Source organism: Vespa crabro, chromosome 2 (genome assembly GCF_910589235.1).
Source record: "Vespa crabro chromosome 2, iyVesCrab1.2, whole genome shotgun sequence".
In the NCBI taxonomy this organism is placed as follows: Eukaryota; Metazoa; Arthropoda; class Insecta; order Hymenoptera; family Vespidae; genus Vespa; species Vespa crabro.
The window spans coordinates 13,894,135-14,038,313 of record NC_060956.1 but is presented as its reverse complement, the minus strand read 5'-3'; the positions used below and the strand labels follow the sequence as shown (position 1 = coordinate 14,038,313).

The window sequence follows — 144,179 nt, the reverse complement described above, 5'->3', positions numbered from 1 at the left end:
CAACGATTCATCGATTTAACAGTTCAACAATAATTTCAACATATTTTACAACAAAATTCGACCTATTAGGAGGGAGATGAATGTTTTGGAGCAATTGCAGAATTTCTTATGTAATAAGTGGAAAATTTTAAATTCTTCTGGTGTCCATCATGAGAATAAATGATCTATATCGGTACGGGTAATTGATTATATTCGTAAATATTTCATCCCAAATGAGCAAGAGTGAATAAGGTTTTGATTAAGATTTCAGTCATAAAATATGTGTAGTTTTTCCTTTTATTATGAATTTTTTATTATTGTATATCAGGCCAGGATCTTCTTGTTTTATCGTGTCGAGTCGTTTGATTAACAATGCGATTAATTAGTACTTTTTTCTCTCTTTTAACGTATTCGTTCGTGTTATTAATAGTGAAATCAGGCATTCATTTATGCGATTTCGTGAATAGAAAAAACACATGATGTATTTTTTTAAATAAATAAATATCCTATATATCTAATTTATATTATTTTATATATATTAATTATATATATATGTATTAATTAATATCATTTTGTATAATAGCATATTTTTGTGGAAATTTAGAAATAGTTGTATATTATTAGTATGTACATATACTGGTATGTACTAATATTTTCTAATAGTTTTACTAATAGTTTTAATTATATATGCAATAATCATCAGCTTTGACAGTTGGTTATAGCAAAACAGTATGTATACCTAATATATTAGAATAATACAAGTTTGAGTTAGGATGTCAGAGGTGCCCCGAGGTATATTCCATAGTGAAGATGTTTGCACCTTGCTGGTGTGCATGCTTTGTTTTTTGTAAACATAGGGATATAGATAAGTTCGTAGCATACCTTTCCTGAGGGATTGTTATTTTAAGTAAATAGATACGGATCGGATAAAACGCAGGATGTGATTCATATTGAGGAATGAGAAGTCCCGTCTTCGGGGATTGTCAAGTTTCAAAGAATCTTTCAGTATGTCTGTTCTTTTAATTTTTTGCAGCTCTTTTTCATTACCTGATATATATATATATATATATATATATATATATATATCAGTATCAAACAGCTCGAAAAATTTTCTGCTTAATAAGAACATTAGATATATTCCATATCTTTTAAACTTCGCTAAAAGGTTTTAAAATTGTTCGGTACTTAGTTATATAAGCATATAAACACTTGAACTTTATGATTCATAGAATATATTTATAATATATATTTTTTATCATTTATTTTTTTCATTTTCTAAGAACTACAAGTTAATCTTTAAGAGCTTAAGTTAATTTTAGTTTGTAATCGATCAGAATGAATATTATTTGCTAGAGCATTTAACTAAATTTGTCTGTGTAAGTGTATACGGTTGATGAATTCTTTGAGTCCATCAATTATCCGTAGGCTAGGATAGCTTAACGGGATAAATCAAATATTTTATATGAATTTTTTACTTTTATTTTATTTTAAATAAATGAAAAAATAAATAAATAAAAATCATTAAAGAGAAAATCGAGGCTCATAAAAGTCGGATTTTGTATTGCTTTCATAAAGTCAAGTAATTGTATTTTTCTTATTATATTAAAGTCGAGTACTTGCATTTTTTTTCTTAAAATAAAATAGAATCTTGCCTTAGATCTTTAATTAGAAAATTATAACGACGTTCGTTAAATTTAAAAAAATAAAATGCAAGAGAGGAGTTTGCAATTATATTTTTTTTTTATTCGTTTGAAATATTGAAGAAATTTATAATTAATTTACACAGAGTTGATTTCTAAAAAAATATTATCTAAATTAACAAGATTCGATTCTATTCTTCGTTGGTTGTTATTTTCATATGCATATGGATGTGCATATATGTGTATACGTAAAATAATCGTTATTTTAATATATGTTTTATTTACAGAAATTAATAACGTAAATTTCTTATATCTACAGATTGCTGATTCATTAGATGAAATTTGATTAAATTATTTCTGTTGCGTTTCATATAATAAGGCGATATTTTCTTAATATTATACATTTTTATTATCAAATAATGTTTAATGAGATACACAATTTTTCTATAACGTATATAAACTATGCTTATAGTATTGACTTCTGTACGTTATTTATACCTGAGTTAATATTTATATCTAAATAAATAATATAATATATATATATATATATTATTTACATACCGTTTGTATATAATAACATAATATAATATTTTAGTATTGTATTGATTAATATTAATATTAAATATATGTAAAGTATATTGGATTGGTAAATAAATTATGTTGGAATTTTGTATCTAAATAAATAATGATAAGGAATATATTATATATAATATTATTATTTATATTTTAAGTAACAAATTTATATTTTAAAACATAGATTGCTACAGATTATGCTCGAATGGTTGATCAAATTGCAGTCGATGCATATTTGATAATATCGATAAGACTTTTTTATCGACATTTTATTCTCTAATAATAGTATGCTTCGTTGATAAGTTATCTAATAATTCATTTAGAATATAATAATCAATAAAAACTATAAAAATATACATGTTCATGATTTTGCAATATTAATCTTTATTATATATATATATATATATATATATATATATATATATATATATATACAAACTATAATTATTAATTACTATGAAGAAGTTAGATACATATGATAAAGCCAACAGGTACTCGATCGGTATTACAGTATATGTAGAAAAATAATCAATATTTTTTGATAAATTAATTTTCTTTCATTTTTTTTTTGTATGCATTTACTATAATTACACTTCAATTTTCACTTGCATTTGCATAAAAAATTATTTAATTTTTTGTATTAAAAGGAAGTAATTTCTATCTTTTCAAATAGATTTTGTTATTTTTCTTTAACAAATTCATTATATTAGCAATGTATTGTATAAAATAATCAGATATTTTTAGAAGAAAAGAAAAAGGAAGTTGGACTTACTACAATTAGTATCGTTTGTAGAGAATCTCGAGTAGATAGTAAGAAAAGGTTGTGGTAGAGCGACTATTACTGAATGGAAATTGGAAATCCAGAATCTTTATCTTCTGTTCAACATAACGCATCGCTAAGTAGAAGATTTAAAAGGATTCGAGATGTTTTTAGCTTGGCGAATTGATTTCGTAGCGTTATACATCGAACAGAGAAAGAAACTATCACGGTTACGTTTGTTTCTTTTCCTCGGTACTCAAAAATATCATTATTCAGTATCTCTTTTGTTATGTGTATTCCTTGCATCATTATACTGCACTAATCTTATACCATGTATTTTGCGATTACCGTGCACTTACCCTGCGCTTACTTTGTGTTTACTCTGTGCTTACTTTGTGCTTAATAAACGCTTAATCTGCGCTTACGTTTCGTTATTTTGCGCTTATTCTGCGCTTATTATATAGCATCTATTCAGCGCTTACATTATACTATTATTCTGGACCAATCTTATATCATGTATACTTATTCTAAGAATATGAAGCCTCTTTTACAGATCTTCCCAGTATATGTTATACTACTTATTATATATATATATATATATATATATATATATATATATATATATATATAGCTTAAGATATGTATATCGTAAGATATATCTATGTATATCGTAAAACATGATTTTTTTTAATTAAATATAATTGCAATTTTAAGTAAATATAAAATGACATATATAGATATAGATAAATAGAGTTAAGGTAATCACGATTTCAATCGAAATTTCATATTTCATTTTGCATAAATAAAATAAAATATATATGATTATATCATTACACTTATATTGTGTCTATGGATCTAAGAAAAGACAGAATAATAATAATAATTATATATATACATATAGATTATAAATAAAGATTCAACATTAAACAGTAAACATTAAAAATTACGCATTAAACATTAAATATTAAACATTATGCATCAAACACGGATCAAAAATCATAAATCACAAGTCACAAATTACGGATTCCGGATCACGGATCATAAACCATAGATCATAGATCATGATGGTTGGACGGATGGATGGGTGCATGGATGCATGAATGTAAATAAGTTTCGTAAATCTATAATTATATTTCTACAAGTGTATATATATCTACTATCTGTTCTCGAAATTTTTGAGTAGTGTCTACGGGTATTTCATAAACAATTGATTATAAATATCCCCATAAATAAAAAATATAATGGGAATAAACCAAAGAACGTGCTTGCTAGCGACATAGATAGTTCGGATTCATAAATACCCTTGTTAGATTAGAAATGATTTTTTCAACAAATTTATTTTTGTCTTACATCATCGAATTTATATCAACGTCATCCACAAAACCGCATAGGGAAACTTAAGTGGTAGCGTTTAAAAACAATGAAGGTAGTATTGATTTTTTAATTGAAACAGGAAAAAGGAAAAGATAATATTTATACAATTTTTATTTTTATAATTTGATCGTGCACTAATTTTTTATTTAAAGCATTTTTTGATCATACCATAGGAAATGTCTGAAAAATTGTAGCGATTGTTACGCGCGCAACGCCATGGTATAAATATTTTCTTGATGTTTTCATACCAATATTTATAGCCAATCATAATATTAACATATATAAATCCCCAAAAATACATCACAATTGTTCTCTTTCTTTCGAATCATCATTACACACACTTTCATTGTGGTGCATACATTTATCGAAGGAGAAAAGTGAGTCCTTCTTTTTTCTTTCTATTATTTTTTTTTCAAAAACGTTCCTATGTTCGAACGATTGTCAGCTACAATCTCGAAGAAGCTTGAAGAGGAAGAGGAAAGATGAGGAAGAAGAGAAGTCTGGGCCGAGGAGAAGTGCAGCAAAAACTGAGGCAGACTCGTGGGTAGCGAAACGTGATCAAAAAGTAGGGCAACCCGCGGTTGTGCCGGTGGTGGCAGTCGATCCATGGAAGGGATGGGGGAGGGAAAAGGGGAACAAGAGAGTCGTGTCGTGGATGAGAGGGTAGCTGAGAGAGCAAATGAGAGAAAGAAAGAAAAAGTGAGAAAGATAGAGAAAGAAAGGAAGAGAGAAAGATAGGGAAAGAAAGGGAGTGAGAAAGATAGAGAAAGAAAGGAAGAGAGAAAGATAGGGAAAGAAAGGGAGTGAGAAAGATAGATAGATAAATAAATAGAGAGACAGAGAGAGAGAGAGAAAGTGAGTGAGTGAGTGAGTGAGTAAGAGGGAGAGAGAGATAGTGAGAGCTCATCGATCCTGCTACCTGAGGGGGTGTAAGGTCGTTACACTCTCGTTTCTCTAGCTATGTACGAGGTGATTTGATGTCGCGTAGTTGTCCTTTGTATTATTTTTATTGATGGGTACGTCCTCGCCTCTCTTTTCGACATAACCATAAAGTCTCGGGGTAAAGGGAAAGACACCTGCGACCCTCACAAATGCAACGCTCTAATTTCGCGACCTAGCGCATCAACCTATCTACGTTCATCTTTTCTCTCTTTCTCTCTTTCTCTATTTCTTTCTTTCTTTCTTCCTCTCTCTTTCTCTATTTCTTTCTTTCTTTCTTCCTCTCTCTTTCTCTTTCTCTATTTCTTTCTTTCTTTCTTCCTCTCTCTCTCTCTCTCTCTCTCTCTCTCTCTCTCTCTTCCTTTTTCTCTCTCGCTCTTTTTTTTACCTTTTCTAACTTCTCGTTCTACGATATATGTACAACTCTTGATATCGATACGAAGACACCGATGAAAGAAGGAAGGGTCGCGGCCTCGTTTTTAGCGATCTTACACCGAACGAACGCGTACGAACGTGTACCAACGATCGTCTTGAATCTTATCGAACTTCAACGATGTTTCGAGTGATCGCGACGATATGCTCGAGAGGTATATATATGTATCTTGTGTGAGACTGGGATAGAAAAGTTTTCTTCACATGATTAAAATAGTCTTCTTCTTTTCTTTTCTCTCTTCCTCTCTCTCATTTTCTTATATAAATTTGATAAATTTGATAGAAGAAATACTTATTCACGTATAAAAAAAAAAGGAATATTCTTTCTCTACTCGTAATAATCTATGAGTGCGTATTATTAGTATGATAGCGGATGATTTCAATAGTGCAACGTCTATAATTATCTATTGAAATCTTTCTAATTTTTTTTCTTTTTTTCTTTTTTGCAACACAATTCCCAGCAATTCGCAATTTTGTACAGGCTATTGTTAAATGATTGGCCGATAGAGAGATATAGATTTCTGCAAGATCATCGAGCCTTTTGTTTTAGATATTACGCTTTGCGAATTCTATTGTTTCTTTCAGCATTATATTGTCGTTATCAAAACAATCATAGTCTCTCAGATCATTGAAATCTGTTTAAGATAATTACCAAACGATTGTTATTTTTCTTATCACGTGACAATTGTGTTAAGATGATTACTGTAATATTTGACTTATTGTCAGATTGCATTGCTTGGATAATGATTACGCGTGTCCTGAATTTCAATGTTTACGGACGAAGGGTCGAAAGTTCGCAACGAATATCTTTGCATCGATTCGATGGAAATCGATATTTCGTCTCTTTGAAAAACTCAATATTTGTTTATACCTTTGTTCTCGATTCGCCGAAGTAACTATGGATAAAATAAACGCTTTCGATTGTATATTATATTAACATTAATTAATTGACAAAAATGCTATTTCTGTGATAATTTATCGACTAAGTTTATATCTATTAATGAATATCGTTTTTCGCATACCGCACGCACATCGCGGACAATAACGAGCAAGAAGAATTTCTTTGGCAATCTTATTTACCGATATCAATGAATCTCGATCGGAAAAATATCGAATACCTAATATCGAAAAATTGTATCGGCACTTTTAAATTAATTAGGGATATTTTTGATAAAATATCGAAATTAATGAAATCGCATAATCAATTCTCGTTTCTCGAAAATGCAATTTCAAATGCTCTTTATATTAACGTTCAAACATAATCAATCGAAAAGAATAGAGAAATAGGGAGGTTATTCATCTCGGAAGAGAATTCATTGAAAATACTGTCGTTTGTATATCTATACGCTAAACGACACCGTTTAATTTAGTTTTCAATCAATGCTTTCCTTGTCGTCCGTTTGCTCTTTATTTTCGATAAAGGGAAATTGTGAAAAAGGAAAATTTATTTCACAAAAGGTTTCGATTGTTTTCTTTTTATTGGGTGCACTTTAATTTGATCGTGCCAAATCAAGCATACAGGAAAAATTATGACGTACTACATATATGCATGTATTAACCTAAAAATAAAGTCGAAAATTTCTAAATAATATTAAAAATCGATTACATTTTTTTTCGAAATTATTTAAGCCTAAATATTTAATTTTTAAACTGTGAAAATCAAGCTAGGCCTTATAGTTTTAAATAAGCCAAAAAAGTTTTTAAAAAAGAATAATTCATTTTTAAATTCATCTGAGATCTTTGAATCCACTTTTTTATTGTCAGGATCGATCAATCTCGACGATTAACATTCACGCAACTTTTCATTTCTATTTTACTTCTATTTCAATATATTTAATTAAATCTTCAAATTTCTAATCGTATTTTTAGAAATTTACACGAGTACGTCTATATATATTCAGCTATAATTAAAGATAGAAAGGAAATAAAGAAAATATCAAATTATCATATCATCTCGCGTGACAACAATTTAGACAATTTCAGGAGGAATTAAAATTCCGTTAAAGAGAACTCTAAAAGCGTCGAGTTGGCCCTAATACCTTTTATAGTCGCTCGTGTACCATGTCCGGTGCACGAAAGGCTAGAGAATTCGCGAGGTACCCCGTCCCTTGGCACACGTTGAAATCCTCTTGTTCTCTTTCAACGCGTCCTATCCGTGAGACCGATGAGTGTTAGTGGTGCGGTCGCGTACCAGCTCCCGAAGAGAGTCATGAAGAGAGAAAGAAAGACAGATATAGAGTGAAAGAGAAAGAGAGAGAGAGAGAGGGAGAAAAAGAGAAGGAGAGAGAAAGAGAGAAAGAGCTAGACTCCCGGACGCTTCGACTCCGAGTAGGCCTGCCTGGCTGCCTGCCACCCTACCTGCTGCCAGGTCGATAAGTCGTCCACCCCTTCAAAAGGAGAAAGGGAAATAGAGAGAGAGAGAGAGAGAGAGAGAGAGAGAGAGAGAGAGAGAAAGAGAGAGAGGGAGAGAGAGAGAGAGAGAGACAGAGTGCAGGTCGAGTACAATGTATCCATGAGTACAGTACGATTACGGAAAGCACGACATCGGCAATGCGGTAACCGTTTACTAGTCTCACTAGAAAGGGATGTTATCGACTAAGGCAAGACCTGCTTCGGTCTTAACCACAGAATTAGATCGAGGGCTCACGAGAAAATCAGGATCGAAGACTTAAAAAAGGTTGTAAATTTCGAGAGAAACACAAAGAGATTGTCTTTTTGGTCTTGTATGTTCTCGTTTTTACGTCTTTACGATATTTCAATTGTAATTTGTATTTAGTCATTTTATTGAGGATGATTTTTGTTAACATGGTAGTTTTTTTTTTTCTTTATTATTTATTTATATTTTTTTTTATCATGCAATCATCTATATCGATAAATCAATCGATATGATGATATTTAAATGAAATCAATGGAAGTGAGTTAATTCATCATCAAGATTGAACTGTCTCATTTCTTTTTTACAAATCCAGAGCTTCTTTTTTCTCATAATACGTAATATTTTATTTTGAATAAAAATAATTTCTTTTTTTTTCTTTTCTTTTTATATATTTACGTTTGCTTACACGCTGATCGAAAATTTTTTTTAGTTAACACGTAAACCGTTTTATAATGTTTGAAACTTTAATGAAAGCAGAACGATCGATCGAATCTTAAAATGTCCTATCGAAATTCACCAAAGTCGTGGCGTTAACCGCGAACTTAAGTGGAACGCCGACCTGGATTGAGTGTTCAAATTGACCGATACTTCTCGTTCGCTTGGTTACTCTACCTCGAAATCGTTTATCGCGTGCGAGTCACGTTGACTGCGACAAGTTCGTTACACGGAATAAGCTCACGGCCCCATTCTCGAAGATGCCAGGATGATTAGGTTGTTCAACCTCACTAGGCTCGGCGCTTTTCTAATAATCGTTTGGTTGTGTTCGATTAACCCGGGCGATCGATTCGAAGGGATTATTCTTGTAGCTACTTCGGTCGGTCAGTCGGTTATTTCTAATGTTTCAACGAACCCATTTTTCATTCTTCGAATGATCATCATACCTAGATCATCATACCTAATTTTAATTTCTTTCGTCTCATAACTCTTTTCGATTGAAATATTAAAATAGCTATTGGAAAGATTTGTTGGGTCAATGTATCCCGAGAATTATTTTGCGATAAGAGAACGAAACTAGAATCGATCCATCATCCTAATCGACACTTTTTTCTCTTTTCTTTTCTTTTCTTTTCTTTTTTTTCTGTTTTGGAACGAATACAAACACAACCTCAAAATGTGTTCTGTTGTAATTGATTGCATGTTACATTTATGAATAGATAGGGGAGAGAGAGAGAGAGAGAGAGAGAGAGAGAGAGAGAGAGAGAGAGAGAGAGAGAGAGAGAGAGAGAGAGAGAGAGAGAAAGCGAAATAGAAAGATAGTGGTCGGAGTATAATAAGACTCATTTGGAAGTTAAACGCGAAGGCAAGGATGAAAAGAAAAGTTCTCGTCTGGTTTCATGATTTCCAATTAGGAGGACCGTGGAAAACTGTTATAACGATGAACTACTAGTAACATTCTTCGACATGATCCTAATTAATAAAGGATCCTATGGACCTTTTGTACGGAAAAACTCGTACGGAAAAATTCATCGAAGCGAATGCGAAGTTTGCCTGCCAACTTGAACTCGTTGAATCCCTACGAATTTACAAGTGGAAATGAGATAGGTATATATATATATATATATATATATATATATATATATATATATTTATATAAAGGACAGTGGTGGTGGTCTTGGTGGTGTCATGAAATCATAAATGATAAGAACGATAGAGTATGAGGGTAAGTTTGAAAGCGGGAAAATTAGATCGGTACGTTGAAATTTGCCTCGCTTTTTTTTCTCTTCGAAAGTTCGATCGCTCGAATTACGAATTTATTCGGTTGAATTTTTCTTCGATGTTCTATAGAAAGAAAGAGATAAAGAGATAAAGAGATAAAGAGAGATAGAAAGAGAGAGAGAGAAAGAGAGAGAGAGAGAGAGAGAGAGAGAGAGAGATAAAAATGGCTCCATAGATTTAGTAATGAAATTTGGATAAAGAATAGACCAAGTTTCGAGTTTCTCCCTTTTCTATTTCTTTCTCTCTTTCTTCTGGTTTGTTTGTTTATTTGTTTTTTTCTTCCTTTAGCTTAGAAAAAGTTATTTTGATGGAGAAATGTCGAGGATGTTTGTTATGCTACGTTCTCTCTCTCTCTCTCTCTTTCTCGGATGTCCCTTTGATGTTGAAAATTTCAGTTGGAATATACGATGCAGTTATATGAGAACGTAATAACGATAATGGCTTTCCAGATCGTTGAAAAGATTTAACCTCGGTGTGCAATTTCTACTCTATGTTGAAGTGCAACCAGAAGAAAGGTAGGAGGAAACAGCATGAAGAAATTGTTGTTCTGGATAGGAAGAGCATAACAAAACGGAAGGGTTTGACAAAAAGAAAAGGAAAGAGAAAAAGAGAAAAAAGACAGAGAGAAAGAGAGAGAGAAAGGGAAAAAAGATAAAGAAAACTGATCTGTTGAACACATGCATTTTACAAAACTTCGTTACAAGAAGCGTGCGAGACACATTTGAAAACTATTTACCACATAGTAATCATGATAATAATCATGCCATCCTTTCGTATCAACTTAATCCTCGATATCCTTGTTAAATTCTCTTTTTATCGTAAGATACAAATGCAATAATTCCTACTGAACGAGGAAACATCACATGAATCATAATTTTCAAATTCGTAAAAAAAAATTTTCCCACGATAATTAAAAGAAAACATGTATAACTTAAACGTATAAACATTTTATTTCTGATTTTTCTCATTAATCGACTTTCATACCTGTAACTTTTCGTAAAGTTAATTACCCCGTTTTTATGTAAATAAGAGTTTAATGTAAATATTTTGTTTGCTTTTAGGAAAACTTGAACATATTTAAAATGCGATACTTCATGTTATTTGTTTTTCTTCTTAGAAAAAAGAAAAAAAAAAAAGAAGCTCGTTTATTTTTCGATGGTTTCTTCTTTGAATAATTCATAAAGTTTTTGTATAAGCGTATATTCAACCTATGGACTACCCTTTTGCTTATCGCTTTAAAAACAGGATCATATGTATATTTTTGGAGGCCTTCGGTACAAAGTTACAATTAAAACAAATCTATTTCAGTTAATCTAATTCGTACGCTTTTCTTTTGTGGTTTACTTTTTTTCTTGATTATGATTTTAGCAAATGTATTAAGTATACTAAGCTATTTATTTTTTATACTGCTGTTTGCGAGGATTAAAATTTTAAAATGCTGTCCAGAAAGAGATCTTAGCTTGCTCTCCTAATGCGCCTTATGATAAATACGATTCTTAGTTTAGTAATTATTAAGAAGTTAATAAATAAAAAGAGAAATACAAATTTCGAAAGACTATTTTAACTTAAGAGGAAGAGAAAGAGAAAAAGAGAGAGAGAGAGAGAGAGATGACAAGATTATTAGTAAGTTTTTTTTAAATTAGCAATCTAAGGGAATGTTTAGAAGTTTCATTAAGAGAAACATTTATATGATGTGTGTATGTGTGTGTGTGTGTGTGTGTGTGTGTGTGTATGTGTGTGAATGTAATTTTTTTCGAGTAAAAATTATTAAGAAAAGCTAAAAAGTGTCGTTAAATTCCTTTGCCTTTCATACTACTACTCCGTGTTTCTTCATTAATTTAACGTTCTTTTGAAATAAAGTGAGAGAAGAAATGGTATATATGTATATATACTTTATAGAATGTAGTTTAAAAAGAGTAGAAAACGCTTCGTTTCTTTTTTCTTCTTCGATATTCTAGAGCAATGGAAGAGCACTTTGCTCTCTTCGTTTCTTGGTAACACATACTCGAAACATTATGCTATCGATTGTGATGAAACCTTTCTTTTACCGAACACACACTATTTGTACGACATTCTATCTGAATAACCCGTTGACTGGCCATTTTGTCGATGTTCTCCTTGGAAATTTTTCTTTTTAGTTTATTCGCACTACGTGGATACCATTTTTCCTACCTTCTCTAACGTTGTTTATAAACTTAACCACGAAGAAGTAAGTTATAAAAAAGCAAACAGTAAAACGGAGAAGATGAAACGGAAAAGGAAAATTGACCAGAGATACTTCAGAATGTGAATGAAATTTTCAATTCCAAAGAATAAACATAGGAACGATGAAAATCGTTTTTTCAAGAATGCTTTAAACGTACCTATATTCTTCGAAAAGTATGATTCCTTCTGATCGATATTACGGTATTAAAAGCTTAAGAACTATATATCTTTTTTTACTCATTCGTATTCGAAGGTTCTTTTAAAACGAGAATGAACGTTAAAAACGAGTGGCTACATTTAACTGAAAAATGTGATGTTTGAGATGGTAGGAACATTCGTTTGACCCTCCTTCATAGCTCTCCAGGGTCAAGTGTAAAAAGATCCAAGAGAAAGATTCTTGAACGAGGAGTTCCTTAAATCGATTTAATAAGAGAGATATTGGGACTTTTAGTGACATAAGTAAGTCTATTTGATGAAAGAGAGAGAGAGAGAGAGAGAGAGAGAGAGAAAGAGAAATTTTTTTTGAGAGAGGGAGAAATTTGATATTTGAAATATTAATATGAATATTTTAAAATAAATAAAATAGATACCTATTTCTTCCAAGAATAAAAAAAATGACAAAAAGTATTGAAAAAAAGGAATAAAAATATTCAAAAAAACTTTTTAAATAGATATTAACAAAAATAAGCATTAAATATATATCATTCTAATATATGTGACGAATTTAAAATAAAAATGTGACATTAACGAAAATGGAGATTAAAATTTATATAAAATATTGCTATCTTTGTGGATAAATTTTCGAAAAATGTGAGATAACATATATAAATCGATTTATTTTTATTTGCAATTAAAAGATGTAAATAAATATAATAAAATTGCTAAATTAAATAAAATAAACGAACAGATCGTTCTGTATTTAAATCAGCCTTTTCTCATAGATGATTGATGTTTTAACGATAAATCAGAATATATTCGTCTAGAAATTCCTTCTTTCAAAACCGATTAATTTAATCAAACCGAGATTAAATTTCATCTGAACCGAATAAAATATTACATAAACGCCTTATCATTTTCCGACATACATATGTATGTATGTATGAAATATTCTTGCATATCTCTCAGAAAGATTGAGATTGTATAAATACACATGTATATTAAACACATTTCTCAATCATCAAAATTGATAAAAAAAATAACTTGTAACTGATTTCACATCGAAGTGATCGAAAACGAACGTTTGTTAATCGACAAAGCTATAAAATGATAAAATGTATCATATTATTAACAAGTATAACGTACAATTTACATATACATACATATGTAACGAATTTTATTTGCAACAGAAAAAAAAGAAAATTCATTTATCCTGTGTACGTACATATGTATGTTATGCCTTAGGAATGTTCGTGTTGAATTACGAGAAACCTAAACATGATGAACATGTTCGTTTCCAATAGAAATAAAAAAAAGAAGAAAGGGAAAGGTAGTCGCATACTTTGACCAGTAAACACGAAGATATTCCTATTATACTGACGACCAATATGTTCGGTTCCCAACGATTTTCTCCCTCACTGGAAAATGAAAGATAGTCCACAAAAGCTCCCGATATTACGTCCAAAAACGGTTTACCTCCTCGAATACGTTCGTTTCTTTGATACAAGATTCGCCATTGACAAATGGAACATCGAAAGTATGCATTCTTTTTTCTTGTCTCTATGCTTTTCGTCTAAGTAAAAATCGTACATATATATGTTGCTTCTGAAACATTTACGTCATTCGTTTTCTTTAAATGGAGCTCGATAAGAGATATTCCGTATCGAACAAAAGTATTCCTTAGATTTTATTTTTACTTTACATTTTATATTATTAAAGGAAAAAAAAAAACAATTTTTCTTTTCTTATCATTCTCTCTACGGTCATTTATCTTATCGTTTATCGTGAAAATAAAATTTTATCTATAACGTAATATATAACATTTAGAAGTAAGATATAAAATTTTTCCTAGACGATTCAAAAATCAATTACCCTTTTTAAACTTGTAGTTAAACTCTATAGATTTATAGAAAAATATTGGCATAAAACATTTTTCATTAATGAACAACTATTTTGTCTATATTATAAGATTATTCTTAGCATGTTGAAATTCAACAAATTTTTTTGATGAGTTGATTAACAAACATGTTGTAATATCCTTTTTAATGTTAGAGTGATGAGAGTTAGGAAAAAAAGAAAAAATAAAAGAAAAAGAATTTAATGCTTGCGATAGAAAAATTATTTCCTGCGCTTTAACATTTTCGTTTCGAATTTCAAATTGCATAAGAAACTTCGAAACAGAAATTCTTAGAATAGTATATTTAGCGCTTTGCAAGAGAGAGAAAGAGAGAGAAAGAGAGAGAGAGAGAGAGAGAGAGAGAGAGAGAGAGAGAGAGAGAGAGAGAGAGAGAGACAGAGACAATATAAAATAACTTGGAAAGTCTACAAAACAAACATCGTTGAACAATAATTATTACTTTCATGATTTTAAGAATGCAAATTTCTTTAAAATAATTCCACATTGTCATTCATTAGCTATATACATATACATGCGTTTACTCAATAACAATCAATCTTATGCTCATTTTATATTTTTGTGATGTTTCGGATACTTAAACATACCCATCGTATAAAATTTATATATTTAATATATTATAACAAATATTTAAGTGTTATTATTCATAACGGTTTTATAGACATAATATTTGTCTATTATCTTTTATTTTTATCAAGTTTTTATTTATACGATTCATGATATCATCATGTGATTAAAAATCAGGAAGGTTCATCTAATTTTGTATAATATAATAGGGAGAGTAAATTATCATATTCTGTCACAGAGAAATAGCAATCAATAGAATTACGTGAAAACTAACCGAGATAGCGTTTATTAATCTTTTATATATTTTTCTTATTAATTGATTCTTATATAAAATTCTTTTACTTTTTATATAAATAGTATATTGAAAAATATAAAAATAAATTTCTTATTCTTCGATTCCTAATTTTCATTAAACTATTTCCTTCTCGAAATAACTTATTCATATAAAATTTTATTTCCTATATACATACATACATATATATATATATGTTATATTTCTCTAATTCTCTAATCATTATATATATATATATATATTATTTTTCTCTAATTAATTTACTCATAAAAATTATATAAAAACTTCTTGTGTGTGTGTGTATGTGTTTGTGAAATATACATAAAAATGAAAAAAAAATTAATAGATTCTATCATTAAATTCTAAGCTATATTTTTTTTTGTCTCGAGAGAAAAATTATTTGTTCTATCATTGTTTCTCTATTATTGTTTACATTTCAGTAACAATTTTCATTGTATCAAAAGACTCATCTCGAAGTAGACTTTTGACATAATTCAATTCATCTTCGACGTCTTAAGAAGGGTCCTAAATATTCATTTCACAGTTGACTGTACTTCATGATTAATATCGATCCTTTTATTTATCATGGATAAAACGCGTATATATTGTACGCGTAGTATATTGTGTTCGGATTAATTACTGTTATTTTATATGACAACGATTTCGAGTACATGATTGTTTAAATGGCGTCCGGCTAAAAACTATTAACTATTTTTACTTTCTCATGCCAACGATCTATATTTGGAAACGCCTATGGATTGTATAAGTTCTCTCTCTCTGTCTCTCCCTCTTCTTTCTCCTTCTCTCTTTTGCTTTCACGTTTTACCTTCATGAGAGACTAACACGCGAATACAGTCATTGACCCTCTTGTATTTCTAAGTATGATATTATAATACTTACCTGCATCAACGTTTTCATTCAAAGCGTATTACTTGTGAAATGTATGTGAAATAAAAAGTTAGAGAAAGAATACAACTATTGTAACAAACAAACATACCTCGTGCATTTTCTTAATAATAAGCTTGAATAAATTAATTCCATAGCATGTTCATATAAATTAAGTTAAATTAGTTCAATCGCATGCTCATTTAAATTCGAGAAAGCTGGCTATTAACTTTTTTTTTACAATTTTATTCCACTTAGCTTTTCATTTTGTGATAAAATTTTGTTATATAAACCAATTTTATGAAAAATCCGAATAACTAAGTGGAATATGACGAGGAAGGGGAATTGCTTTTCGTTAAAGACGAAAATTATTTTAGAGAGTTAAATACCTAAAGCTCCCAATCTTATGTACCCATCTTTAAGATTAATATTCTCAGGCGAAAATTCTTATGAAAAATAAATCACTTTACTGTCGACTTCGATAATCGACTGACATAAATAAAAATAAATTAATTGTTCCTTTAATTGTATATTCATTTAAATTCCAAAAGGTAGCGTTGACTTTCTATAAATTTATTTCACGTAGTTTATATTTTCAATACAGTATTGTTATATAAGTTAATTCTATGAAAAATTCTAATAACTAATAGTAAAAGTATGGGAGGTAACGGGAATCATCTTTATCTTAAAATAAGAATTATTTTAGAGAACTAGAGGGTCTTAATGTTCTCAATCTAATATATAGCCAATTCTGGGGTTAAAATCCCAAGGGAAAAATTCTTATAAAAAAAACTTTACTGCTAAACTCTCGATAATCGATTGGAATGAATGAAAATAAATTAATTGTTCGTTTAATCGCGCGTTCATTTAAATTCGAAAATATCCTATTAACTTTTTATGATTATATTCCATTTAGCTTTTTATTTCGGTTTAAGCTACTCGAAAATGGAAGAATATTTATACGAGTCGTTTCTTGCTTAAAAGAAATTTTCCTCATTTAAGTTTGAAAGAAACAAGTATGATTAAGATTTTAGCTGCTATTACTTTCATTCAAGAACTAATCTTCTTTTTTCTTTTCTCGCGTCGTTATATAAAACGTAATTACACTCGTGCGACTTTATAATGGTTTGCTGCATCATTTCGTAAATATTTGCTGCATTATTTCGTAACGTTTTCGAATTTCTTTCTAATGAAAGTTTGTTCGAAAAAAAAGAATTATTTATTTTTTTTATTTCTTTTTATTTAGTTTTTTTTTTATATAGTTACGATTATACGATTATGAAGTGCCAAGAAGAAAAAATAGAATATTTGTAACATGTGTTTTTGTTTGAATTTAATCAGGGCGTCAGGACAGCGGTAGCATATACGGATGGTATGTAATTGGCGATGACACGGCAAGAAAATGATTTTTTCATTTTAGGGAGGGAATTTTTGATATAAAGGATGTCTTGAGCTCAGGACGTACATATATACGTATGACTTTGACCTAGATGGTTTGAACGTTTTGACCCACAATGATCCATGTCAATCAACTATGCAGTCATAAACAATGCAGGAGAATACATCATTGATCTGTACTTTCATTTCTTTTGTGGAAAAAAATAAATTTTATAAACCGATGAAGAAAGAAACTTTACGAAATTATTTATCAATCTATTGCGTAGTTAAATATATGCATAAAAAGAAATTTAAAATTAATTTTTATTTCTTGATCTATGATAGATCGATTAACAAATATTCAATAACAATAGAATTTTTATTAACATTCTTGCTCAGTCTAATTGTGATTACTCTTTAATAAAAACGATAGAATAAAAGTGAATTAAAGTTAACTAAAAGATCATTGTTATATGACGTTAAAGGGGTATTCACTTAACTTTTTATAATCTAATTTTTTTCTTTCATGTTTAGAAATCTAAATTAGGTGGTGTGAAACCTTTAATATAATTATACCATACTAAATACTTAGCACATAATAACGTTCATATATGATGTATAATAATTAGTTTTTTTTAAATAAGAATGTATACGTATATATAAATGCGTAATTTCAAAATTACGTAGAGTGTTTTAATAAGAGTCATGGGAACATGATATTTATAAAAGTCAATAAATTAGCTTACCCCAAGAAAAATCGAATAAAATTTTGGCGACTGCATTTCGTGATAAGTACAATTAACTCGATATGTTTTCGATTATTTATCAAATCATTTCATGTTCTTTTATACAATATATTATGTAATAGTTATTGATGTAATGTGTTTCTCTATACTATCGTATAAGCTTTTGATCGCGTGTCGTGGAGCGTCGGGCAACCTGGCGCCCCTATGTACCAATTATGGTGTTCGTACATTGATATGGAAAAGCTAGGAAATTAATCGATAAACAGTTTTCAGATGCTGACGTATTTCCATATTACATTGATGTATTAAAAGTCAACGTTTGTTTTAAAAGGCAACATTTCGACATCCATACATTAATTCTGGAGATTCTGGAGATCGAATTTTGAAGATCGAAGAGATTATGACGAAGAAATGTATACGTCCTATATACATATAAGATTAGATATAATATTTCAGTATGAAGTTTTCTATTTTATTTCAAATTGTTAAATAACAAGCCCAGAGACTTGCTTTACGATCTAAGAAAAATGAGCCTTAAAATATCTCGAAAGATAGTAATTGATTTTTTTAAATCACTTAAAAATTTTTCGGTTATCTGCAAAATTTTGGCCTACTTCGTGTTACGATTTTTAATTTTCATTTATTTTTGTTGAAAACTATAATAATAACGATCGACATTATTTGTAAAGAAAATACGATACACAGAAAAATAAACCGAATTTAAAAACATGTTGCGAAGAAGTTTATACGTGCGTAAGTTTCGTGTAACTCGGTATGTAAATTTTCATAAACGATTCGAAATATAAATATAAATTAGTAGTTAAGTACGCAGAGTATCGGAGTAGATCGATATTCGATATAATTCGATAGACAGTAAATAAACGTTGGATATAACGCGAGTGAACGTAACTAAAAGTTCTTTACGTTTTCACGCACGAACGCGAAACGATCAAGCGCAACGAGCGCCAATAAGACGTGATCGTTTTACCGAAGAATATTTTCGAGAAAAATTCTAGATGGGATAGAGGATGGAGGGGGTGGGCGAGTTAGAGCAGAACGAAAAGAAAAGAAATAATCGTTGTTTTGTACGAGTTTCCAAACAAGCGACGTATATATAAATCGACGTACATTTTGGAAACCATATGCATATGTATGTACAATATATGCACATGATATACATATTTTGTATATATATATATATATATATATATATATATATAGTTTGTATATATATATGTATATATATAGTTTGTATATATATATATATATATATATATATATATATATATATATAGTTTGTATATATATATGTATATATATAGTTTGTATATATATATATATATATATATATATATATATATATAGTTTGTATATATATATATATGTATATATATATATATGTATATATATATATATGTATATATATAGTTTGTATATATATATATTTACTAAAATACCCTGATATTCGATTTTCTCCATCTCATCGTTTATATTTTCTATATACATATATGGCGATAATAAAAAGTACAGAAATCTGTATAAAAGTACTGTGTAGAATTCCCTATTAACTCTGTAAGAAATGCGGATCTAATTATTTAAAACGACAGGCCGTTGACCCTTTTTTACTTAAAATAATTTTATATCACATATTTCCTCCCTATTCGTAGAAGGGATTTAACAAATCGATAATCGGTATTTAACAAAACGATACGTAACGAATACACAGAATGGGAAAACGTCGATAGGATAGAGTGATAAAGCATTCGCGTAGGCGTTCAAGTATCAAATACTATTTATGAACTGTAATAACTAATTTAAATATGGTAATTCTATGACTATGTCTAAGATTTTATTGAGCTTCGAAATGTTTCCAGGAACAAACACCTGAACTTTATATCCATTATTAAATAATTTTATTAATTTTCTTTGAATCGTAACACTTCGAATGTTTCAATATTTTATTATAATAATTACTCCTCATATCGTTGTTTTAATTCTTTTTATTTTATCATTTTACGTGAGTCAAGAGATAGTTTTTTTTTTCATGATTATCGACTTGAAAAAGAAGAAAAAAGAAAATGAAAATTTTACTCTTGACGGAGCATCACGGAGAAAATATGGTCTTTTAACTTCTACTATCGCTTACCTTCTCGATTCATTTTCCAAACGATCGCCTTTCGTTACACGATAATTCGATCGTTAAGCAATCAAATTGCCTTTTTTTATATATATTTTTTTTTATTTTTGTTCTCCTTTTCGTATTCTTTCTGTTTTACTTTTTTTTTCTTTTTTTTTTCTTTTTAATAAGGACGAATTATACGATAAAAATTCTTTCATTCGTTCAAGCAGAATGTTCCTGGTTCGTTTGAGCGGAACGCCATTTATACGGTCTTTGATATTTTCTTGATTGACTTGACGTTCCTTGATTGTCGTTGACAAAAAAGTTTCAAATGTACATAGGACTGCGTATAAGAAGAATTCTTGTAAACTGTATTTAATATAATTTTTTCCAAGAACGGATGTGTTCTTACATATGTGAATCGGTTGAAAGAGTCAAGAAGAAAAGATTAAAAAGGACAAAGAAAAAAAAAGAAAGTTCTTTTGTTTCCTATTTTTTTTTTCTATCGTTCGGTTTTTTCACGGCTACTACCTACGTATCATTATCAATGCAACAAAAATAGTTCTTGTTTATTCCATTAAATAATACACGGCACGTGGGAGGGAATAAGAAAAAATATATTTAAGAGTGTCAAGATTCTTTTCGATATTTCTTAAGGATCTTTTTGGGGATATTTTTCGGTTTCTTGTTTTTCTTTTTTTTTTCTTGTTCTCTCAGGGAAATATCAAAGTTAGACATCAACTCGATCTTTCGTAGCGGGTAGGCGTTCGTTCGTAGTCTCATAAAAAAATCAATTCCATCTTGCGAAACTCGTTGTTTTTCCTGTTGTCGAATATCGGAAATATTGTAGCAGTTACGAGTACACCGTTTTATAAGTTGTTTTAATGTACGATATCATATTAAAGAATTAAGAATAGGTGTACGATTTTTCGTTCTATATTACCTATTAAATAAATAATAAATCACGCATTAGTTTTTACATCACGTTTATTAAATAAATAATAAATCATTGTTATTATATTATTACGAAAGAAATGTATAAAAGTCATAACTTTCTTATGTATGAGTAATTCTCATAAGTAAGAGTAATTCTCTAGTAAGTCAGTTACATAAACTTATCCTTGAATTTTTTTGTCTTCAACGATTATATTATGAGCAGGAAAATGGAATATATTAGGTATCTTTGGATCTCCTTTTTCGCAATGATATTGAAACGCTGGGATATTGTTATTATGCACATTTATATTTTGCCGAAGACGCAATGCTACATCGGTCTAGGTTATTTCAAGCGTGGATGGAATACCAAACCGAAGAAAATTTCGTTTCGCGGAAGGACAACAGAAAGGAAAAAAAGAAGAAAAATATTTTCTACGGTGATCCATCAGATTTTGCAAAAAGCTACGAAGCATTTCGAGCATATCCGCAAACTCTACTACTTTCTGAATCTTGTTTTATCTCCGTCAATAAGTATAAATAAATAATTGTTGAACGGAGAGAGTCGAATTGGATGCGAAGATATGATCTCCAAAATTGATTGGAATTATCTTTCCAAAAATGTGTAAATTATTAGATTTTTATACATTTTTCTTTTCAAACGATTCTCCCAGACTTCCTCATAAATCTAATTCGAATCGAATAATAGAGCAATAATTTCGATCCCAAAGAAGTTTATTTCTCTCGTTCCTATAAATACTTGTATCTATTTTTAGCTGTGAACGTTTCTACAATGTTTTCTCTTCGCGCCAATAATAAAGCGTACGTGACATCGACAGAGAGAAAAAGAGAAAGAGAGAGAGAGAGAGAGAGAGAGAGAGAGAGAGAGAGAGAGAGAGAGAGAGAGAGAGAGAGAGAGAGAATCGATATTGAAATATAATTTTAACGATGGTGATTGCAAAATAGCGGATCTCTCGTGGACATTTAAAAAATGTGGAATTGTTTGGTCGGGCTATATGAACTGGTTGGCATTTTGCAATATGTCGAAGTTTACGTTTTGCCGAATTTTCCACGCGTAACGCGTTTTAATCTAGGACACGTGCAAATTTTACGTATTGAAAAGATCGTTCTTTTTAATTCTGAATTTCTTTTTTTTTTTTTTTAATTGTTCGGATGTTATTTGTTATTTGTTATTTATTTTAATTGTTGTGTTTTAATGTTAGATCGCATCTAGTTGCATCATATAATATAAAGATATATAAAGATATAAAGATATATAAACGTCAAATGATATTTTTTTTTCTTCTATTACGATAATAAAAAAAAAAGAAAATGAAAAAAATATGAAGAAAAAAACGAAGGATTAAGTATTAAACGATGTCCAATGTAATTTCACTTATTGTTAGACACCATTGTTATTACGTTACATCGATCGTTACAACGATTTCACTGATACACCCACATAGGATTATTTTTAAATAGTATGAAATCGTGATATAAATCTGAAATTGTTGTGTATAAAGCACACGATAGAATTGTCGAGTTCATATCGATCGGCACCAATCTTACGCAAGATATATTATATCTCCCTTTTGTAGTTCTCTTTCAAAGAGAAAAAATCAAGTTGATGTATGAGTCTGAAGCTTAACGAAAAAAAGAAAAAAAAAAGAAAAAAGAAAAAAGAAAAGAAAAGAGAAAGAAAAAAAATGACAAGAGATTGTCTTGATTATTTGCGTTCATTTATTCGTTAACGAAAGAAATGTCAACCGGCATAAAGTACAAGCAGTATTTCGAGAGAGGAAGAGTTCATCGGAGTTTGAAGGATTCACGGTCCAATAAGAGTAAGCGAATTGGCCGATCAAAAACACGCACTTTCTTCATTTTTCTTCCTTTTCCTAGTAACGTCTTCCTATAATATCTCATTACAATCTTTTTTCCCGAGATTTAACGAGTATAACCAAAACGAAATTTGTGCCTAACAATTTATCAAGTATTTTAATAATATATATTCTGAAGCGTCTAAGAATAAAAAAAAAAGAAAGAAAAAAAGAAGAAAGAGAAAGGAAACAAATACAATAGAAAAAGAAAAGAAGGAAAAAAAAGCCAATTTTATCTCTTTCAAAATTTTCCAAGTTTCTTCTCAAGAGCAATTCAACGGGGTGATCATGTGAAAAAAATTCAAATTCAGTTTATGAAGTTAATTTAATAAGAACAAGAGAGAAGATAATAAAGAAGAAAAAGAGAGCACTTTTGTTAGAGCTCGATAGGTCGTCAGTAGTTTGAGAGTAAAAAAAAGGAAAAAAAGAAGAAGAAGAAGATATAATTATGTATCAATCAAAGTTACGATGAGAAAGATAGAGTGGAACATCTGTCATAGCATAATTTCGAATTTTGACCTTGATCCACGAAAAAATCTATGTGCTTTTGTATAGGCGAAGACGATATTTTTTCACTTTTTGCCTTCTCGTTCGTACGCATGAGTGAGTGCTTGTCTCTTCTTTATCTCTTTCTCTCTCTCTCTCTCTTTCTCTCTCTCTTTCTCTCTCTCTCTCTCTCTCTCTCTCTCTCTTTCTTTTTCTCTTTTTCCAACGATCAGATTTTTACACAAAAGAGAGGTCTTCGATCGTATACTCTTCCCTACGTATCTATATCTACGTTCGCCTATTCGCTCGCGCACTCGTTTTCCTCGACTTACCACATGTTGCGCCTTGGTTAGTGCGTGGGGCGCAAGTCAGAGCCACCAGGGGAGCCCGGGCCATCAGGATAGACTGAATCTCAACCCCTCGGCTCGATCAGTTACGCGAATGCCTGCGAACCTATCGCGAGCGTCCGAGAATTTTATTTGCGTACGAACTCACTACGTTGAAACGATTTTTCTCTATCTTTCTCTCTCTTAGTCTCTCTTACTTCCTCTTACGTTCTCTTACTCTCTCATTCTCTCTCTCTCTCTCTCTCTCTCTCTCTCTCTCTCTCTCTATTTATTTGTCTCTTTTTCTCACATTTTTTTTTACTATAACAACAAAATATAATAAGAGATTTGTTAAATATTTTCATTTTTATTGTATAAGAGAAAGAGACAACAACAAAAAATAGGAAGAAAGAACAAACAAAAAAGAAAAGAAGAAAGAAACCAGATAAAACTGTCCTTATCATTTTCTCTTTGTCTGTGACAAGTCGTGGGATTTTTTTGTTTTCTTCTTTTTTGTTTAGTCTGTCATATTCCTAGATCGGCGGTTGTTCTTTTTTTTTCGGTGTGACAAGTGTGATCTCGCGAGTGATCGAAGGACGATGCGCCGGAGCCAGTGAGCAGAAAGATCGACTTTCTCGATAAGGTCCGTATTCTCGAAGAAATCAGTGACCGTTATTGATCATTCAATTTTACCAAGAGATCTTCGATTGAGAATTTATCGTTCGAATTATTTCTCTTCCGTTTTCTTTTTCTTTTCTTTTCTTCTTCTTCTTCTTCTCTCTCTCTCTCTCTCTCTCTCTCTCTCTCTCCTTTCTTTTCATTTCTTTATTTTTTTAAGTGATCGTTAAACGAGTGTGTGTATATATCGATTGATCAAAAACGCACAAATGTAAACGAGCAGGCCGCTCGTTCGATAGAGAGATAACTTTATACGAAATGATGTCAATGATGATCATGACGATGCATATGTATATATATATATATATATATACACATACATACACACATATATACATAGATTATTCGGCACTCGTTCGCTAGCTCGTTCGCTCGCTCGTTTATATTATATCGACGCATGGATCTCGTTTTCGATGAGAATTATATACGTCGATAATCGTTCGGTTTTTTCTTTTCATTTTCTCTCTCTCTCTTTCTCACTTTCTCTTTTGTCAATAGATAAATATAACATCGTATACATAACTCCTTCTGTTTGTAAAAATAGTGATCAAGTAAAGTAATCGAGTAGATTGTATAATATTTGACCAATTATATTCGAATTACATTCATGTAAATTGTTTGAGAAAGCAAAGTCATAAAAGAAGTTTCTTGTTCGAGAACGTCAGTTAGTCGAATTAGTTTGTGAAAACTTGTTAGACATAAAAGAAATACGATGCTTGGTACAAATAATTAAATCTCGATTAAAATTTTTGCAGAGTTTTTAAATAAAAAAAACTTTCGAACAATCGATAGAAGAAGATACATATACTTTTAATCATCTTTATTTTGTTGTTTATTTTTTTCTTTCTTTCCCAAAGGATTCATTAATTTTATAAACTCAAGTTTGTAATACGCGGCGAAACAAGGTATGGCGTTGCACGTTTAATTGCACAATGAAATATTCTTTGGATGCAGGTGGCTACCGCAAATCAATGCGGTGGTTCCATAGCTTCGGGTTTATTCCATACCTACATACGTACATATTTCGTGTTACAATGATAACATCTGTAACAATTTACTACGAATAGTTTGTATCACGTAAAAGAATAATTTTTTTATATTTCTACATTGATGAATACAGGTGTTCAGTAAACGAGAGTAGAATGAGACGAAAATACGTGCAGTTTCGTTATCAATTTTGATCGTTCTAACGAGTGGAAAAGTTCGTTTATATGTCGGACATGTATTTTTTGCCGATGTTGTTATACTTCGTGCAAATTTAACGTGTATACATATATACATATATACATATATACATATATACATATATACATATATACATATATACATATATACATATATACATACATACATATATATACATATATATTTATACATTTTCGTCATACGCTTACGTTTATTTGTTTTTTTTTTTAATTTAAACAAATGACCGTAGTAATTAGACTACGGGAATTGTTAAACGCATCGAACGAAAAACGCATCAACGCATGAATTATTATCATTATTATCGTTACACTTTACACGTCCATTTATTATTACTATTCTATGTAAATGTGACAGGTTTTTTTTCTAATTTTACGAGGTATGATGCATTCAGATATTTTATTATGAGAATGTTCATTATTTATTGGTGCTATTAAATGCAATCCGACAATTCATTAATTTTATTTTTTTTTTGACATTAACTATTTCACCGACGAACTTTCGGATTAAATGAACTGCTTTCGAAACTATTTCATAATTTTTTAAACGATCTAAGTGTAAACGAGAAAAAGATAACAGCGTTATTTCATATATAATTTCATATATATATATATATATATATATATATATATATATATATAATTTCATATATAATTTGATTACGGTGTTAGATAATAAGATAAGAACGAAACGAGAAAGATGGGAAGATAAACATTTTTTACAATTTCTTTCTTTCTATGTCTCTCTCTCTCTCTCTCTCTCTCTCTCTCTCTTTCTCTAGCATCTTCTAGTTTATTTTGTCATGTGACGAGAAACAAAATATCAAAGGAAAAATAGATAGCAGCACGATTAGATAGATAGCAGAAAGATATAGAAAAGAAAAAAATAGAACGCGTTAATTATACTTTCTATAGAATAGAAAGAGAAAACTCTCGTTTTCGAGTATGTAAATCCTATTACTTGTCAACGCTATGCAAGCTTGAATGTTACATATTTTTCCATACGTCTTTTCGTGATGCTTTTTGTGCGTGTTGACAGTAGAGGAGAAAAGGATGTTTCATACATATGTCTCTATATATGTATCTATGCATGCACGCATGCATTTATGTACGTATCTACGTATGTATGTATGTCGACCGAAGGAATAAACGGAAGCTCTTATTCGATGCTTTTTACAGAGACTGCCATTACGATGAATTTTGAAGTCGTTTAGTTTTTTTTAATAATATACATGAGAGACCGAAGAACGATATTTTTGTCCGTCGCCAGACTGCGAATATCGTCTATTTATAAAATCGGCGAGTAGTTGTCATTAACGATAAACCTTGTTCCAGATCCACCTTACGTGGACTTGGGTCAGTATCTTCTTTAATTTTATTTTCATTTGCTATTTTTCTTTTTCTTTTCTTTTTTTTTTTCTTTATCGTTATATTGTATTTGTCTATTTGAATCACAAGTAAAATACAATGTAACCTTACTAACTCGGGAATTGATTAAACTTTAAATAGCTTTTAGCTAGTGCTAGCTTTTATCAAACTTTCAATTCTGGTGTCCGATGATCATTTCTATTCTCTATTTAAGTTTTATTATTAAACGCGAGAAATTTTTGAATAAATGGTATTTTTTCTCTTTTTAATCGATTATAATTTATTTTTACTTTCGATAATGTACAATAATATCGTAAACTTCGAACTCTAACGGAATGAACAAATTTATTAACTATCTATTATATTTATCAACATTCTATATAATCGTATCTATCTATCTGAGTATATTTTTTTATCGTTGCTACAGTCGCAGAGAAAGCATTTTATTTTTAATTCATTCAAATTTAGAATATACTTTTTGTTAAATTAAAAAAAATACGTAATAAAATAAGAAACGAAGAAGAAAAAGATACAATTTAAAATTCAATTAAAAAAAAATCTTCGAATATATTTCTGACTGGTTAATATTTATCAATAAATCGTATTAAATTGGAATATTAAATGTATCTGTCTGTATCCAATAAACAACAAGATCTTTTTGTATTATAGCTAAATCACGTGTTTCAATACAATATGTATTTTCTATTGGTTGAATACGAAGAAGTGATTGAACTAAATGAAAAAATGATGAAATTCAACTTGACTCGATTAAGGAAAGTATGCGTCTCTACGAAACAAAAAGAAGAAGAAGAAAAAAAAAGAAAAAAAATCTAAAATATCGATAAATTTAATACCTATTGTTAGAAACGATTGCGTAAGGACTTCTCAAATAAAAGGTAACTTTGCAAGACTTATAAGAATAATTATTTATAAGGATTCAAAGATTCATAATTATGCGAGCTTGAATGGATAATTGTTTATGGCGTTAAACGTAACGATAATGATTCATGGAGAGATGAGAAAAAGCTATATAGAATGATTTCTCCTCGTCCACGCGCAATGAAATAGCAACGAGTTGGAACGATTCCAGAAAAGCAACGGAATCGATGAACAATGCGCGTAACAATAGCACTTTGTTCGATAATGGAGAGCTTTCAATATTCGCTGACTTACAGGATTCCCCGACGAATCTTCCGTTTCCGTAAATAGAAAGGCTTTGCGTAGAATCGTGAAATTAAATGGTCGAATATCTAAAAGATCGACCTGATTTATCATGAGTTAGAATTTTAATATTAAAAATCGTTGATAATTTTTATCGACGTAAGTCGTGACGTATTTACGCGAGTATGTACGTATATATTATATTATATTATATTATATATATATATATATATATATATACACACGAATAAAAAAAAATGTAAAATATTTATTCGTTTTTATTAATTTTTATTTAAAGAATTTAACAAATTAAAAAGAAAAAAGAAAAAGAATTTCTATTAAAAATATCAAATTTATTTTATTTAATTTATATAAGATATAGTTATGTAAGTATGTGTTGTACGTATATCGGCACAGATCTTTTTTCTCATTCAAATAAAACGGATAATTGTGAAAAATTATATAGGCACAAAGAGAGAAAAAAAGAAAAGAGAGAAATAGAGAAAGAAAGAGAGAATTGTAAAAATGGAAGAGCATTCGGCATGCAATTGCGTAATTGGGATCCCGAGGTCGTTCTTTTCTTTTATTGCTCGTTCCCTATATTATGAAATCTAACGACCGCCGTTCTAATTGAATTAATACAAGTACCACCAGAGCTTACCATGCTCGAGTTACATTATATATTCTCTCAAGTTATTCCGTCATTAAGTCTATCTACAAAATAGTCTATGATCGTTTCTAACAATATTACAGTTTATATAAAAAGTATAATTTATATGTAAGTTTTTTTCTTTTATTTTTTTTCTTTCTTCTTTTTCTTTTTTTTTTTACATCGGATAAATCCTATAAGATAGACACGTAATTTAAATCGTGAATTAAAAGAAAATCATAATGTTCGCATCGAATCAAATTTCATCGTTTGTTTCATTTCTTTTTGTTTTTAACAATAATTTATTTGAAATTATTCATTAATATTCTACATCGAATAACATACGAGACGTTCCTGCCGATCGAATTTTCTTCTAATTAATCCAATATAATAATATATATTATAGATCGTTAAAGTGGAACTATCATTAGATTTAATAAGAAATTATTATAGAATAGTAGTAAAAAAACAAATTGTTCCGTTTTCCTTTCTTTTTTTTTCTTTATCCTCGATTAACTCTTAAAAAAGTCTCGTTTATAAAACGTTTTCAATAAATAAATAATCATAGCTCTGCTTTACTGCGTACGTATGTTAAACGACAGATGCGACACAGTTCGTAAAAAGGACTGACGATATCGATAAGTGATTACTTTCTTTTTTTTGCTTTGACCGAGATACGCTTTCATGTGTGGATGTATGCGTGTATATTTATATGTATATGTATGTTATCATTCATATACATTATATCATATACATTAACACTTCAACTTTATATCACCAAGTTGTAATACAGGTTAGGCCGAAAGTGCCCAGATGACTTCTTTTCATGATTTTTCTTTTGGGCTAATCTTTTTGATTGAAAAATTACAAAATTTAACTACAGGCCTGAAAAATCTAGAAAACGATATTTAAAACTATCTAGGAACTATTGGCTCATTTAAAAATTTTTTTGTCAGTTCTGTATTGATTACTATTATAAATATTATACTATTATATATAAACAATGTAATATAATATATTTCTTGTATTAATAATTTAATATAATATTGTTTTAATATATTTATGTATATACAGTATATGTATATTATATTATATAGTAATAAATGTATATTATGTATTATTAATTTTGGCATTACTTATTAATCAAACTCAAAACTTCTACTTCTTGTTATGCATGTATGTATTACATACACTGTTGTCAAAATGGAAACAAGAATAATAAATGCATTTTTTTTTTTATGAACTTACAGATCCGTGCCGCAGATCACGCGGCGGGGCGGCCCCAATGCCGGTTAGGAAGGGCCTCCTCGCCCCACAAAATACTTTTCTCGATACAATCGCAACACGCTTCGATGGAACCCGTAAGTGCTATGAAATTTATTTAATCACTATTGCATGTTACTTTATCATCTTTATTCTGCCAAAGCAAAAATATATTTTCGCGTATGATATGAATCATTGATTGACAACATATATATATATTGTTTTCAGTTATTTTTTCTTCAGAAAATGACATACACGTCAATATTTTAATATGATACGTTTAGCTTTTTGACAGGACTAATCTTTAAAAAACACGTTATTGTTTGTTTAACTTCAACTTGTATAGAACATAATAAAATTACGAATGAATCCGATCCTGATTATAATCAATTTTTAAATATCAATTTGATATTTCAAAATATCAAAGTTCACGCGATCGGGAAATAATATACCATTAACGGGAATAGTCATGTTCCGATTATCCCGGAATGAAATTAGAAGGGCAATTTAATTTGACATTCGATTTGACATCAAAAATTTATTTATTAATTTATTGATAAATCTTTGAAAGCACATGAAAATGAAATGAGTGCAATGAAGTCCATCGATTTAGACGTATATGTTTTTTTTTTTTAATTTAAACCTTCGTTAAATTTTAATATATAAACATAAGATGTTCTTTTATTTTATACAGCTGAGAAATGTGATAACAAAAAAAAATTATTTGAACAGAATGCGTACGAATATAATTTCTATTGAGTTTACGTCATTTGTTACATTTATAATATTTTTATTATTCGAAATGATAGAACGAGTAAAAATAAAAAGAAATTTATTCCATTTTACCGTAAAAAACTAATATAATGGTACTTCGCTACTAATAATATTTAAACGCATTTTTATCGAATATGCACTCGTGCATAAGAATGTTATAATTGCATATATATATATGATAAAACTTTGAGGATGTTTGAAAATCTTGATAATCGGATAATCGAATTTTATTTCAGAGTAGATAATATAGAATACAGCATGCAATATTTTTACAATTATTCGAACTAACAAAGAAGGATGAAAATAGACATTTTTACAAAAAATCATATAAAGGATTATAGCGTAAAAATTTATGTGTATATCTCTGTTCGGCATAAAAAAGAGTAAAAGCCAGAATTATTAGTATTGCAAAGAAGCACTTATGATATTTCAATTACAACGTAAGATGAGGTATTAGTTTGTTGATATAAAAATTGATATGTGATAATATACAATATGTATAACTTGTCTCATTGGATTTCTTTATTTGAAAGTGACACATTACATTGAATCAAAATTTGCAGTTTTTAGTTTTTTATGTATCTACTATAAGAATCGCAGGTAAAAATATGAAAGATTGACTTATAATACTATTAAATGTATACTAATAATATTAAATACTAATGTAAAATATATTAGCATAATCATTTTGTTTTAATCAAAATTTGATTCATATTTATGACTGATTTTTAATTGTTCGGTTGTAGATATATTTTTATAATCGTGCAATTTACATTTTTTCGTGTATAGATGAATATTTTTCAATGAAAACATGTAGGTAGTTTAAGTAGATATTCATTGCAATTCCAAAGGAACGCATACGTAATACGATATTCCAATTAAAATCCGACATTTTTAAATAGAAGTTATACTTAATAAGTTTATGAAATATTTTATCTTACTTTTCATTCATTATTTCCTTCGAGTTATCGGGCAACGAACCGCACGATATCTTTAATAAGTTCGTTCCATATTTCCTCATCTTTTTCGTAACTTCTTTAGAAGTCGTCCTATTTCCTCGACGACATATTCAATAATTGTAAGTTTATAAATGCAAGGCAATGCTCATTTCCATGCGATCGAAATTCGCAAAGATCGTGATCCTTATGAGTTATGAGCGATCAAATTCCGATCACGCGAAATAGAAGTTTCAAGTACTTATATTGAAGTATCCATTTTGCTCAATCGAAAGAAACATTGATCAAATTTGATCATATGTTTTTTCTCTTTATCCTCTCTCTCTCTCTCTCTCTCTCTCTCTCTCTCTCTCTTTCTTTCTTTCTTTCTCTCTTTTTCTCTTACTTTTTTTTCGGTTAACTATCTATAAGCATTTCTTTTTATCTCGTAAATACACGTTTGTCAACTTTTTGTGAAAGCTTCTTGCTTAAAGCTTTGTAAATTTTAACGAAAAATTCAGATGTCAAGTATTGTTCAGAGACTTCGGAAAATTTTATGATAAACGTTTGACACAAGTGGTACTACCAACTAGTATTATTATTGTTTTAGGTACGAAATTGATTCCTCGTCGTTGCCTCTTGTTAGTTTCAACAGCTTTAGTCGGATTCACACGTGTGACGATGATACAAATCATAGATGTCCGATAACTGTCTACCGGCGATGAAATACGATTTGATGCACGTCGCGAGCTAGGAAATAATATTAGCTTTTTCTATTGCTCACATCGAATGTGTATGATCTCTTCGAAGTTGAGAAATTTATCGATAATATATCGTGCTCGTTTAACGACCTCGTGATATGATTTTTTTTTTAATGAAAAGTATACAGGTTGGTCCAGTAATTATTACTACCTGAAATATCTCCATTTTTTTTAGATGGTTTTATGGAAAAAATGGTTAGAACAGAATAAAGTTACTATAACAACATCTGATTGTAGAAAATTTTTTTTTTTTTTTTTAGATCATTTTTTACGAGATTTCGAAGTCATCGGTATTCTCATAAAATGGCAACCTATAATTTTTTTTTACATAAATAATTTGCCGGGTTATTCTGAATAAAAAAGACTATTAGGATGAAATGTTAAAAAATAATTAGTTCATGAGATATTTTGAAAAAATTTCTAGAAACTGTAAGTAGTCGTAGTTTTTTTTTTTGTTAAAGTTAGAAAAAGATATTCAAGAAAAAAGATGAATTATTCAAGATAGACTATATATTCACGACTACATATATATATTTTTTTTTTCTACAATCGCGATACTAAATGTTTATGTGCATTTACCATAATAATAATGCAAATGCATAAATGCAAAAATAATGGTGATAATTGAGATGGTAAAAGTTATTGGACTACCCTGTGTATTAGTATTTCAGATTTCACGTAAAACAATGAAATCTAATCTCCCTTTGTTTGGATGAAACAGAATATAGAGTAACTACGTATTTCATGATTCATAAATAATATACAGAGATATATACACATATGTATATAATGCAATATGAGTTTTCATGAGTTGTAATTAAAGACGGAAATATTTGAAAAATGTCTCTCCGGTGTATCCTGAATGAAAATAAAATCTTTCCTACTCGACGTATCATTATTCGAATTGAATTGTCTTTTGAGTATTTCTTGAAAAAATATTCGCATCGTTGATCGTACATACATATACGTCGAGTTAATTCGTTTTAATTTTATTAAACGTACGAAGAAAACAATTTCATGTATACATGAACGTGTAATAATTCATAATTATTCCATCCGTCACGTTGATAAATATGACGAGTATTAGTCTTATCTTGAAATTATATTGACATTATGAATCATTTATGAGATTAAAGATATGAAAATATGAAAAATTCATTTAAATAATATAAATTTTCTCGATATTAAGAAAAAATATTTAATCAATAATGTTAATATCAAATGAACGTGTATTAATTATTGTGAAACACAGCAGCGTATCTATTGAATACTTTCATGATATAGAATCTGAGTATTAATAGAGGTACAAAATGGCATTAATGATGGAGGCGACTATACACTCATGGGACTAGTGTTCTTCGATTAAATCATGCGAAGATCGTACCAGCTGCGTTTCTATTGTGTACATCCTTTGCTTACGTGTTATTAAATTTATTTAATAAATATTATCTCAATCAAAATCTTTTACGATAAAATTATTATAACAATCGTTCGTTCGATTTGTATTTTGTTTCAAACAAAGCCGTCAACATTAAACCGAATGTCAGTCGTAATTGAAAGGGTTTATACACGTACTATATAAGCGCTGACCAGAGCTCAACGATTGTTACGCCTACGTGCGGAGGATTTACATATATATATATATATATATATATACATCTATAGATATATCGTAACTATATTGAAATTATAAGCCAGATCAAAGTAAATATATTGACTACTTTTGAATCATAATTTCCATTTAGTAATATCTGATATTACTGTAATAATATATTTTAACGATGTTTGTATTATTTGTCTTTATAGCGTTATCTTAAAAGATATAATAAATGATATAAAAAATGAATATGTAAGTATGTTATCAAACTTTCATTTAAGATTTTATAAATATCTTATTTTTATGAAATATCTGCGTTCATATGAATGATTAATGTTGTATATATAGAAGAGAACCAGGTCCTACGAATAGCTAAATTTATTTTGGTGCAACGCGTGCAACGTGTACAACGTCAATTTTGGTAACGTTCGGTTGATACGAATTTGAATTAAACGCTTCTTCATGAAATCACAGGACGATCGAAATACAACGGAAGCTCGAAATTGATTATATTCGAAGCAGTTTGCACACCATGTTCATGCTAAATCATTTGATTAGTTTAAGGTTTTATCCGTTAATTAAAGTCCGTTATCTTCAAAATTGATTCTTATGTATTCGAGCTCTTTATTTGTGTCCTTTCGTTCTCCCTCCTTTAGAAACTTCCAAGAAAATAAGTTAATTCCAATAACTCTTATTGATAGCAAGTTATAGTGATATGGAGGAGTCTACGAACCAAGAAGAATCTAATTATGAGGAAGCAATTCTAGATGATCATCGTTATCATCGTTTTCGTCCTTATCGTCGTCTTCACAGTCGTCGTCGTCGTCGTTGTCGTCGTGTTAATCAAATTATGGAAAAGTTGTGTCCATGACGAGTACTACAATTGTATTTTTCCTTTCTTTCCTATGACGATAATAAAATTACAATCGTCGTACTTTTCAAAGTATTAAGCCGTTGTAGATATAAACCCAAAGATCCATATTAGGAAGTTAAGCATTCGATTTTAATCGGGATACGTTGAGAAACGTCGTTAAAAACAATCCTTCGAAATATTTTCCTTTTCCTCGAGAAGTTCTTTTTGTGTAAGAGTAATATTCAAAACAAAAAAAAAAAGAAAGATAAAAAGAAAGAAAATGAAAGAACATTTTGATCATTTATTATTCTAAATTCAATAAGAGGATTCAATCCAATAAAATTCCTATCTGCATTTTATTTCTGATGACGTCCATTTGAAAAGATTAGACTAAATTAATATAATACATCCTGCTCTTAAGTCCCTCCATCAATCTAATGTCTTTTAAATATTATTCTACTCCGAGAAGCATTTCGTCGAAACTTAATCGACAGATGTTATATTTCGATACAATGTTTACGTAATACGAATTTCCTCGTGTGTTATATTTTCTCTCGGACAGTTTCGACACCGAAAAATTCATATTGCATATTCAACAGTATAAAGCCGATTTCATAAAATCGCGTCATTGACTTTGAATCTTTTCTTGACAAGCTGTTTAAAATTTAACAGAGAGAATGGAAAATTCATCGCTACGTGTAAATAAGTAAATTAATAATGTATATTTTTATTTTTAATAAATAATACAACACGTGTGACTAAATATTCGTGAAGATAAAGAAAATAATGGAATGGAATGGAAAAAAGAAATAAAAAAGAAAAGAAAAGAAAAGAAATGAAAAAATGAGAGAAAGGATGCAAAAAATAAAAAGACAAAAAAAAAAAGAAAAGAAAAAATATGGATGATCGACGTATTTGATAATGTAAATTCAAGTTTCCCTTTGGAAGATAGTAAAAGGGGGAAAGAGATAAAAAGTAGCGAATATTTCGTCGATTTAAAAAAGTAAAAAAATAAAAAAAATGGGATATATTTCAAATACGAGTTTACATAAATTTATATATATATAACTATGTGTATCTACATATATATCAGAAGATTATATATATATATATTTTATATATATATATATATATATATATATATATATATATATATATAAATGACCGATTATGATGAAAGTAAACTATTGTAGTTTAAAGGAACAAGTTACAAAGAACTTTGCAATTAAACCTGCGGAATCTTCCTTCTGACGACGACTTCGCTTAAACATTAAACTCCAATGATGTTTCTATGTACTTTCGTTGCATTGCGAAACCTCGCTTTGTCTTTATTCATCAAGTAGATTGGTTGGTTGGTTGGTTGGTTGCTTGCTTGCTTGTTTCAGACTCGACGAACATTGAAGGCGCAGTCATGTAAAGTCTCGCTCTCTCGCGTTATTACATGTGCGGATATACTCGACCACTGTAATATCAAAAGCTCTTTCTACGTATCTTTCTTTCTCTCTCTCTTTCTCTTTTCCTCTCCCTTTCTCTCTCCCTCTCCCTTTCTCTCTTTTTTGTTCACTCTTCTTGATTTTCTTTGTTCTTTCTTCAACGTATATTTCATTACCCTCAAGAAAATACCTACGTTTATGGCTTATTCCTTGTCTCTGTCTCTGTCTATCTGTTTATCTCCCTCTCTCTCTCCCTCCCTCTCTCTTTCTTTCTCTCTTATTCGGACTCTGGAGCTTGACCATATCAAACCTTCCTTTTTCTTCTTCTTTCTCTTCTTCTTCTTTCTCTTTTAGTCTCGCTTTTACTAGAGAAACTGTAATAAATCGTACAATACCGTCGGTTGGGAACGATTCCATAGAGTCCTCTCTCTTGCACGTGTTACTTCTATACAATTCATCGTCCTCTTTTCTTCTTTTTTATTCTGAGTCACTTATTCGTAACGAACTATCTTTTAAGAGATATATACAATAGAATAAATCCGATTTAAAAATATATCATTACTTCTGTACTTTGTGGATTAAATGATTTCTTCCTCTCTCTCTCTCTCTCTCTTTCTCTCTCTCTTTCTTTTTCTTTTTTTTGTTTTTTATTTTTTGTTCTATCTAATCATTTTCTCTTATTTCTATTATCGTCACTTGCACGTATTAATATCAATTAATCTAAACATATATATATATATATATATATATATATATATATATATATATATATATATATATGGGTATCCAAGATTATGAGATAGAACAGGAGAGAAATTATTTACCGTAAGAGTGAATCGTTATATCATGTCTATGTTCGTTAATCGAACCAGCAGAGTCAATTAAACGATCCGGTTTATTTTCAGATTGGGACATACGGAGGCGAATGTTAAAGCTCAAACTTCTTATTTCCTATAATGAAAACAGAGAGAACTGTTTTCTCTTACTTTCAGAACTTTAAATTCTCGGATGAATGATTCTCATAATTATTATTTTCTTGCGATAAGCTTCTCCTCGAGATTTAACATTAATTTAATCCTCTTGATTTGAAACAACCAAGCTATCACTCAGTTCTAAATATGATTAAAAATTAGAATTTTTCTTAAAAAAAAAAAAAGAAAAAAAGTTAAATATATGCAAAATACACACACATATATATATATCCTAATACTATAGATCTATTTTCCTTTTAAATTGTCTTTTATGTAATTTCTCCCCCCCCCTCCCACCCAAAAAAAGAACAAAAAAGATCTAATCTCAAATTAAAATAACAATCTTTTACATATTAACGGGTACATGAACTTGACGAGTGTGAGAGTAATAACAGTTTCTTCATAAATAAAGTGCTTATGGTTATTTTAAGCGTTCACTTTCTTCCTCTGGGTGTATTTGGCGTTTGGCCAATTGGGGTAAGGGATGGTTGACGACTGTTCAAACATTTGCTTGTATGTGCTGACCAAGTATTCTGGAAAAGCAATTGAAATATTCGTTTGTGATGTCTCTATGAAGATACGTCGCATCGTTTTCTCATCAGCTCAGCACTGTAAACGGTTGACATTGTGAATACTTGAATGACATTATCTTTTTCCATTGTCTCGTAAAGTAATCTGCTGATTATGATATTAGTTCTTGTTTATTTAAATTAGAAGGAATTTACAAATATATGTCACTAGATATTGAAGGTAATTAACTCTGAGACTATATATATTCTTTCCTTCTTAAATGTTCTTTTATAATAGGAATCAGATTATTAAAGACTTGCATTAAATCTGATTTCAGATCCATATTTATATCTCTTTGACTTTATTTTCTATGGCTTATGAAAGAAAGGATAAATATCGTTGAAAATTTATTGCGAGAAAAGAAAGAGCTAAAAAAAAGGTCGTTCAATGAAGATTCTTAGACGTCAAACAAAAAAGAAAAGAAAAAGAATTAATGCTTTCTTATCGTTCCTATCAAACATTCTTCGTATATCTCGTATTATAATATAGTATTATAATATGGTATAAATATTTTATTTGAGATCACATTGTCAAGGTCGCAGACATTCAATTTTGAATTTCAATATATTTAATTCCAAATTGCCTTGTTCTCTCAGAAAATACGATACTGAAGTTAAATGAGATACTTGTCAAAGGTATCCTACGTGCTATAATTTGAAAGATTATATGTATATATGCGCAATAGGTCGCAAAAATTCCCCTCCATGGTGAAACCCCAAAAGATTTTATCTCGTTTTCTCAGAGCTAATGACGCATATTTTAAGTCCCGGTTTTCTCGCTTAAGGATATGAAGATTTGACTTTTGACATCAACGATTTTATTCCAGTATAGGGTAACATAATCTTACGATAAAGATTCCTCGTTGTATTAATTATTTCCTATCATCATTGATAATCAAGTAACACTTTAACGTGTTAATAGTCATGAAGAAATTATATATTAATTATATATTCATCTATGATTTATCGTAACTTTTTGATAACAAAAGACATAGGAAACTTCATAAGATTTTACTCTTATTAGAAAACATACTTTTTGTCTCCTAAATGCTAGTTCAACAACGTGTCGTATGAGGTCATTTATTATAGTAAAATATTATAGATTATATTATAAATTTGTGAATTTATAAAAAACTTAATAATTGTATATCGCTGGTTCTTAGACTGCATGTTTTGAACAAAGGCCGAATTTTTTACGAAATAAATTTCATTTACTTATATCGGTAATTTGAGAAATATAAATGGAGATAAAAAAAAATCGGTTTTAAGTGATAAAAAATTTGATTTGGCAAACCAACACAGCCGGCAACCAGTGGGATTAATTTCTTTAGGAACTCGCAAATTTATAATATAATTTATAATATTTTATTATAATAAATAATCTCATATCGTAGGTCATTGAATTTGACTTTGAAATTTTCTTTATCATTTTATTCGAAAAAAAGTGGTTTCATATGATGTACTCCTTCATATCATACAAATCAGTAACAGAACTTTTTCAGTAGATTTAGCTCTTTATTAGATATTTCAATTTTTCGGGATAAACGGTAGATCTTGTTTGTGCGTGTATATATATATATATATAATGTATATATATATATATATATAATATAAATGTATACATGTATATATATATATATATATATATATATATATATATATATATATACATTTTTGCGTATATATTTCTTTTTCGTATATATTTCTTAGCAATCCTATTGAGTACAGTTTGATATGAGATGGTGAAAAGCTATCGGAAGTTTCGTCAGATACGTTCACTTATCGAAAAGCTTTTTCCAGAAGCCATGATTTTCGAATGGTACGTTTCGTGCCACGAACAGCTGATGTATGAAGGGGATAGAGGAGGCTATCCCCTTTGCCATAACTAACATGTGATAGTTCCCTATAATATGCTCTTGCATTTTGCTGTTACGTTCGTCGACCTCGAACAATCTCTAGAATATTAATTCGATATCGACGCCATAAGAATCGACTTTGTTTCCGATGTCGTTTATTTTTACATCGTACAACTATAAGTCGATGAAACTGTCGGCGTTCATAAACACAAATTTCTTTGCACATTCTATCGTATATTCAATGAAAAAATGAAAAAATGTCATAATTTAAATTCTAAGAATATTTTCATTTAATTCGTCTTATATCGAATGGGTATCAATCGGTCTTTTAACTTTCGTCGATAGAAATGTGTGAAGATTTTGAAATTTTAAATTGTTCCTATATTGTTCGATTTATCTATTGTAGAAATATTTTAAAATTGATAAAAGTTATATCGATAGAAATTTAAAGTTCGATATTATGTTAACCAATAAGATAACGATATGATAATATGTATTAGATTTTTGATTTCATTTAATTAGATATTGTGTAAAAATTCTTTCATTACTTCTAAGCAATTAATTTAGAATCGTTAAATTGTTCATCGAATCGTGATTTTATCCAATTACATCCAATTCTCTCTACGTGGTTCAAAGCAAAGCGTTATTCTTGAGGGAAAGTTTACATATTCCGGAGAGCGAAGCTCTTTGGAAACCGCAAGCATTAGATTGATGAATTTCTTAATAACCATGATACCTTCGAAATACAAATATGTCTATTAATTTGTTTCACAATTTATATTCTATAATTTATGTAGCTATAGATACTAAATATTCTACAATGCATAGAAAAAAAAAAGATACGGTTATGGTATATGTATTATTGTAAAATTGAAGAAATTCTCCGTGAATTTCGCCTGTTTGTTTACATAAAAAAAAATATCTACTGCGTGCGAAAACGCAAGAACAAATATAAACGTACATTTTCGTTCGTTCTCGCTAACAAATATATCCATTTCAAAAATTCGTGAAAATGATATAAAATATTACGGTATATACGTTCGGTGAACATTACTGTCATGACACAACTGACAAGAAGCTTCCCATCCAATATCTTAGAGAAACATATTCAAAATGATAAGACAAAATGTGTGAGAAAATGGAAACGTCATTTACATGTTCCATCATTCTATTTCATTTTAAATGCGGTGTGTCTACATCTTTTCCGGTTATGTTTATATTACCTAGTACCATCATAATCAGTATATATTTATGTAAAAAATGTAATTATTATTATTCGTTTATTCTTTGTCATAATATTCTTCGTAATTCATATAACGGTATAAATTGGTATAATTTAAATAGACATTAATAGTTAAATCATTATTTTAAGTAGAAATCATAATTTTTATTTTTGATAGTTGGTAAATAGAATTTCGACGATAAATCTTTGGAATAGTTGAGTACTAAGCTTTCATTTAATTTTAGATTAAAATTTCGATACGCTTGTTGAAAATATTTATCCATGCAAACTTAACGTACTGAGTAAGCTTTTTAAACTTTGAGCTTTGAGCCTTTTATTTTCTATATTGTAAATACGTATCGCAACATTAAGATCGAATCTTTTGTAAATTCGTTAAACGAATCGTGTATAATTTTTCGTATCCGTGGATTGACAAACGATTAAAAAAAAAATTCGTTTTATCGTTAATTTAAAAAAAAAACATTATACAATTATGAAAGGACAAAGTAATTAAAATAGAAATTACTTTGTCCTTTCATAACTTATAATGTTTTTTTAAAAATGAAATAAATCGAAAACAAAGATATCGGCAAAATTTTCCTTTTCCAAATCAATTTTTTATTAACATATTACATGAATAGATAATTATAATTGATAATTATTGAACGAACGAATGATACGGTGATCATTAATTAATATATAATATTTCATATATTCTACTATATTTATCTTGTATATATTGAAATTACTTTTCGCAAAAGCTGTGCGATTCGTTTCCTTGTTGAATTATTTATAGAGATGTAGTTAATTAACGGCAATTATATAATAGGAATATAATAATAATAATAATAATAATAATAATAATAATAATAATAATAATAATAATAATAATAATAATAATAATAATAAAAATAATAATAATAATAATAATAATAATAATAATAATAATAAAAATAATAATAATAATAAAAATAATAATAATAATAATAATAAGAAGAAGAAGAAGAAGAAGAAGAAGAAAAATAAAAAGGAGATGTTGGATGTTTGTTCAAAGGGAAAAGAATTTTATCAAAGAGAAAGAAAGAAAGAAAATTCGTCTAAAAGAATTAGAAAAGTACGCAAAGAATCTGCAAAAACGATGAAAAGGAACAAATAAAGAAGGATCTTTCTCTCTCTTTCTCTCTCTCTCTCTGTCTCCCTTTTTCTCTCTCTTTCTCTCTTTCTGTCTACCTAAAAAAAAAAAGAAAATTGTGCAACGAAAGCTGTCAGCCAATCCAGGTAAAATCTGGCGCAGCAAGAAAAATTGAAAGTCCCTAATGATCGTGCAGATAAAATTATGTAGGGATAGGCAAAGATGAGTATTAGGATGAAGAGTACTAAGAAAAGACTACTCACCGGGGTCAAGACATTTCTTTCTTTGTATTCGTTGAACGACCTATTTATTTATCATGGTATCTTTTACCTTTCTATTCGGTATTCACATTCTTTGCTAATGATTGATGAAACTTCAGCTGACCGAATCTGAATAACTTGAGCTTAACAAGGAGAGAATACAAGAGTTTTGTAACGTCTTATGGGATTTAAAAAACAACAAAAATAGTACCCGTTTTATGGGATACGACTGCTTTCTTCTTTGACGTTAAAAGACATTTTTGAGCGTGAAAATGTTTATGACTATAATATAGAGAATTTTGAGAGCGAATGAGATAGAGAGAGAGAGAGAGAGAGAAAGAGAGAGAAAGAAAGAGAGAGAGAGAGAGAGAGAGAGAGAGTGAGAGAGAGAGAGAGAGGATGATCTTAAGTCTGATTTGCCTGCAGTGAAGGAAATTGTTTCGATATAGCTTGAAATGCTGTACAACGTTGGGTAGTCGCGAAGATCGCAAATAACATCTGTACTAACTCGATGAAAGTTTTAATGGAAAACTAAGGTAATTCTGACAGTCTTTCGCGTACGAAATGATGTATAACAAGAAAGATCCACCTAAACTATACTTTGAAAATCTATACTTTGAAATCTTCATGTGTTTTGGTTTTTTTTTCTTTTTGGCATATAAGGGATTTCTCGATATAGGTATACATATATGTATGTATACATGTATATATGTATGTCCACGGTATAGAAAATTCATGGTTAATAGGTTAATAGGAATGCTTCCTAAAACGATTAAGAGTCGATGGTAGAAGTCGAGATGAATAATAATAATCTTCGATTTTTTTGTCTTTTCTATCCTAAGATCGTTACGAAAAATAAATCAGAAATGTGACGGGGAGTACTTACGTAAAAAATTATATAAATGTATATCGTCTTATTCTTAACTATATAATATATAAGACGTTCGAATTCCAAGAATGTAGAGAGTATACTTCAAAAGTAAACACTTAACCAATTAACGGAATGATCGTTATTGGGTTATCGTCTTCTTGAAGTTTGATTTAAAATATTAATTCAGTACCGGATATTGAAAATAAATTATAATTTTTAGTATCAATTAAATTAATCATATCGAAATTCGATTATTACGAAAATTGGAAGATGAAGGGATGATTATTATCTTCTATATATTTATAATGACCGTCTTTATCATACCACAATATCCGAATAAGCCGATATGTTTATGTTCCGTATATTAATCATTTTTTTCCATGTGGATATTGGATCAAAATATTTTTTTTATTTCTCAATAAAAAAAAAAAAAAGAAAAAGAAAAAAATCAGATATACGAAAGTGTCGAGGTAAAAGTCAATATCTAGGACGACTTGAAACTTCCAGTTGAATACTTCGGCTTCCTATGGATTCCTACGTCGTATTCACTCAGAATCGCTAGACTTTCATCATAACGTTCGAGCATCGAGCATCGAGCATCGAGCATCGACGAACGATCGAAAATCTTATATGATGTATGATTGTTTCAAGCTACGTTCAGAAACTAGATTCGAAGGCACTGGATCAAGACTCTATTATATCGCTTTCATAATCCGATGAGTAGTGCACTTATCATATCGCACGGTTTGCATTGAATAGTGTTCCTTTCATTGCTGTTCCAAAATTAAGCCTTTAGAATTCTCTCCCTTTCTCTTCACCCTACCAAACCCTCCGTCCTCTCATCTCTTCTCTCTCTCTCTTCCTCTCTTTTTCCTCTTCAGTATCTCTTTCTATCAATCTCCAGTCACGTAACACTCATGGAACTACATGAACAACGGATTTATCCGATATTGTAATTCATCTAACCGCATTAACATTTATTCATCAATAACTACCGAGCCATTTCCATAACCGTTCGATCTACTGATTACACTGCACAATTTGAAATATCAGAAAATATATCTACGATATTATGAATCGATCGAAGAATCAAGAAAATCATAGTACAGTCAGAATAATATATACGTACGTTCTGTATTATGCAATACTATGAAGAGGAACGTGAAAGACTATGTTTAATGACGATTGAAAATAAGGAATTACATGGCACTTTAAAATTGATACATTAGTTACTACTTGAATCCGATTCGTTTAGAATATTATATCGTGAATCGGACACTTGATTATCTTGAATATATGATATATAATGCATTACACGCGTGTAGTATATTTGTAATATTAGTTTGGGGAAAAAGAAATCCATTATTTTTTTGAGAAATGGGTCACATACGACAATATTGTGCGAAAACGATCGTGGTCAAAGCGCGGTGAAACAGCTCAAACTTTCTGAGTGATAAGAAATTAGCATCAAGAGAAGATTGTAAAAATCGATTACTAGAGTTTCTCGCCAATAAGGACCAAGACTTCTATGAGAGAGGCATTATGAAGCTACCTTTAAAATGGCAACAAATTATAGAACAAAACGATGCATATTTGACCCAAATCAGACAATCCGAAACATATTAAATAGTCTTGAAGTTCATGCAAAATATATAGCTAAATACATCCGTTTCAAACATAGATAAATGCATGATAAATAACATTAATATAATACTGTGTATGAATTTATTCTAATGTGTGAAACAAGTGCACGTCTATTAATCGTTCCAGACACCATTCTATAGTCATTAGACGATTCAATTGTCTGTGAAGACTCTAAGATCTTTTGTTGTCTTTGCCTACTGCATCTGATTATGAATACTATCCCTCTTTACTCTTCATTATCGTACCAAAAACGTTCCCTATTTCGTCAGACAACACATTCGATATCCTTTTCTTTGAAATGACTGACTATACATAGTTTTTTACTATAGTATTTACTTATTGCTGTTATTTCTATGCTCTCTCTTTCTTTCTTTCTTTCTTTCCTTCTCTCTCTCTCTCTCTCTCTCTCTCTCTCTCTCTCTCTCTCTCTCTCTCTTTTTCATCGATTTATTACTTTACATAGGAATTAATAATTTTACTATAATTTCTATTACTTATAATGTTTCTTCGACTGATTAAACAACTGAATTCTATTCTGTTATTTACTGAAATTCCGCGAGGAAGCTTCATCACTTTAAATGGTTGTTATGTAATATTTACATTATTAGCCACTTCCAGTCTAATTATTATAGTACTATATATAGCAATAAGTAGAACTATACGAGAAGCCGCTACATATTCTGTAGAATTAATTACAGTATAACCAATAAGGGAATAAATTGAAGGAGTATCGCGCTACTCTTCTTATCATTAAACCTGTAATCAATGAGAATTATTAAATAAAACGAAGAATATATAAAATTTCTGCATGATATATTTGACGCATATAAATGTCAATACGGTGTATTACAAAGGGATCTATCGATGCTCGATCGAATCTTTGTACGTTTAAAAGACTTTGATTTTTTTTGCGTATAAAATACATAAATGGATAAATTTTATACCATTGAATTTCTTCCATTTCAAAATTATATTGCTACACAATCACTGCGATAGCTTGTAATTTTGATTATAACCATGAATATCCATAATGGATATCATCCAATCAGCAGTAATATTTCTCACGAATTTTCTTATGATCGTTCAATTGAAATTCTGAATGAACAGTTTAGTAGAAATTGTATTGAAAATATATTTAATATTCAAGGTAGATGTTTTATGACATAAATTTCTAGAAAATCTAATGAAATGCATTGCAATCCTTGCTCATGCTCCTGCTCCGTGATCCGTAATCCATGATCCACGAGCCATTTATTTTCACGGATTATATATCCTCTCGTTTCAGTCGAAAAAGAAATTTATATTATGTTCAATCATTCACGTTTTATTTAACCTTAACTCGTCACGAACGTTTCATTTCTCTTTTGATAAGAAAAATAAATAAATAAATCATTTGTTTCTCACTCCGATTAAAAAAAAAGAAAAGAATACATTACATGACCTAATTTTATATTACACGATTCCTTAATTGTAATCTAGTCTCCTTCTGCAACCTAAAGATTTTATTGTTCATTTAAAATAAATTTTTACGTCTACATTTGACGAACGAATATTTTTTTCCGGTAAACAGGTTCAATATTTCTTATTTGATATGTGATCGATTAATATATTCAACACGTTATTAATTATCTTGCAATCAAATGTGATAAAAATCCGAAGAATCTGTCATTGGCAATTACGATGAATCCTTGATGTTTCGATCTACTTTAATCGAAATATATTAGGTGAACCGGAAAGTAATGTCGTTTCTGTGCATGTCGATATTTGATTGTGATTAAAAATAAAAACTTGTTAAAAATTTATTCGTTTGAATTTAATTTAAGAAAATGACATTACTTTCCGGTCACTCTAATAGTAACCGGTTAGATAGCATGATTGTTAACATATCAAGAATCAAAAAAATTACCTATCGACAAATGAATTTTAACTGATGATAATATTCGATTGATATCGATTTACAGCAGAATTGCCTGTAACGCGGATGATACATTCCTCGTTATACAAATTTTGTGTCATACGTAGGGACATAGATTAGCTACAACAGGTTATTAATTAAATAAAAAAAAACTTCTTTCTAATATAATCAGTAATAACATGCATTTTATGTAATTTTAAAACAATAAAAAGGTAAAATTTTTGATTATTTAATTATATATATATATATATATATATATATATATATATATATATATATATAATATCTCGGGATTAATTATGTGAGGTGATAAACGAAAATATGTTTCTCTGTGAACAAAGAAACGACAATTTACGTTTATTATTCGCACTGTTTAAATTTTATACTACACTCTCGTGCTACTTCTCTCGTCTACGTTCTATTTCCTACTGCCTATTTCTCTTCCAAATCTTGACGTCTCGATTTGTAGGTAACAAAAGAATTTGTAGATAACAGAAGACAATGGAAGGGCGGGCCATGAGAAGCGCGGCAAATCTACCTGAAGAAAGTATACTTTCTTTACATCTCCCCCTCCCCTGGATAAAAGTGTCTACAATTTTTAGTCCTCGTCACAATCTTCTGATATTGGACGTAGTTTTTTTATGTGGAAGAATTCGGTTTCTTGTTTTTATTTTATATATTGATTCTGAATTTTTTTTTTTTTTGGAAAGGACCAATTCTCAGTTCGTCTAATTTCTTTCTATTCTTGTTAAATATCTTTTTATTATATTTGTGTGATTTTTTTGTTCTTTCTAGTTCTTTATCTCTTATCCAATTTTCTTCACTACTTCTTCTTTTTATTTCTTCGGGGAAAATGTTGGTGTTTGTGCCATCTAACAAATATTTAGGCGTAAAGCTGATTACTGTATGTTCTGTTTCATTATATTTATCCAAACATTCTTTAACGATCATTGTCCGAGCTCTTTTTTTTTCCTTTCTCATTTATCTTGCATCTTATTTTGTTTACTAGGGTCTGATTCAGATCCAATCTAAATTCGTCTTCATTCACATGTTTCTTCAAATTTACTTTAACTTCTTTTATTTTTTCATTTCTATCCAATGTATTTATATTTTTTTTTGTTTGTGTTTCTTTCTTTTGAGATATCTGTAAGTTTTCATCCTGAGTTAGTTTGAATTTCTTTATCATATCTAACCCAATAATGAAATCTTCAAAGTTATTTCTTTCTACAATAAATGCATCAACGTATTCCTCTTTATCGAAAATTTTTACTTTAATGGTTACTAAACCTTTTGTTTGTGTCACACCATTGACCGTCTTTAAAAATATTTTGTTTTTATCATTTGTCTCTTTTTCTTTTTTTTTTTATTTTGACTAGTCTCGAATTTATTAGAGAGACTTGGGAACCTGAATTATATGTTCCGTTTACCTATAACTTCTCTTCTAATACTATCTTCACTTTGATCAATGGTGTGGTTATTTGTTTTTTTTGTTCCTTGTATAGGTCCACTTCTATCATTGAATTGCTTCCATTTATTCTGGTTTCTATTTTCCTTTTTGAACCAACAGGAGTCCTCTGAATGATATCTAATGCCTTTGTTTAGTTTTTCACCATTCTTACACGGTTTCTTTTCTTCAAATTTCTTTTTTGTAAAACTGTTCTTATTTACTAGATTTTCACATTTTTTTATTTGTTGTCAAAATTTTGTTGACTTTTGACAATTTTCTCTGTCTATTTTATCTTTTATCAATTCTGATAATCCTGCTGCTATAAGCATTATTTGTACCGTTACTGTTGTCCATATCCAGTAGTAGTTTTTCCTTCCTCATAGCGTATTCCATCAGTGGACCTTCTTTATATCTGTAGGATGTAGCGTATATACCTGTATTCCATCCTTTGTCTGCAAATGATTTCAAGAATCTCTGTTTCCATTCATTCCAACCAGCTTCTATTGTCAACGCTGTTAGTGTTACTGAGTGCCAGTCTAAACATGCCCTGTCAAGGAATAATCTTAGAATTTCAATTTTTGTGTTATCTTCTTTAATTTCGAATCTTTGACATTTTTTTTCAAATGTCTCCAACCATTGTTCTGCATTTAAGTGTCTATATCCAAATTTTTCGATCATGAATTTTTCCGATATACCCTTTAAATCTATTTGATATTCTTTCTTCTGTGTGGGTTCTATTATGTTTGTTTCTACTATTTCTTCTAGATATAGATCATTAAACATTACATTGCCATTTTCATCAAAATACGTACTCTCCATTTCCTGTGTGCATTTAATCCATATTTTTTTCTCTTGGCCTCTTTGATTGAGGCTTTTTTCATTCTCATATAGCTTTTCATTTTTATTAGTTCGCTATGGTTACTTACAAATTTTTCATTCTTTGGCAACATATATCTTTCTTTGTCCTCATTTGTGATACAGGTTATAGCAATCATGTTTGTTTTTCTGTCACTCGGTGATACCACACATTTAAATGCGAATTGTAGTTTTCTTTCCATTATAAACCAAAAATTGTCGTTTTATAATATCTCAGATTAATTATGTGAGGTGATAAACGAAAATATGTTTCTCTGTGAACAAAGAAACGACAATTTACGTTTATTATTCACACTGTTTAAATGTTATACTACACTCTCATGCTACTTCTCTCGTCTACGTTCTATTTCCTACTGCCCGTTTCTCTTCCAAATCTTAACGGCTCGATTTGTAGGTAACAAAAGAATTTGTAGATAACAAAAGACAATGGAAGGGCGGGCCATGAGAAGCGCGGCAAATCTATCTGAAGAAAGTATATTTTCTTTACATATATATATATATATATACGTATTATATATATATATGTATTATATATATATAAAATAACTTAAAATAAAAAGAAAGGTAAAACTAGTATCTGTCAAAATCGCTCTGGTTCTTATTTTACTTTCATTTTTCCTAATTGTGTGAAAGAGTTGATTCAGTTATGTCAAATTACTTGAGGATAAATGGCTTTGAGATCGATCAAAAATTTATAATTTTTTTTCTAATGATATAAATTTTTCTAGCCAATTTATTTTTTGTAAAGTTCTTTGGAATCACGGCTGAAAAATATTATTTCTTATTTTTAATATTAACAATAACGAAAAAAGATTGCCTTACTTAAATAATAATAAAAATCTTATTTATTATTTCGTATATGTAAGCATTATATTGAAAAATATCATAATGTCTCAAATAACGTAAAGTTTTTGTTAAATAAGAGAAATTTTTCATACGTCCAATAGATTAAATAAATTATTTCATATGCAGTAAAAACATGAAAAAAATATTTCCTTTATATATAATATAAATTCGAACGAGTTACGAAGTTATTAAGTATTGCGTATGTCTAGAATCAATAAAAATATTTGCCGTAGAAAACTTCAAATTCAACGATAATAACAATTTCCCTGATAAAATATGAGTTTGAAATATATAACGAAGAAAATAATTTTAAAACGAATATTAATATATTCCGCCATCGAAATTTTTCATAAGAAAAATATATTTCCCGATGATAGGGGTAATTAATAAAAATTGAATGCGGCAGTGATAAAGCCCGTTCGAGAAATAGTTCGAAATATTAAGAATATCATTGAGATCGGTAACTATGTTGTTAAACGTAGTAACATGATAGATAACGTTAAAAACTCTGACTTATGGAAATATATTATTAACGGCATGAAAACGATTCCCTTTTATATTTAGCGGTCTTTTGAAAAATGTTGATACCTCTACAAGAGGTTTGCAATACGTTTGATATGTTACCTAAGAAAAGTGGATGGACAAAGTATAAAAACGGAGAAAAAAAAGTAAAAAAGAAATGCAACCAAAAGAACGAAGATGTAATTCGATTCGTTACAAAGTACATTGAAGATCACAAGCGCGGGCGTCGTTTATCGGTCGTCGTCTTGTGAACGCGCACGATCCGTTACGAAAATCAATACTGACCTTTTGAGCCAATCAAAGTTGCCGCATATCGTTACAGAATAAAATTTCTTTAAAGACTAAAATAGTGATGAATTGAGTTGAAATGGCAATTAGAATCGATTTTTCGTTTGTTTTATTCTTTAAACTAAATATGTAACGTTATTGATACGTCACGAAGAGGTAAATGTACCTCTGACCGACCCTGATTTTGACAGGTTTAATGAAACATCCAAGCTCTTTAATCAAATATCTATGGCTACTTCAACTAAAACTATATCGATTATTGAATTTCATATATTCACAGAAGGGAATAAGATAGTAGATGATATTTCGATCAATCGATTCTTTCGATTTAGTTTACTCAAATTTTTGCGAATATAACGAGAATAGTTTCCTAGTAAGTTCTTTCGAATGAACCTGAAAGATAAACTCTCTGGTTACGTCGTCAAATATTTTAATAAACGAAATTTGCGCCCGAAAGCTTTGCTAAAACTAACAATTCCTTTCTAATCTTTGTAATTAATTTTTGTTGAGAGAGAAGATGGCTTAAGTTAAACCAAAAGAGTGAAATTCTCGTCGTGTTTTACATCGAAATTTCATATTAGGAGCTCGACTTTGACATTAATCTTCTCATGATTTCAGTTTTTCATCAATCCACCATCAATCTAGATAATTCTTTGTATGAGAGGTAGTTTCGAAAGTTAACAAAAAATATATATAAAAAAAAATGAGAAAAAATAAAAAATGAAAAAAAAAAGACAGAAAAATAATAAAAAAGAAAAAAACCAAAGAAGAAAAGTCTGACATATTCTATCGAGATGAAATATCGTTTATCGATCGACGTGATGAGACTAATAACTGTTCCGAACGAATAATTCTTATCTTATCGCGACATGAAATGTAAGCGAAGGTGATGGCATAGGTTTATGTCTCACTGAAGAGAAAAGAAGAGAAAGGACAAGAAGAAGAGAAACGAATGAAAGAGAGAGAGAGAGAGAAAGAGAGAGAGAGAAAGAGAGAGAGAGAGAGAGAGAGAAAGAAAGAAAGAGAGAGAAAGAAGAAAGAATGCGTATCGATCACCGTCACAAATTTCCCTTTCCTTTTTTATTATCCCCCATACGGTTGAAGGTATATAACGAGAAGCGAAGAAGTTCTCATATTCTATGTGTTTCCATTATACAGACAAGTTGTTTACGGTACACTATAATGAAGAGAATCTTTAAGTAAATTATATGCATCTCATGATTCAACGGGATAAAAGAATTTTTTATTTGTCCAATTAGAAGAATCGAATTCCCATAAGGAATGGGAATAAGGATCTGTAAACAAAATCGAATTATTTTCATTTTTTTTTCTTTTCTCTCTTTCGTAAGATTTAATCATAAGAAAACGATATAGTATATTCGACTATCCCTTCCGGATATGTTAAGTATTGTTCCTAAACGAAACTTAGATTGAAAGGAACTTAAATTGTATCACAATGAGTAGAACTTTTTAGGGTAAAAAAAGGATAAAGAAAAGAAAAAAAATTGCTTCCGTCCATGTCGAAGGAAAATGGCGAGGGGAAACTGACAATGGGGTAGAGAAAACTTTTGGATGCGAAGGCTTGATACTGGTTGAGTTAATCTCTCGATATTTCGAAGCACGAAGGATGTTCCGAGTAAAAGGGAAGCTTTCCTTATCTTTCTGTCTCTTTCTCCATCATAGAAAAAGGAGATAGTAGTAATGGTAATGGTATCGAACCAGAGTCTTTTACAACGATTGGGTAGAGGACGTTCTTTATCTCAAAATCAATGCTGCTACGGATTAGTGTTTCCTTGACAGCTTTCTCAAGTTTTCCACTGCAAACCAGATTTAATGTATTGTGTGATTACGTTCAATTCAATCGTGTTTCCCATGGGAAAAGTACAATTCGCGTTTATGTGTTTAACAAAAGCATGAATGAAATGTTACGTTATCATTATTTTCAACCTCGTACCGAACGATTTTTCAACAATTTTCCTTTCATCAAGCTTTGTTACTCGTATCGATTGAATATGTATATATATATGTATATATGTATATATATATGTGTATATATACATATATGATCGTCAATTTATATTATGGAAACACTGATAGCAAGATTTCCGTATGATCGAACTATTCGAAAAAAGAATTCTTATTCCTTTGTTAAGTCGGTATAGTTTTGCCAAAAATAAAAGAGCTCTGTCTGACGATTGTCCTATTTCATCTATTTTAAAGCAAATCGATTTGTAAGATATCAAGATTTCATTCTTTTATATTCCAACAGACACAAGATTCAAAGCAGTCGTGCGAAATGAACCAATTTAAATTACTAAACGAGGATCTTCCTTTCTCTTTACTTCTATCTCTCCCTCACTTTCTCTCTCTCTCTCTCTCTCTCTCTCTCTCTCTCTCTCTCTCTTTCTAAAAATTCCCTCCGTCGTTTCTCTACGATCTCTTTATTCCTTCAAATTCCATACGAACATCTTATGAAGAAAATAGTTCATGACATAGCATTTTATGTCTTTCCTTCTGTTGAGTACCTATACATGTATAATATAATAATAAATCATTTTCTATAAGGGCTTATAAAAAATCGACTTATTTTGGTTGTAAAACTGATGTGTAGAAAGAAGAGAAGAAATTTGTTAAGATCTTGGATGGCGCTTATATAAATGTAGTGTCAGAAGAAAAGGAACGATGAGTTCGTTATAAAACAAAAAAAATGTCGAGGATGCTTTGCGAGTGACGAGACTTTTTCTTCTCTTTCTCTCTCTCTCTCTCTCTCTCTCTCTCTCTCTCTCTCTCTCTCTCTCTCTCTCTCTCTCTCTTTCTCTTTCTGGTTTCCGGGCAAACATTTTCGTCGGTTTCATGGCTCATTGGCTCGCTTAAACCCACTTCCTATGTCGTGCGATACCGTTGTAGGAAAATGGGGAAAGGAAGATGCGCTTTTTGAAGTCGAGAACAACTTTTACGAACCAAGTATATCTCGACTATTCTCTTTGGATCTTCCTGCCTGCACTTAAGGGTCATTGAAAAAAGACAAACGTGACGAAAGTGTGTACAGAAAAACTCACCGTTTACCACACCTCTCACATTCGTGACATTAAGATAATGGATCTGCACATATATCTCTTCAAAGAGATTTATATTTTCTCACTATAGATATTGTAATAATATAATAAATTTTACATCATTTATTAATCTTTTTATAATTATTTTTTGAAAGATCGTTAAAGGATAAAAAAAAGGAAATGAAACGAAAAAAGAAAAAAATAAGAAAAAAAGAAAGAAAAACTGAAAGTTCAAGGATAAATCACTAATTTGATTTAAGAAGAAAGTTTGATACACTTCAATTGAGTAAAATGCTTATCTTCTCTTTTTTCTTTTTCTTTTCTAGAACATACTAGACTAGAGAAGAAACGAAATATCAAGAATCTATCGAGTTGGTTTAATTAAATGAAATAGAAAGAGAGTATTTCAATCGAAATGCAATAGTAATTGCAATTTATCTTTAGTTAAACCCATTTAACCTTGTTATAAAGAGAGACGATGTCCGTAATGCTTTCGAATTGAAAAAAAAGAAAAAGAAAAGTAAATGAAACGTTTGTTAAAAAAAGACAACGTTCGATAACGTTCCTTCGATATATACGAACGAACTGTGAAATCAAAAATGGTTTACAGACGGCCAATTTCGATCGCATATCATCCTTTACGATCGTTGTCGTATCATTTAAACTATTGCATTTTGTCGATTATATGCCTCGAAAAATCCAATTAAATTGATTATTCTATAAGAACCGTTATGTTATCGCCAGCACAAATAATGTGTACATCAATATTTTCATATTAATCGATCGTTAATGCGAAAGGTAAATTTACGATGTTATAAATAACGGCTTGTAAATGTTGATATACATTGAGTATACGCACCGTATGGCGTATCATCAAGAGGGCAAAGAATTTTTATGAAAAAAGGAGAAAAAAAAAGAAGTACAAAAAAATAGCAACGAACTCGAAAGCAAACAGAATAGATAAGGTTACGAACGATAAGAGATTTACAAGGACTTTTCTATATTCGATGTTGATAAGTACAGGCTACTGCAGAAATAGAACACCGACCCATTTATATGAGACAAAAGAAAGGAAGACAGATGGATACGAGAACTTTCTAACTAAACCGAACCGATAAAAGTTGCATAGTTATCTCTTTCGAGATACTTAAAGCACTTTTCTTTTTTATTGATTTGTTTATTTAGTTGTTTTTTCATTTTTATTTTTATTTTTATCTTTTCTTTGTTTTAGAAATCTCGTTAAACTTATATAAATAACTTTGAATATAAGAGGGAAGAATCTTAATTAGCAATAAAAAGAATTCTTTCTTCATCTTTAGAATGTACAATCAGCGTGATTCTTTTTCTTTCCTTTTTTCTTTCTTTCTTTTTTCTTCTATAATTTGTACTTAATAAACATCTACGAATATATTGCAGGATTATATGTGTATTATATATATATATATATATATATATATATATATATATATATATATGCGCGTGTGTGTGTGTCTGTGTTTATGGAGATAATGTAAATATTAGGAACAAGTTAACTACAACTGTGACTGTATACTAATAGCAAATTCCCATTGGATTGTCGTGTACCTGGAATTTGAATTTATCGCTTGATTAGTCACAAACGATAAATAATATTCGAACTTTCGACTATATGTTCTAATTGTTATCAAAATGTACATTAATTGAATAATATAATAATTATATGTGGAGAACTAAAGACCATTGCAATTATTGATAGGATATGATAACGGAATATTTTTATTTTTTCTTCTTTTTTTTTTATATATGTGGAACGTGACGAAACACAAGATTGTTCTGTGTATCAAACATTGTCCCATGATGGTCTTTATTGATCGTAATGTCATTGTTTCCATAATTACGTTGAAAGCTACGTTAATTGTCCACGAAACATCACGTATTTTTAATCCTTCTGTGTACTCCTTCCGTAAATACGAAGCACGATCAGAAAGATAAAAGTAAATTAAATCTTCTGAATAATTCGTTTGCAACTACGTGTTTAAATTTTACAATGAGAATTTCCATCGGTTTCAATCGAATTCTTTTTATATCGAGAAGAATATCAATTTTGAGTGGATTTATCTATTGAAAAAAAATCTTTTTTAAATAAAAAAAAAAGAAAAAAGAAATAATAACGATCTTTAAATAAAGTTATTATTGTTTACTTAATCGATAAAAAAGTAACATAATAAAAATTACCATACGTATGTATATATGTACCTTTACCTTTTCCGAAATATTTTGTTTTCTTTGTTACTCTTTACGGTGAAGGTCGATTACCTTTTCATAAGCAACAAAACAATAACACACCCGATGTTAATCACTTCTGCAGGTCTCTGTCATTGCTATCTCTCCGATATTTCTACCGCTCTTGCCTAATATATGTTTAAATAATAATGTTGATATCGGACAAGTGGAAATATAAAGAGTTGAAAATTGGCAAACTCTCCGTACCGTAATTATTCGAATAAAAGATACATTTACAAAGTGAAACGTGTAGTAAAAATAATTGTATTGTTTCTTATTAAAATATAAATATTTTTACACACATAGAGATATGTATGTATGTATATATATATACATTTTTTTTTCTTCTTTTTCCTACTCAAATAACAAAATGTTTTAATAAGAACTTACGAAACAGGAAATTTTTTCCCCTTTTTATTTAAAAATGATTGTGTTTTGCAATTAATAAATTTACAGTACTTTATATTTGTTGTAATAATATTTAATAAGAATATTTCACGTACACGGGTGCAGATATTACAAACTTTTTTTTTTTATAAAAAGAACAGTATAAATATTCGAAGTAACTATAAATAAAACTCAAAAAAATGTTTTCTCTCTTCGTGAAGAAAATTTTCAATAACTTAAAAATTGTTATCGCGTTTTGTGATTCATTTAAGGGGAAATAAACATCTCTCATACAAATGAAATATTTCAGATTGTTTGGCAACGTCGATAAGTAAAATTAATTTCTCATTAATGACGCTAACAGATGATTACAAAATACACAGTTTATTTAACGGATCAATATGAAATTAATGTGACGAGCGAATTTCAGTATATGACGTAGCAGGTAATAATTGCATGATAACCGCAACAATTAGCGCATAGTATTATCTTACTCGCTTGATTATTCGACTTATACAGGAAAATCCTGGAATGACAATAGTTATCATTTCCCATTAATGCTTGGAAAAGTGGTCGATGCTTTCTAAAATAGAATTTAACACTTATGCCATTCAATATGTATATTATTAAACATTAAAATTATGGCTTTATTATATCGAAATTAATTGAGTCCTTTCGTTATACATACGCGATTATCTCTAAGAGAAAGTAATTCGAAACTAGATTGTTTTTACTTCATCGTTGTATTTAAAGGTTCAATTTTTCTTCAAAATGTTTTTTCGCTGGATGTTCAACGGTCCGAAATAAATAAATAAATAAATAAAGAAAGAAAGAAAGAAAGAATGCCTTGGTATACGGCAGCAACGTAAAGAAGTTCGCGAAAGTAAAGAAATGTGTAGACACTCCTAAAGTGAAAATTAATGACTGTGCGAGCAAAGAGAGTATAAAGAAAGATAGATAGAAGAAAAGTATATTCTTTTTACTTCATCACAATATGAAGCTCTTATTAAAATAAAGTATCGTCTTATGTTAATTAAAATCCAACTGTATACCTCTTTTTATTTCATTGGAACAAAGTAGAAGCTTAGAAAGAATTTATAATTAAACACATAGGTTATCTGTTCTTATATATCTTTAATAATGCTTCCGAAATATTAATCAGCATACTAACGATATTCTGTTATTACAATTCGAGGTCATTCGGTTTCACGAGTATCTACAATTAAAATGAAGAAATTATGATTTTATATTATTTTATTATATTATTTTATAAGAATTCATATATGTAAATATCAGCTTATATACGATCGAGAGTAATATCATTTATAAATACTTAAGAGGAAGTTTCGCGATTACTTTTTTTTAATAACAGCTACGATATGTGGGGATATTTCTCCCTTTTTCTCTCTATTTCTCTTTTTCTCTTTGTTCGCGCGTTGAAAAGAGAATAGCTTTACATGCACCGATTAAATTCTTATCGGCATTAACGATATTGAAATAAATTCAACTCTTTCTCTGTAAATCGATTGCTTGCTACACGAATTCGCTCTACTCGAGAATTTCTTTAATGGACTTAACGATTTCTATTGAAATACGATAAATTATTTTTTTCATAAATAAATCTAATGTTAATCGATCGTTCCTCGATCAAACTTTTTTTAATCTATCTATTCGTCTAATTTCATCAGAATAACGAAACTAATTTTGAAGAAAAAATGATTTCAAAAAGTTCCTTCTTTTCTTTTTTTTCTCTCTTTTTTCTTTGTCATTTTTTTTTCTTCCTTTTCTCTTCCTTAAGGATACAACAATGAAAGAGCTAAGAATAACAGAGTATTCTTCTTTCAGGCTATTTAAAGATTCTTAACTTTTTGAAGCAAAATAAGTTTCGTTGGGTGTCGTCGACGGATCATCGTTCCGACGAAAAAACCATCCACAGTTTTCACTCTTCACGCTTATGAAAATATGTACACAGACGCAATCCAGGAGATTCCTTTTTTCTTTCCCTCTTTTTTTCTCCTTTATTTTCACCCCATATATCGTCGTAGTAACAACATCGTAGTAACAACATCGTAGTAACAACGTCGTAGTAACAACGTCGTAGTAACAACGATCTCTACGTAAAATCCGTATTTGCTTGAGCAACACTTTTCACGACTCAGATGCGTATCCATCCTCCTTTTAATTATTCATATTCCCTCTCTCTTGCTCTCTATCTATCAATTTCTCTATCTATCTATCTATCTATCTATTTTTCTTTCTTTTTTCTCTTTCTTTTTCTCTCTTTCTCATCAGTTAGTTCATTATCACATACAAATGGCTTGTCATTTCTATATATGCTATCGTTATTTTTGATCGACCATTTTTCCGCTTTCAGTGGTTTTCTTCCATTTAAAAAATTCAATCTGTGACACTTATTCTTTTAATAACAGACATATTCATATATTTGTTTATACATTTATCAAAGACAATGAGTATAATAAAAATTTCCACAAACATGATATCTTTTTGTTAAATATAAGATATTATAAAAAATGAACTGATCCATTATGCGTCGATATTGCTTCAATGTTCGATAAATTAGATGAGCATTACATTAATCACATAACGAAACATTAATCTGATTTATTATATATGATATCGTATTTACAATAGATCAATCTGTCTTCTCTCTTCTCATCTTCTCAAATCATTTCCTTCTTATATAATATAACTTGATGATTGATAAATTGAACCACCCTTAACATGATAAAACAAAATTACTTTTTCTCTCTCTCTCTCTCTCTCCATAAGAACGACACTAATAGATGGAATACGTAACGTCATACGCGTATCAGTCGCGAGCAACTTCTGATATGAGATATTCGAAAATGTCTCACTTTACCACTACAAAATCACGAAAAGCTTCTCTGAAATCATTTCCCCCCCCCCTCTCTCTCTCTCTCGAAAATACTTTCTTTCCTTGGGTCGATTCTCGATTTTCCTTTTCGTTTACTCGCGAAAAAGTAAATGTAAAGATAGAAAAATAGATGGTGGTATGGTGCAAGAGAGCAAAAGAGATAGAAAGAGAGAAATTGATAGAGAAAAGGGTACGGATAGTAAGAAAAAACATAGGAAATAACAAAAGAAAGAGAAAGATAGAAAAAAAGGTATTAAGATGGAAATTAAGAAAGATAAAGAAAGAGAGAAATACAAAGAGGATGGGATAATGGTAGCGATTAAGAGAATGAATAAGAGAATGACAGAGAGAGAGATAGGTATAAGTATAGTGAATAAGAGATAGACGGATACGATAACGGAGATAGAGAAGGATAGAGAGAGCAAGAGAGACAAAAAGAGAGAGATAGCAAGAGAAAAGGAGAATAAGAGAGATGTCAACAAAGAAAGATTAAACGGCCTACTGTCCATGGTCAAGCAAGATTTTCGTTGCCAATACAATGTTCAGTATATAGATTGGTGTGATTAACGTGTACGAGATAGGATCAGAGCGTACACATTAGAGAGAGATAGAGAGAGAGAAAGAGATAGATAGAGAGAGAGAGAGAGAGAGAGAGAGAAAAAGTTTTGGTATTGGTATGTACAACAGTCTTCATTAGTCTTTGTCCAAGCTGCTCTGAAATTGCCGTAGCCGCTTTATGCTGCTCTTAGCGGCCGATGAAATGACCGTAAACACTACCCCCTGCCTACGTGAACACGAGTGCCTATAACATGGTAATCGATTACGTATCTAACGATCTAAACTGTGAAAGTGAAAGGAGGAAGTCGTTAACTGGAGTCACAACTCTTAGTTAATTAAAAATAAAACATTAACGTTCACGATATTCGACAATTTTAATGTTACACTCACAAGAAATTCCTTATAATGATATAAGTTCTATAGAATTTACTGTGTAATGATTTAAAGCCAATTATTCTCTTTTTCTTCTTCTTCTTATTCTTAAGTTAATCTTTTGATTGTCTTCGTTTGCGGTTCGATCGCTGAGATCTCTTGATATAAACTAACCAATGTTTTTGTTATACTGAGTCGTGCGGTTGTTTGATATAACCTTGACGAATATATTCGAATAACGAAAAGATAATTTCGTCTTGCGTTATAATTTATAAATAATAAAATCTTGTGTTTACGAAATAGAAAAGGTATCCTATTCTCCATCCATATATTTACGTTCCATCGTCTATGAGAGAAAGTTTTCTTTCTCTAGCAATGTAGAAAATGTTGAAGATATAAAAAAAGTATATATATATTTCTGTATTACTATACTTTACCCTCAGAATTTATTCTAATAAGAATTGAAATAAAGTTAGTTTTTGATATTGCAACGATTGTTCCGAGATACTATGACATGCGACATTTCTATTCCTTTTCGTAGAAGTTTTTCCTTTGGAAGGAAAATCTCTCCTTACTGTACTAGCTCACAAGAAAAAACTTTCAAACGAATTTCTTTTTCGATATTCTACTGTTCGCTGTATTACTTTCTTCTTTTTTTTTCTTTTTCATTTTTTTCATTTTTTCATTTTTTTCTTCTTTTTCACAGTTGCCGTGAGAGAAAAGTCCTTAAATTAAGAATGAAAAGAATGGGAAAGAAAAATATAGAATTTCTCAGCTGATAAATCTCTTTCTATATCTTCGCAAATGTTTATGGAAAATCCTCGGGAAATGTTTCTGTTTATATCCGAATCGAGCTTATGCGTACACGTATAACATTTCTATGGAGAAGTATGTATTAATAAAACAGTCAAATTAATTATATTATTTTACACGTAGTAATACTTTTTTTATTTCACATTTCAGTTTACTCCTTTATGATTTAATGATCGTACAAAATTATATACTTTACATTTATATAAGCGTTCTTCAACATTTTTCATTCATAAATTATTATTATTATTATTATTATTATTATTATTTTTTTTTTTTTTTTTTTTTTTATTTTTATTATTATTACCTATAAAAAATTCGATGTACTTTGACAATGAAAATCAATTTATGTAATGAACGTTATATAAAATGAAATCTTGTCAAGATACCTTCTAATAAAGATAATTAATCCGTTTGTTTTGTACGAATTCGGTAAATTGTACAATTAAAAGAGAAATCTCTCAAGAGCCAGTAATTAGTCAATGTCGGTGCTTAGCGGAGTGATCGTTCGGAAAGGTCATGTTTAATGGCTGCTTAATTGTTCAACGAAAGAGGTAATATTTGGTGATTTTATAGCCGAAACACGTTAGTAATTGTTTAATTAAAATTTTCTGTCAATCTTTCGAGAACGTTAGACTCTTTCTTTCGTAGTATCTGGAATATATATATATATAATGTATGGAATATATATATATATATATATATATATATATATATATATATATACATAATGTATCTGATCATATATGTGTATACATATACACATATATACCAGTAGCATAATCCGTATGAACATCAAAGTCGTCAATCAAGGCGTAGTGACGTTACCTACCTCGTAGACTGATACTAATAGTATCATCGTTAAAGTTCCTACTAATTTTCCAATGCGATTACTCTGGAATCAAGCTGACGGATTTACCTACGTATGTTGAATTTATCTCGACTAAGCGAATAACTTTGTCTAAAAATTTCAGATATAACCTTGTCTTTATTCTACTTCACATGAATCCATTTTTATAATATTTTTAAAGAAAATTTATTTTACAATGGCGTAATAACTGATAAAAATCGTGGACTGGACAAATATATTGTCGATAGAAGAGTCATTTAATTCGATTATAACGATAAAAGTAATATAACTAGTATATATATATAAATTATATATTTATATAAATGTTCTTTTTGTGGTTACTGTAACGTAGAATCGCCCGCGGCAAATGACACTTTTCGAGAATGTTTGCATTTTAAAATGAAATGGACTGGATTTTAATAGAGTATATGCGCCTGCGGCATATAACTCTCTTTTAATCTTTTATATTTTATCTCGATAATAGTTAATGTTTTTCTAGATTAAAATGGCATAACGTATTCCGAACGAAAATTGACAATGTAATGATTTTTCGAAATTCTATCAAAAAATATTTATATCGTTCTTAATGAACCAATGAATATTAAGCTATGTTATTTATTTTTAATTTGTAATTTTGCCTTTGTCGAAAAAGCTTTCCTGGAATCGTAATTTCTTTCTACCTCGAAAACTCGCGTTATCTCTCAACCGTTTCTAGGTTATTCCAGTTAATACTTTTTCCATGAGAATATAAAATGTATCTCTTCTAATCTTCGAACTTACAGTTTCTCGTATAACTCGTCTTTTTCCTGAAAGTATCTTATAATGAACGGTCAATTTGTTTTCTTCGTTTGTATATGTATGCTCTTTGAACGTTATACGAAAAAATAAATTCGAATGACTTCGTTCTTAAGATCAAAAGTTATGCATACCATAACACATAATCTGTCCGTTTTACGACGACGCTCGTATTTTTCTAAAATATAAATCGTAATAAAGATTTCGTACGGCTAAAACATAAAAGACTTTTTATGTTCTCTCGTAAAGACAAAAAAGAGAAAACGAAAGAAAGAAAGAAAGAAAGAAAGAAAAAAGGAAAGATAAAAGAAAAAAGAAAAGAAAAAAAATTGAAAAACCAAAAAAAAGAAAGATTTCATATTTGTGCCAACACTACAGAAGTTTTAAGATCTTTTATCACATCGTCGTAAGAATTATAATGAGAATTTATCCCGAATATGATCGATCGAGAGAAAACGTAGTAAAATTAAAATTAAAATGTCTCGATTAAAAAAATCGATATTTTCAAGTTATGAGGATCTTTTAAAGAAGATGCTTTACATTAATGAGAATACTTTTTTGAGAAAGTAAACGTTGCACATTTTCTTTTTTTTATTGAAATAACTGACTACGAGAATGATCCAGGAAAAGACGATCAAGGTGGTGCAGTATATGAAGTTAAAAATAGTATTCAAAGTTGCCCTTGGATAAATTATTGTGACGTCAAAAACATGGACAAAGCTATTCACCAATGAACCGCGCCGAACGATGCATCCATCCATCATTTTGTCTGTATATTATCATCAATAATTATATATATATATATGCGTATAGACGCGTAACAAGACCAATTTTGTTAGAATCTTTTTTATTCACAGCGTGCTGCAACTTGACTAAGGATAAGAAAATTATGCCGTTACTTTATTCGGTAGAGCTTCCTAAATGACAAGCAATTTTCCGTTAATGAAAGTTCTTGCGAGTTTAAGCTCAAAAAATATAAAGCTTTTTAAAATTTCAATAACGATACAAAAAGACTTTGATGTTTTATATTTCTATTTCTAAAGGAAACCTCTGAAATCACTCCAACATCGATTAATCATTTTATCCGTCCGCCTTTTTTAAATAATTAATTATTATTTAATGTATTAATTATTAATTATTATTTGGAAAATATTTTTGATTGTGTTATTCAACATTTATTGTTTTTCTTCTTATAGATAGCAATTTCGTCCTCGGAAATGCGCAGGTTCCGACGATCTATCCGATCGTTTATTGTTCTGACGGATTTTGTGAGCTGACAGGATTTGCGCGAGCGCAGATCATGCAAAAGGGTTGCGCTTGCAAGTTTCTTTACGGCTCGGAAACGAAAGAGGAGGTAAAGGCGATGATTGATAAAAGTCTCGAAAGTAAAACAGAGCTGAAGATGGAAGTCGTCTTTTATAAGAAGAACGGTAAGAGAATTTCTTTTTCGGTGTATTGCGATATAAAAACGTTAAAACTTCATTCGCGCATTTAAATAAGATAGAAATTCTGTAAATTTATTTTGGCAGACGAGTCGATCGATAGTCGTGCAAACCGGTTACGTAAATTTGACGCTGTGTCATTTACAAAATTTTTTTAATGAACAACAATGGAAACGAAATGTTTTTAAAAGATTGTAAGAATTACCAACCACATTTTGTCGGATGCAACATATACCGCACGATTTATTAATTTTACGGTAATATCCCTCAGTCGAAGATTAAATTCACAATGAAGGGAAGAATTTGTGAATCTTGAAGAAGAATTTAATCTTTTTCCTTCGGCCGGTTGGATGCGAATAAAAATAAATTATAGTCTGTCTCCGTGGTAACTATGTATTTCATTCGGGAAAAAAATCACATCGATCTTTCGTTCCTTTTCTTTATTTTTCTTGGTTCATGTAAATTTTCTAAAAATTTCAAAAATTAAAATTGCTTTCAAGCTCATTGAATCAATTTACAGAATAAATTGAAAACACGTACCTATCTCATATAAAAATGATTGATCGATCTAAGAAAAGTGAAAAGAAAAATTAAAAGTTGATTCATTAAAGGGAAAAAGAGAAAGGGAAAGAGAGAAAAAGAGAGAGAGAAAGAGAGAAAGAGAGAGAGAGAGAGAGGGAAAGTATTATTCGAATTGTTTGGCAAACAAAATACACAGGCTATTTATTAAGACTGCTCTCTTAACCGCTTGCTGGCATTTTACTGAATATTCTGGAAATTAAATTAATTAGTCCTACTGTCTGAAGACAAGTCATTATTATTTTACATTAATACGAAAACCCATTATATTTCGCCCTGGCTTTTTAATTCTCACGTGATGTGTTTCGCAATAGGATACCATTCTCATTCACTCTCTCTCTCTCTCTCTCTCTCTTTCTTTCTTTCTTTTTCTCTTTCTTTCTTTTTCTTTCCCTACATTCTAGAATTTCTATCGTTTTTATATTTTCAAAAATGTCTCGTGAAACGTGATGAACTCGAGAAAATTATAAGATAAACGAAAGAATGATAAATTTTCAAAAATGTTCATACGTTTTTTCTTTTATCAAAATTTCAAATGATAATTATTAATTTTATTCCTTTCGCAGGAAGCCCATTCGATTGTTTATTGGATATCGTTCCAATAAAAAACGAAAAAGGCGATGTAGTCCTGTTCCTGGCATCTCACAAGGACATCACACATACGAAGAATCTTCAGCTCTGTGAGTTGCACGATAGTGGTGAGTTTTAATCATGCTTTGCTTATAAAAATCAGCCTGATATAATCGTATTATACCTAATAGCAAATAGGTCCCGTCGTATTCGACCTTGTCGAATAAACGAAGATCAAAAATTTCGTAATGTATTTTAATTGTTTGATATTGTTTATACCATTGTTCTTCAACTTGCGATTGGATTATTTACATAATATAAGACAATTATATATTTATATACACAGCACGCTTTACGCATGGCTATCACGCATCACGTTATTTAGCCAATGCAACACCAATTTTTAAGCACACGACACATCTCGATTGCACATTTAAATAACTTATCACAAGAACCAAGGAAAAAGAAGAAAAAAAGAAGACTTAATTTTCTTGTTTACATTTACCTACGTTCTAATCAATGCAAGCGTGTTAAGACAATACAGCTTTGTAAAATTATCGTTAAGAGCAGATTACAGATTAATTATTCAAAAGGTATATTTTATTGATAGAGGATTAAACGAAGTTGATTTTAAAGATATTACAAATTCTGAAGATCTCAACGATAAAAGTATAGTTTAATAACTTACCAAATCTTTTTATTTTTATATAAAAATATAAATATAAATATTCAAAATATCTTAAATATTTTACTAGATACTATGTGTTATATATCTTTTTCTTTCTTTTTCTCTTTCTCTCTCTCTCTCTCTCTCTCTCTCTCTCTATTTTCCTCTTCCTAGTTTTACTTAGATTACTTAAACAATATCTTATTTACGATGAAAATCGGATTTACTTTGAATACTGAAACTTTAATATCCGCTATAAGATAAAATATATTTTATCGAACCGGAGATACGACAAATTTTTTACTTTTTTCAAAAAAAAAAACAAATTTGCAAGTTTTTTTATTACAAGAATGACTCATTACACAATTCATATTTTGTTTTTGTTGTATATCTAGAATTAAAAAATTATATTACAGCATCGGGAATGTGTAATTGTTTTTTCTTTTGTAATGCATTTTTCGTAGTATGTAGTGATATTTGATATAATCAAATTCAATTATTGCCCATAATATATAACATATAACAATACATATAACATATGTCTATTTAAATTGATATTGAGCGAATATAAACATGAATATTGAATAAATAAAATCCGTCTCTGTTCGGTTTGGTTTTTTATAAATAATTTTAATCCAATCATATTTAAAATAATCGTGTTCTGTCGGTATGAAATAAATTTTTACTTGTATCTTTAGAAGAGCAACAATATCAAAAATAATAATCGATAATTACATTGTAAACGTACGTGAATATTATGAGATATATTTATTTACTAATCAATCGGGTTATATTTGAAATAAAAAGTTCAACAAAAGTGCCTGTTAAATTCGCGTGAATTAATGATAATTCTCTTTAGGTTAATATCTTTAAATGAAATATGTTTTAATACAATTCACGTTTGTAGAGGTAAAAAGAAGAAAAATATAGGCACTTTGATATTATCATGTTGGAGAATTAACTTTCGTTAAAATGGCTACACGAGATTATAAAAAAAAACCTTTTACGCCGCGACGGTACAATTTTACACTTTTCAGATGCAAATGGAAATCTTGATCCTGAAGCGCCACCAGCTAATTATGGTAGAAGGAGAAGTCGTGCTGTTTTATATCAACTCTCTGGACATTACAAGCAGGACAATAAACACAAGATAAAATTGAACAACGTGAGTATCTAGAATAAATCTTGTTAATGGGGACAAAAAACCACGAACTTTCCAAGGCGCAGTAAACGATTAAACTCTTTGCATTTGTGAGCTCATATATAACCGAGTGACAATATTTTTTTCCCATAAAACTGCTAAATCATCTCTGACGTGACAGTTCAGTTAGTTAATTTAAAAAATCTGTAGAGAATAATTTTATTGAAAAATTACTTTTAAAGCATACGTATATGTCTATGTATATACAATATAAGATTAGAAATTTAGAAAAAATTGAATTAGAATTAACCGAGAACAAATTAGGAAATTACAATTTTTCATTTTATTATATGAATTTATATTTGTATTATTTATATTATATTATTGTTATTATTATTATTAAAAAAGCATTAGAATAATTCTTCGATACAGTTTATATTTTTGAGAAACTATAATAATAATGTGACTTGCGATTAAACATTATTTACATACACTTTAAGTTCTAGCATACACGTAGTTCACTTATTAAATTCCACGTTCTCGCTTCAATTAGTTAGTAACTCGCAACTGTTAATTCATTTAAGGATCCTTCGTAATAATGAAATTTACACCATATTACCCGTTGACCAAATCACGGAAAGGAGAGCATCAAACATTATATAAAATCTTTGTGAGTTATGCACGTTCTAGTGTATAATTAATAGCTATAAATTTTTTTGTTTTAGATATTTGTTTTTCAATAGTTTCATTATATATGATTTAAAATAATAAATTTATAACGGAAAACTTAGAATAATATTAAGAAGAAAAATATTAGAATTATTTTATGCATTATTTAAATAAAAATATACGTATAAATTGACGACAATAATTATTTTATGAATTTACTGAGAAATACTTGTAGTACATATAACGTACAGGACGCTTTGATGCCTCCGATCTCCTTTATGGTAACGATCCTCTTTATGAATTTTATTAAGGAAGATAATTGGAGATCATAACACATTGCGATTTTACATTGTTATGAATACAAATTGTTAAGAAACATTTTAATTCTGTACGCGTATTTTGACTTTCTCACTAACCGTGTCTCCATATTTTATTTAAAAATTCTTCGTCCATTCGTTTAATCAAACCTTGAAAATTCATTTGATGAAAATAATCAACTTTTTTAATTGGCAAAGAGTAGAACAATGTACGTATATCAAGCCATACAAGCTTTTCTCTACTTTTAGCACCACGAATAAACTACTCCGTTAGTTTCTACTTGAAGTTTGCGACTGAGTGACGTTTCCCTTTGTATACTCGGAGGCCATTCAATACAAAGGATTGTTCGTAAAAAATCTATGAAACCAGAAACACGTTTATTCGTGTTACCAAGATGATTTCTTAGTTAATGTATTGAGATATAATACGTCCTGGAAAGCCCGTTACAATTCTAATCGATTGTGAAAGTTCGTTAGCCTTTAACTATCCTTTGTCGAAAAATTTATATAAAAAAAAAGGAGAAAAGAAAAGTATGAGAAAGAAATAATAGTAATCTCTAATACGATTGGTGTTTTTTTTCTTTTTCTTTTTTCTTCTTTAAATCGATCGGTTACAGACCCTCTTGCATTCCACGGCACCTCCTCTACCGGAGTATAAAACTTCAGCGATCAAAAAGTCGCAATTCATTCTAAGTCATTACGGCGGCTTCAAGTCATGCTGGGATTGGTTGATACTATTAGCTACCTTCTACGTTGCTATCATCGTTCCATACAATGCAAGCTTCATCAACATCGATAGACCGACTATGGTCAGTGATGTCGTCGTGGAAGCTCTTTTTATATTTGGTTAGTATATTCTTTTGATCATATTTTTATTTATGTCTCAACACTATAGAGAGATTTTTTGCGATTATTATTAAAAAAAAAAAAGAAGAAAAGAAAATGCCTACAATTCTTACCCGCCATATAAGTAACAATATCGTAAGATGAGTCTGACTCATATACGACTTTCACTACTCGCCGGATATATTGCCCGGTAACGAAAACACCTTCTTGACTATGATCGAACGCGAACTTTCAATTGAATGCGAAACTCCCTTTACAAACCTTCGTTCTTACGTCTTGGAATGATTTTATCAATGGATAGTTCGCGTAACAAGCTTGGAAATAACATGAAGAAACCTCTCGCGCAAAAGATTTCTCGAATTCATTGAATTTTCATTAAGAAGAATTACGTATATAATCGAATCTGGACTTTCAATGGAATATCTATTTCCCTTACACCCTCCTCCCTTCCTCAACCTCTTCTCGTCCTTTCTTTCGCAATAATTCGTTCGAGAAAGGAACAAGAAAGGTTCTCTTTTTATCCAATTGGTAATTCGAGAAGCTCGTTACTTCGAAACCGTAAGCACAGATAGCTTTGCCTTCTTTTTTTTTCATCGTCTCAGCTTCAACCCTTCTCACGGTTTTTTCCCTTGCAAACCGAATCTCTTTCCCTCTCTCTTATGCTCTCTCGTTCTTCCCTCTCTTTTATCATACTACTACGTCTCGCATTTGACTTTTTTCTCCTCTCGAGACCGTTTTTTTCCCAGACGCGAACACAGCGGAATTCACTTTTTCTCCCTGTTACATCTATTTACCACATCCTCGACGTCAAATTAATCCGCGTTATAGTCAAGAGGAAAAGAGAGTTTTCTATCACTTTAAACGAAATTCTCGGATGACGAACTCGACGAATTCGACGAATGAGAGAGAGTGAGAGAGAGAGAGAGAGCGAGAGAGAGAGAGAGAGAGAGAGATAAAGAGAGAGAGAGAAATCTGCCATCTTGAAAAATACTTGAGTAAAAAAGCAAACCAAAAAGGTCCCAAGAAAAATTTAATTAAATCCAGATGTCGGTGGAAATAGTCATTACCACGAATTAAACGATTATGATCATGACTTCTTAACGTTCGTAATGGTTATTCATCAACCGTCGTATAATAGGATGCTCGTTAATTATCTTAAATAATGTTGGTTATTTTACTAGATCACGATAATCTAGATATTTGAGAGTTCGTTATATCCGACATCATTATACCGTTCTCTACTTGTTATGACCTTTAACGAGAAATAAATTGATGGTTATTTAAATTAGCTCATTCGAAAAATATGATTTTTTATCCGAAGGATTTAAGATTGAAACTTGCGATTCTTAATATCTTGGAATTGGATATTTTATTTTACCTGTTTATTTTAGAAGCTGGACGAATGACCGACGAGTAAATTTCGTCGAAAGACGAAAGCACTTTCTACTTCATGTTAAAGACATTCACTAAATTATTATTTGTATTAGGAAAATTTCTACGAACTATCAACAGCATTAAAGCAAACAATATAAAGCGGGTGTCTTCCAAATTACAGAATTGTTAACTTTGCAACTTTACTATCTGATTCATGTTGAGCAACCAATCTATAGTATACGAATAGCAGAGAAACAGACAGACAGAGAGAGAAAGAGAGAGAGAGAGATTTGAGTAGACAAATTAGTTAGACCCAATGTAATCTTGTTTGTAAGTGGGATTAAATGGATTTCTCTACTTCACGCTGGAAGAGTTCCTTTGCAAAGTGCACAACGTCTCATTATGAAAATGAGACAGAGAGAGAGAGAGAGAGAGAGAGAGAGAGAGAGAGAGAGAGAAAGAAAGAGAGAGAGAGAACGCTTTGACCAATGTCCGATCGCACGATTTACTTACTGCTACGCTTAATGACTATTCGAGTTTCAACGTTACGAATGAACTTGATGAATCCCACTGCACGTACATGCTAAATTAATTAACGCTATACCTATGTATCTACCTTAACGTACCTTCAAAGATAAACCAATAGAAATCGTTAAATGAAATGCAACATGACTCTACTGGACGTATAATAATAAACATAATAAAAATTATGAATTTACGCGATAAGAAACTTAATTTGTATATATTAGTTTTTCAATTTGTTCATTGAAATTCAAGGAAAATTGCTGTTTGGTTAGAGAAATTTTCAATTTTGTCGATGTCAATCGTACATCAAGGCTCAATACGTGACAATTTGCTCGTAGATCTATCTTGTTTGTTTGTTTCTTTTTTCTTTTTTCATATATGAAAGGCAATACTTCTTTTTTTTTCTTTTTTAAAGGAATACAACACTATCTCTAATAAAACTTATACCTTTTTTTGTTTGATTTTATTTCTTCATTTTTTGTTTTCCCCTCATAGATATACTCTTGAATTTTCGAACAACATACGTCAGCAGAAAAGGTGAGGTCGTGAGCAACAGCAAGAGTATCGCATTGAACTATGTAAAGAGTTGGTTCTTCGTTGATCTTGTAGCAGCTCTACCTTTCGATTTTCTCTACGCTTCGGATGTTTACAGTGGAGAGGTTAGTACATTGTTTATTATAACACCATCATTTCATTATCACTCACATAACAAAATATATTTACGATTCATCCATTTAGTTTTTTACAGGATAACAAATCGAATAATTGTTCATTCTACTAAAAAATAATCCCACTCATGGTACGTGTAAAAGGGGGTATTATATATCTCCCAAAAAGGACGTGCAACGTTCTTTAATGAAATTCCATACGTTAATGCAGCATTTCTCAACCTGTGAACCAGAAATCAATATTGGACGGCATTAAATTTTCTATGGACCGCTATATGTTATCTATTATCTGATTACCTTGCCAAAACGAGGAATGTAATTAATTTGTAAAAGATTTAGAGAGAATTCTAGTATAATTTGTTTGAGAATATTCGCAAAAATATTGCAATAATAGCCTCAATATCTTTAAAATAATATACGGTGTCTAAAGTTTACTAAATTTTTCAAAACTATATTACAAACATTTGACGCTATCATTGAAAATGAATTTATTGAATCTCATGATCACAAAAAGGTTGAAAAACGTTGTGTTAATCTACGACATAATAAACATAAATAATCGTTGAAAATCCATTATCGAAAGTTTTATGTTTTCGTTGTAAATGAGAATTTAAACGAGATGGACCAGCATAATCTATATTATATAATATATTATAATCTATACTATATACTGTTCATTCGTTTCTTATTTGTTCATTCAGTTTAGTCAAGTTTATTTTTCTCTTTTTTTTCCTTTTTTCTACTGGCAACGAGTCGGTATGCGACCGGAAATTCATCAAATGACATTTCCTACGATTGAATGCTTCAATCACTACTCTTTATAAGTTCGGAAGACTCGAGCGAGAACTCGCAATTACATCCATTGTTGGCGAGTACAAGATGAAATTCAAACGCAATGACGTATCCACGATAATCTTGAAAATTTTCAAGTAACGGTACGGAAAATTTCATTTTGTTGCCTTATCAAAAATCGATTTACGTTTAGTCGTTGAAAATAAAAAAAAAAAGAAGAAATAAAAGAAAAAGAGGAGGAAGATAAGGAAGAAGAAGAAGAAGAAGAAGAAGAAAAAGAAAATGACGGAAAGTTCATCGATTCAGGAATTTATCGAAACCGCTTTAAGCTAACATTTTTTTCATGACTTTGCAATAACGAAAATTAACTTGTTTGCTTTTATCGTAAATCAAAGTGATATTTTAAGAATACACGAAAATACAATTTCCGATCGATACTGTCTAATAAAATCGTATAAACGCTTAAAGAACGGTAATATTATTTTTAGGAGCTATAACGATTTCTTGTTTACTTCGTAATATAGATCACGATTTTTTTTTCCTTCGACTTTCTCAATTCGAGTGGTCAAGTTGCGATTCTAATGTGGAAATGGCAAAAAATATATATTTCAATTTCCATTGTATAAATGGAAGAACTTAAATGATGTGATTTTTTTTAAGAATTCAACTATGAAATTATGATGTAAATTTCGCGTGAAATTCTCCGCCGTAATCACTTTTTTATTTTTTCTTTTTTTTTTTTTTTGTTAGTTGAATATAATTCTACGGATAATAACGAAATACCAAATAGATGAGATAATTTTACATTCCGTTGTTACAACCCCATCGAATTTGTGGTTTATGCTAATTCCAAATATACATCAAGCGTATCTCCAGTAATTTACCTACCTTTAACAAATATCTTGATTGATAGCATACACTTCTAACCTGTTATTCGTATTCATTCGAACTAGCTCAGTTACAATCCATTATACAAACTACTTATGTGTGTGTATGCGTGAATGCGTGCGTGAGTGTGTGTGCGTGTGTGCGTGTGTATATGTATATATATGAAAAATTCTACTAAAAAGTAAATCTAATTAAGAATTAATTCATTTCATCTTTTGGATCATTAGTATTATTATTAACATTACAAAAGAATGATTTTAATGTATCATTTTCTCGTTTTATCACAGGAATCAGGACACGGTAATATTCATCTAGTGAAATTGACCAGATTACTTAGACTGGCTCGTTTGTTACAAAAGATAGACAGGTACTCGCAATATAGCGCTGTGATCTTGACGATGCTGATGTTATTTTTTATTCTGGTCGCCCATTGGCTCGCCTGTATTTGGTTTGTTATAGCCGAAAAGGAAAGATTACGAAATGACAAGGAATGGGACCTTGGTAAGTCGAACTAGTAAACTTCTTCTTCTATTATATCGAATTAATCTTTTAAATGACAAATTTATATCTAATGTCATAATTAAAATCAATAAAATACATAAGTTTATATTAATTTTCATAAGTTTTAAAAATATTTTCTCTAAAATAACGAAGACAATTTTTTAATTTTCCTCTTTGCAACAATTTTCTTTTTCTTTTTTTCTCGCTCTCTCTCTCTTTCTTTCTTTGAAAGTTCCTATTATAAGTAAAAAAAAATCATTCGTTATTTCTGCAAAGGTCAAATGAAATGACATAAAATTTCATTTTTCATTGAATTGAACGACCGATCGATCGTTCGAGCGCATACGATAAAAAACTTTTTAATAAAATAAATTCAAATTATCTTGAGAGAAGGAGAGAGAGAGTGTTTGCACGTGTATGTACTAGCACAGAAGAGAATATAATTCTAAGGATAGAGGAGTGAAAAAGTGAATTTGAACAAACAAAACCGATGTAGTTCACACCCTACGTAAACGTATTTCTCAAGTTTATTTTCTTTTTCATTACAAGATAAAGGGGATACTATACGGTAACATAGATGGTATTCCAGAATCTACATTTGCAACTTTTTAACATGAATAAATGACCTTACAATACCATAAAGAAGTAATATAAGATGAAACGTTAATAAAATAAAAACGTCCCAGTATACGTTTAAAACTTAATCTACGTCGGGAAGAAAGATATCTATATGAAGAATGAGGGATTAAAAAATTACCTTGACTACCACCGACTTTGTCGATAATAGGCACTATCATAAAAATTGATGATTCAATTTCATTCACGATTAATAATTGTGATCTGATTACTAACATAAGTGGTTTAACTAGCTGGAAATAATACCTTATAAGGGAGAAAGCATAAAAGATAAGTACCTAAACGATAACGAACGATGATCGATCTCCTGATATGTTCTAGGTTGGATACATGCTCTTGCAGAACGTTTAAAAATTTCAGTGCAAAATGTAACGCACACGGAAAGTTATATCACGGCATTATACTTCACCTGTAGCAGTTTGACTTCCGTGGGATTTGGAAACGTTTCTGCGAATACATTTTCTGAAAAATTTTTTTCGATTTGTACGATGCTAATCGGTGGTTAGTTCACATTTTTCTAGAATTTATTTATATATATATATGTATATATGTATATATACATATATATATATATGTATATATGTATATATCGTTTCAATACTTTTCACTTTAGCTCTGATGCATGCTGTCGTTTTCGGTAACGTCACGGCTATCATTCAAAGAATGTATTCGAGAAGATCGCTCTATCAAACGAAATTACGAGATTTAAAGGATTTTTTAGTGCTTCATCAAATTCCAGATGAATTGAAGCAACGAATGCAAGATTACTTTCAAACGATGTGGTCTTTAAATCATGGTATCGACATACACGAGGTAAAATCATTATAACAAAATAAACTTTCGAGATAGCTAGTAATTCGAAAATTTCTATTGAAATTTCGTACTCGGTAATAATAATTTTTAGAAAAAATTAAATGAAATATAATTGAGAACGCCTTGTTAAATATATTAAACACTTTTCAGACGCTGAAACAATTCCCTGAAGAACTTAGAGGAGACGTTTCAATGCACTTACACAGAGAAATCTTAAGCTTACCAATATTCGAAGCTGCTTCTCAAGGTTGTCTTAAACTACTTTCTCTACATATTAGAAGCAATTTCTGCGCTCCCGGCGAGTTTCTTATTCACAAAGGGGATGCTCTCTCTTATATTTATTATCTGTGCAATGGTTCCATGGAAGTTGTTCAAAACAAGATGGTCGTTGCGATTCTAGGTAAAATCCAAATATGTCCTTTCTAATATTTTCTAAAAAAAAATGTACTCTTTTGAAAAATATGGTTCAACTCTATAATAACATGATGTAAAACGAATAATAACGTTTTCTTTTCTATACACAACTAATCAAAATAATCGACTTTATTCAAGGAAAGGGTGATTTAGTAGGCTGCGATATAAATGTTCATCTACAGCATGGAAACAACGGTGGAGTAACTGGTGGTGGTGGTTCTGGAGGCTCTGATGTCATTGTGAAATCCAGTTGCGACGTCAAAGCTTTGACTTATTGCGACCTAAAGTGTATACACATGCAAGGCCTGGTTGAAGTTCTCCGTCTTTATCCTGAGTATCAGCACGAATTTGCACACGATATACAGCACGATCTAACATACAATTTACGGGAAGGTTACGAAGCTGAGGTAAGTTGTTTGAATGTGCAAACTTTGGATGACAAAGTTAGGAGAGAGAGAGAGAGAGAAAGAGGGAAGGGAGGAGATGAAGGGAAATTCTAATATAGATTTATTTTGTTTACCTGCAACTTATGCACGATTTTTTATATGAGTTTTTTTACTATCAGCAGGAATCAGACATGAACGGTCCGTCGTTAACGTTGCCGTCGATTAGCGAAGATGATGAAAATGTACCTGAAGAAGGGGAAACGTCTCCCCTCTCGCCACCAAATAAATCACCACTGCATACGTCATCACCACGACATGCTAAATTTAGGTAAAGTTTTTTCTTATGAGTAGATATATATATTGTAGATACATATCCATGAACATTTCTCATGTTTCTTATTGTTTATATATCAGAGACGAGTATAGAGAAGGTAGAAGAGGAGGAAGCAGGGGAGTTCTAATGAAAGGAAGGGCAGCACAAATAATCTCTCAAGAATCTATGGAAGAACATATTCGTGGTTCCGTAGAAAGATTGGATACACAGGTTTCTACGTTACATCAGGACGTCGCTACTCTAAGTTGCGAAGTAGGTTAAAAGAAAAATAATAATAATAATAAATGAGTTTTATCCATCAGATGCAATAAATAAACATTAAAAAAGATAGATTTAACGATACAAAAAAATTTTTATTCGATAGGTAAGAAATGCCATTCATGCTCTACAAATGTTGGCTTATTCGCCTCAAAGCAATCCTAATTTACCAAGACCAGTTAGCCGTGGTAGCGGAATGTTAGCAAGAAGCTCCTCTCATCCACCAGATGCTATCTGTTGGAATCCACCAGCGAGATTAGCTGATGCCACTACTCAAACGGATTGGCCAGTCGATGTATTTGAAGTTTGGGTTCGAGGGAATCCCGATCGTGTTTTAATGATACTAGGTCTTGAGCCTGACTTACTCATTAGGTTGCAACCATCATCTCCGACACAATCACCGTCTTCACCACCACCACCACCTTACGAACCCTTATCCCCGTTGGCAGGTACACCACCGCAATCACCGTCCCAATCTCGGCGTAAGTACTTTTAAATCCAATGCCAATTATCGTCCTCTTTTTACATCTTTCCGATAAACTATTATCAAATGGATTACTCCGATTTCATCAAAATTTCATCAAAATAAAAATTGGAAACGATTTCGAAAAAAGTTTCTTAAACTCGTAAAATTCGACGAGTATAATATTTTTCTACGATAAAAGGGAGTAAGAAAAATAAAATAAAAAAAAAGAAAAAAAAGAAAGAAAAGAAAACAGTAGAAGAAAGAAAAAATCGATCGATTATTATGTTTTTCCAGATAAAGAGATTTGTGTCTTTGAGAGTGATCGTGAAAATAGGCACGTCTCTCGGACTTATCGAAGCTCGCACACAACAACGTGGGATTCGGAAAACAAGTTGTCTCATCGATTCAGCGCTGGTGACGCGGACAACGTGTCTCTCTATCAAGCTTTTAATGCCCTTCATCAACTTCCGGAATCACGCTCCTTGAAATTCGATCCATTTGATAGCTGAACAGAAATCGAGGAGGATGATCGTCAAGATCGTAGAAGAATTTCCGACTAAAACACGTTCCATGTTTCCGTTCGTTATGTATAATGTGATGCGTCAGGTTGCATTTGGTTAATGACGCGGAAAAAAAAATCGAATGAAAAAGAACGAATAAAAAAAAATTTGAAAACTCAACTTTTTAAACGCGGAACATTCGCAACGTTCTGTCAATTTTATCATCGAATATCGATCCCGTCTCTGTCGTTTTTTTTTTCTTTTTTTTTCAAAGGGACAAAAAAAATTTGATTAAAAGATTTTAACGCGATCTATATATTCGATCTATTCGAATCTTGGTAGATTTATATTATAAGTTAGAAGAATAAAAACAGAGAAGGAAGAAAAAGGCAAAGAAAAAACAAAACAAAACAAAATAAAATAAAATAAAATAAAATAAAAAGAAGGAAAGAAAAGAAGCTAAAAACGAAAGGAAACGATGTGTTTTAAATATTTTCTGTGATATATATATTTTCTATCGCTTTCGACCAGGATTTTTCGCCTAATTCGCTAAACCATCGAGAGAATACGTTGCTTCTGAAAATTCCGAAGTTCGAAAGTAAATATCTCTTTCTGATGTTTATGAGATACGTATATTGAGTGCGAAGCACGTAACGCGAATCGTCAGTCAAAAGTCTTCTACTCTCTTCGAGTGTAAGTTCTTCGTTCATTCGTGCCTCTATCTTACTACTCTTCATCTATTTACCTATCCATCTCTCTCTCTCTCTCTCTCTCTCTCTCTCTCTTTTTCTCTCTCTCTGTACTTCTATTTTCAAGATATCAGTGATTCTTAGCCGATATCATTGTACGTACATACATACAAACACATTCAAACATATCGATCGTAAAAGATAAATAATAATGACATCCTGCATATCAAATTCTATATATGTATGTATTCCAAAAGACTATGAACGAACGCTGTTATATATGTCATTATGATATACCTTCTCCACGAAAGTGTTCTACATTATATCTCAAGCGATAAACGGGAACAAACGGTTCTTTGCGAGGTCAATATATTATATAACCTTTACTTTTCTTGAGGGAAAGAAAAAGAAGGTATCGTTTTTCTAAGCTAAACGATTAGCGAAATTAGTTTGGATAGTTGTACGAATGTAGGTATACACACATACGTTGATACTTTTCTTTTTTATCCGTCAAAACTTTTTTGCTTGAATCATTCCATGCACGTATTGCTGTGATCGATTAAACGTAGTTAGTGAGAAGAAGAAAAAGAAGTTGATGATAAAAAAAGATAACGTGCGATACACTTAGACAAAGGTCGTTAAAGAATATAAAAAAGGAGAATGAGAAGGAAAATCGATGATATGGTCACGGAAAGTTTTCATATATATAAGAGGCAAAGAAAAAAAGAAAAGAAAGGAAAAGGAAAACAAAGAAAAATGCGTATCGGTCGTTGCCTAATTTAACGCGTAAATCGTAACAAACAATTAGTCCTTTTGACGACAGTATAATAGTAGCGTAGCAATAACGAGCACAATTCTTTTCGATGTAAACTCCTCCGACGTCCAATTTTAGAATAATTAAATAATTCTCGAGATGTAGAAATCTCTTTTACTATCGTCTCCCTTGGAGACAATTGATTAATAATGACGAAAAAAAAAAAGGAAAAAGTAAAAAGAAAAAAGAAAAAAAAAGAAAAGAAACGAAAATTAAAAATATTAACGAGCACGACATATGTACGTCTCGAACGAATCGTTAGAAACATATTAGTGTATCATATGAAGTTATAATATTGATACGCATAATATCTATGAATTTTAAATAAAATCTATCGAATAAACGTCGGTGTAAATAATAAAGAGATATCGAAGATACATATGTGATAAGGCACGGCTTTTGGCCATGCACTACCGTATTCGTTCGACTTCGTCGTCACTTGTGAAAATTTGATATCAATTTTTACAATCCTATATTCTTTTAATTTAAAAAGAAAATTCAATTTTCGAAACATAAAAAAAATATATTGTGTCATAAATTTGTAAATTGGAAAAAAAGTGAAAAGTAAAAAGTAAACAGAAAAAGAAAACAAGAAATAATTTACTCATTATGTATGATCGGTGGTACACATAAAAAAAAAATCAATGTCCTTATAAAAAAAAGTTTTGTCTAAAAAATCGTTGTTGTTCGTTGTCCATCAAATTTTTACAAGTCATGATAGAAGCAGCTGTTTTATAAATATTTCATATATTTTGTTATACTGTTTCTATGCTCTTCACACTACAATCCCAAGAAAGCTACTCTTTTATAGTATTAATCTGTATACTTCGTCTCCTCTACTCGTAGTTTTTACACTTCCCACCGAACTATGATTAAATGTTGCATACGAGAACACGAATTTATCAGATTGAGAAAAGAAAAAAAAGAAAAAATGAAAGCACAAAATTCGAAAAGGTTAAGTTATTTCTTACTATTCGTCCACAAATTTAAATAATCTTCTTGGAAGATTTTTTAAAGATCAAATTATTCTTCGCAGCATTCTATTGCTGTTGTAAAGTACGTTAAAATAAGAATGTTAATAACAAACGTTATGGAAAACGTTAATGTGTATATATATATATATATATATATATATATATATATATATATATATATATAAAAAGAAAAAATGAAATATATATATATATATATATATATATATATATATACATAGGTATATATGTGGTGTATCTAATATTGTCCCATCTATGAAATTAATTTATAAGTTTACGTTAAGGGAAAAGAATTGAAAAATTATGAAATTTTTAGCTTAACTCTATCAAGTTTTTTATCATAAATTTTTTATCTGATCTAGTTAGAAAATATTTGAATCGACGGCCTTAAATATAAAAAAAATAACTATTTTTTTTCAGAACACATAATGTAACAAAAATACTTTTAAAAACGATTTCTATGGGATCGATAACCACGGCATACATACATAAACACACATACATTGTCTAGCGGAATGATTAAAGAAAAAAAGAAAAAGAATAAAAAATAAACAATTTTATTCGAATGATCAACACACATGATTATAAAATTTTATTTCTAATAAATTCGATTGCGACTTTTTTCGAGTATATAGAATTATTATTTGATTCGAGGTTTTGCCGAAAATCACATGTGAAATCAATTTTAATCGTGTACAATTTTTTTGATAATTTTCGATTAATACAAATTCTATTATAAAAAACACAACCATATGCATATATCCGCAAGAATATAAATGATCATTAGATGGTACATATCGATTGGAAATTGGCTAAGAGAATACGGATATTGTACAAATTTGCAAAGAAAAAGATATATAAATCTAAAATATAAGAATGTATTTATTAGATCGTCGGTAATAAATAAATCTCTTAAATCTACCGCAATTTGGAATTTTGCGGTTCGAAGATATAATATTTTTTAAAAACATATATACGTTGTGAGAGAGACACTACGTAGCTCCTCTTCACGTGCCTATAATTTTGCAAATACGTCTATGTTATTCATTTAGGATTATTAATTAAATATACTTTATTTAATTTCATCGATGCAGTTATAAAAGTAATTATGGCGATTCACGGAGTAAACTAAGTCTAGCTTACCTCTATTACGAAACATTTATGTAAATTGTAAATATTCTTGGATGCTGATTGTACAGTACGCGTCATATAATTGATTCCTTTGTTCTGTAAACGCATTACGAATTATTGCATAAATAAATCACAAGAGTAATATAAGATTTATATAATATATCCCTCATATATCTACGTTTTATATTTCGACAAAGACACAAAAAAAAATAATAATATTACAATTACTTACTCAAAAATAATGCATCATAAAAAAAGTATCGATGAACTTCACGATAAAGGTATTTGACAAAAACTATTAGAAAGTTAATGATTATAGCGCATGCATAGGAGGGATATAACCCTCTATCCTATTTCATACATTTTACTTTGAAATTCGAATTTCTGTTTTATAAATAACACATATAAAACAATTTTAAGTATTGATTTGATGCAAAATGGATAAACGGATAAAATTTATAAATATAAATCCTTGAAAAAAAGATTAACATGAAAACAAAAAATGACAGAACGACACACACATTTATACATTTTTTCCTTTGTATCATTTACTTTAATGTTATTTTTGAAGATTAAAATCTATCAAATTAGATTTCAACAAATTACCTTTATAAATATTGAGACAAACAATAGAAAAAAATATTTATTTGATTGTATAAATATAACGAGATTATAATACAGTAGTTTAATTGCACGTCTTTATCATATTCTATCAACTGTCAAAATAAAAGCAATTTGCTTTCGAATAACTATTAATATGCGAATGCAATAATGCTTGGTATCTTTCGATTATTGTAAGTCCTAAAGTTAAAGAAGTTAAAAAATTAAGATATTAGATTCATCGTACATTATTTCAATGAAAATGATTAATAATGAAATAATGTTTAAATTGTATATCATTTTTCTTATATATCATTCATTTATAATAAGATTATATCTTATAAATTATACTATTCGAATCGATTATTTCAACTTCTTTATCTAGAGAGTTCGAAATTATTAGTTAAATATATCGAGCAGATGGCGCCAGGAATACAGAAAAATATCTACAATTTGCATAACCTAATAAAATATGAAAAATAAATTGAATATCTACTGATCATTGCTTCATAGTCCAACATATTTTATCGTTCAGTATACGGTATTAAAATACTTTAAATGCATTAAGGCGCCTCGAAAATGGTCTCTTAGTTTTTTTCTCTTGTTTAAGTATCAACCATAATCAATTCCAAAAACGTGTGCAAATCCGTGTACTGTCTAAGAAATTTTAATGGTTTGAAATAATTTTTTGAAAAATTGTTCATTCATTTTATGCATATATGTTTATTTATTGATATTTCATTTTATTTGGAAATAATAAAGAAATTAAAATGAGTGAGGGAAAACCTATACCAAATAGTGTCAAATTCGCCATTGCTGGTCTTTCTGGGTTTGTACTTGACAGTTTCTTTTTCAAGATGTTTTATTACTTATTTTCAAATTACTTTTCATATTATATAATTTATTATAATATATTATATAGTCTTTATAAAGAGAGACAAGCTTTTTCGTTTTTTGTCTTTATCAGTAATTATACTATTTAAAAAATCGGTAATAATGAATTTAGAGGTCAAATGATCAATTATTGCTCACATCCAACAGAAAACGAATGCATGTTATTTTTAACTCTTTATAAAACGCATTGATATCATAAAATGACGCAAAAGAATTTCAAACTTTTACCGGCCTTTCATTTCTCAATATCAGACTATAAATAAAAATGTGTTCAACCATGAAGAATTAAACTAGTTGATATTTTTGAAAAATTTAAAGGATTACGAAATATTTTATGTTTCTAATTCTAAATAATTCTGAATAAAAAATAAAAAAAAACATATCTATATACATATGCATGTTTCAGCTATTTTTTAATAAATTACAATTTATTAAAAATTTATTTCTGTAATATTTATTTCTTTTTATTTAATAAAAATATTTATAAAATATAATTTAGTTATAAGTTAAAAAGTATTTAGATATAATGATAAAAGTTTTCTGTATATAATTATAGAATGGGTGCAACTGTCTTTGTACAACCATTAGATCTAATTAAAAACAGAATGCAATTAAGTGGAAAAAAAACTACAACACTTGCCATCGCAACTAACATTCTTAAAAATGAAGGTTTTCTTGCTTTTTATAATGGCTTATCCGCCGGTTTATTGAGACAAGCAACATATACAACTGTTAGGCTAGGTGTATTTAATTGGCTTTTTGAAGCAGCTTCGTAAGTATAATATATGAAAGCATTTAGTTAAATAAATTATTAATTAATATCTAAATGTATTTTATATATAAATAAGAATTTAAATAATTATAGTTATTTATTATCTTAATACTAAAGTATACTTATTATCTTGATATATTTAGAAAAGATGGCCAGCCAAGGTTTATTGTAAAAGCAGCTTTAGGAATGTTTGCTGGTTGTGTAGGTTCATTTGTAGGTACACCTGCAGAATTAACATTAATACGAATGACTGCAGATGGTAGATTACCACCTGGTAAATCATTGTTTTATAATGTAATGAAATCAAACTCCATATTATAATCTTAATATGCTAAATGTTTCCAGATCAAAGACGTAATTACAAACATGTGTTTGATGCATTATTTCGTATAATTAAAGAAGAAGGATTATTTACATTATGGCGAGGAGCAATCCCAACCATGGGCCGTGCAATGGTTGTAAATGGAGCTCAACTATCTTCATACTCTCAAGCAAAACAAATGTTACTTGAAACAGGTATATCCTAAAAATATATAACAGTAACTCATTTAATTTAATATCAATATTTTAATTAAAAAAATTTTATTTTAAAATAGGTCATTTTAAAGAAAATATCACATTGCATTTAATATGCTCCATGTTTGCTGGGATAATTACAACCATTGCATCTATGCCTGTAGATATCGCCAAAACAAGGTAATATATTAAACAACTTTTTAGATATATGTTTTATTTACAAGTTGTGTCTAATCATATTTTTTTTCTTCTAGAATCCAAAATATGAAAATAATTGATGGAAAACCAGAATATACAGGAGCATTGGATGTTTTTAATAAAATTATTCGTCATGAAGGACCATTTGCACTTTGGAAAGGTTTCCTTCCATATTATGCACGTTTGGGTCCTCATACAGTCTTAGTATTTATATTCTTGGAACAAATGAACAAAGCCTACAGAAATTATTCTGCATGATTAGGATTGTTTATTTAATGTATTATCGTATGTAAAGATCATAGAGAAACACCAAAAATGATTTCTTATATATTTATTTTTATTGCATAGAAGATAACTTACATACCTTACACAAAATGTATGTATACTATAAACATAGATAAAATTATTTGTTTTTATTTTATTTCTGTAGGGTTTGTAAATTAATGTTTCAAAGAATTCCATCAATACTGAAATTCAGATTTAAATAACAACTAAGCATATAACAATGTCTTTATATGCGCACAATATTACTCTATTTTTTATAGATATATACATATTTATTACGAATTTGTTTTATTAAATATTCATTATTTTGATTTAGCATCATAATGAATATATTCTAAACATAAAATTTAATTCACACTAAACCACGTTTTGTAATTTTCTGACTATGTACAATTTATAAGGCTAAATGTGAACACAAAAATTTATAACAGTTTTTTATATTTTTTAAGCGATAATATATGTCACTGTATGTTCAATCAGAGTAACAATCAAAATAAGTTACTTGATCTTTCATTGTAATCAAACAATGAAACTATACATTCTTTAAACATTCTTTACAGGTAAATGAGTATGTCTGGTACAACTCTATATTACTTAATATATTTGTTATTTTCTAATGTTTATAGTAAATCTTTGTTTTTATTTCTAAGAAATATCTATTTTATATTTTATTATAGTTTTCTTTTAACGAACAATCTAGGAAAAATTAAAGGTGTATAGTATGAAGATATAAAAATATATAAGACAGCAAGTACAAACAATATATTATCAGTTTTGTACACTATTTCAGAAGTAAATGCTTTACTAATAAGTAGATGTATATAATTTTACTTTTCCACTAAGTATCCTTAATATTTTGTAATAAAAAATATAAAAAACCAACAAAAAGATAAGTGTATTAAGTGCAACAACATAGAACCAATTAGAAGTATTAAGAACGAAATATATATATATTTGTATGTTATATCTACATATATATATGTATATATATATATTTATATATATATATATATATCTACATATATGTGGTCATTTCAGTTTTACCTAGCTTTACCCGATACTACGGCTGACATACTGTTTCCCATCAACAGTAAATAAAAGATTAAGTTGAAAAGGAATAGAATGATTTTATTTATTTATAAATATTTTAAGAAAATTTGCTTTAAATTGAACTTTAATCTTTATTTTACTATCATTTATATTTTTATACATAATAAATGAAACAGATTAGATAACATGAAGCATCATTTAAATAAAAGACACAAACTTGTGTTAAGGTTATATAATACAATTTTACATTAAATTTAAAAAAATGTGCATAATACTGTTATATTATGTATGCTATTACGTTTTACTAATATAGCAATTAGTAAAATAAATTTTATACAAAGATTTAAATAAGTGTAAATGTGCATAGTGTGTAATTTTTATATTAAAATGGCAGTAAAAAAAAGAATCCAAAAATGGAACGAGAATGGTTTTGAAGATTGGGTATATAAGTATTTTTTATTTTTTGTTGGTGCTTTATATTAGCATTAAGTTAACATAAGAGTAAATGTATATTTTATAGAACATTATAAGTTTTATATATACTATTAAAAACATGACGATTTCTTGATGTATACGTTGATATATTCAAATTAAAGCAATAATTTACTTTTAGGGTGGTTATATGGAAGCTAAAAAAGCAAAATTAGAAGAACAATTTAATGAAGAAGCAAAAAAAGAATATGAGGATGCATCAAATTTATTTCAAGGAATAGCTATATTTGTAAATGGTTATACAGATCCAACAGCAGATGAACTAAGAAGATTAATGATGGCACATGGGGGAATATACCATCATTACATGCGACCTAAAATTACTTCTCATATAATTGCATCAAACTTACCATATTCTAAAATTATAATGTATAAAAAAGCTCAATGTCCAATCCCTATTTGTAAACCCGAATGGATAACGGATAGCATCAAAGCTGGGAAAATTTTAAACTATGAGAATTATTTGCTTCTTACTGATTGTATTGGTAGTCAGCCACAATTAAATTTTAAAGTATGTGATAAAAAGCAAAATGTAAATAATGATATGAAAGAAAATAATACAATACAAAGTACTGTCGAATCAGCTATACTAAATATTGCTACTACTAGTGAAGACCTCAATCAAAACAGTAATAATTTTTTGAATTCTACTAAAACAAAAGGAACAGCACTTTCATCAAAAAATGCAGAATTTATATCAGAATTTTATAACAACTCACGATTACATCACATTGCTACAATGGGAGCAACATTTAAAGATTACATAAATGAATTAAGAGACAAAAGTGATGGAAAATTTCCTGGTTTAGAACAATTAAAAAAACTGAAAGAATTTAAACAAAACTCTCAACATTCCAATGATTCATACTTATCAGATGAAATGTTTTCTTCTCAAGAAAATCGAAATACAATAATAAAACAAGAACCTGTCATAATGCATATAGACATGGATTGCTTCTTTGTTTCTGTAGGTCTTAAAAATAGACCACATTTAAGAGGATTACCTGTAGCAGTGACACATGCTAAAGGTAGTAAAAGTATTAATACTAAATCAAATAATGTGAATAATAATGGTCAAGATGAAGAAGAATTTGCCTCCTTTTCTGAAATTGCATCATGTTCGTATGAAGCGAGAAGCGCAGGTGTGAAGAATGGAATGTTTTTGGGTGAAGCATTAAAAATATGCCCTAATTTATATACAATAAAATATGATTTTGAAGATTATAAGGAAGTATCGTATAGTTTGTACAATATAATAGCATCATATACATTAGATATTGAAGCAGTTAGTTGTGATGAAATGTATGTAAATTGTACTAAAATACTTGAAGAATCACACTTAATGCCTATGGAATTTGCAACAATCATAAGAAGTGAGATTAATCAGGCTACAGGCTGCCCAGTGTCAGCAGGATTTGGAAGCAATAAATTAAGAGCAAGATTAGCGACAAAAAAAGCTAAACCTGATGGACAACTTTACCTAGAAGATAATAATATTATTTCATACATAGACAAATTTAATGTACAGGAGTTACCAGGTAATGCAATTAATATTAATTAGTATTCCTAAAAAATATAATTTCCTTATTAATATCTATTAAATTATCTATTACAATAGGAGTCGGACATACAACCACAAAAAAGTTACGTAGAATGAATATAAATACTTGCGCAGAGTTGAGATCGCTATCTTTAGAAACATTACAGAAAGACTTTGGAAAAAAAATGGGAGAATTATTGTACAATACGTGTCGAGGTATTGATAAAACAAAGTTAAATTTAGAACATGTAAGAAAATCTGTATCAGCAGAAGTTAATTATGGCATTAGATTCGAAAACAATGGCGAAGCAGTAGATTTTTTAAAAAAGTTATGCATAGAAGTACATAGCAGATTAAAGAATGCTAATGCAAAAGGTAGGTGTATCACATTAAAACTCATGGTTAGAGCTAAAGAAGCACCTGTAGAAACAGCGAAGTTTATGGGTCATGGACTTTGTGATTATATAACAAAATCAAAAAATCTAATGGCATCCATTGATGATCTTACCATTATTACAAAGTAAGTGTTTAAATCTTTCGTTTGCTTAATTTATTCAATTATCCAAGATTTAAATTTTATTGAATAATTTATACTACAGAGAAATTATTGGTATATGGAATCAATTACATCAGGCACCTAAAGATATGAGAGGAATAGGTATTCAAATCTCCAGATTAGAAATACAAAAAAATAAGTCTAATGATAATAATTTGATGAACTTTATTAATAAAACTAAACAACCTCAAGTAAGAAATTTTAATTTAAACAAATGCACAGATGACCAAAGTAACAAAGGAAATTTTAAAAATAATGAAACGTTTTTTGATAATAAAAGAACAACATCAACAACTATTAGTACTGACAATATTTTTTCGAAGCCTAGTAATTCACGTTCGGTAAACATAGAAATAAACGTTGTAGAAACTTTGCAAAATAATAATGATCAAAGAGATTCAAACACTGATCTAATGCAAAATGCTGCTTCATTTAATCGCTCAGTGATTGTATTACCCTCTCAAGATATAAACGAGAGTGTATTAATTGAATTACCCGAAGAAATAAGATCTGAGATACTTGAAGCTAAATTGAAAAAACAAAATTCTTCAAATAGTAAATTCAAATCGCAAATTCAAATTAATAAGGAAAATAATGTAAATGCGGAAATTAATAATCCAAAAACAAATAAGAAAGAGGGAGAACATTCCAAAATAAAAAATACATTTCACAATAACTTGCTGTCTTCAGAGATAGTTAAAAGGGAATTATCTAATAAAAATATACAAGAAAATAATGTGCAACCTCCTACTGATCAAAAGAAGTTTTTAAATGGTACTTCCGAAATTTACATGTTATCGCAAGAAATAGATGAATCCACATTAAATGAATTACCAGATAATATTAGAACTGAGATAATTAATACAATGTTAAGAAAAAAAAATGAATCTAATAATAAGAATAAAACAATGAAAAATATGCAAACATATCAGGAACAATTCTTCAAACAAATTAAACCAAATTCGGGAAAAAACATAAAAACTGAATTACCACCAATTCAAGAATTAGATATGTCAGTCTTATTGGAATTACCTGAAGATATACGAAACGATATATTTAATCAATATAAAAGCAGTAAACAAGAAAATACTAATAGTTCCAGCAGTAATGCAGGTGTATCAAATGAACAAATGAATCATCAGAAAAATACGGGAGAATCTGTTAAGGAAAGTACAACTACAGAAAATATATCATTTTCGCAAATAGATCCTGATTTCTTAGCAGCATTACCAGCAGATATGCAACATGATGTGCAACAATATTGTATTGCTAAAAAGAAAGAAGATCAATTGAAAAATACAAATAATTTGCCTAATAAAAATACTGCTATTAATAATCTCAATAAACAAAGGAGTGTATTACAATACGCAAAAAATGCAAGACCTCTTTCTAAATCAAAAAATAACGGTAAATATTCTAAAGCAGTTTTGAATAAAAATAATCGCAAGAAAGATATAAAATCAATGTCAAAAGTTAAAAAGTATAATAATAAATATGAAATAGAAACGGTTAGAAAGAGTGACAATGTAAAAAATAGCAAATTAAATAATAAAGAAAATAAAATAATCGAAACAGCAACACCCGATATAAATAATATTAATAATGAAAAAGATATTGTAGATGAAACAGAAATGATATTGGCATATAATCGAATTATTACAAATGATAAGGAAACTACAGATAAATATCAAGGGACATTGATCGATATCGTCAATACATTTTTCAGTCTTCCAATAGAACAAGTATGTTAAATTTCTATATTTATATTAATTTTATCTAATAGTATTGTTACTACGAATATATTATGTATGTATAATACTTAATATATATTATATACATTCTGTAATATTTGTATAAGAATATTATTAAAGTAAAAGTCGAAATGTATGAGAAAAATGATTTAACTTGATTACTAATAAATAAATGTAAGAATTGTTAATTTATAAAAATAATAAATCATCAACCAAAAAAATACTCATTACCAAATATTATTATACATAAATATGTAATGGTGATATATTACTTAATTGAAAAGTCAATATCAAGAATTTACGAATTGCATTGTGAATTATTTAGAATTTATGGTAGATTAACAGAGAGATGTACAAAGATATATGTAATAAATTAAACAACGTACATTTCTATATGCATAATAGCATATTAATATTTCAAATTAACAAGGAATCATAGTATTAATAGAAATAAAAATGGTATATGTTTACAGATTAAAATGCAGATACAAATATGGATTGCTTCTAAAACTGAAGAAGATATTAACTTTTTATCGCTTGCAACATTTCTTAGCATGCTTCCCGAGAAGAAACGCGTTGAAGATTTACATATTCTCTTGAAAACCATGCACAGGTAAGAGTAAATTGTTTTATATGTAAAAGAAAAAAAAAATATATATATATATATGTATATATAACAAAACGAAGGAAGGAATAAAGAGAAAATACTATTTTACTCGTGACTGATACTTAAATAAAAATAATATTTTGAACATAATACATTAACTTACTACATATTCTTCTGTTTAGATGTACGACAAAAACTGGAAATTGCTTTTGGCATGGGATATATGGGAAAACAGTGGAACACGTTCAACGTTATATGCAGATCGAATACAACAGCGATCTAATGGTACCACCAATTAGATGCAATTGTTTCAAATATAACAACGATGTAATATAAATTTCCGGAATTTAATAAATTAATGTTTTTACAATGTGCTTAATAAGAAACGTATTTACAAGCAAACATAATACTTACCTTTAATTTCATCGAACACAGTAACATTTCTTAGATAACATAATAATGTACGATTATCAATAATGCATTTTTCGCAAGATTATTGTTCAAAGGTTTCATATAAATCGGTAAGAAGTCATAAACCTTGAATTCGTACGTATTTTTGTAATATATATATTTTTTAAATATATTTTTCACTTTGTAGTCGGTACGCGCAGGGGTGGTGAAAAAATAGAAAGGGGTGAGTTAGAGACGAGTATTTACTATTCCCATTCAGTGGTACCCGGCGGTTTAGGCGTTAGATCATATAGAACGCGCGAAATGCCGGGTACCGTAGATATTTCAGTCACCATTTTCTTCACCACCTAATAAAGAAAATGATATTCTTAATATAATAGCCGATATTATGTAGACGAAGAAATAAATCAATTAAAGGACACGATACTTACGTGAATTGGTAATTCTTTTCCGGGAATAGCAGGAGTTCCTGTCATAAAATCGTTGGTACAGAATGGCCTAATCACGATTGAACGCTGACACGATGGCGTTCGAGAAGCGGCATCGCGATCGAAATGTATAGGAATTAGAACTATAGGCATCTGATTGATGACGCCCATACAACCGTTTGCAGCCAAAACTTGATTTGCTAAATGATCTGCTTGTCTTAAGGTAGCTATCACATTGGATGTAAGATGTGTCTGTGTAATGTCTGTGACCGGATGATGAAGTTGTGGTCCAAAGATATAACATACGCGATTTACATTGTGGCACACACGTGGAATTAACCTTGCAAGGAACAACATATCTTCCCACTCTACTCCTTCTGAGATACTTTCTTCACTTGATAATCCTACTACATAGCTATAAGATCTACGGTCTCCCTGTATATATATATATATATACACACACACATATACAAATTCTTCGTATTATACATTTTTAATTATTATTTCGGACAATATATCATTTATCAAAGTAGAATTAACATACCTGAACTCCTACGCTACGAATAGGCAAAAGTGTTGCAGCGATATGACGACGGCTAGAAACTCTTCGAAGTTGTTGACGTTCTGTTTCGCTTGTCGCACCTTCTACGCGATTTAATAATGCGTGCTTTTTTTGTAGCATTTGTTCATATTCTGCCATTATTTTAACTATGACCTATCCCGTAAAATTAATAATTATATATTTGTAAATAGATTAGTAAAAGATAATTTGATCATATTATTTTTTTATTTTATATAATACATTACCTGGGTTTCTGAGAAATCTTTGTCCATATACGGTTCATCAGCACACAGAATGCGAATGGCAAGGCCGGGCCCTGGAAATGGATGACGAGAAACGAGTAACGCTGGTATTTCAAGATCGCATCCCAATTGTCTTACTTCGTCCTTATGAAAATCTTTTAGAGGTTCTACTACATGACCTCGTGCTCTCAATGCTCTCACAAGATCGCTATCGTTGTGATGCGTCTTTATAGCATCAGCTTTACCTGTTGTGATTAATCATTAAAATATCTTCATTGCTTTTACAGGTATTTTAACAAAGATGAATAAAATTGTATGAATGTGACTTTACCACTTGCCAAGGCACTTGCACTCTCTATGAGGTCAGGCCTGAGAGTGCCCTGTCCAAGGATTACTTCTTCCGGCTTCAAACCTAATTCTGTAATCGCTTCATTGGCTACCCTCACAAAAACGTCTCCAATAATTTTTCGCTTTTCTTCTGGATTGGTTGTCGCGCACAACATTTTTGTTAATCTTGTTCGTGGAGTAGTTCCCGTACTAACAATTCCTTTGCTGTTTATAGTGTTTGCATTCAAGGCTGGATTAATATTATCCAAAGGAACTGAGGTAGTGCCTTGCATGAAACAATGTGCAGCATTTACTACCCTCAATCTGATTCCTAATTGGGACAAACTCTGTTCCACGAATTGCGTTTCTCCTTTGCGCATGAAGCCATTGTTGATATGCAGCGCGATAACTTGATCTTTACTGAGTGCCTTGTTCAATAGCACTGCACATACCGTCGAATCCACACCTCCGCTCACCAACAACTATGATCGTTTTTTTCTATTTCAATTGACAATTACACTTTCGCATATTTATATTTTTAATCACTTTTAAATATCTTTAGAAATATTCTATCTTGATATATTCGCTCCATAGCAATTTCAATAATTTGCTTACTTTGTATCAATTTCTTAATTTACGAAAAAAATGTATATTACTTACCAAAACTTTCTTATTATCAACAGCGTGTCTGATATATTGAATACATTGGGCTTCCCTATCACGAAGCGTATAATTACCCGTAAGACCAGCTATTCCATAAAGAAAATTGTGCAGCATTATTTTTCCATTAGGCGTTAGGTCTACTTCTGGATGAAATTGCACTCCATATAAATTCATTTTATCACTGGCTATGCCTACAATAAAGTTTGATGATTTGGCAGTAATACGAAAACAGTCAGCAATCCTGTCTATACTGTCTCCATGTGTTAGCAATACCATTTGTTCTTTCTCCAAGCCCCTAATGCATAATATATCAAATATAAGTATATGAACATTGAACATATTTTATATATTTTCAAATAGTTACTTTTAAATAAAATGTACACACTTAAATAAAAGGCACTTGGTATCTATTTCAATGGGATATTGACCATCTTCACGTCCTGATTTTCTTACAATAGTACCCCCAAATTCTTTATTCATCATTTGCATCCCATAACATATTCCTAGTACAGGAATTCCTATTCGGAAAATATCTGCATCATATCTAGGTGCATCTTCTGCATATACTGAACTAGGTCCACCAGAGATAACAATAGCTCTGTGAACAAAAAAATATAGCAAACCAATTTGATGTTAACTTTCTTTAATGATTAATAATTTTTTTTATTAAATTTCATGTGATATATTATTATCTTTACTTATATCCTTTTTCTTGAAGAGTGATAGCTGGTGTGTCCAGAGGCAAAATATCACTATGAATATTAAGCTCATGAACCTTTCGATCTATCACTTTGCCGTATTGTGCACCTGCATCCAAGATAGCAACACGTTCATCGATACAGGATATTCCAATGGCCCCCTCATCAGCTCCATTATTTCTATCTGCGCGAAACAATGGGCCGTCCGCGCTTTTTTCCATTTCAAATTTACAGCTGTGCTATGGTCTTTGCTGTTATGTCGACAATCCTACAATAAGAATACATATATATATATAATAATATATATTTATAAATTTATGACTAACTTTTATGAAATATACATGGATAATAAATATGTAAATAATTTTAAACACGCCGATTTGAGCTGTACTTATTTATACATTGAAATTTTTATATATTATATTTGCTATAGCAATTGTTTTCCTATTCTTATCTATAAATGTTAAAATATTTATATAAAGAGCAATACTTTTCACATTGAATTTAAACTTGTTTATTAACATGTTTTTAAAAAATAATTTTCAGATTAATTTTCAGATTAAATAATATTATTTTAAAATATTGGTAAAGGCAATTCATAATGTCATATTTTATCTATGTTAACATTTATATCTTTATTTTTAAAAGTATGGTATTAAGAACAGTTTGATTTCAGATAAGAAATGTATAATTATAATGATATGACCTCATTTCATAATTTAGATGAGAATAATTATTTGTAAATAGGTTATTACTTTATTATAATGTCAACTTGACCTATTATATAATCACATTTATTATATGATAACCATTATTAATTTTAAATAAATATAATATGTATGTATGTGTATTTATATATATGTATATATATGCATACATATATATATATATATATATATATATATATATATATATATATACATATTTAAATACATATATATACTTTTTAATTTAAAATAAATGACTGAGAGAAGTTGTATAAAAACATTTTTTGTCCTTAAAACATTTTTTCTTGATCATTTGAGCAAATTAATATTTATAAATTTTTTTATAGTTTCTTATTTGCAAACTTCTAAAAACAATAATATTGATTTCATGGAAATTTACTTGATATGATCATGTAATAAAAAAATAAAAAAATAAAAACCAAGGTCTACGTATTGAGTACAGATATGCAGTATTTCAATCTTCAACAAATAATCACATAATCGACATAAAAACCCAATGTTATAACTTAGTAGAATCCATTATCTTTTAATCTATGCAAGTAAAGGTATAAAGTTTCTTATTTGAATAACATAAAAAACGAAAACAACTTTGAATTTATTAATGTCTATCTGCATGAATACGTACAGATATATTCTAATCATTATATGACTGAACATAATGAACTGTCTGACAACTACTACTGTACAGTGTACATCACAAAACATAACGCGCTATTTTGCATTTTCGCTTTGAAAAATACGCGCCCTCCATGATAAATACGTAATCATTCGATAGGGTAACTTAAAAATAATGAAAATGGAGTAGGATAATAATTAGTTAAAAACAATTCACCGGTACCGTAATTTTATGAGCACGTTTCGATGCGATCGACGTATTGAGCTGTTATGTGGCTGACTTGCTTCGGTTGCGTCGTTAAGCGATAATTAAGATACATTTAAAGACTTACCGAATGAAATCAGATTGGTAATATTTAAAACGAGTACAATATAATCACACAACGTAAAAGTAATTACAGGAAAACAGAACCTGCACACTCTGGACGAGGCGGCCATTCAATCGCCACAATGCAGTGACTGCTTTCAGGCTTCAAGTAAACGGGAGAGCCAACCTAGCGACTTGAAATTTTTTAAGATACCAGAAACTTCGCGAGAAAATCGCTTTATCGACCGGGAGTAACTCTTTTCACCAATAAAACACATTTTCTTTTCCTTTAACCGATCGATTTCGTTATGTCATTGCACCACACAACTAAAGACTTTTCATTCGTCGAATACATTTATTATTTACTACAACTTTTGAAATATATTGCGTTATAAGACCTTTTTATAACGATTAATACGACTTTTTTTCTTTCTTCTGTTCTAGATTTAGTCCGTCAAGTTTATTACTACTATGGCAGATCATGCTTACCTTCCCCTTGTTGAAGGAGGATCAACAAAGAAGGAGATATATTCTATCTCAAGACTTTTGCAGGGATGTAAATACGCATCTGAATCCCCTGTATCTTTTTTACCTCTCAGATTTTTTTTTGTTCTAAATTTTCATTATAATATATGTATCATTTAAATGATTAACGAAACAAGTATAAGCAGATATATATATATATATATATATATATATATATATATATATAGAATGCAAAAATAAAACAATTAAATAAACATCGTATCTCTATGTTAAATACAACGTTATAGAATATTGAAAGATTAATAAACACAAACGTATTAATATTTTAACTTTCAATTTTGCATACACAATGAAACAAATATTAATCATAGATTCTTACACTATTAAATAGGCCTTTTTTAGCTCACTAAAATGGTAGGCACCATTACGAAAGTAGTGAAAAAGAAGAAAATATCTTGTGTCTTTAAGGTTTGGCTTTTTATGTTATATAGATACTGTAGCAATTTCTTCTTACACGCAAGCGCCACCTGCGAAAGGTGAAGAGAAATTAATATTAACAGTGCTGTAATTAGAATTTTAGTGAGTGGGTTTTCTCACATAGCAACTTTCTTGTGTCGTGATCCGTGTAATCAATATTCTTTTCAATAATATCATGTGTCGTTTAAAATAATGCAAATGATTAATTATGTAAATGTAGAAATAAAATTTCAATTTATTACGTTACTATTCGTTCTTTAAAATAATCAGTATAATAAATATAAGCGAACTATTTAATTGTATTATATTTTATTATTATTCTTATACATATTTTTAATTCTTAAATTTTTATAATAGCCACGTATTTGAATTACTTGGTCTGCATTATCGACTGTTGTCCCGATCGTAGCGCCGCAGTTAGTACTAAAATTATTCAATCGCAAAAATTTGAATATTGCTAATATCGAGTAGTTTGTTCGTAATATGAGTAGATCGAATAATTCGTGAACAGGTATTTTCTTTACTTGATTTATAAAAAACGTCTAGATATGTATTTATCTTAATTTTATTAAAATGTTGAAATGATTTCCTTACTTTACTACTATTTGAGTCTAAGTACGTTCGAAATATGTAGTGGTATGAAAATTAGATTATTGTAGATGACCGTTAAAAAATATTGTAGCTAAGCAAGTGTAATATGATTTAATTGATGTAAGTAGAATCTATTTACTTTTGTTTCGAATAAGTATGTAACTTTAAATCATAAATACAGTCAACGTAATCGATTTAAACACGAACAAATGGTAAACACACTAATTTTTTAAGATGTCGTTTATCTGTTGTTCGGAACATAATAATTTGATCAATTACATAAATTCATTAAACAACTTGAAACTTTGCGAATCTGAAAAATACTTTTTACCCACCGAAGTAGCGATACATAATAAATCAAATGACTGTTGGGTTTCTTGTAACGGCATCGTTTACGATCTGACCGATTTATGTAAATTGTGGTTATGTACACGAGCGATAAAACCTCTAATAGCACACGCAGGAAAAGATATCAGTCATTGGTTCGATCATAATCGAAAGGATATTAAATATTACGTCCACCCTGTTACCGGTGTTTTAGTACCATATTGTCCACATGGACCAATACCGGATGTATCCGATTATGTCGTACCTTCCACTGCTTGGCGACCGTTAAACAAATGTCCATGGTGGTTAGACGAAAAGTACATGTTAGGCAAACTCACAAAAAATCCACGACCATGTAGAATTATCAATGTTCTTACCGGAACGAGTTGTGTTATAATGGTAAATTATATTAATTAAATTGATCTTTGATAAATTGAGAGTATATTTAAATCTTTTTTTGATTTTATACTCATTTTTCATTTAGGTTTGCGAAGAGGATACGATTAGACGTATTCAAGAACGTGCTTTATTATTTAATCCACATGGACAAAATTACTCATGGAAATTTGAAGGAAAAGATATCAATCTGGATTGTACATTAACGGAAAATAATATTCCGGACGAACGTAAACGGTTCCTAGCTTTAGGGCTTCGCGAGGATTATTATATTCCAAGTCTTATGTGTTATTATATCGATAAGTATGACTAGAACGAATCCGATTGAAATTACAGACGACATAATAATAATTAATTATTGCCGAAAAGTCAATAATATCATTATTTTTTTTATTTCGTGAACTTTAATAAGAAATTTTCTACCTTATCGGATGTCTCACATAGTACTTATCTCTATACAAAGATGACACCACTGTCCTCAGATACAATTGGAATTGCTATTGGAGTTCTTATATATGATGGAAAAATAATTGAAGACAATAATCAATATAAGAAAATTTTTTATCTCATGATCGATCTTGTCTAATCAACATTTTACATTTAAATTAAATTCGATGACGTACTTTTAGCTTATTTATTTTCTCTTTTTCGAAAAAAAATAAAACGTATATCATTTCGAAAATGTTCGAAGTGACCTGACGATATTCGCGCAAAATAAATGCGTCCGATCCTCGCTTGGATGTGGTTTGCTCGTAAAAGCGAAGCCCCGTTGAGAGAAGAAACCCTGCCACCGCTTAGGATCCGCTCGTCAAACCGTTTTACGGGTTTATTCTCGGACGATCTTCCATGCATCTTGATCCATTGTTTCGATTTATATCTTCTCTCTCTCTTTCTCTCCCTCTTCCTATCTTTCTCTTTTATATTCGTAAATGCGGATATTTTGTATAAATATTAAACATATTTTGCATTTTTATTCAAATTTACAAAACGAATAAGAAGAAGAAGAAGAAAATAAAATATATATATATATATATATATATATATATATATATATTTCATTATAATTAAGTGGAATAACGTTCTTGTCGTCACAGAAAGGCGAAGGATTCGTTTCAGTACCATCGTCGGTTGGTCGATATGGTTGTAAATCATTTTAGAGCTACCACCCGCGTCTTTTGCAATGACAATCGGTAATAACTATTTCGAAGGAAGGAGGCCACTGTAGGAGGAAAGAGGAGAGGAAGCCAAAGATATAACCGGAGAATCGAACGGCTCATCTTTAAGGATTGCTTCGAAATGTGTGCAAGAAGTAGAAAGAGAGAGAAAGAGAAAGGGGGTTGAGAGAGAGAGAAAGAGAGAGAGAGAGAAAGGGAGAGAATATGTATGTGTGACATAGGAAGGAAAAAGATCGAAGCACGGTCATTAGGGCACACGCGCGGCCACGAACATGGTGTAATCGTAAACCGCGAGGAGCATAAAGCGACTTGGTAGAAAAAGTCATTTACTGCGTCTTTCATACACGTGCGGAGCCAAGCTGGACGTGAAGCTATCCAGAGAGAAAGAGAAAGAGTAAGAGAAGGAAAGAAAGAGCACTGACCCTGAGATGCGATCCCAACGTAGAGAGGTATCTTTGTCATATCTTCTCTCGAAGATGAACGTCTCCAAGATGAAATGAAGTATTAAAAGGAAAAACTGGATAATAGTCGGAATGAAGTTCTTGCGTGTTCTCTCTCTCCCTTTCTCTCTCTCTTTCTTTTTCTTTTTCTTTCTCTCTCTCTCTTAGTAGGTATGGATTTTCTTCAATTTAAAAAAGCTACCTTTCTAGATCGCGCGATATGCATTTCGTCTTCCATTTATAGGTATACATATGTATATAATATGTATGCACGTGAATACGAATCATCATGTCATTACGGTACCCATCGAGCATCATCAACCAATCTTCTCACGTAACTGCGTCGCTTGAATCGATTTCCAAATGAACCGTGCCTTCCATGACGTTTTCAACCGCAATTCGCATAGATATCGCAAATGATATTGCTACAGTTACCGCGCGTCTAGAGTATAACGGAATAAATGATAAATCGCTTGGTTACCTTTCGAACATGTATGTATATATATATATATATATATATATATATATATATATATATGAATATACATATATATATATGTATATATAAATATATATATATATATATATATATATATATATATATTCATTGTGTCCTTTACGATACTTATACAATATTATAAAATCTCGATCAAATTCGACGAATGTAAGACGGTGTGAGCGCACGATGACAAACATCGGGATATACGGGACACTTCTCCGTTGACGATTTAGATCCAAGAGCTAATGTCTGTATAAGAATAAATAAGACAAAATGATAAGAAATTATTTTTAATAAACAATAGAACGGTCTTTTACATACGAATTTATTGATTACCTCGCCTTGATTAATAGCTTTTATTAAAATAGGTATCGCGTCTAGCAGTAGTTTACATTCGTCATCGTTGATAGGTGGGATACCAAGGTACTTTTGGATACCGTTTGGACCTAACTCGAGTTGGGAAGCGAAGTATGTCACTTCCGGTATTACGCAGGAACGAACGTAAGCACATTCCACTACTCCACTTTGTTGTCGTATCGCTAACGACAATATCATTAATTATTATCGTCGTATACATTATACTTTCTCATAATATTTTGTTCATCATTGAACGTACCTTTGCAAAGGGAAATGCAAAATCTGGCTATGGCAAAGGCTGATGCATATATCGAAACGTTTTCTCCATTATTGGCTTTTGAAACTTCTTCGTCAGCTTTTCTCACGAAATTGATTAAATCCTTCATATTTTTCTAAAATAGCGATTACTTTTTTAAGATCCTTTCAAGTCATATTGATTTCTTGTAAAAGTTTCTCGTTGAATATTTATCAAAATCAATAACCGCTGATAAGTAGACATGTGGTTTCATTTGCGAGAAGAGAGGAATACAAGTATATGGACAGCATCCTCCGATAACCGGCACCATTACACATTCTGGTGCTATATTCACCATTTTTGCGACAAAACTATTTGCTCTTACGCAATCTAGTGTGTTCACTCCAAAGATATGTTTGTACTCATAGATTCCAGCTTTCTTATACATTTCTACCGCTATGGGTATTAAACTGTTAATCGGTTGCATCGCGATCGCTATCATCGCCTGTAATGAAAACAAAATGAATACATTCGTTTTAAGAATTATCGAGTAAACACGATAAAATAGGATTATAATTTACATTGGTCATGGTTTTATAATGACATATGGTTTAATAACATGAAAGTTTTATTTCAATCTATAAAAATATTCATCCGTACAAGGAAAGAATATTTATAAAGCGACATTATTGATATTAAATAATTAAAAATATAAATCTCTTAACATTTCTCGTTTATGAGAACAAAGCGGATAAAGAGGATATGAGAAAAGTGTCATTGGTTTTGTAAAGAAAAAACAAAAATAAATAAATAAATAAAGAAAGAAAGAAAGAAAGAAAAGATATGGTAGGAGAAGAAAAATGGAAGACGATCGACGAGCGACATCCTTGTCCTTGTCGAGACACCGTGTCGAGAGGAGGAATGTCGAAAACAGCTTCGGCGTAATTAATGAAGCTGCGAGGGCGTTAAAAGCCGAGGCCAACCGCTATACATAAGAAATGATGTTCGGTCGTACATAAAACACGAAGACTGGCCATTATTCGGCCGTACAACGTACTTTCGCTGCCGACCACATCTTTTCACGAGCAAAATGCCAGACGCTCGCGCATACGCCTTGGTAGGATAAACACGAGCGGGAAGATTAAACATGTTTTGCTTGGCCAAGAGCCGACGTATACTGGAAGCGAAGCAATCTTTTTATTTTTTTCTCTTTCTTTTTTTTTTCAACCTTTCCCTTTTTTTTCTTTTCTTTTCGCGAGGAGCCACGAAAAAACATTTCAAATTGTTCATGGAAATAAATGGATATCAAACGTACATACATAATCATCGATTTGTTTCTCATTACGTTAAAAAATAATTACGGTACAATAAAATTGATAGAGTGGAATATAAAAAGTAAAGATCATTTTTTAAAGGATCCCTTTCGTTTTAAAGTCATTGACTCGAGTACATTTAAAAGGTTACACTTGAATCGTTTCTAACGAGAAACGAATCGATACGAGCTCTCAACTCACTTTGGAAGGGACGACGAATCGCGAGTGGTTTCGTCGTAGGGAAAAAAAAGAGAGAGAAAAACGAGTAGAAGGGACGATTCATTCTAGGAAGAGTTTGAGATCGGAATAGTTAATGTACGATTAAATTAGTTTAATTGGATACGGTTGATCGAAGCGATGTGCTTACGTCGTTAAAAGGGATTCCCTTTCTCTTCGGCGATATAATACATCGAAAGCTTTATGTTAATCGAACAGATCTCTGAAACTTTCTCTTTCTCAAGAGAGAGAAAGAGAGAGAGAGAGAGAGAGAGAGAGAGAGAGAGAGAGAGAGAAAGAGAGCGCATGATATCTAAAACGATTAGAGTAGAAGAAATCGTACGAATAAATAAATCTTATATCGTACAAATAAATAAATCTAACATTACGTCGAAGTTTCTACGAAGGGATATGTGAACTGTGTGTGTATATTATAATATTTGTATACATACCTGTATACAAATAAACATGTATATATGTATGTATACGTTTAAACGGAAGAACGTGTAGTAAGATATTCCGACAAAGAGATCGTTGGCTTGCAGAATCGTCTCGCGATTTCATCGACGCATCGATCCGACGTCGTTTAGGAAATTATCGCGAGAAAGATGGTAGTAAAGAGAAAAAGAGAGAGATGCTCGCACCCTCGGCAAGCAATTTGCATGGTAATTAAGATTGTCAGTTTTGTTACTATCTTTCACCCCGTGATCGTTCTGGCCGCTTACCCGAGGACAGCTTCTAATGACATTCGGCAGTAAATCCGACAAGATCTCGGCGTTTGACTCAAGTAATTCCGTCGATGTCAATTCGTATTTAAGATTTTTCCCTGCTACGAGAATTACCACTTTTGCATCCTGCAGCGTTTGAGTCAGGCATTCCTCGTTGTGCGGATACGTCGTGACTTTGCATCTCGTGTCAATCTGATTGAGCTCCGATGCGAGATAGTGCGTTGACTCCCTATCGTATAACGAAATCTCGTCTATCAGGCAGGATCGTTTCAGGAGCAGTGATAAAAATCTACCTTTAATATTACGCGTTTTGCGTTTGAATAACACTTCTTGTAGGTTAATTTGATATTAAACATTAATGTATTATTATTGCGTTTATATCTTATCGTTCAAAAACGTAATACCGGTCTCATTGTTGGCACCGAGTATTGAAATTTTCATTGATTTCGAGAGAAGCATATTTGATCCTTGAAATCCTCGATTTTGACAAACAATTACTTCTGATTTTATTACTTTCAAATATTTATACTTTTCTTTTCCAAATTGAAGAAAAAATATGGATAATCCTCGTCGTAGATGACATTTTAACGATAACATTTCGTCCGTCGGCCGTGTTAATTTAATTTAATTTAATTTAATTTAATCATTTTCGCGATGTCTGTCAAATAAAATATGTAAGTACTTATGTACTTAAAAAGGAAACAAACGAATCTCTGCTCTCACGATGATCGTTGCTTCCAAGGAATCCCGTTCATACATTCAACGTGCGATAAGAAAAGAGTTCCAAGAGATTGAGAGCCATAGCTTCGAAGAGGCACGTCCAGACGACCTTCTTAGGATCCACAAAATGCTTCTCGTGCTACGTCCTCGTCTTCGTTGGTGATATCGCACGATTCCTTCGGTCGTGGTCGCTTTTCAAGGAATGCATTCTCCGTTTGTAGATTATAGGAACGTCGATATTATTTCTTGGATTTTACGAAGGACTTTGCATTGGTCCAGGGACGTCGAACGACGGGGAGCCTGTTTCTAGCATTACTTCGACTCGATCGTTTCTTTCCTACGACACGGCTTACCGTATCATAGAAAGAACAACTTAGTATTGCTTACTTATTCGTAAAGCGATTCGAGTAAGACACTAGAACGAGGATGGGGGAGATAGTGGGAAGATGGTGACGAGAAAAGAGGAGACAAGTAAAAAGAAGAGGAAGAAAACGAAGAGAGAAAGAGAGAGAGAGAGGGAGACTAAAACCGACCGGTCGCATTGGTAATGATATCCCATTGCTATTTTATGCCACACTGATGCTGATGATTTTCTTCTGAAGAATTGCTTTGACCGCAAAGACCTTCCTCGAATCGCCCTCTTTTAACCTCTTCGAAATCATCGCTTGCGATCTTGGTTCAACGTGGAAAGAAAAAAAGAAAAAAAGAGAAAGAGAAAGAAAGAGAGAAGAATGAAGAGAGAGAGGGAGTGAAGAGAGAAGAGAAAGAGAGAAGAGAGAGGAGAGAGAGGAGAGAGAGAAGAGAGAGGAGAGAGAGAAGAGAGAGAGGAGAGAGAGAAGAGAAAGGAGAGAGAGAAGAGAGAGAGGAGGGAGAGAAGAGAGAGGAGAGAGAGAAGAGAGAGAAGAGAGAGAAATTCTTCTCGCTTTAGGAAAATGATCTGTGTGCCGATGTAATGTCGGTAATCAACTCGGCTGCCTTCTACTATATCTCTTAACGAACCGTAATCAATATAGCATTCCATCGCAGTGCCTTTTATTTTGTCCATCATGTGTAACGAAGTCGTGTAATAGTACCGAGCGGTAACCTTGAGTCGTGTGAAAGCTAGAAGATAGGTTGTTTTCGAGCTCTTTCATGTCTTTCTAACGTGTTTTTAATAATCGTGGATGCATAGCTGATTCAATATAGCCTTGCGAAATTTATAGCCATGCCTACCGATTCGTAAGCACATCGCCAATGAGTCACGCTTGACCCAGAATATATGTATTAGCTTCTTCCATTGAGTCAAGGTGAATCTTGACCTACCATAAAGATTTGCGCATTGACTTTGATCGTATAAGACGTCTTCACTCTATGAGGCATAATATTTTTTTTTCTTCCTTTTTTCTTTTTTTATTCTCGTTACGTCGAATCTATATATTCGTAGTAAATATAATAGGTTGTTTTGGAGATGATTTAAATAAATACGTATTAGGATCGAAGATAACCTTGACGTCTTATTTCTTGTAAAAATAGTGCTATGAAAGATAGAGTTATTATCAGACAATACTTTGTAACGTACTACGAGGCCTTTTAACTGCGACTCATTAGCTCCGAAGTGTTTGAGCTGTTTAGACGTATATTTGGATTCCTATCATATATTTCGTATTACATGAAGGAAGACGATAAATAATTTAGGAAAATATTTTATGTTAACTTTTATAACAAGTAGACAGTCAGTTTTTTTTCTTTTCAGTTGGAATATAATGTTTTTTTTCACGATCTGAATCTTTTTGTCATTTGTAATCTAATTTTTTTTTCTTTTTTCTGATTTAAATAAGCTCGAAAAATTTATATAGTAAGATAATCACGATATTCGTTAACAATTATGTCTTCAATTAGTGAATTAACGATAGCGATAGAAAATACGATGAGTCGATGGGACAAATTTAAAGACGGAGTCAAGGAAACGCCTAGTCTGAGATTGAGTCACCGTTATCTATTAATAGTGAGATGAACATTTGAACCATCCAAAATACTGTTGTTTTTTATTGTCGTGAATCTTTCAACATTGCTATATTCGAAGATATCTTTAGTTAGAAGAAAACGATTTGAATGCGTGAGAAACGATAGAAAAGAAAATTTTATTAACTCGTTAACTGAGACCTTACCGTTCGTTTCAATCTAAGTATTGATAAAGTAATATTGCCTTAATGCAAATAGCTAACTATTACTTGTGATTATGCGAAGGTGTTAAACGCAACGTTATCGAGAAGGTGATATTACCGTGGATGGATTATCTCGAAGGTGTGAGACTTGAAAGTAACAATTACGTTACAACATTGTCGATGGTTTACTCTTTTACAGCGGGGTCGTCGGTTATTATCTTTGGTAGCGTCATAAACCTATGATTAAAATGGACGTTGAAAGAAGCGTCAATGCCAATCGCTAAAGTTCAACGTTTTACTCGTGATTTAGATCGTTCTTGGAAAGTCGTTAGTACGAAAAAGAAGAAGAAGAAGAAGGAGAAGAAGAAGGAGAAGATGAAGAAGGAGAAGAAGTAGAAGAAGAAGAAGAAGGAGAAGTATGAGAAGAAGAAGATGGAGAAGAAGAGAAAGAGATGGAGAAGAAGAGAAAGAGAAGGAGAAGGAGAAGGAGAAGAAGAAGAAGGAGAAGAAGTAGAAGAAGAAGAAGAAGGTAATCATTATATGTATCGCAGACATTAAAGATCGTGACTTTTCACGAACCATAATATGACTTTAAACGGCGTGTCATATCGATGAATACGCTCGCTTTTTAAACAGAGAAAAGAAGAAAAGATTATGTAAGATTTTGTTGATATTTCATCGATATTTAATCGTCTGTAATATTCGAAAGATCATAGGTAGATAGGTATATACATATATACACATACATACATACATTATTTATTTATCAAACCTCAGACTTATCCGCCTATCCGATCTGCAAGAGAGAAATGCAAATGCATTTTCAATTTCTCGATCGTAAAAGAGAATATTCTCTTACCGCAGAGAAGATCGAGCTGCTGCGGCCGGGACATGTAGCTCGAACCACGGATAAATTCGATGCGAGGTGGATGGCATACGGGTTGCGTATACGACACAAAATTAAACCATCGAGAGAGGATTCCACCGCGACCGGTAGCGGCTGAAAACGTTCTGAAAAAGAGAATAAAATGAAATTTATGTTCATAGTATAAGGCGTGTCCACATAAATTGGTGTCGTATAGCTTTTAAAACAATAGAAAAAAAGGAGGAAGCACCGTAACGATTTTATATGAATCCACGATCGACTATTGGTTTTCCAACGAACGATGGTGTATCGATGAAAATGAAATAAATCAAACGTCATCGTTCTTGGTATGAAACTTCACGTAGAATTGAAAAAAAAAGAAGAAAAAAATTTCTCGCTTTATGAAAAGTTATTTTCACGATAGTAATTCCGCAAGACACCATCCTTGAGTATCGTATCTAACAAAAAAAAAAAAAAAAATAAAAAAATAAAATAAAAAGAAAAAGAAATAAAAAATCAATAATTAATATCGCCTTACTATAGCATATTTTAATTACACGCTCCAAGTGAAATGAAAAGAATTGTTACGGTCTGTAATATGAAAAGGATGAATTATCGATGATACGAGTAAATCCGACAAATAGTTCTCTCATAGGAACTGTACGAAGTGAACGCCCATAGGAACGTAGAACAAGTTCATAAAACATTTAAAATGTCCCATTCCGTGGAACATTAAGGCGTTAATAATATGAGCTAGAAGGAGATGGCAGGAAGGAGGATGGAGTACATTTATTCGTTATGTACGGTCGCAAACGTGGTAACCCTAGAGGCTGCTGGAGTCTGTTAACCGAGGAAGCCTTTGAATCTTGATAAGAGCAAATACAATCTACCCTTGGAGAGGATCTATGCGTGTATATATGTGTGTATGTGAACGCGCATGCGCAGCCGTGTTGGTCAGTTCGCGCGGTTTTCCAAAGAGCCATCACATCGCGCGTCTCGAGTTACCGGCATCGTACGTAAGTACATATTCACATATGTAAGTATCTATGTGTGTGCTCACGTATATGTGTGCGCAATACAAAAGTAGAAGAGAAAGAGAAGTTTCTCGTTCTTTCCGCATTCTCGACACGCCGCGGTGTTCGCGAGTGTTAAAGCGGACAACGCGTTCGAGTACAAATGCAGCTGGGCTCGTCTCTTTAGCTCTTTCCTCTTGCCTCAAGTGCCAACGAGAGGAAATGAGGAGGATAAGGAGAGAATAAGGAAGAAGAGGAGAAGAGAGAAGAAGAGAGGAGGAGGAGGAGGTTGTACTAGACACGGGTGTTACCCATAGACGAGTTTTTAAATTCCACGACGTTCCTGTAGGATTCAGGCTCAACTCGGCCACCGCGAACTCTCACCGTACACAGTTAAGGACTCTCCTTGAGTTTGCCTTTTCCATGTAACCGTCCTTTTAGAAGAGTTACAACTGTCGTTGAATCGATGTAAATCCAAGTTGTTAACATGTACGAGAGAAAGAGGAAGAAAGAAAATAATCGAAAGGTGATTGTGAAATCGACCATTTCCTTTATCTCACATTCGGTATAAGTAAGTACTTACATAGTGAAGTATGTAAGACGTTTATATAAATATATAAGGTATATATCTTATTTAATATCCGGAAGGATATGAATTTTCATTTAATACATATATGTATTACTTATATATTTACGTTTATATTTACTTAAGATTTATTCTTCTGGATACTCGTTAATTAAATAATAATCGAAGACGTCGTCCAACGAGCTTAATGAGACACAGACGACGGCTATTTGAATGGCTTAAATAACCACGACGAGTCATCCATCTTTTCTTCCGACCTGCTTCTCGGATAACTCATCGTGTTCCCATCTTCTTACGATAGATGTACCGGTTGGCCTTGGTAATATAGACGACGCCCACCGATAACGACAACGACAACGACAACGACAACGACGACGATGACGACGACGACGATGACAAAGATGACAGCGACAAAGACAACGACGAAGACGTCGTTGGCGATGCGGATCGTAATGATTCGCAAATCTCGTGAATCAATCTATACAAAATTATCTTTGAAGTCAATAAGACCTTTTAAATTTACCGACATATTCGAAAAATTATCCACAATTCTTCGCGTAACTCGCGCGCCACGTCGAGTCTCATTTATAATCAGGAAGATGGATGCTAGAGAAACCACTTACGAAAGCACTTCATAATCCTCTTATTTTATTCTCTCTCTCTCTCTCTCTCTCTTTATTTCTCTATTTTTCTTTTTCTTTATTTTTCTCTATCTCTCTTTCGCGTGGAATACAGCTCGATTCGAGTCAATTATTCTGAACTTCGAGATATGCCACTCCGTGGCATTAACTTGGCATTATTCACGCACGGGTGAAATTAAGAATTGTCTGTTTTATCTTGGCACGCGGTGAATTTACAATGAAATCCTTTCATAATACCCAACGTGTAAAAGTTTGTCGATCGATTGTGGCCTTGTACAGTTAACGTGGTTATAAACGCGCTTCTTTCCTTCTTTGAACTATATAATATTATAAGACATCGTTGATTTTGCCCTTTTATTCTCAATTTATGTCTTATAGTTATCGTATATTTAGTATGTGTATATAATAAATTGTTTACGTTAGATTGAACGTTTAGATTATTTTGAAAAGAGACCGAGATATTTGATTTTCTAGGCTCCCCGCCACTTTCAAATGTCGATCGATCGGGTGCGATAAGAAAAAATTTAGGAACGGTCACACAAGTGTATTACTTCATTCGTGGAATTTCTTGGACAAATGTTTACGACAGCAAAGCGGCGAACGTAGAAGAGACTATGTATGGCCGTTTCTAATGTAGTGTCATCGCGCAGACATATTCTTACTTCTGCGGCTCGTATATCGACCGTACACCGTTAACTCGTGGAGCAGGAAATTAATCGCATATTTTCTCACGATATAATACTATACCGACGATATCCACCTGCCATCACTCAACTCGACTCCACTCGGTGCAATGTGTCCGTCTAAACCAGAAACGGACAGTGCTTGCTGATAATTGATTTAATTGCTTACGATGCTATCGACGATACTGAAATACTAACAATAAAATTGCCGGTGTTTGTAAGACTGGTGTAATTAAGGTTGCTCGGTGGACCTAATGTGGCAGCATGCTTTGTTGGAAAATGATTTACAAGAACGTTCTAATTGCCGTCGATTGTTATATATACATAAATAGAGCTACATAGGAGGACTTTTAAACGGTATTCGACCATTCTCGATTTATTTCATTCGGTTTTAACGAGAACGCCCGTTCGCGAATTAAATGAAAGCTACGTTTAAATATTGTGCGAACTTCGGGAACGAAAAAGAATGTTGTCTCGATAGCAAAGGCCTTTGGTGGCGTTAATACATTTTACGATTGGAGAAACGCATGATCGTTTAATCGTTTCAACGAATAACCGCGTTGTCGGTATATGTAGTAAGTATAGACGGGGCACGGTGATTGGCATAACCATCGACACCGTCTGACCGAACGGTTATGCTATTTAGAAATAAATAAGCGCATTGGCATTCGAGCATTAGAACTCCTCACTCGACCGCTTTTTCTCAGCGACCCGTTGGCTGGCGCCGTCTCGACGTTTCTTGCTGAATTCCTCTAATCAAAGGGGTTATCGAAGATTGCGTATGGTGCTCATTGAACGTTCTTACTTCCAAGGACGAAGACCGGAGGACATACGTCGCGATTAAGAAGAGAAATCGCTCTTGCCTCGGACGCCAACGACGAGGAAGAACTCGTCTCGCGAGTATGGCGCGTGAGAAGATCCGCCAAACGAATTCCACCTTCATCTTCTTTCTCCGATTCTATTTTCTCTATCTAACCTTCTCCTACTTGCCTGTCCTCGTCGGCCCTTCTTTACTCTACTCTTATCGATAAGGGAGCGCAAAGACTTTCGACGTATTTCTCCTGTAGTAAACCCCGCAATAAGACCTAGTTGCATCTACGAAGAAATTTCAAATTCCTTGTATTGAATGTAAATGCGTATAAAACGTTTTTAATTATATCGATTGGCTACATATTTATCTATGTAAACGTTTAAACGTTTTAAGCCGAACGGCTGTTCGAAAGTTTAAGCGTCGCGATATTATCGTTTAAATATTTCCCGTCGAGATAGCCTCTCTCGCCGTACGAGAGACATTCAAAGGGTAGAGCGATACATTGTGGCGCGATCGAAAAGTGAAAGGATCACGATACCGACGATAGTAAAGAGAGAGACTATACGGAGAGTGCTCGTTCGAACGGTCGATCGGCATGATCGACACGGTTACGAGGATGAAAGGCAGAAAGGGAGCACGGATGTAAGAAACGCGTTCGATTCGAACGCGTAATTTGCACGATCGAGCGCGTGACCTAGCGCAATGCCTTCGACACGCACTCTGCATATAGAACGAGAGAAACGTAAATATAGTTAGAAATATGTCTAAGATTTTATTAGACGCGATTATGATTTTTTTTCGTTTGCTCATTCAGCGAAATCGTCGATATAAATACCGTCGACTTCCTTAATGAAAAGGAAAAAAGAAAAAAAGAAATAAAAAATTACGAGCATTGACGCTTCGATGTGATTAATAAATTAAATTAAAAAAAAAGAAGAAGAGAAAAAATGCGAAAGTATCGGCGGAATATGTGCTTGTAATAATTATAAGAGCACGTTCGTTTTATGTCTCTCGAATATTTCCCATTAGAATCAATCTTATTTCTCAGCGTGATCGCCTCTCGATCGACTAAGGAAATTGATGACGTTGCGCTATACTAGTAGAGAGTATAATAGCATGATCAATGATCGTCACACCTAACTCATAAAAATACCGTAAAGTCGGATCCATAATTTGTCACCTCCGTGAATTTGTCGCTGAAGGCGTTTGCCCGTGCGATAAATATATTCTAAGGACCGGTTATGCGGATGCGTTAGACTGATAACGTGACGTAGAAGGACAAAAGGACGAAAGGTGAACGTCCTGGATACCCTTTGCCAGGCGACAAGCTAGTCAGGAAGGCGTTAAGGGACGCTAATCGCACCTATCGTAGCTCGTCGCTCTTTCTAAATCGTCCTTCGTAAAGACCTCTTCTATTGAACTCACAAGGCCTATACTTATCTCTTCTTTGCTGAAAAGCATCACGATGTCCGGTCATTGTCAGGAACGTCACGCGAGCCTATAAAATGCAGTCGATCGTAAGAACGGAATGTTCTAAGCGAATACAACGAAATCGACCAAAGATGATTGTCGATTATATAGTATACGTGTGTGAGAAAGAAAAAGAGAAAAAGAGAGGAAGAGACAGATGAAAAAAAAGAAAAAATAAGATTGTTATAGTCGCGTGGCTCGTTCGAGTAAATTCAGTTGTTCTTAGTATAAGTACATATATACAAGATAAATGTATATATATATATATATATATATATATGGAGATACATAGAATATAGTAGGTACGGTAACAAAGGCGGGATACCTGAGATAGGTTAGAAAACGAAGGGAAAGAGCAGAAAAAGAAAGAGATGACGGGTGAACGGCCGCTGAATGGCACGACCTTCCGAGGAGGCCGGCCGTCGGCGCGATCCTGCATCTGCACTCCCCCGCAACGAGCTTCCGCGTTGTAGAAGCGCACTCTCAGCGCAGCGTTAAAACAGCTTAGAGATATTGCTCGACCCATTCGTCGGCAGCACATTCGATACGTCATTGTTTTTTACCTTACGATTATTTCGATTAGTATTGATTCAATTGAAGCCTAAGTTGTAAGAGAACGAAAATGATGAATGCACGTAATAGATATAGTTTACCTACATATCGTTTATCGTTAAAAAATGTTCTTGAAATTTTACGTCAGGAAAGTATTTCCGTGTTTACTAGTTTGTTGAAATCGTTGACCTACGTGCTTCGAGAAAATGTAAGTTTAACGAGCGAGTTAAGAAAAAGGAAAGAGAGAGAGAGAGAGAGAAAGGGAGAGAGGGGGGAAAAATGGAAATATCGTTCGTAAACTTAGAGAGCAGACATTAGTTCGAAAATTGCACGCACGTTACAACGTAGGACGTAACTCGTAGCAGCTGTGAGGTAAATGCAAACATGAATCAACATAATTAACCATTTCATTACAACGTTTCATCCCCGTTTTACGCTTTACAGCGTCGTAAATAACGATTACTCCTAAGCATTACGGTGGTCACGATTGAAGCAGTTTATGCGTCTCAGACACTGCATATATTACTCGATTATGGTCAGGTATAGCTTGGGTGCACGCGTTTGCTGCGGTACGATAATGTAAAAGATTAGCGAGACGAATTTTTCTCATCGCGGCAACTTTCATCGCATTGATCGAGTTTAAGCACTGAAAGAAAGAGAGAAAGAGAGAGAGAAAGAGAGAGAGAGAGAGAGAAAGAGAGAGAAAGAGAGAGAGAGAGAGAGAGAGAAAGAGAGAGAGAGTCATTCCGCTTGTTATCATCTCATTTAGATATTATGCACGTTACTCGATGTCCCGACCTCCTGGTAAGCACAATCCTTCATTCGAATTAATTCGAATGAAATCTGTCGGAGTTTATCGTCTCGAATCAAAAGAAATAGTACATTCATTTCGTCGATTCTTCTTTCGTCTTTCGAAACGAACAAGTCGTTTGAGCGGACGCGAAGAATTTGACAGATTTATCGTTAATATCTTACGAATCAAATGAGCGAATTGACGAAGTGCAAAGTGTTGCTCGTTAAAAAGCAATAATATTGAGAAGTTTGGACCACCTCTGGAAGTCGAGCGAGCGAAGCTTCATTAGATTCAGATCGATAATTTGTATAATCCTTGGATTTTACACTTGGATATGGAATTCCGTATGAGAGGAAGTTAAAGGCGCGGGACAGAGCGAAGGTGGCGCGCCTACCTCGCATACCTGATTTCTCTTTCTCTCTCTCTCTCTCTCTCTCTCTCTCTCTTTCTCTCTTTCTTTCTTTCTTTCTTTTTTTCTTTCTCTATTTCTCTCAACAATCCACATAATCTTATTTAAACAGAGTTCTAATAATAGTTCAAGACGCGTTTTTATGCACGTTCGCGGCATTAAACACACGCGCCGGTGATGCTCGTTTTCTCTTATTGTCAATGAAAAATATTTCGTGCTGGCAAACCGGCTACGCTCACAGCTCTAATGCGCCTCTATCTCGGCGCGGAAGGACTCTTGCCGCGAGAGAAGCACAACGGGGCACAAGAGTGCAGTGACTTTGCCTTGCCGTGAGGCTGTGCGCTTAAGCTCTCGTGCGGATCCGAGAGTACTTTTCCTTGCGTTACCTTACCACCACTACCACCACCATCACCACCATCACTACCATCTTCACTATCATTCTCGCCAACAACAATAATAATAACAACAATAACAACAACAATATCAACTTCTCCCCACTTCTCTTTCTATTCGCCTAGTCCTCCTCCTCTCTCGCATTCAGATCCACCTACATCATCGCCATTGGCGCCTCTACTATCCTCCAACGGAGATCCTGTTCGAGTCGTGGCGCTGGCATTGTTGCCAGGAGCCCTTAAGGGCAAAGGCGTAGTTCATGCGTCGGGATCGCAACGAGGTCGACTTGTTTATGGTTCCGTGGTAACGAGATATCTTCCCTTGAGATTAATGTCCGCCGCGCTTTTGGCGTTTCCACGAGCCAATGGAATCACGTTTTCCGTGATTTCGTCTAGGCGGATAGGTGTTTCGATATCATACCTCTGTCTTTCCGTGTTAATGTTTTTCCTCGTATACTCGATAGTACAAATATACATAAATACTTACAATGTATACGTCCGACTAAGGTGTCTTGGAAAACGAAATACCGTCGAGAAATCTTCGTGAAATCTATGTGTAAATTTACGTCGATCTCTCGATCTCAATGTATATGCTAAAGACTTTACAATGTAGACGCCGTGTCACAACACAGATACGATAGATTTTTCTTCATCTCTTATATCTCTAGTTTCTATGACATTTTAATAGAAACGGCAGAAGGTAGTACGAAATCGATGTTATACATCGCAACGTACGTAATTCTCAGTGATAAAGTTCAAACGGACGTCGACATTTGTAACATCTTAGGACTCGAAAAAATCTTGAGTTCTCGTAGTGTTGGCTGACTCACGCAACAAGGTCCCTGCGTTTCGCGTACAAGCTCACGAAGTCGTGATCAAGATTCTGCCTGCGCTCGTGCGCGAATGAACGAACAAGCGAGCTAGCTCAGGGTAGATCACGTTTCCCTCATTCTTCCCAGGATTCTCTTCTGCGAGAAGAACGACGAAAGAAATTAACTATCTTCTTGAAAATTGAATTAATCGATTATCGAGAAGTCGAGATATGATCTCGTTCGAGCGTGAAACATTGATAAACCGTAGTAATTTTATAGAAAACGAGCGCGATAACGTTTCTCTAATGTTCCATTTTCTATTTGCGTTAAATGAAAAAAGACAAATCGAGTAGCATCGTATAGAAATGAATATCGTATACATATATATATATATATATCCATATCATCCTATATATTACGATCACATGCGGTAGCACTTTCGTTTCCTGGATACTAATAACGTGGCAGGACTTTCTGAAAGTGTAGAATTATTCTGGACATGCCGACGAGCTAATAATAACGTAGAATCCGCCTAAATGCGGAGCTCCGCGTTCCTTGGTCCTTAGCCAAACCAAACCTCGAGTTAGTCGTTTTATTTCTTTCCCCTTTTATTTTTCCTACAAATTCGACTTCTCTTTCGAATTCGTCCAATTAACCGAACCGAAACGTGCGGCACTTGTATAATAATACACATGTAGAGAAATATTCCTTTTTTAATTCTTTTCCTCAAATCATTTTCGATCGTAGTTCCGATCGATTAAATTATTTCTAATGGAGATGTGTACTCGTACACATTTATTTCTAAATAAGATGTCGTTGAAAAATATTATAATATTAACATAAAAATATTTCATTTTATATTTCTTTTTTTATTATTTTATTTATTATTTTATTAAAACTTATTAGATTAGCTCGTTTGTAATTTGGTTTGGACGAATCTAATGGTTGATAAGTGAACACAGTCTCAGCTTTAAATGCAGAAGGAATCTTGAACGTTCGGTGGATATCAACGAGTAGAAGCATATACTCTGTTATCATCCTCATCGATCTACGATCCAGCTGATATTTCTTTCAATTTTAAGGTGGGGGTTACGGACGGAGAATCTAAGTGGTAGGACGGGTAAAGACACCAAGGGCTATTATTAGAGTTATCGCTGCAGGAAGTTCAACCCCATTCGTTGGTTGGTTGGTTGGTTGGTTGGTCGGTTGGTTGGATGGTTCGTTCGTTCGTTCGTTCGTTCGTTCGTTCATTCTTCCCTAGTTGCTACGTGTTTACTACTTGGCCGTTACTTACAGCAAAGATCTACTCATCGCTGTCTCCGTAGCGCCAGGTTACCCTCGGGATGTCCGTGAAATAGGTCCAGACTAGGCTACACGTTATTATCTTCTCTCTATCTGCGCCCCTATCGCCAGATGTTCGATGCTTCGTAACGGTGACTGTAGCCATAAATAGAAGACGTTCTTTCATAATTTACCAAGCTGTTGCATTCGAGCGTAGACTTGAACGAGTCAAGAATGGAAGTTTTCTTAGTATACTTATGTATAGTTTCTAGAGAAGAGAAAAAGAAAAAGAAAGATATATAGATAGATAGATAGATAGATAGATAGATAGAGAGAGAGAGAGAGAGAGAGAGAGAGAGAGAGAGAGAAAGAGGGAGAGAGATAGTGCCACTGTCACACGTCGCCTACTGACAAACGTAAACACTCAGTCGAGCAAAACAATGCACCTATCTTCGCACGGCATCGCGTCTCGAATCCACGACGTAGGATGGAGGGGACCCTCCTCCTCCTTGCATCAGAGTGTGCCGGTGTTCGCCACGGGCGAACCTAGACCTCGAAAGCATCCTTGAACTTGGCGAATGCTCTGAGAGGGGTGAGAGGGCAAGCTATGCGTGGCACCTAAGGCGTTCGCGCCGAGTTATATATTCCCGTCCTGGCTTCGCCTTGCGGTGTTCATCATCCCGGAACAGCGATTCGTAAATAGATAGGTTGCCTTCGCGGCATTGCTCCGTATCTGGAATGCGAAAGTCGGCCGAACACGGCCTGAACGTGTATGGGTTCTTCGAGTTTGAGTTTCGAACTGGGAAGAAAGAATGCAAGATAGGTAAGTACGTGAAAGCTCTCGATCGATTTTATGTTTTTAACGGTAAGGTGAAACGTGATAAGAAGATTACATTCAACTCGATTCTTGGAATATTTCATCGAAATGTATTACTACTTACTTGCTAACTATAATTTATATGCGTAATGAAGTCGGATTAATGTGATTGAAAAAAAAAGTATGAACTCTTGTCGTACTTCTCTACGTGGACATTATAGTAGGTACGTGTGGTGCATGAACGTGCTATACGATGCAAGACAAGAAACTTGCGTAGCTATGAGCACGTATGCGAATAAGAACGGATGAAAGTGAGGGAGGAAGGAGGAGATATTCGTATTTACGTCGCGTCCCATGTTCGTCGGGATTATCGCTTAGATTATCGCTTATTATTATCTAAAAAAAGTGAGGGTAGTTCGAAGAGAGAGAGAGAAAGGGAGAGAGAGAGAGAGAGAGAGAGAGAGAGAAAGTACTCCGAGCTGAATCGTCGAGGTTATCTGTGATAGGAGGATATGTGCGCGTGCGCTCGCGTACTTGCGATATGACGTCAAAAAATTCAATATAAAATTTATGTAAATACTGCCAGTTAAATCCTTGGTGTATCGTATTCTCTTATACATGGACAGAATGTACACATCTCAGTGAAGTCGTGGTTGGTACCTACGTTGAATAAAATAACCCTTCTTAAGACCGGTTGTTCCAGCCTGTGGATAACTCTATTAGTGATACCACGGTGAACCAATCAGAGCACGTGGCCTTCGATATGGCACAAAGTGATACTAATAGTTGAACGTAAGCGTGCACGCGTTCGCATGTAAATAATCGAAGAAGAATATTTTCTCTTACGTAGATATCCGATATCCAACATACATGCACACACATATATATATATATATACACACACACACACACACACACACATATATATATATATTATATATATATATATATATATATTATTGTTTCTGTTGTTTTTCGACGTGGCGAACTAGCTTCGGTAGTATAGATAAGAACGCGTTAACTCTCTTCGAAGAGTATAAATCAGAAATGCGTGCGTTTCCTTCGACTAAAGAATATTTCCCGAGTACCAACGCTTGGCTATCGTTTTCTTGGGATAGCGATAGTCTAATACACAGGATGGTAAATTTCATAGCTCGGTAACATCGTGTTAAGAGGTATTTTTAAGAGGCGCGAAAAGGAAATCTACGCGTATCTGTTTGCATGAGTTTCATCGCTCGATACGAGTTCGAGATCGTCCGTTTAACGATTATCTCTGATATTATGAATCTTCTATACGGTACATTCCGGTATACACCTGATGGTCATTATTAATTTAAATCTGTCTGGCCGTTCTTCCTTTTCTCTTTTTCCTCGTCTCCTCGTCTCCTCCTCCTCCACCTCTTTCTTTCCTTCTTCGTATATGTTGAATTGCGCGATCTCATTCGTGTGAGAATACAAACGTGAAATAAATTTCTCGCCAAATGAGAAGATCAAACCTTACGTCCGAGGGACCGTCTTTTACGATGTAGGACATATCTACTGCTTTACCGGATAACCACGAAGACCGAGAAATACTCGTCGTCGTCGTCGTTGTCGTTCTCGTCTTTGTCGTCATCTGGAATCTGCATTTTCAACATTTATAATATAAATGTTGTAAACACAGTGAAACCAGTGCGATTCGTATAATAAGCGCGGACGGATACTATGGAATAAGGGTGAAATTATTATCGGTAAAAGTATTTGAAGTACTCGTAAGCTCCTGCAATTTACGCGTTCGCCACTTTTACTGCGTGAATAAGTGATTATTTCGTTGAATATCATTTTCATGATCATATCAACTAAATCCGATAAGAAAAATATTTTGAAAGTTTCGCCATTGATTACGATGCCTTGTCGTTCAAATTAGGTTTTGAATATTTTTTTTTCATTTTCTTAGTCCATTATACTGGTATATCTACGTTTACGATAACGAAGTAAAACTATCGCCGAGAGGAAAGATAATACGCGTCGCGAATTACTGTCAATTTAAGCGTACGTTGTTTTTCACTTGCAATTCCAGACTCCTCTGGTGCATTGTCCGGCGTCGTATATATTTGGCTCATTGTAGACAAGCCACACAAACGAGCATACAATTCTAAACATTTTATTATTATTGTGGCCTTTCTCGCTCGTATAAGCGAGCTTTTAAGAGACCAAATATACCTCGGAGCTAAGCTCGGTCTGCATGAAACTTATTGCGAATTCTGCATAATCGTGTATTGCACATTGGCTGCAAGTCTTGGCTGCACAACGAGAAACTCGCGATAATCATAAATTTTCTTAGTAAATATCTTAGAGGTACGCGTTAGAAATGGATAATTGAACGAAACCGCTTAATGTTTTTTTCTTTCTTTTTTCTCTTTTTTTTTCTTTTTAAATACAATAGCGTTAGTGGAAAGAGAGATATAGATAGAGATAGATAGAGAGAGAGAGAGAGAGAGAGAGAGAGAGAGAAAGAGGGAGGGAGGTTAACACACGTTTCTAGTTCGACACGATCGAAAATAATTTCGTCGCATGAAATTTCTCAAGGCAGTTGTTCGAGCATAAATCTTAACAATCTTGAAACAAGATGGCGAGAGACGTAGGATTTATAGCATCGTTCTATTATCGATACGGGAATCGGTAGTTGACGTAGTTGAAGACGAGGCAACACGGCCAGTTTCCTTTTCCTTTACGCGATACTTTAAGGAATCGTTCCTCTCTATCTAGTAATTTCCTGAACTCGTAAATTGCGTTTCAAGTATTCCTATAGATATGTCGAGTAAATTCAGGAGAACCAGGAAATGGTAATCGGCGAAGAAATAAAAGTCATCGGACTGACGCGAAATAGTTCGTTTTTTAAGAGAATTTAGGGAAAAGTATGATCGAGTACGTATGTTACTCAATTTTGATAAGAGCTTTATAATTTACAATCTTCGTATTTTCTATCGTAAATTCTTTTATTTGAAAATTGTCGATAACATTGGAATATTTTTTCCAAGAATATGTTTTCGTTCGCAAGAAGAAAAGGAAAAAAATGTAATACCATTACCAATATCTACAAATAAGCATCATTATCTCGCGATGCAAAATAAAAAAGAAAATGTCTCCTCTCATTATTGTATACATATACTTACATATGTATTTTAGTTTAACGACAATTTTTTCGGTCAACTATCTATCTGATAGGTAGTTTATTTTGGAATTTCCAAGATTGATTTGAAAGTTAAAGATTTTGATTCGATTAAGAGAAAGAGAAAGAAAAATAAAAAGAGAAAGGAAGAGAGAGAGAGAGAGAGAGAGGAGGAAGAGAGAGGGTGGAGTAGAAAGAGAAAAATAAAAGAATATGCCCTTCGATGGGCTCGCTTCGTAAACCATGTTGTAACTCGCATTATGAGTTCTTACAGTTTGTCAATGAGTTCGGGTGCGTTTATTCTGCGGCTTACCGCACGGCTGCCTTCATCAAGCTCTCTCTAATGGTCTCTGAGATACGCCGTAATAATAATTGTACAGAATAAACTTTCGACTCGTTCGTTAATAACTACCACGATTATTATAGGCTTGAAATTATATCCTTGTCAAGAAAATTGTCGTATTAAGACGCGAACGTATTATCGAAATCGTTTCCTTATTATTAGTAATATTATGGATGTACGAAGTAAATCCAAGTCGAGTTCGCGCGTGAAAGTGATCCCGGAACGATGATGTTAAAAGTGTCAGAAAAGTTAATAGCTTTAATAGAAATAATTTCACGTGAATTTATCAATTGTAAAGAGACATGTGTATTACAACATTCTCGAAAAACCGTCGGTGTTGTATCATATTTCAACTCAAGTAACGTCGTTAGCCACGATGAGAAAAAAGTTAAACATTTTCGTCAATAATCATAATATAAACAACGAGAACCAACTTCCTGCGATTCTGCAAAATCGTGAAACTGGCATTATGAGGTGGTCTTTCAAGATAGTTGTCCCTTTTAATACCCTGTTTTACCCTTGTTTTTATTTGCCGATTATCGGCATCGCGGCATGGATTATTTACTTAGACAGTAAAAGCTACGTTCTCGGCTGACGCAGTCATTCTTGGAGTCGGACTTTACGTTACGGTAGAAACGAGCTGTAAATAAGACCGAGCGTGATCAAACAAAGTTGATCGAGTGAAATAATGGAAGAAGAGCGTTATTTCTGTTATTCCAAGTTCTTTGACTCTTCTCTTTCTCTTCTCTCTCTCTCTCTCTCTCTCTTTACATGTTCGTTCCTTTGTTCAATTTCCATGGCGGCCGTGTCAACTCACACTAACGTAACGCCTAACGTTTGCGGAAGTCGATAAAATTTCGTGACTCGACTATCATGGAATCATAGTCCCCTTCGTTTCTAACTTCACCCATTGAACTTTCCTCTGGAATAGTTCGAACGCGTTTGAGATGGGAATAATACACGGACACCTGGTCTATAGACGACCATTGCGTCCGTCCAACGTTCACCGGATGAAGACACGCGAGCACTATTAGAAGGCGGACTGAAACTCGAGAGCCAGCACAGCAGCTTTCCTGGATTATAAATTATTCCATCCTTGGAGAATACGAAAAAAAAATATAAAAAAGAAAAGAAAAGAAAAAAGTCTCTAAAGGGATTCTGTAACCGTGCACCGCGTCTTAGAAAGCACTTAGGTAAAGATAGACCTAATTTCCCTGGGATTCTAACTTCCGGCTCGCAAACTCGAGATGTAAATACATAAATACATATGTGTGTGTGTGTGTGTATGTATATATATATATACTTACGAACGATCAAAATTTGTTCTTAGTACAGAAAACGAAGAGAGATAAATATAATTATAAATAGAAGTATCTTCGTGTAAACGACAGCTGGTATATTTCTGTTATGTAGCGCACATGAATTCACCTCAAGAGGTTATTATGTAATGCTTATAACTATATAGCCACGATTCTGAGGATTCGATAAAAAGGTAAGATAGCGTGAGCAAAACAAAGGGGAATTTATCCGCTTCTCTCGTGCTCGCACCGTGCCGCACTCATATTATCTCGAACAAACGAACAACGTCCAACATAGTGTTGCTCCTTTTATCGGTGTCAGACCCCGACAGTAGTCTATGTCCGTGTAAAGGTGGTCCGACGAACGAACTGAAAGGAAAGCCATAGGAAATAAGTATAACAGTACTTACTTACTACGTAGACTCGTTCGTTCGAATTCGTTTGGGTATCATTCATCGTATCGTCTGGAAAGGACAGATCGAGAAGTCGGAAGGATCAGAAAGGAGGCAAACGTTCTTCGGTCGACGCGCGTTCTCCTCGACGACAATGGCCTCGGTTCTTTTACCATAATGTCACATTGTTCTCGAGTACCATGCAGATCACAGGGAGACACACCCACGATTACGTTTCGCTCCACAACGGGACAGGGAGCCTTGGCGATTGTCATCAAATCATTTTCCTTTCTAGCGTGTGTCGTTATTGCATCGAACTCGATGCACCGCAGGCAACGTGCCATTCTCATGTCGATACAATGATCTTACATAGTTTCCTTCTACACACTTTTATACGCTTGTATTTCTCCTCTTTGTATATATCTATGTATATATATAGAAAACTATCGGCCACATCGTGTCTGCTTATTTTTTTCTTCCTCTCCTGTGCGAGCCTAAAGCGTCTGACCGCATAAGGCTTTGACTCCACTTACGGAATAACTACATACATATACACACACAAACACACACACACACACATATGTACATAGCTTTTAAGCTCGGTTACCTTCTTTAAGTTTCTCAATGGCACTGTCCTTTCCTTGTCCTCTCTATTCCAAACTTGCCGATCTACTTGAATATATTCGTATCTATATTTTTAACAAGTGAGAGAAGATATATATGGGGAACACATGTCACGTCAGATGGTGTACCGGCAAAAATAGGATAAGAATACAAGATATAAATGACTTACAGTGGTTTAATCCGCACGATAAGTGGCGTTTAATAAATCTAGACCCCGATGGAGCCGAACGTCTTAAGCGCGTGCTAAAGGGAGAAGAAAAGAGAAAAAGGGATAGATAGATAAAGAGAGAAAGAGAGGGAGACAGAGAGACCGAAGGAGGAGACCGCAAACGGGGTTGAGAAAAGACTAGCTTGTAACAAGGAGCATCGTGATATCGCAAAAAGGAAGTAGTGGATGATGGAAGAAGAAAGAAGGAGAAACGTTCATCGCTCGGGCGTGCCGTGGGCGTGAAATCGTGCCGAGATTTATCTTCGACTCGTCTTCATTTCGTCCTTCGACAAGCCTGAACGTCGTTCGAAGAACGAGCCACGAGTTTTCTCTTACCGACGTTTTCACCTCTGCTCGTAAATCTCAAATAGAAATAGAGATAGAAAGAGAAGAAGCAAGAGAACTACTCATAGTCCGTTCCCTTCGACGAAGGGAAGATTATCGATCTTCGTAGATCAATCTTTGTAATCAATGGAATACCAGAGAGAAAGAGAGAGAGAGAGAGAGAGAGAGAGAGAGAGAGAGAGAGAGAGAGAGAAAGACGATCGCGGTCCTCTACGAAGAACGAGCGAATTATACGATCGCATTTTTACCTTTGATCCTTTCCGCAATCAGAGATTGTTCGATATGTTCTAATGTCAGGAATACGTCGTTGAAATCGGCAGGGTGCGAAGATGGAGAAGAATTGCCAGGAGCAAAATCGTGGTTATCTCTAACGGTTCCTCGATGAGTCATTACTATCTTTATTACATTCGTACGAGTATAATCTCTTCAATCGTGTATATTCGAGATTTTTCTCTCGGAAAGGGTGAATGTATCTTTTAGTATAGATTTTATTTTAAACATTCGAAAGGAAAAAGCGAATATTCTTTTTATTTTTTTCTTTTACTCTTAGTAAGATCACTATTCAAAACAATTTACATTAACAATGATAACAGTTATATGCAATCTAAGAATACATGGATATATCAAATTTATTTTATATATAATATTATACCATACACGAACGAATCGATTAGATTAACAGCAAAATGGTGTTAAACGATAAGTTTTTTTTTGTAGAAATCACACGATGTTTGTTAAGGTAGAAAATAGATTTTACATCGTGAAAGAAAGACGCGGATATGATTATGATTTACCCTTACCCTCTCTTAGGCTTCGTTTCTATCGAGTAAAAGATCTTTCATTCTCTTCGACATTTGTATCCTTCTCTCTCTCTCTCTTTTTTATTCTCTTTCTCTTTCTTACTCTCTCCTTTTTTATATCCTTTTATACCTTTCTCCGTTTATTGCACTGTTAAGGTCTTTGGTATGTTTTACATGCTTCGTAATCAGAATCGTGACTACCGTTCGTTCGCACGATGGAGCCACACAAGAGATTTCGTTCGAAGCTGTTATGTATGGAGTAAAGCTTACTTCGCAATCAATTATCAACCAAGATCGCAGGTTAGTTGGAGTCGAGATTCGTTTAACGCTTTTATCTGGCCCGTTAACGGATACCTAATCCAATCTCATGCCATAATTCGTTCCTCGAGAGAAATTTTCCTATCCTTGCGTTGCCTCTTCGAAATGTTTCTATCGACGAATCTTATAAATAAAAAGAAAAGAACAAAAAAAAAAATAAAACAAGAAAGGAAAAGATTCAAGCGGAACGTTACAGGCTACGTTAGGCTAAAAATATTTCTAACATCGACTGGCTTTCAATAGAATACGTAATGGACGTTTCGACGTTTTATTGGAAAGTATTCGTTGCGAAAGAATGTTCAGCGGTGCATTGTTGCATTCGAAGAAGAAAACAATGTCCAAGGAGGAAGAGCCCGATTCGATAAACAAGATGAATGATTATTTATATGATTTGATTTTTATTAACCGAGAGAATATGAGAATATTATTAGACAGTTTGATTGAAAGATAAACGAGTTTAATAGGACGAATTAAGTTTAATTATGAACGTTTATTGGGGATTCACCTTGCGCTTTATTTCAGTTGCAGTTGCTTACCGTCGTCGTCGTCGTTGTCGTACAGGTTCACCGTCGCATGCATCATGCGCGTCCGATTTAAAATTGCAAATGAGTAACGTGCATGTAGTATCGTGCTGGTTTGCGGATGTAAATCTTCTTCCCTCGAACAATAAACGGCCTTTTATATATATGAGATGCCAGCAAAGGAAAGGGTGCGATTCTTTATTTTAAGGTTTTATCGATAGAAAAACGTAGAAACATAATTTCGAACGTTCTCGTAGTTTGTAAATACGTTCAATCATTTTGGAGAGATCACACACGAAGCCCGTTGAATCAGTGCACGATACGATCGACGATCGAACGGCTGGTGTCTTTTTACGTCCATCAAAATGAATCTGAGCAAAGAGGATCGGAATTGAAACTAATGTCACCGATTTATCCTCTGACATTGTCCGACGTATAAATCGTCTCTTTTGTACACGTGCGTCCCTTCTCGAAATAGAAGTGTGCCAAAAACTTTGAACAGAACGGTTTCGAATCGAATGATACTAACGATACAATTTAAACGAATTAAAAATCAAATAAGGGCAATAGATGAGTACAACCTCGAAATTATCGTTTTTCTATATTCGATAAAAAAATTAATTCATATTAATATATATTTTATATGCCTAGGTATCGTGTATTAAGCGCGTATTTCGTCTCGTAATATCTATTAAATAGTAAATAATATTCGTGTGGTTATGATAATTATTCTCATCTTATAAAATTTTCTAAAAGACTTGTTGAAATATGACAAGAAATCGTTAAAGTCATTTCGACCTCTAAGGAAAAAAGGTAAGTATCCTGTATGTATATATAGATATATTATGTATGTAGATATTATAAATATGTATAGAGAATTACATATTCTTAGCTTATCTATCTCTAATAAAGTAAAAGGAAAAGGAAAAAAGAAAAAGAAAAAAAAAATATGAAGAAAAACGCTGGAGTTACTGCATTCAAGAAGATCGGCTTCCGCCATCATGAGAATCCGTGTGGTTTTGAACGATGATGCGACTTGCGATGGTCTTGGTGTTGGTAAATGTTAGTCGATACTGGTACTGAAGTTGCCAAGTTGCTCATTTAAGCTCGAACGTAACGTAGAAGGTGCAATCATAAAGTCAGACTCGACCTGCCGCATCGAGCACAGCTGGTAACGATTTGTTAACACCGCAAATACCCAATCAACGATATCGATCATACTGCTCATACTGAGATCTCAGCCCTGCAGGACTGTTAGAGAAGGAGAAGAAGTAGTAGGATCAAGAAAAAGAAGAATGGGGGATGTTACCCAGTTTACTTATAAGAACCTTAGAATATAGTCCGAGTATGATTTTCTTCTTCTTGTGTGGTCTGTCTTTGGTCTCTCCTAGATACCCGAACGCGTAAAAGTAACGTCAACTTTCTCATGGCGCTATTCCGAAAGCGTAGGATCGTTGCCACCGACGTACTTACACTCAACTTGGTATCGGAGCTCCTTTGAGCACGAGAATGAGATTCAACTGGCGTATTTATTGTGGGAACAAAATACGCCAGGGAAATATTGCGCGATCCTTTCTCGTTATGGTTATTCGAAATATTAACTAACGGTCGAACGAACGAACGAACGAACAAGAGAGAGAGAGAGAGAGAGAGAGAGAGAGAGAGAGAGAGAGAGAGAGAGAGAGAGAGAGAGAGAGAGAGAGAGAGAGAGAGAGAGAGAGAGAGAGAGAGAGAGAGAGAGAGAGAGAGAGAGAGAGAGAGAAAGAATTTGCAAATACGAAACACACTATCATTATTTCTTGAATCGACGAAGAAAACTTTAAAGCGCCGTTTTCTCGTTGCACGGAAATTTATTATATCGACACTACGTTAATATTTCTATCTTCGTGGTTTAAAGGTAGAAAGAAAAAAGGATCGAGAGAGAGAAAGAGAGAAAAAGAGAGAGAAAGAGAGAGAGAGAGAAAGAGATATTAATAGGATATCGACCTTGCCCATATACGGCGAGTACCTCTCTCGCTAAAATCGAATGAATCATCGGCGACGATTTCTTCGCGTATAACTTCGTGAAACTGAAATAAACGCATCGTAGGCAGATGATTAACAACGCTACCGTGTCTGTACATATCCGTTCCTCGATCGTAGTTTACTTACGAACTATACTGAGATAAAGAAAGAGCAATGACATTAGAAAGGTCAACTCGTTGGACACACGATGACCTTTTTATTCTTTTAATGGTCAGACTTCGATGACAGATTAAACTGTTGAAAAAAGTCGATTCAATGACTGGATCTTTGTTGTTGTTGTTGTTGTTACGAAGACGCGATCGTGTATCTTAAAAAAAACATTTCCTTTTAATAGAAATAAAAAAATTTTAAGATGATAGAACATAAATAGTAGAAGATATTATTGTTATAAGAGGCTCGAGAAGGCGGTACACGTTCTCTTTCATTAGCTGGGTAGGGTAACGTAATCATTTATCATAGCCCATCGAGTATATTACGCATTGTAACATGACAGAAGCTAAATGATGTCTTTATCCTAAACGACAGGTAATATTACGAACATGATAAATCCGTCCGTTAATGTTCGTGGTGCGATTGTGCGTTATTAAAAAATTATTTAATGGAGGGATGGAGAAAAGTAGTTGAACGAAGTTTAGCCGCATGCATCTTTAGATAAGAGCAAAGAGAATTAGAAGGATAATTACGTTTGTTCTTGTACTTTGGATGCGTTACTTAAGGATCAGACCAATTGAAAGAGCGGCGATGATAGCTAACTCTTGAGATTACCCGATGTTTTCTCTGAGTTAAGTAAGTTGCACCATAACTCGCGCCGCGAACGAGAAACAAAGAGAGAAAGTGAGAGAGAAAGAAAGAGAGAGACAGAAAGACAGAGAAAGAAAGAGAGAGAGAGAAAGAGTGGTGACTGCAAGTCGTTCGGGTGGTGCAATATCGTCTAAATAAAAATTCACGACGTGAAGCGTACGTTCCCTTCCTAGGCACGGCGTTTAAATGTTAACGACAATGGCGAGTCATGTCAGATCGCTTCGTGTCGAAGCGAAAGGGCGAGAGGCATGGCCACGAACCTTCTATTTGCATACCTTCTTTCCATATCTCGTTTCGAAGTCATCTTCTATTAAGGAATCAGAAAGTTTGATAGTTTTTTTCTTCTTCTTTTTGTTTTTTGTTTCTTTTTTGTTTTTTGTTTTCTTTCTCTATGAATCATGCAAGAATTTGATAAATTTATATTAAACGTATTTTATGTAGACAAATATGTAGATAATAAACGATAATCAAGAAACTTCCATAGACGCGAGATTCAAGATGTTTTGATTGTTATTCAATGTTTCGTAGAGGATAATATAATTATTACGAAGTTGGACCATGCGATGCCACAGATTTAAGTGTGTCATACTGTTACGATCCATCGAATCCTTTGGAGTTGCCTTGAATAAGAACAATCATTAAAGTTTACTCTCAAAAGAAGAAATTACGAACAGTTGTATAGATCACTTTCTTTTCCTCCCTCATTTGATTGTCGCGCATACTCACTTGAAGATTTTTGAGATGAAAGTAGAGCTCGTAAGCCCAGCAATCGATGGTTTCGGTGGTACGAGTCGCATTCGTCAATTCGATCGATTCGAGCGAATTTTTGATTAGGACAAGGGCCTGCAGCCAACGTTTAAGCTACATAAGATCAGACCCCTTATGAGTTCACTATGTAAAACGTATCGATTAAATTTGATTCGATGACGTTTCTTACTATCGTGATATCTGCAATTAATTGAACAGCGGCTGGTCGCATGATGCCGATAAAAGTATCAACGATTGTGTCAACATGTTTGATGCTAGACGTATACTCTAAAACGGAGGAGCTCCAGTTGGAGGATGTACCACATTGTGCGTTTTGTAACTCTGATCTTGGTAAAAATTAATCATTAAATAATATTTAATCGTTAATATTATTAATATGGATCTTACTTTTGGAAAAACATTGGAATGATATTGTCGATTACGAAATAGGACGGCGTGAATACGATTTTTTTTGTATAGGAAGCTAGTCGACTTATGATAAATGCCAATAGTTGGCCAAGGGCACCAGGATATCGACGTATCGTCGCGTTATTACCACCGTATATTCTATGATATTTTCTTTTATAAATTCTACGTTTCGTGCGATTACGATCGCACATCGATAGAGAATAATAAGTTGCAACTGTAATTAAGAAATTATTTCGAGAAATGCAATTAATATTTGTTCAATGATTACCATCGAAATCGATAATTATCGGCTTACAATCTCTTATACTTGATAACGTTGATACTGATCTCGTTCGAGGATAAATTACGTTAGTGTTTACGTTGACGTTATTCTTCGCTGATTCCGGCATATATTCTTCAATGATTTCATTTAACTCGACTACTTTACTTGGAAACGTATCCAGACATTCGAGAGCCTAAAAATAAACTCCTGTATTAACCTTGAAACTTTGACTTTGATTCATTGTCTCTGGTGCGATCGTCTCTCGAGTAAAAGTATTGCGGATTCGATAAAGAAGAAGAAGAAGAATGGTATGGTCGATCGTTTAGAAAGTGATTATTTTACGCGTGATAGATGTTAAGGTCGTTAGTAACGGTCGGGGTCAACGACGAAAAGTGAATGCGAAGGTTATGTTATAAACACAAAAGAGTAAATCCTTTTCACCTTATGCTGAAGGCTTTCGAAGAATAAACGTTCCGTCTTGGAAGACATCCTTTTTATCTCCGAATATTTTTATTCAACGCACGCATCCGGATATTCCACGTGAATTTGGACTAACATGTACATGTTGACAATATATCGCGGAACGGGAGTTCCGTTGAGTACTTACTACGATTGAACGAGAAACAATCGACGTTCTTTCTCTCTCTCTCTCTCTCTCTCTCTCTCTCTCTCTCTCTCTCTCTCTCTAGATAGGAAGAGAGAGGGAAATAATTATCATTCGTTATTATGGAGAAGAAAAATCAATCAATAACATCGGTGATGCTGGTATTACCGTAATTTATAAAATCATGTTTTTTCCTTTTATCAAAGTGTTATAAAATACCCGTTAACTTGGTAATGAAGTTTATATTGTCCATAATCTATTGAGATTAATAAACTGGATATATCTGACTCGTACGATTTATAACATCCGTAATGACGATTGTGACGTATAGTTCAGATAGAAAAAGATGGAAGGATCGAAGAAAAAGAAAAGGAAAGAGAAAGAGAGAAAGAGAAATAGTCGAAGGAAAAGAAAGAATTTTTTATTGCCGTAGGTAATTTTACTCGAAGAATTCGCAGAACGCCCAAGGCTCCTTGCTACCTATGAGCGTTATGAATTATTGATTTCTCTATGCATTCCATTATAATCATCGAGGTTCCCGTCGTGTCGTAGACGCTCGATTACGTCGAGTTTACTCTCTCAGGAAGCGATGACTACTCTGACGATATTTTCGTTCTTCGAGTTCGATTCCTATGCAGATTGGAGACAGGGTCGTATTTCCTAAATACTTTTTCTTTTACGAACCATGCAAACGATGCGTCGATCGTTAAATAACGATCGCTGGATCGTCCGGCTAAACGGCATCATCCACTTGATTTCTGTAACTCGCTATATGTTAACCATTTGCAAGTTTGTTAACGATGCAAAGAGTAGAAGGAACAAAGTCTCAAGGGTACGTTTCTGGAATGTGCCAACGGGCACGCACACCAGCAATATTCTCCTCGTGCTAATTGTAACTTTGATCTTATATTCATTTGAGATAATATCCGTTTGCGAATATTTATATATATTTTTTTTATCGTGACGTATATTTGACATTAATACCTACTTAGATAAATATATCTAAAGGAACAGTAAGTTTTATTTTAATACTAATCAAAGTTCATTCAAATTCTCAGAGAGAGAGAGAGAGAGAGAGAGAGAGAGAGAGAGAGAGATTTTTGTCCATCAAAACAAACTTCAATCACAAGGACATTTAGAAATTTAGATCGATCGAGGTTTCAATTAATTTAATCTACTGTGAGAGAGTCGAATTATTCTCAAAGGTTTTCTTTTTGATATGACGTTGAGGATTTCTATAAAAATTTGATTTGATATAAAAAAATTTTAAGTATACCCGTTCGTTCGAAATTTGCATTACTTATATATATACACGTATAAAAATATATATATTTTCGATTGATACAGGTATTACTATTGCAATAATGTAAAGATAACAAAATTCTTGGATCGTTCTTGGAAAGAATAAATTCGTCGAACAATCTATTTCTTTGTTTATTTTGTGACAAATTTTTCACAAGGCACTTGATAGAATCTTAGATAAATTCGATCGTGGCGATTAAAAGAACTTGATCGACGTGTATTCTTCGTATACAATTTTAAGCGTCGCTCCGTCTAATTATGATCGATTAACTTATCCGTTCAAAGTAAAAAGGTGGTACAGGAACCGTATGCCAGAATCAAAGTCGCACGATGCGCCTTCAAGCACGGCGATCGATAGATAGATCCTCGTTAAGCTGATTCTTCCTTTCTCGCAAATTCATTTAGCTCCAAGGTATTTCATGTTGTAAACTTAGTATACACCTTTTTTCTTTTTCTTCTTTTTTCTTCTTCGTCTCCTGGCGGTATTATATTTTCGTAGTAGATACTTTTACTCATCGAACACGGTGCATTTGGTTATTTTATTAGGATACGTCCTCGAGAATTAACGGCGATGTTCTCGATCGAGACTCTCGATAATCATGAGACTAATAGCAGATACACGGGCGAATAAAACAGATTTTAATTGCGCGTCGTTCTTTCGCATGCTTTCGCTTCCACGTTATATCGTGATAAAAATGTAATTAATTAGGACCGTATACGTTGAATATATAACGATATTTATTTCAATGGTTTGTGCAAGGGTATACTATCCATCGAGAATAGCCATGCGTCAACGTCTCGGTTTAATTAAATAACGTACTCGTTGAAATTGACAAGTTTCATTTTCGTTGAAATCGTAAAAGTTTTCTATGATGTTGATCATGAATAATCGTATATATTTAACGTCCTATAGAAATTAGAATTTGCGCAATATCCAATCGATAAAACGTACTTTCCGATATTTATCCAGAGTAACCAATCTATAAAGTACCGACTCTCCATTACATTCTAATTACATTTACGTTCTGACATGCGTCCTTTGAGTGTATAATGACAGGAGCAATTTATCCTAGTCGAAACCGTACTATATAAAATTGGATCGGAGGATGGACGTTCGATATTACATTATCGATCGTTTACAATTGGATTTCGATTGGATTTCGAGTTAGCTACTATTCGCTCGAAATGCCAATTAAATTTGTTATTACGGAGTACAAAATAAATGACGCATACAGTGAGCCGTATCGATAAAACCTTTGAAAGATCATAGAATTCTTTGACGTTAGATTTGAAATATTATGTTCGATTATTTGTTATCGTAACGAACGCCTAACGAGAATATAATGAACGTTTTAACTTCGTCTAGTATCGGCATGTTGAAAACGGATATGTCCGTTGATTTTTCTTAATTAAGACCATTACGTAAAGCAGTCATCTTGATTTAGCATTCAAGGGGCCGGTTCGAATTCTATTCCAACAAAAGCTTTACAACTAAAAGTACGAATAAATCGGCAGAGGGTTCGAAAGTAAAAGGGGATCGTGAGAAAGAAAAAAATAGACAGATAAACAGACGAAGAGAGAGAAAGAGAGAGAGAGAAAGAGAAACTTCGTCTACATCTTCCTTTTCTATTTGTATTCCTCTGTTTCGTCTCTCTTCTTTGCATTCATCGAGAACGGTTGCACGTTGCTGTCTGGACCAGGTGCAGAAGCGAGATCCACACGAAGATCCACACTTACTACGTCGAGTAGTACGATCGGTACCTGCAAAAGCTTTACAGGAATGCGATGCAAATTTTCAACGGAGACACTCTTATATCAGCCGACCTGGCCTCGGCGCATCGTTGTTACCTATTCGAGATTCGAATATCTTCTCTCTTAGATTCTCGAAGGTCGTAGGGTGTCGATGTGTTGTAGCAGAGCTTCCTGACCTTCGGCGTAGAAATAAAGTACCTACATACATTGAATCGTATTATTGCATCTTCCCTGAGTCCGTAAGATTACATGTCATGAAATGCAACTAGGCGCAATGCAATGAAAAACAAGTAATGTAATGTTAAACCGAAGTCATCATGTCGTTTGATCGAAACTCAATATAATTCGATGTTTCACTTCTCGAAGGATCGTGTCGCAGTCATTATAAATCTACCGTTTCTATATAATTGACTGTTTATTATTGAATTTATGCAGAGCGTAAATGATAATCCGATGCATTAATAACGTGATTAATAAAGTATATAAAAACTTGTTGACAAGAGATCCGTATAAAAATGCATAACTCGTGTTGGTCATTATAATATTGAATGTTGGAGTATTTTTATGTGACCTTCCATTATTATTGCTATTTATATGTAAAGTGTAAACGTTTATAAAGTATGAGTTATGATATTTATAAACTCGATAAAATAATTTGCCGAACAGAAGATAGTGTGACATATATAATATTCTCTTAATATGCTAAAGACAAAATATATAATTATTATCGTTAGATAGAAAATCTTTATTATGTAAGTCTAAAACAATTAAAATCCTCGCGTATTGGTGGCTTATTATACGTGATAATTATGCATCAGATGATGATATTTTGCAACATTTTACGATCATATTTTATTTTGCATAAAATAATCACAATAGTGTTAACTAATCTTTGATGGTTTTCATGACGTAGTCGCACAAGTTGGTAGAGAGCGAGAGCGATCAAGAAATAGAAAGAAAAAGGGAGAGAAACAAGATAAAGAGAGAGAGAGAGAGAGAGAGAGAGAGAGAGAGAGAACCGCTTGTTTCCTAGCATTGAATGCTACAGCTCGAATGTTAATTAGTACTCGTGGTTTATCCACCTCTTTCCCTCCAGTTACACCCTCCGTACTTTACATCAGCTTCCCTTTTATTTTCTTTCATCTTCTCTTACTTCTCTTATATGTACCTACTCTAGCTAGATTTCTTTTCCTTTGTTTATTTTTCGAAAAAGGGAGAAAACGCGTAACGTTTCGCTATCGGTAGTTGCGTCAGGTTTTAGTTTCTTTGAGATCTCATTAACGGCTTTCGATTCCTTATTTCTCGTGGTCAAAGATAGAAGCTTGTCCGTTTATCGGGTTTACAACGTCACTGACATCCGACAATGAACCCGAGTTGACAATAGCAGGAACACAGATGGAAGATATAAGGAAAGAAATGAAAGAATATCGAAGTGAGTAAGTACAAGTCTTGTGGTATCCCTAGCGAAGACGTTTCTATGCAAGCCTACTGTCAACGAAGATAACTTACGATCTGCCGGAATGGTAATAGTCGCGGAAGATATTCCCTCCTCTGGTAGATTTAATAGACTCGTTCCTGATAGAACTTGTCAACGCTCGTGTTCTGATCGTGAAAAGGAGAAAATGATTTACCAAGAAGCATATACACTTGCGCTAACGCGATTTTCAATGACAGGATGAAGACTGTGCCTATGTTCTATCATTTTAATCCTTCGTTTCAACGAAGCACCGAGTGACCATGCTGCAATAATCGCCGGAGTAAAAATAAATCTTTTCACATGGTTACTAACGTCGTTTAAAGTCCCCCATAATTTTAAGGTCTTTAGTTCCTGTCTATATTTTTCATCTTGTTGCTAATGCACAAGTGCTTTCGATCGATAATGGTCCAAAATAAAAGTACAGATTCATCTGGATATCTTATTTCACGTTGTAGAGTATAACAGGCCAGGCTTCCCCCACTGATGTCTAAAAATAGTCTAGAAAATAGTGATATTTAACTCTAGGAAACGAATCCACATTGTTATCTCACCCTTCGACAACAACCCCCGCGTTGAGAACATATCCTAAGTAATGTTTTTCTATAGTTAGCCGCAGGACGATCGTAGGTTCGATCGATTTCATGAGCGGGAATGCCGATGAGAGATCACTATGTGCCACTCTATCTATGTTCATGGCTTGGAAGGCGATAATGAGCCTGCGGGGTTGCGGTGGATAGGTTCATTGGCTCCTATCCGGGACATCAGGCCCATTGAGTGTACGTCCGTTCTCCGAGTCGACTCATCGACTGGATGATGCTCTTATATAAAGAAGAAGAGGAACAAGGAAAGAAAAAAGGGAAAGGTATAGCTAAGAGATAGGAGGAGAACGTGATAGAGGATACAACGTTCTTCTGGGTTGTAATATGTCAGTCTCTAGGCGGGTGTTAATGAAGCGTCACTCGAGATGTCACTTATCGTCTTCCTTTCGGAAAGAAAAGCTTGAAAGAACGTAGAGATCGGCCATCGTTTGCCATCTTTAATATTTGAACGATCGGTCAAGGTCAAGGACTCTTCGTGCTAGCCACCGAGATCTTAATATAGTTCATCGACCTCAACGATTAATCTCTTTACCAAGAAATCTTCGCTGCTAGATAGAGAGTTATATTGGAACCTTCAACATTCCTTACCAGTACTACACTTCCCTTCGCCTCGTACTTGAACTTCATCCTACGTTGTCTAGTAGAACAACATTCCCCGCGGTTGAATTTCATTCATTTCAAAAAGTATCCAGTTTGTCTCTTGTGTAGATTTTCTCACAAGCGAGACACAGTCCTTCTTCTTCGTTAGCTAGAATACAATTTGAAAGAGTCACGAGGCAATTGGCGCCTCTCTTTCTCTCTCCCTCTTTCTCTCTCCCTCTTTCTCTGTTCTCTCTTCTCTTTCTTTCTCAAATGAAGTTCTCAGTAAGAAGACTCTAGTAGGATCTTTACCCTCGTCATATCTAATTTTCCTACGCGTCTTAACTCTTGTTTACGCATCGTCTCACGAACGAGTCGTAAAATAAATCGCGACCGCATAAGAATGGCGATTCGGTGAAGTTAACGCGCAAAATAAGTAAGTAAGTAAGTAAGTAAGTAAGTAAGTAAGTAAGTAGAAGGGTCGCCGCGGATAATATCCGGGAGTGGGAGAGAGAGAGAGAGAGAGAGAGAGAGAGAGAGAGAGAGAGAGAGAGAGAGAGAGAGAGAGAGAAAAAGAGAGAGAAAGAGTGAGAGAAAGAGGAAGATGGCGTAGCGGTGATATTTGCACAAAGCCTTCCTCTCCTCTTCGGTTCTCGTCGTTAGCAGCTAAAGCTGCGACGCCGACGCGGTCTCGCTCTTGCTCTCTCTCTCGCACGCGCACGCCCGTTTAAACGAGCGCACGCGATTCTGGTTTTATCTCGGTCTCTCGCTCGAACGTTCGACCTCTCGAGAGTGCTAGTACGCACCAAGCTCCGTATTTCGCGCGATCGCGTGCGGATTATCCACATTTACATACGTTCCTGTATATCTTGCGTGTTTACTTCATCTGTGTATATGAAAAAAAAGAAAAAAGAGAGAATAAGAATGAATCTCTTTGCAAGTCAAGCTAATAAAAGCTCTTTCGAAAGAGGTTCGACTTTTCCTTTAGCAATAATGACAATGCATTCTAATATCCTTGGATTATCTTTCGAAGCTTTTCAATTTACTTCTACTACACTAAGAGATATTCACATTTCGTTTTAAAGTCCCATTCGTTCTAATGGCTGGGTCAAGTTCTCTTATCATTAAATAAAGAAGACGTTAAGTTTCCTAGGTAACGATCCACGCAAATCGATAACTTTATTCGAGTTCCGCATAGTTAATATAGACTATATGTAATCATCTATATACTTGCAACTTTATTGTTATATACTATTTCTTAAGCACAATGCCATTGGTCCTCGTTTATCGTACCGTTCATGGTCATATACGTTGAAGTGTTTTCTGATGTATCTATATATATACATTATATACTTACACACATTCACATACACATTCATATATATATACATACATAGGAATGACTTTGAGAAACATTCAAGTCCATAAAGCACGTGGAAAGAAATGAAAAGCGTTCGAAGCGATCGAGTGTCAACCAGCCAGACGTCTTGTCTGAGTACTACGTGGTATGCACATACAAATGTACAACGTGTTGGTTAATTACATCAATCTTTGGACCCTTTCTCTCTTCCTAGAATAGAAGTTGAGAGAAAGAGAAAGAGAAAGAGAGAGAGAGAGAGAGAGAGAGAGAGAGAGGGAAAAAGAGAAAGAGAAAGAGAAAGATAGACAGAAAAGAAATTGACGGTGGTCGTCGTCGTAATGCGACCTGCATACACACATTACCAGCACGACCACATTACATTGTAAAGTGACAAGGGTAGACGATGGCTGCATTGTGAACTGACATAAACTTCAATAAAGATAAACTTAGCATGCTCCACGTCTATATTTAAACGCTTTTCTTTCTCTCTCTCTCTCTCTCTCTCTCTCTCTCTCTCTCTCTCTCTCTCTCTCTCTCTCTCCCTCTCGTACGCTCATTGCTCTCTTTTTACCAATGTCTCATCGACACCAAACTCCACGTTATGAATTCTCTTTCTCTTTTTCTTTCTCAATTCAAGATAAATAAGAGATGCTTTTTCGTAAAATCGATATCATCTTTATGGAATTCATTTGTACTTACATTAAAAATGACATCGAGGAATTACGTCACGTGTCAGAATTTGTTCGTATTAAAAGGCTTTATGGCTTATAATAGAACGTTTAAAGTCCACCGTTTCACTATATTGTGAAATACGTTCCGACCGTTTTCGCATTCACCCTTCTAATCCGAATAAATGTTATACGTAAATAAGTACATATATCTAAATTGTTCATAAACAGGGTCGAAACGGGAAAAGATAAACCAAGGGAAAAGGATTTATCGTTGTCTTCATCGTGTTAATTGAGTTGGCACGAGCGAACACTGAGAGTATGACACTCGGGGAACGTCATTGGGTCGAAGATGAAAGATAACCCCATGATCCTTCTCGTGAGACAATCGCTTTCCTCGAAACATAATAAAGTGACGTTGCAACATCCGCCTTTCAAGAATCTCGTTCAATGATCTTACCCTTTACGTTGAAAGCTTTTTCATGATCTATTCGATTGCGAAAAAAGTCATGAGAGATCACGGATCAATCTTAACTGTTATCGACTTCTTCTTCTTCTTCTTCTTCTTTATCTTCTTATTATTCAAACATTCGACAGATTTATAATGCCAATAAAGCGAACGTAAGATAGATAGAGTTGTGAAATATTATGATTCGTCGTTCGTCAAATATTCACATTTTATCGAGAAAGTCTTCGTATACGTATATATATTAGGCAAGTAGAAAAAGTTATAACCGTTATACTTACACTTATCTAACAACAGATAGATTTGTATTAACTCGCGAATGAGGGTGGGAGTAAACGAAAGGGTGATACTTTCTAAGAATTAATTTACGATTGCTTTTTAGGTATATAATGTGGACATAGCAGCTCGAGGCAGACATAGAAAATGAGAGAGAGAAAGAGAGAGAGAGAAAATCGTGCTCTTTATCGACTACCTGCCATTGATGCATTTGTGCGGCTCTTCGCGAATCTCATACAGCTGTTTTCTCCTCGGTGAATCTTCTCTTGGAGTCCCACTCTCTCGTCCCACCTGGCCCCTTCTCTCTCTCTCTCTCTCTCTCTCTTTCTCTCTCAGAAGTAATTTATCGAAGCGGCAAAGCAAATGAAGAGTTTTAGCCAAATGTAACAACGGAAGCAACAATACATCGATTCTAAGAAATGGTAATAAATGTTTTCTTGAATATCTCTGTTTTTTTATTTTTCTTTTTTTTCGTTCGTTTGTTTGTTTATTTTTTTGTTTGTTTGTTTTTATTCCTAACTTTAACTATTCGCTCGATCGTAACACTCTAGGCTCTTCTTTCTCGTTGTTGTAATTAAGGGTCTCGAGTATATGTATAATTACGTCTCTCTTTCTTTTCTTCTTCTTCTTCTTCTTATTTCTCTTTCTTTTTCTTCTTCTTCTTTTTATTTCTCTTCTTCTTTTCCTTCTTCTTCTTCTTCTTCTTATTTCTCTTCTTCTTTTTCTTCTTCTTCTTCTACTTTTTCTTATTTTTCTTCTTCTTTTTTTTCTTCGTCGTAACGTTAACGCTAAACTATTGAGAGAAAAGTAGATTCAAAATGTATCAGTCGTTCGGTTTTTAAAGGACGTAAAATGGATTTACAGTAATGTTGTTAATTATATTACAGGAAGCGAGTCGTCCGCAATTACGTCTCTATTATTTCATCGAGCCGGAAGTAAGCGTTTATATGATATATGTGTGTGTATTTGCGCACCTGTGTCCGTTAACTCTCCCAATAGAGTGCACGTTTGCAAATAAACGAATGACTGACTTATCCTCGCACGTCATTCTTTTACCGTTTTATTAGCTCGAGATAGATTCATTCGTTCTCTTTTATAGTAACAGAGGCTATCGAACTTTAATAACGTTTTAAAATATGGACGATTTTTCGATCAATTTTATTTTGATCTTCTATTAATGTTTATAGTATTTCACTGAAATTCGAAGGATTAATATTAACAATTTGACGGTCTATAATCCAATGTTTTTTAAACATAAATTTAACAAAAGAAGAAAACAAAAGATAAAAAAAAATATAGATATATACATCAGTGTGTTTATAGTTCAGTCAGAACAATATGGCGATGTTTATAGATGATTAATATGATTCACGTGCGATCCATTGCCGATTCTTTCCACGTTGTAGAATCAAAGTGCATTAAATAAATTCGTTGTTTCTTTCGTTCTTGGTAATGACGTAAAATCGTTTTAAGTTTATCTATCTCGTATGACGATCACGCACAATATTATGGAACGACATTAATGTTCCAACGGTTATAACTATACAGTAACGATTTGCTTCAGGCAAAAGTGTATATGTACCTACGTACGTGGTTTCGCTCGATCTCGATCGCGGAAGAGCTTAAGGTAATATTTATCTCAGCGTTAATAGTCTCTATATGATGTATGAAATTCGACCTGAAACTTTTTTTCTTTTTTTCGTTTCTTTTTCCTCTCGGAAATATCTAAGATTAGAAAATTTTTCGCGATTTTATTATTAACGTAGGAGTTATAAGATTACAAAAAAGAAAATGGTTATCCCACTTAGAAGAAATGATATGGGGAAACAGATAAGGCGTGGTGTGATTCGTTTAAGGATTATGCTCCAATTTAACGTGACTCCGTGACGAATCTCAGTCAGTGCCCTGAGTCTGAATTGGCATTCGTATTTTTCCAGACGCGCCAGGATCTCGTGAACCTCGAACATGTAGTGTTCTCGTTCACGGTACGTTAAAGCCCTCTGGGTGCCACGACGTCGGTGTCTTGCACGCTAATTACACGCCGTATCCACGTCTGAGATTGAACGCGGACGATATTTCATATTGGACGGTGCTCTTTTGGTTGCGCAACGTTCATCTAATAACATTTGCGAAAGCGAGAGCGAGAGTTATCGAGCTTCGAGCTATCGACCTCCAGGGAGAGTCTCGTCGAGTAGAATGTTAATACATACTATGCCGAGAGTCGAATCAAATCTTTTTTCACCGATGTTACTTCTATTTTCTTCTTTTCTTCTTTTTTTTTTATATTTTTTTTTCTTTTATTTCGTTTATCCTATAAAAACGAAGCAAAATGGGAATACGAAGAGCAGCTTGTTTCAACCGAACGACATTCCGCAAACGCAACGAGTCGACGAGCCTTTCTAATTTCCTTGCTGTTGGCGCAACACTCGCTTCTTCCTTCTCTATAAGTAGATCAATTAGTATTTCTATCTAATCGCAAATTGATCTTTCATTGCAAACGTTTCGTTTGCGATTTCTCTCTCTCTCTCTCTCTCTCTCTCTCTCTCTCTCTCTCTCTGCACATTCTTTATTCGATTTTTTCTACTTTTTGCATTTTCGATAGTTCGACAGAAGAATTTACATTGTGACTTCGTACGCTGCCATTTTTCCTTATCCTTAATAAAGTATGTCGTAACGGGCAACTTGAACGGAATTAAATCACAAAGACGCATAGTCGCGTTAATGATAGAAATCGCGCGTAATCGGACACAGAGCAGTTATCGTCGCATTAGCGTCGCTTCGAACACGAGATTGCGTATATCGAGCGATTTGCCTTCCTTCTAATATAAAATCCGTAGACCGTAGGGAGTTACGCTAATGCAGCAGACGATGCGTAACTAAATGGAACGAGTAGTCGAAGCGTCGTACGTGTAGCCTAATTAGGAGTAGGCTTCGAACCGGTGTACCTTGATCAACCTGGAGAATCCCAGCACGTGGTCAGATCTAACGAACAACTTGTTGAACTGACATTTCGACATTTTATCGCGTTAATGCCGGTGACAAAAGTTTGAATCTTTTCCTTTTCGTTGATTACTTTGAAAAAGTCAAAAAGAAAAAAACAAGGAAACGCGTAGTGTAATTTTTATGGTTAATTCGAAAAGATTTTCGTGGAATTCGACGTGAAAAGTTTTAACATTTGCTCTTCTGCGGTTGCTTCTATTTCTGACTCGATGTGGCCGCCACCATTATGCCCGAAGCTCCAGTTTTCTTCTTCGCTTATCTCTCGTGGTGTATCTAAACGTCGCCGTCACGTACCCGTTCACGGTCTACCAAGGAGCCTGCGAGCTCGTTGCGAAGCATTGTGAGCCGGCTACGTGATAAGGGCGAGGCACGGAGCTTGAGCCTGATTAACTCGGGAAGGACTACTCGTTATCAAGAAGCGAAGATGCGTTATATACCAAGGAGAGACGGAGAATCATTCTGCCTATCTACTTGTTCGCCTCGTGCCTTCGTTCGGATTATTATCGATATTTTCGTTCTTGCTTTTCTCTCCTTCTCTTGATTTACGGACGTGGCAAAAGCGATACGGATGCAGCCCCGCCTTCGAAGATGAAATTTTTCGATCGGTTATCGAGACGGTTTAACAGGCTCACTGAAACGTTCGATTAAAAAAAAAAAAAAAAAAAAAAAGAAATGAAAAAAAAGGGACAGAAAAAAATAGTAATACGATTGGGTAGACTAACTTGAAAATTGTTGGGGAAAATAAAAAAATAAAAAGAAAAGAAGGATTATTCGCGCAATAACGATTAAGTGAAATGAATTTCTGCCAAGGAGTTTACCGTGAACCGTGACAGAGAGAGGCATTTAGATTTAACTGGAATGTAGCCCCGTAGGTACAATAACGAGTAAGGCGTAAAGCAGTAACCGGTAGGAAACTCGCTTAAGAGGCTCGACCTCTATTTATTCGACTCTTCGCTTTTCCTTTTCTTATATCTAACCGACTCCTCGTGAATCGTACATTTCACTTTCTACGATTCCTTGTATACTGAATGGAGTCTGACAAACGATCATCTGAAAATGTTACATACCGATCGCCATCACGCTTTCTCGTCTCTTACAAAACCGGATGTTTAAAGGGAAAATTTGTCGTTATTACGATGTATGCATTTTAGAATAAAATCGTATTATAACATTAAATTTCATTCGCATTCAATAACGTACGTTTATAAACGGCTTATAAAACTCGTTCACCTCAAATTCTTTTTAAAACTTTGACGGAAAATCTTTCGACGTTCGATCATCGCTCGATTCCTTGTAAATATGACGAATGCTTTCAAACCATGCTAGCGCGGGCCGCTTAATTATGCAAATTGGCACCTAACGTAATGCTCGTTAATTAAACCACGATGGCGCGTTTTATATTTACAGGTGGGATGGAAGGACGGCCGGGCGACGGCGCCATATTGCTGCCCACGCCTTCTTCTTTCAATCTTGATGCCGGCCGTGCGAAAGGCACGACCGTTTGTAATTCATTGCAAAAGCGCTATGTCAAACTATATAATAATCAAATTAAAATATAACTAAATTTAATCAAAAATGTTGTAAACATAAACGCCTACGTACTTAATATTTTGGAAACGTTTAATAAAAATAATAATATCATTGGAAATTACAGAGATATTTATTTAGATTAAAGAGATAAGAAAGGGTATCCAAATTTTTCATTTCCATTTTCATATAAGAATCGAATATTTAACCATACAATCAAGATTGTACATATTGTCTTGAGAATTTGTTCGATTTTGTGTTGGCGGATGTTGGTTTAATCGACGACAACTTTCGGCATTCAGATTCCAGAGCGGACAGCCTACTCTAAACAAAACTGGCTATTTCAGGCGCTTTCCTTAGGGGAAAAGTTAGTGAAAGATAAAACTTGTTTCTTTTTTTTTTCTTTTTTTTTTTATGCATACTTATATATCCTATAAATGTCATTATTATATATCTTATAAATATTTCAATCGATTACTCAGTTTAAAAAAAATTATACGACGTTTTTCTCATATTAAACTAGAATTTAATAAAAATATTTCTTTAGTTTTAAAATTCATTTCATTTTTAAATAATGTCGAAATTCTTATATTATTTATTTCGACGTAAAATTTATATGTATATATATATATATATGATACGACGAAGAATTGCGAAAATAAGATACGATTTTGTCAAGTTTCTCGTCATTATGCTTTCGCTTTGGTCGTCCTTCACTTTCTCGACTTCAAAGAGAGAAAAAGAATAATATAGAAAGATAGCGAGAGAGAGAGAGAGAGAGAGAGAGAGAGAGAGAGAGAGAAAAGGAGGGAAGGAGGAAGGTAGAGAAAGAGAGAAAGAAAGAGAAAAAGAGAGAGATGGCTAATGCTCGCGAACGTATGTAATTACACAGTTACGATTTTACGATTACGCCTGTTGTATTTATGAGCCACTAAACGCCGATCATAGTGTGAGACGATCGCAAATAACGGTTTGTGTCGATGTTTATGTGATTCTTCGCGCGTACCTATTCGATTTTCCTCTTGGAATCGACTGGGAAATGAAAAAAAGTTAAAAAAGAAAGAAGAAGAAAAGAAAGAAAGAAAAAAAGAAAAAGAGAAAGAGATGAACGAACTTGGAGATTTACGAATTTCGAAGAATGGTGAAAAGGAAAAGGTATGAAAAAAGTGAAACTACTTGTCGAGGAGTTAGCGAACGATTTGCGAGTATTCCTTCCTTCCTTCGATTTCACCGGCTCGATCCTCGTTCGCGCGAGGTTCGTAAGGTCGGGCACGAAGGTCGAGCATCGGGACCGCGATGACCTCCTCGATCCTGGCACGACGTGCACAGAGGTCAAACGCTTCGTAGGCGTTCCAAGAATTCATGGTGATGCTCGAAGCTCGCTGGATAT

General features: G+C 32.3%; 7 protein-coding genes across 9 annotated transcripts; 4 read left to right on the top strand and 3 right to left on the bottom strand.

Moving 5' to 3' along the window:
* The first annotated feature begins 24,352 nt into the window (after positions 1–24,352).
* On the top strand, positions 24,353–79,687 carry LOC124422290 (potassium voltage-gated channel subfamily H member 8). 3 transcript variants are annotated; one of them, XM_046958544.1, is made up of 16 exons: positions 24,353–24,596; positions 30,262–30,372; positions 64,229–64,462; positions 65,620–65,733; positions 67,355–67,455; positions 69,035–69,263; positions 71,658–71,821; positions 73,798–74,011; positions 74,969–75,148; positions 75,261–75,460; positions 75,611–75,860; positions 76,013–76,281; positions 76,440–76,588; positions 76,675–76,846; positions 76,959–77,334; positions 77,613–79,687. In XM_046958544.1, exons 2-16 carry the CDS (start codon positions 30,297–30,299, stop codon positions 77,825–77,827), a joined length of 2,943 nt encoding a protein of 980 aa, XP_046814500.1. In that variant the 5' UTR covers positions 24,353–24,596; positions 30,262–30,296; the 3' UTR covers positions 77,828–79,687. The 3 variants fall into 3 exon arrangements, with proteins under 3 accessions (XP_046814500.1, XP_046814499.1, XP_046814498.1); XM_046958543.1 differs by having other exon boundaries at positions 65,620–65,751; positions 67,328–67,455; positions 76,443–76,588; XM_046958542.1 differs by having other exon boundaries at positions 65,620–65,751; positions 67,328–67,455.
* Positions 79,688–82,527: 2,840 nt separating this feature from the next.
* LOC124422292 (mitochondrial 2-oxoglutarate/malate carrier protein-like) lies at positions 82,528–85,520 on the top strand. The gene is made up of 6 exons (XM_046958547.1): positions 82,528–82,873; positions 83,495–83,710; positions 83,854–83,984; positions 84,056–84,226; positions 84,307–84,406; positions 84,481–85,520. Exons 1-6 carry the CDS (start codon positions 82,815–82,817, stop codon positions 84,680–84,682), a joined length of 879 nt encoding a protein of 292 aa, XP_046814503.1. The 5' UTR covers positions 82,528–82,814; the 3' UTR covers positions 84,683–85,520.
* Positions 85,521–85,660: 140 nt separating this feature from the next.
* On the top strand, positions 85,661–91,091 carry LOC124422289 (DNA repair protein Rev1). Its single transcript, XM_046958541.1, has 6 exons — positions 85,661–86,200; positions 86,373–87,789; positions 87,870–88,311; positions 88,391–90,089; positions 90,572–90,711; positions 90,888–91,091. The coding sequence occupies exons 1-6, from the start codon at positions 86,117–86,119 to the stop codon at positions 91,039–91,041; spliced, it is 3,936 nt and encodes a 1,311-aa protein (XP_046814497.1). The 5' UTR covers positions 85,661–86,116; the 3' UTR covers positions 91,042–91,091.
* A 165-nt stretch (positions 91,092–91,256) lies between these two features.
* On the bottom strand, positions 91,257–96,143 carry LOC124422291 (GMP synthase [glutamine-hydrolyzing]). The gene is made up of 9 exons (XM_046958545.1): positions 95,712–96,143; positions 94,037–94,304; positions 93,724–93,936; positions 93,336–93,633; positions 92,680–93,157; positions 92,352–92,593; positions 92,089–92,259; positions 91,548–91,979; positions 91,257–91,463 (listed from the first exon to the last, which is right to left on the bottom strand). The coding sequence occupies exons 2-9, from the start codon at positions 94,255–94,257 to the stop codon at positions 91,362–91,364; spliced, it is 2,157 nt and encodes a 718-aa protein (XP_046814501.1). The 5' UTR covers positions 94,258–94,304; positions 95,712–96,143; the 3' UTR covers positions 91,257–91,361.
* Positions 96,144–97,420: 1,277 nt separating this feature from the next.
* On the top strand, positions 97,421–98,512 carry LOC124433154 (cytochrome b5 domain-containing protein 1). The gene is made up of 2 exons (XM_046982838.1): positions 97,421–97,966; positions 98,052–98,512. The coding sequence occupies exons 1-2, from the start codon at positions 97,475–97,477 to the stop codon at positions 98,274–98,276; spliced, it is 717 nt and encodes a 238-aa protein (XP_046838794.1). The 5' UTR covers positions 97,421–97,474; the 3' UTR covers positions 98,277–98,512.
* A 1,672-nt stretch (positions 98,513–100,184) lies between these two features.
* On the bottom strand, positions 100,185–103,385 carry LOC124422200 (malate dehydrogenase, mitochondrial-like). Its single transcript, XM_046958324.1, has 5 exons — positions 103,331–103,385; positions 102,924–103,219; positions 100,917–101,174; positions 100,694–100,826; positions 100,185–100,616 (listed from the first exon to the last, which is right to left on the bottom strand). The coding sequence occupies exons 1-5, from the start codon at positions 103,383–103,385 to the stop codon at positions 100,228–100,230; spliced, it is 1,131 nt and encodes a 376-aa protein (XP_046814280.1). The 3' UTR covers positions 100,185–100,227.
* Positions 103,386–128,208: 24,823 nt separating this feature from the next.
* Positions 128,209–129,668, bottom strand: LOC124422199. The gene is made up of 6 exons (XM_046958323.1): positions 129,621–129,668; positions 129,186–129,372; positions 128,897–129,131; positions 128,679–128,835; positions 128,414–128,602; positions 128,209–128,349 (listed from the first exon to the last, which is right to left on the bottom strand). The coding sequence occupies exons 1-6, from the start codon at positions 129,666–129,668 to the stop codon at positions 128,209–128,211; spliced, it is 957 nt and encodes a 318-aa protein (XP_046814279.1).
* Between the last annotated feature and the right edge of the window lie 14,511 nt (positions 129,669–144,179).

Bases quoted from the DNA above. Each gene is read 5' to 3' on its own strand.
- LOC124422200 (XM_046958324.1), bottom strand. From the start codon at position 103,385: ATGCTTCTCTCGAAATCAATGAAAATTTCAATACTCGGTGCCAACAAT. The intron at 101,175-102,923 runs GTAAGCGGCCAG...TTTTCATTACAG, and splicing joins TCATTAGAAGCTGTCCTCGG to GCGATGATAGCGATCGCGAT. The intron at 100,617-100,693 runs GTACGTTCAATG...TATTGTCGTTAG, and splicing joins TTGCATTTCCCTTTGCAAAG to CGATACGACAACAAAGTGGA.
- LOC124422290 (XM_046958542.1), top strand. From the start codon at position 30,297: ATGCCGGTTAGGAAGGGCCTCCTCGCCCCACAAAATACTTTTCTCGAT. The intron at 75,149-75,260 runs GTTAGTTCACAT...TTTTCACTTTAG, and splicing joins TTGTACGATGCTAATCGGTG to CTCTGATGCATGCTGTCGTT. The intron at 76,847-76,958 runs GTAGGTTAAAAG...TTTATTCGATAG, and splicing joins TCGCTACTCTAAGTTGCGAA to GTAAGAAATGCCATTCATGC.
- LOC124422292 (XM_046958547.1), top strand. From the start codon at position 82,815: ATGAGTGAGGGAAAACCTATACCAAATAGTGTCAAATTCGCCATTGCT. The intron at 82,874-83,494 runs GTTTGTACTTGA...ATATAATTATAG, and splicing joins GCCATTGCTGGTCTTTCTGG to AATGGGTGCAACTGTCTTTG. The intron at 83,711-83,853 runs GTAAGTATAATA...TGATATATTTAG, and splicing joins TGGCTTTTTGAAGCAGCTTC to AAAAGATGGCCAGCCAAGGT.
- LOC124422291 (XM_046958545.1), bottom strand. From the start codon at position 94,257: ATGGAAAAAAGCGCGGACGGCCCATTGTTTCGCGCAGATAGAAATAAT. The intron at 92,260-92,351 runs GTAATGTATTAT...TTTACGGGATAG, and splicing joins AAGATTTCTCAGAAACCCAG to GTCATAGTTAAAATAATGGC. The intron at 91,980-92,088 runs GTATGTTAATTC...ATATATATACAG, and splicing joins TTCGTAGCGTAGGAGTTCAG to GGAGACCGTAGATCTTATAG.
- LOC124433154 (XM_046982838.1), top strand. From the start codon at position 97,475: ATGTCGTTTATCTGTTGTTCGGAACATAATAATTTGATCAATTACATA. The intron at 97,967-98,051 runs GTAAATTATATT...TTTTTCATTTAG, and splicing joins GAACGAGTTGTGTTATAATG to GTTTGCGAAGAGGATACGAT.
- LOC124422199 (XM_046958323.1), bottom strand. From the start codon at position 129,668: ATGTCTTCCAAGACGGAACGTTTATTCTTCGAAAGCCTTCAGCATAAG. The intron at 129,373-129,620 runs GTGAAAAGGATT...GTTTATTTTTAG, and splicing joins TCGAAAGCCTTCAGCATAAG to GCTCTCGAATGTCTGGATAC. The intron at 128,603-128,678 runs GTAAGAAACGTC...GATCTTATGTAG, and splicing joins TAATTGCAGATATCACGATA to CTTAAACGTTGGCTGCAGGC.
- LOC124422289 (XM_046958541.1), top strand. From the start codon at position 86,117: ATGTGCATAGTGTGTAATTTTTATATTAAAATGGCAGTAAAAAAAAGA. The intron at 88,312-88,390 runs GTAAGTGTTTAA...TTTATACTACAG, and splicing joins GATCTTACCATTATTACAAA to AGAAATTATTGGTATATGGA. The intron at 90,090-90,571 runs GTATGTTAAATT...ATATGTTTACAG, and splicing joins TCAGTCTTCCAATAGAACAA to ATTAAAATGCAGATACAAAT.